This window comes from Oncorhynchus mykiss, chromosome 10, assembly GCF_013265735.2.
Source record: "Oncorhynchus mykiss isolate Arlee chromosome 10, USDA_OmykA_1.1, whole genome shotgun sequence".
Classification (NCBI taxonomy): domain Eukaryota; kingdom Metazoa; phylum Chordata; class Actinopteri; order Salmoniformes; family Salmonidae; genus Oncorhynchus; species Oncorhynchus mykiss.
Genome location: NC_048574.1, coordinates 52,299,287 through 52,421,182, shown reverse-complemented (window position 1 = coordinate 52,421,182; position 121,896 = coordinate 52,299,287). Strand labels below are relative to the sequence as shown.

Sequence of the window (121,896 nt, the reverse complement as noted above, 5' to 3'; positions counted from 1 at the left end):
ACTTGGCCATTCTAACACCTGGATATGTTTATTTTTGAACCATTCCATTGTAGATTTTGCTTTATGTTTTGGATCATTGTCTTGTTGGAAGACAAATCTCCGTCCCAGTCTCAGGTCTTTTGCAGACTCCATCAGGTTTTCTTCCAGAATGGTCCTGTATTTGGCTCCATCCATCTTCCCATCAATTTTAACCATCTTCCCTGTCCCTGCTGAAGAAAAGCAGGCCCAAACCATGATGCTGCCACCACCATGTTTGACAGTGGGGATGGTGTGTTCAGGGTGTTGAGCTGTGTTGCTTTGTTGCCAAAAAGTTCAATTTTGGTTTCATCTGACCAGAGCACCTTCTTCCACATGTTTGGTGTGTCTCCCAGGTGGCTTGTGGCAAACTTTAAACAACACTTTTTATGGATATCTTTAAGAAATGGCTTTCTTCTTGTAACTCTTCCATAAAGGCCAGATTTGTGCAATATACGACTGATTGTTGTCCTATGGACAGAGTCTCCCACCTCAGCTGTAGATCTCTGCAGTTCATCCAGAGTGATCATGGGCCTCTTGGCTGCATCTCTGATCAGTCTTCTCCTTGTAGGAGCTGAAAGTTTAGAGGGACGGACAGGTCTTGGTAGATTTGCAGTGGTCTGATACTCCTTCCATTTCAATATTATCGCTTGCACAGTGCTCCTTGGGATGTTTAAAGCTTGGGAAATCTTTTTGTATCCAAATCCGGCTTTAAACTTCTTCACAACAGTATCTCGGACCTGCCTGGTGTGTTCCTTGTTCTTCATGATGCTCTCTGCGCTTTTAACGGACCTCTGAGACTATCACAGTGCAGGTGCATTTATACGGAGACTTGATTACACACAGGTGGATTGTATTTATCATCATTAGTCATTTAGGTCAACATTGGATCATTCAGAGATCCTCACTGAATTTTGCACGCTTAATTTTTCAGTTTTTGATTTGTTAAAGTTTGAAATATCCAATAAATGTCGTTCCACTTCATGATTGTGTCCCACTTGTTGTTGATTCTTCACAAAAAAATAGTTTTATATCTTTATGTTTGAAACCTGAAATGTGGCAAAAGATCGCAAAGTTCAAGGGGGCCGAATACTTTCGCAAGGCACTGTAGGTACCCTTCCCCAGATCTGTGCCTCGACACAATCCTGTCTCTGAGCTCTACACATAAATCTTTCTACTTGGTTTTTGCTCTGACATTATTATTATTTTTTTTTCTGTTATTTTACCAGGTAAGTTGACAGAACACATTCTCATTTACAGCAACGACCTGGGGATGAATGAGCCAATTGTAAACTGGGGATTATTAGGTGACATGCACTGTCAAGTGTGGGACCTTATATAGGCAGGTGTGTTCCTTTCCAAATGACAGACTTTCTAAATACCTGTTTTTTTCAGTGTCATTATGGGGTATTGCATGTAGATTGAGGGAGAAAAAATGAACATAAAATGTGTAAAAAGTCGAGGGTTCTGATTACTTTCCTAAGGCACTGAATGTATGTGTGTCATGGGATGTATAGACATTATGGACAGTATGTGGATAGAATATTTAGTATATATGTAGGATACAATAGTGTGTGTATGTATGTATGTATGTATACATACACACAGCAATAGCTGAATAGGATGGCATTGACAAGAATACAGTATACATATGAAATGAGTAAAACAGTATGTAAACATTATTAAAGTGACCAGTGATTCCATGTCTATGTACATAGGGCAGCAGCCATACTATTTTTGTCCAGACTGCATCAGATACATGGTCTACACATACTGAGATAGAGGGGCGCTGTTTCGCTCGATCGGATGTTTTATCTGATATTGATGCTTCTTTCTGTCGGTGTGCGTCTCGGTCAAATAAATGATCAATATTTTTATATTTTATCTGGATGGGCAAGGGGGTATGGTAGGGCGGGCCAGGCCCCCTAAGGCCTGCCCATAACGTTGGCCCTGGCCAGCTGTTTGCCAACTGTGCTAAACTGAACCATGCATACAAACCCTGCTGAAAAAGAACATTACCCAATTTTAATAATTGTAATGGTTCTATGCCCACAGAGTATGCACATGTTTATATAAATTGGTGTCTATTAATTGAGTAACATTCAGATAACTGGTCAGCAGTTTAATCAGATTTCAACCAAAAACCAGATCACAACCAATACAAGACATTTTTCATGACGTCAAAAAGACTGGGTCAAACGGCAGTCAAGCATCGATCATCATCCCCAGAATAAGACCCTCAATATCTATTGGAAAAAGGCATCAAAATCACTGTGCACTTTCACCACCCTGTGAAGGTCATCATAACTTATTTAATCTGTAGCCTAATAAACTGCATGCTTTACCGAGTCGTAGTGGGAGGACCACACACCATACCATCGCAATTCACAAAGTTTACTTCGATAGTATGGTCTTTATATCAATATTTGCGCATAAAGGCATCTCCACCATTTCTCACATAGCCTAATTCATTTTACTGACAAAAAGATCCCACCATGTCAAACAAACAAATGATCTGTCTGCAAATATAAAATTGTACTGACACTACCCATTTCCATCACAGCTGTCGTGACTTTACTCGTATAAAAAAAAACTGGAGGGAAATGTGGTTATGGTCTGACTTTCGGTTGTTGTAGATGCACCTCCCCCGACTTCACTCCTCAACTTTCGTCTGCAGTCGGTTGCTTCAGCCTTACCACTCAAAACAAGCCCAATGAACTACAGTAAGTAGACCAGATCATGGAGAATAAGAGTCTTCTAGTAGCCAAAAGGCCATTAGCATGGGCAGCGCCATTGAGGGCTTTTTAATGTTGTCAAATGGGTGGGACTTCCAACTTCATTGGCTGAACCCTCCTGTTGAAGTCATGTCCATTTGGGTCATCAGGAGGGAACAGCCAATCGTGAAGAAGAAAATGTACTCTTCGCTAAGCCCCGTCACCCTTGGTTACTCTTGCAACCTCGGATAACATTTTCCCGGGAAGCCCAATTCAACCACTGGCGAAATCCCCTCACAATGATCTCAAACTGTGTTTCTAATACACAATTAAAAATAATAAAATACAAACTACCCCTTGCCAATCAGGAAACTCTTGGGTATGTTGTGCTGGACTGTCAATACAATTGCTTCATAGGAACCTGGTAAAATTATGTTTGTAGTATAGCTAGCCAGAATGGCTCTGAATTCACTGTCAGCATGCAGTCAAAGCTAAAACCACTTTTGGAGCTAACTAGTGCTCTCAAATCCTGATGTTGATAAAAGATGGGAGTTGTATTCATAAAATTGCTAACTAACATGCATTGAGAAAACAAGTTATAGTAGATTACCTTGAAATGAGGGAAAGGCTACTTACTTCGTCGGAGGACGAGGCTTCATCAACGTTTAAGAAATCCATATTCCTCCCTAAAATCTCACCAGAAGGAACAGATTGATGGTTTCAACCATGGTATTCTCATTTTCCTTATTGTTTAACTTTACCTAACAATCATCAAGTGACTATTTTTCGGAATACTCAGGTACTTCAATTTATTAGTTTGTTCTTGTATGACCAGAATACCTATTTTGTTTACAAATTTACGAAGAAGACTGAAAGCTGCATTTATTTTTTTATGTATACAGTAACTAAGATACTGTTTTAAAGGGCATACAGGTCTGCTCTGACTTTACACGGTTATTGTTCTATTTAGTTATTAATACTTATTTCCAAGTGAAATAGGTCTTAGGAACATGTATATGTAAAATATTTTTTTATGATTAGTTTTCATATGCACTTAAAATAGTAGATACCCTTTTATTTAAATTATTATTTTGTATTTTATTTTTCAGAATGGTTCCTGATTACACTTTTTAGTCTCTCTTACTACAATAACCCTTGGTTTGGTCTTGAACATCATTTTCAGTTGACTTGAATTTCAAAGCCGGATAACGTCTACCTCAAAGTTTATGGAATAAGCTATTTTCACCTTAATTGACTTAAATGGTGCAGATCTCGGTTCCTTGTAATTTATCTTCACTGCTCCTACGTTTTTGACTCATCCTACTACAGTTAATACTTTTATATAATCTTTGTTTTGTCTTTGTCTATAGTTTCTCTTAATGCTAGGGGGTTACGAAAAAATGTGAAGCGCAAGGCCTTATTTTTATTTGCTAAATAATTTAGAACAGCTTTTTTCTTTTTTCAAGAGTCTCACTCAATTTCGGCCTCAGGTCACAGTGGGGCAACGATATTTGGCTTTCCCATGGATCTGAACGCTCCGCTGGTGTCACTACAATGAAAAATAGAATTGGGGTTTTATACTTTTTATGGAAAAAGTTTGATCTTACTGATATATAGAGAGAGAGGGTTCTGGCTGACAGATCATTCACTTTGAGTAACAAAACAGGTTCCAGACAACCCAGAATAGATTTTTGGCTTATATCAAAATGTATTGATAGTGAGTTTGTTACTACAAATATTTGTACTGCTACCCTCACAGACCATAGGGTTATTTACATTGATATCAAAATATTTACCCCTGATACTAACCTTGGTAGAGCATCCTACTGGAAGCTAAATAGCTCATTATTAAATTATATAGTTAAGTTTGAGGTTAAAGATCTGCTTTCACACTTTTGGGAAAGGGTTTGTGAAGAAAAATCTTATTGCAAGAACTGGGAGCTCTTTAAATTTGAGGTGTCCAAATACCTTAGAAAATATGGTAGTAATCTTGCTAAGACCAGAAGAACTGAGGAGGAAAATGTGATCATTAAGATAACTTCCCTTTCTCAGAGGTCTCCAGGCGGCCTCTCGGGGAGGAGAAGATGGAACTAATTGAGTTACAAAATAAACTGGATAATATATATATATATATATATATATATTAGATTAAAAGCAGAAGGAGCCTTTATTAGATCTAGGAAAAAATTGATTGAGGAGGGAGAACATAATTTATCCTGTTTCTTTAGACTTAAAAAAATTAACTCTGAAAATAACACTATCCATAAGTTAAAGATTGATGGTGTTATTACAGATGACCAAAAATGAATCGCTAAATTCTGTAGCATTTTTTACAGAAAATTGTAAAGCTCTACGTACTGTCAGGAATCCACAGATATGTTTTTTTGACTCACTGAATAATGTTCACTCTATCAGTGATATAGAATCTAAACAGTGTGATGAACCCATAAAACTTGAAGAGATTATAGAGTCTATCAAACATCTAAGGAACAATTAATCACCAGGTGTTGATGGAATTACATCAGAATTTTACAAATTATTTTCTGAACAAGTAGCTCCCTTCCTATTTGAAGTCTTTTTTTAGAGAGAATTAAAAACAATGTTCGCCCTCCTACAAGTGAGTAAGGGGTTAATAACACTGATACCCAAGCCTAAAAAAGAAGTGCTGCTCATCGATAACTGGCGTCCAATTTGTCTTCTTAATAATGACTATAAGATATTAGCCTTACTACTTGCAAAAATAATTAAAGAAGTCCTGGATGCAATCATTGATGAAACACAGTCTGGCTTCATGAGGAACAGACATATTTCTTACAAGGTCAGACTAGTATTAGACATACTTGACTACTCAGACCTAATAACTGAGGATAGCTTCATATTATTTTTAGATTTTTATAAAGCATTTGACACAGTGGAGCATCAGTTCCTCTTCCACTCCCTTGAGAGACTTGGCTTTGGTTTTTTTTCCTGTAATGCTATTAAGACTGTCTATGCAAATGGTAACAGCTCTATCAAATTGAAATATGGCACCTCACCTAGATTTGAGTTAAAGAGAGGAATTAGGCAAGGTTGTCCTATCTCTCCATAACTGTTTTTATTAATCACCCAACTTCTTGCAAATTCTTTAAATAGTCCTGTACAAGGTATTTCCATAGCTGGTAAAGAAATTATTATAAGCCAGCTGGCTAACGATACTACACGTTTTCAGAAAGATGCTAACCAAATTCCCATATCGATCAATGTGATACAATCCTTTTCCAAAGCGTCTGGTCTATATCTTAATATTAATAAATGTGATCTCATGGCTGTCAAAGATTGTGTGACACCTTCATATTATGGTATTCCAGTAAAAGAAGAACTTACATATTTAGGCATAACCATTACAAAGGATCAGAAGTCTTGAGGCTTACTAAATTTTAACCCTCTTATTAAAAAACCCCAGAAGAAGATAAGTCCCTCCGTAGCCATTGATTTATCTTTAAAAGGAAGAGTCCTTATAACCAAGGCTGAAGGTATCTCTAGACTAACATATGGCGCTCTATCTTTATATCTTGACAGTAAAATAAGCAAGGAGATAGACCAGATGCTTTTCAACTTTCTGTGGAGAAACCGTACCCATTACATTAGGAAAACTGTTGTAATGAACACTGATGAATGGTGGGCTGAATTTTCTGGACTTTACTACCTTAAATAATACTTTTAAGATCAATTGGATAAAACAATTCCGAAGAAGACCCACTTCTATCTGGAATTTTATTCCTCATCAAGTCTTCTCTACTTTTGGTGGCCTTAACTTCATGTTGTTTTGAAATTATAATATTGACAAAGTTCCAGTGAAACTTTCTGCTTTTCATCGGCAGGTTTTCTTGTCATGGTCCTTAATTTATAAACACAATTTTTCTCCACACAGATATTATGTATGGAATAATTGGGATATATTGTATAAAAATACTTATTTGTTTTTAGAATATTGGTTCCGAAATAATATCCTATTGGTGAGCCAACTTGTAAATGCAGAGGGCCTTTTACTCAGTTATAAGGAATTCTTATCACTTTAGGTGTTACAGGGACCTTGTAAAGATTTTGCAATTGTTTTAGATGCCATTCCCTCAGGTGTTGCTCTGTTATTCAGGAACGTGTCAAGACCTTGTTGACTCATCAGTAGGAAAGATTTGTTTCTCTTTTGGCCCATTCAACAACAGAGTGATACAAACAGTAGATTTATAATTGAACAATTTTATGAATGTTTAACACTATTGTGGAGAGATGTACTGCTTGGATTCTTTACCTACGATAGGAATAATGTAATTAATTTAATTATTCTTTTGGCCAAATTTCATAGTCACAAATGTAAATTTACAAACAAAATAAACATTTTCTTACCCTACAAAAATAAATTGAACTGTATTTTAAGACAATTAAATACTCTACTAACAAAAAAGCTGTTAGAATTATAAGTATATGTATGTCCCTTAAGGTCCTTGTGTAATGTGATATTGTACCCCCTAGCTCAATTGTCCATTGTATATGATATATATATTTGTATTCCCTTTCTGTATTGATTTGTTGTTAATAAAAAATAAATGTTCAAAAAAATTACCATGAAAGATTACCTTCAGCTAACATCACCTATTGTGAATATTGAAGCATTTGTGTAATCATAAAAAGCGTATAATGTATGAAGGTCATGTTAACTGACTGATAAATCATAGAATTAAACGTATTGGATCCCTTAAATCTGTGTTAACCTCAGATCTTATTTTCGGCGTTAATCCCAAAACTTTATTATTTCCCTATCGCCATGGCTGAACTAAGATAACTAATTTCCGGGTTTTTTGACTACATGCTGGCGAACTCTATACGTCAGTGGACCAGACCCAGCTACATTGCTGTCTATGGGAGACCCACCCCGTTAAGTAGACCGGAACTGATCATTTTTTTCAATGGTAAACGTCTTGAGAGGACTATCTTCATTTATCCACCATCATTGACCCTATCTTCCACATGTTCCTTTTCTCGTCGCTGCCTTTTCTGGTCGTCATTAGTTACCACAGCCACAAAGTCATAAACCCGGCCCATTTATACACTTTCTCTTCTTAAAATCCGATTTGAAACCTAACTTTGATCATAATCACACTGCTAAATGTGTCTAACCTTAAAGTAAGACCAAAAAGCGATTTAGTGTTATCATGAATCTTTACGACATAGCCCATTTGTCTTTGTGGCTGTGGTAACTAAGTGATAACCCTTTTACCTTGCTGACGAGCTCTTTCCGGTGGAGACGTGGCTAGAGGTCCTTCCATATTGAGACAGTAAATCAAACAGACGCAAGTTTCACTCCGCATAAATATTATAGTTTAGACACTAATACGTGGTATTACATTACAGAAACGGCACACGGATTTGTAGCACAAGGGATAACAACAAAATGGTGAGCTATGAAATGTAATTGATCTACTGTATTTAGCTATCTGTCTTGTTCCGCTTGACTGTGAACATTGCATTTGCTGATAGCTAACAATCTAGCAAATTAACATAGCTAATTTTGCTGCGTATGCAGGCAAATATACTCCCCTTTAGTATATATTGGGCTTTATATCATTAGCAAGCTATCAATAGCGCTTTCAAGCGCCATCTCGTCGATTAACGCCAGCTCAGCTAACGTCAGCTAGTTAGCCTTTGCGTCTGTTTTCTATCAGCAGGCCTAGGTAGCTAATGTTATATTGGCTGTTAATTGTAAGTCATTTAACTGATATTGGTTAGATGGCAGAGTTTACAAAATAGCCACTCTGTAAATGACTGGTGAAAAGTCTAGATTCCCTAGTATGTCTCGAGTTTAAATTGAGGATCCCAGCTTCTATACCAAGCTTGCCAAGTTGATAGCTGTGTGAAGCTAGCCACAATATTGGAATAGTCCATGCTATCCTGGATCCTTGGGACGCCTACCCCGTTGAAGTTGACATGTTAAAATGGTAAGGGTTAGGTGGAACCAGTACCTGAGCTTGAGGAGACGATGAATATGACGATCTCTGACGCCAAGGATCCTTAAATTCCCAACATTAGCCAGCTCTGCAAATGTTGTCAAAAACCGAACGGTACTTTACTATACATATTTAATTTAACCTTTATTTAACTAGACAAGTCAGTTAAGAACAAATTCTTATTTACAATGACGGCCTGGGAACAGTAGGTTAACTGCCTTGTGCAGTGGCAGAACGACAGATTTTTACCTTGTCGGCTCGGGGATTCGATTATAGCAACCTAGCCCAACCCTCTAACTACTAAACACAGCCCCGAATTATTGCCGTTATGAACGGTATGTACAAAAAAAGGTCTAAATAAAAATCAATGATTTTTCGGGATACTGTAGCGCTGCCGAAGGTGGTTAAAGCTATTTTATTTAACCAGGCAAGTCAGTTAAGAATACATTCTTATTTACAGTGATGACCCTGGGCCAATTTTGCGCCTCCCTATGGGACTCCCAATCATCATGGTCGGTTGCCTGGAATCGACCCAGGGTCTGTAGTGACGCCTCTAGCGCTGAGATGCAGTGCCTTATACCGCTGCACCCCCCCATTAAAAAAATAATAATAATGCTAAAAAAGGTTGGAATGTTAGATCATTTACAAGGATTACAAGAATTAATTAATTTCGCAAACAATTTTAAAAAACGTGTCCCACTGGATTTATTAGACTGCATAATTGCATTGGGGGTGTACATATATTCAATGTACAGCGTTTGCTACGGAGTGTGCACCCATGATACAGGATATCAGCTAGAGAACGACCAATATAGATTGTTTTAGGGCCGCTACCGATATTTGGGCGCCAAGGAGGTTGATGGATGATATTTTGTCATTAAATTTTTTTTTACCAACATTTACCAGTCTTAACTACATAATGTCGGTGGTAATTTTATTTCAATCATTAATCTCTTGACCCCAATTAGTTGACTGGTCTATTGTTTGGTCGATAGGCTGTTGGTCGACCGGGTTTTTTAAAAGTCGAGCAGTAGCAGATATTTATTTATTTATATTTTAACTTTTGACTGGTACTATGTATGTATGTATGTATGTATGTATGTGTGTACATACTTATTCCAGGGTTTTTTATTTTTTACAATTTTCAACATTGTAGAATAACAGTGAAGAAATTAAAACTATGAAATAACACATGGAATCATGTAGTAACCAAAAACATGTTAAACAAATCAAAATATATTTGCAATTCAACAAAGTAGCCACCTTTTGCCTTGATGACAGCTTTGCACACTCTTGGCATTCTCTCAATTCTCTCATGAGGTACTCACTTGGAATGCATTTCAGTTAACAGGAGTGCCTTGTTAATTTGTTGAATTTCTTAATGCTTTTAGACAATCAGTTGTGTTGACAAGGTAGGGGTTGTATATAGAAGATAGTCCATATCATGGCAAGAACAGCTCAAATATGCAAAGATAAATGACGGTCATCATTACTTTAAGACATGAAGGTCAGTCAATCTGGAAAATTGCAAGAACTTTGAAAATTTCTTCAAGTACAGTCGCAAAAACGGTCAAGAACTGTGATGAAACGGGCTCTCATGAGGACCGCCACAGGAAAGGAAGACCCAGAATAACCTCTGCTGCAGAGGATAAGTTCATTAGTTACCAGCGTCAGAAGTTTTCACCCAAATAAATGCTTCAGAGTTAAAGTAACAGACACATCTATCTCAACATCAGCTGTTCAGAGGAGACTGTGTGAATCAGGCCTTAAGGGTTTGTAAGTATTTGGTACATTTGCGTTTTCTCCTGTAACTGTTTTAAAGTCACCATTAGCCTCATGGGGAAATCATTGAGCATATTTTTTTTCCTCTCCGGAAACCAAATTAGGAAGGACACCTGTATCTTTGTAGTGATTGGATGTATTGATGCACCATCCAAAGTGTAATTAATAACTTCAATGTCTGCTTTTTTAAAATTTGTAGCCATCTACATTTGTGAGGCAAAGGAAAACCTCCCTGGTCTTTGTGGTTGAATCTCTGTTTTGAAATTCACTGCTCAACTGAGGGACCATTTTTATAGATAATTAATTGAATGTTGGGTACAGAGATGAGGTAGTCCTAAAAAATCATGTTAAACACTAATATTGCGCAAGGTCCATGCAACGTATGTGACTTGTTAAGCACATTTGTACTCCTTATTTAGGCTTGCTATTACAAAGGGTTTGAATACTTATTGACTCAAAAAAATTGAAAACCCGGAATTCCACTTTGACATTATGGGGTGTATTGTGTGTGGCTGTTTACCAAAAAACCTCAATGTTATCCATTTTTTAAATTCACCTTGTAACACAATAAAATGTGGAAAAAGTCAAGGGCTGTGAATACCTCCTGAAGGCACTGTACATCCAAACATTTCAGGCCAACTGAAGTGTCTAGTAAGGGCTGTTTGGAATTTAGCAATAGACTTGAGTTGACACTCATTGACACCTTTTCCATGATCAAACAGTTATGGAGTCATAGACTTCCTTATATAACAAGAGAGAGACAGGTTGGTTGATTTTTAGATTAGGCCTAGTAATTGGTAGTGTGGCTGAACTTTCCCAAATGTATTTAAATACATTAAATCAAATTCAGGCCACAGACAAACACTTACTGTCAGAATTAATTTAGGCTATTTTACAAGTAACAAAAACCTTAAGTCAACTTCTTGGTGTTCTGTTTCCAGTCACACTAAAGGAAACTGAGACGATGTTTGTGCGTGTGGTCAACTGTATTTGCGCGTGTGGTTCATTGTGTTAGTATTAGCCTACCTCTGAAAAAGATGACTGAAAACATAAAACCAAGGTAACACAATGTGCTCATTTAACTGAATCTTTGAGGTTGAATGAAAATAACATTTGTTTTTCTCTCAGGACTTAAAGAGCAGCTACTGCTATGTTACCTAACCAGGATATTTTTGCCCCTTATGGTGTTGATGTTCATTAATTCAAGACATCTCATGTGTCTTGTTAGAAGTGACCACTGTGATAGCTGACTTCAAAAGCCGTACACCGAGTGTACTAAACATTAGGAATATGACACTGACAAGGTGAAAGCTATGATCTCTTATTGATGTCACCTGTGAAATCTACTTCAATCAGTGTAGATTAAGGGAAGGAGACAGGTTAAAAAAATGATTTTGAAGACTTGTGACATTGAGGATTATGTATGTGTGCCATTCAGAGGGTGAATGGGCAAGACAAAATATTGAAGTGCCTTTGAACGGGATAAGGTAGTAGGTGCCAGGTGCACGGGTTTGTGTCAAGAACTGCAACGCTCAACAGTTTCCCGTGTCTATCAAGAATGGTCCACCACCCAAAGGACATCCAGCCAACTTGACACAACTGTGGAAAGCATTGGAGTCAACATGGGCCAGCATCCCTGTGGGACACTAGCGGAACTTGTAGTCATGCCCTGACGAATGGAGGCTGTTCTCGTGCAAAAGGGGGAACAACTGAATATGGTGTTCCTAATGTTTTGTACACTCAGTGTATATTGTAATATTAGCTGAATAGGAGCAACACTTGAATATTTTGTCTACACGTCTTGAATCTTATCCATGCATGGACTCAATCATTGCTATTCTGTAACTATGGCCTCTTCCTCTTGTCCCAGGTGCTGTTGGCAGCAGCGGTGTGCACCAAGGCGGGCAAGGCCATCGTGTCGCGGCAGTTTGTGGAGATGACCCGGACTCGCGTGGAGGGCCTGCTGGCCGCCTTCCCCAAGCTGATGAACACTGGCAAGCAGCACACGTTTGTGGAGACTGAGAGCGTGCGCTACGTTTACCAGCCCTTGGAGAAGCTCTACATGGTGCTGGTCACCACCAAGAACAGCAACATCCTAGAGGACCTGGAGACACTACGCCTCTTCTCACGCGTGGTATGACATACTCTCACAGATGCCCTGTTCACACGCACGCACCTTCACAAATATCCTCAGTCGCCGACTCACACATGGTCTCACCCACACATACTTCTAGAAGTGGCAGAGGACACACATGTAAACAGTGTTTGTTACGCGTAGCCCAAAAACAGTTTTTTTTTCCCAGTTTGGCAGAGCCAATACAAAGTTTGCCGCTGAGTAAAAGTATCAGTAGGAATTTGTGATGAGTTGAGCATGGATGACTAAATGACCAAATATATTTCTTCCTTAGATCCCAGAGTACTGTCGGGTGCTGGAGGAAGGGGAGGTCTCGGAACACTGTTTTGACCTGATCTTTGCCTTTGATGAGATCGTGGCGCTGGGCTACAGGGAGAATGTCAACCTGGCCCAGATCAGAACATTCACAGAGATGGACTCTCACGAGGAGAAGGTGTTCCGCGCCGTCCGAGAGGTGAAAAGAGAGCAGCAGCAGAACTAATGAACATATTTACATTACGTTATTACTGATTCTAACAGTCTGAATGAAGGGGAGCAGCAGAACTGAACATCATTACATTATTATTGTAATGTAGCTGAATTGCTAAATCCAACACTAGTCTGAATGAAGGGGTTTTGGTTCAAAAGACATTCATGTTTTATTCTGAAAGTCTCCTTTGTTCTCTCTCCATCTTAGACCCAGGAGCGAGAGGCTAAGGCAGAAATGAGGAGAAAGGCGAAGGAGCTGCAACAGGCCAGGCGGGACGCGGACCGTTCAGGGAAGAAGTCTCCAGGGTTCTCCGGCGGGTTCGGCAGCATGTCCAGCAGCAGCAACGCTACCATCATCACAGACACCCTCATGGAGCCAGAGAAACCCAAGGCCTCACCTGTCCCTGCCAGGTACTACCCTCGGTATATTAGGATTTTGAGGTGTTTTGATTGTTATGATGAATGTATCCTGTGTTCTATGTGTAAGACGTATTTGTTAGTATATTTCTTGGTTGGTTATGCTCAATGACATTTGTGAAACTTGTTTTGTCATGTATTTTTAATATTGCAGAAAGTTAGGCCTATGCCTCATGAGCTATGTATTCCTCCGTAGGGCTAGTGGTCCCAGTAAGGCCCTGAAGCTGAGTGCCAGAGGGAAGGAGGTAGATGACTTTGTGGACAAGCTCAAGTCTGAGGGACAAGTCATCATGCCCAGCTCAGGGAAGAGGCCCTCCGAGGCATCCAAAGCCCTGCCTCCACCAGTTAACACAGAGAGGTAGGTTTACCAGGTTTTATATTTTATATATCCCACTGATTACAGGCAGTGTGTTTGAGGAATCAGTTTGCACAAGGCGAGGCACAGAATCGCTCATCTTGATCCCATAATGCAGAGTTATTTGGGATGCAAAGTGATTGTAGGTCAGTGATTCTACACAGTCCAGACTGCAATGTAGTTGGACTCAAACACCTGCAGGTTGATATGTTCAATTGTATCTTACCTCTGCCCCCTGGTTCCCAGTGTGCACCTGCGTTGTGAGGAGAAAATCAGCCTGACTTGTGGGAGAGATGGAGGGCTACAGAACCTGGAGGTCCTGGGTATGATCACCCTCCGAGTGGCCGACGACAAGAACGGACGCATTCGCCTCACCATCAACAACGGTGACAAGAAGGGAGTCCAGCTGCAGGTAGGTTCCAAACAAATACATCATTCATTCCAAAGGGGGAAAGGTTCTCTACCTCAACACAACAGATATATATGTCAAGGCATTCATGGATTTGGCCTGTTTAAATCAAGATTCAAAATGGCACACAACCACAGTTGTATTTGCTTTTGGTGCAGCATGATGCCATGGGAATTTTAACAATGTGTTTTGAAAATACTTTTTATATATATTTTTTTACCCCCTTTTCTCCCCAATTTCGTAGTATCCAATTGTTAGTAGTTACTGTCTTGTCTCATCGCTACAACTCCCGTACAGGCTCGGGAGAGACGAAGGTCGAGAGCCATGCGTCCTCCGAAACACAACCCAACCAAGCCGCACTGCTTCTTAACACAGCGCGCATCCAACACGGAAGCCAGCCGCACCAATGTGTCGGAGGAAACACCGTGCACCTAGCGACCTGGTCAGCGTGCACTGCGCCCGGCCCGCCACAGGAGTCGCTAGTGCGCGATGAGACAAGGATATCCCTACCGGCCAAACTCTCCCTAACCCGGGCGACGCTAGGCCAATTGTGTGTCGCCCCATGGACCTCCCGGTCTCGGCCGGCTGCGACAGAACCTGGGCTCGAACCCAGAGTCTCTGGTGACACAGCTAGCATTGCAAGCCATTAACAATGTGTTTCTATCAATTTTTTCCTCCCTGCTCTGTCCAGACCCACCCTAACGTGGATAAGAAGCTGTTCACCACAGACTCTGTGCTGGGCCTGAAGAACCCAGACAAGTCCTTCCCTCTGAACAATGATGTGGGCGTGCTCAAGTGGAGGCTACAGACCACAGATGAGACCCTCATACCACTAACGAGTCAGTACACTTTACTAGAGGTTTAAGTATTTCTATACTAGTGTATACTGTTTTTCCTTAGTGTTTCTCTCTCTGGAGAGCTGGAACCCATTATGTTCCAAGCATTCCAACTATTGTGTTCCAAGCATTCTAATAGGTTGTTATCAATATAGCATCACAAGGTGTAGTGCGTTAAATTGGCCTGCTAAAACAATTGACAACCGTGTCATTTTCGAGGGATTGTTAGTAAATGTTAACTATTTGGTTGTAACATCACCTCTTGAGGAGCATAGTCGCAACTACAGATTTCTGATTATTCCATGCAGTTATGCACATTTAGCTCTGTCATCAGAGTTATACAGCAAGTAATTGCATGCTTTTCATGATCAGTAAACATCAATTAGACTTCAGTGCAGCTTTTGACATTATTGATCAAAGTCTGCTGTTGGAAATACGTATGTGTTTTGGCTTTACACCCCCTGCTGTAATGTGGATAAAGAGTTACTTGTCTAACAGAACACAGAGGGTGTTCTTTAATGGAAGCCTATCAAATATAATCCAGTAAGAATCAGGAATTCCCCAGGGTAGCTGTTTAGGCCCCTTGTTTTAAAAATGTTTACTAACGGCATGCCACTGACTTTGAGTAAAGCCAGAGATTCTATGTATATATACACGACAGCGACTGAAATGACTGCAGCACTCAACAAAGAGCTTGCAGTTAGATTCAGAGTGGGTGGCAAGGAATGTTAGCCCTAAATATTTCTAAAACTAAAAGCATTGTATTTAGAACAAAACACTCACTAAACCCTAAACCTCAACTAAATCTTGTAATAAATCATGTGGAAATTGAGATGACTGAACTGCTTGGAGTAACACTAGATTGTAAACTGTCATGGTCGAAACATATTGATGCAGTAGTAGCTAAAATGGGGAGAAGTCTGTCTGTAGTGAAGTGATGCTCTGCCTTAACAACACTATCAGTCGTGTGGTCAGGTGCCACAAAAAAGGACTTAGGAAAATTGAAAATGGCTCAGAACAGGGCAGCACGGCTGGCCCCTGGATGTACACAGAAAGGTAATATTAATAATATGCATGTCAATCTCTCATGGCTCAAAGTGGAGGATAGATTGACTTCATCACTACTTTTATTTATGAGAGGTATTGACAAGTTGAATGCACCGAGCTGTCTGTCTAAACTACTGGCACACGGCTCGGACACCCATGCATATCCCACAAGACATGCCACAAGAGGTCTTTTCACAGTCCCCAAGTCCAGAACAGACTATGGGAGGCACACAGTACTACAGAGCCATGACTACATGGAACTCTATTCCACATCAAGTAACTGACACAAGCAATACAATTAGATTTAAAAAAACACCTTATGGACACATGCGCGCATACACACACAAAATAACATACCCACTATACATACACATGGATTTAGTGGTGGAGTAGGGGCCTGAGGGCACACGGTGTGTTGTGAATGTATTGTAATGTTTTTAAAATTATATGAACTGCCTTCATTTTGCTGGACCCCAGGAAGAGTAGCTTCCTGCCTTGGCAGCAGCTAATGGGGATCCATAATAAATACAAATTGATAATGTAATTTCAGATACGTGAGGGTATAGTCATGACAGCTCTCCATCATTAGCTGGATATTTGAGTGATAGAACATTTTAAAAAGAACTGTACTTGACGAGTATGAGTGGTGTCGGTTAATTTCCAATCTTTGTGGGCTCTGCCTGTCAAGCAGCAGAAGGGAGCATTTGCCGATCTGATAATGTGTACTTTGCCAGTTACCGGTAGAAACTTTGTACCGTTGGCTAAACATAGTGGTAAGTAGACCTGATGTACTTTTTTTCTCCAACTTAACATAGGCCTAGCGAAGTTTGCTAACATTATCCCCTTTTCAACATTGTTTTTAATGTTGTTTAATCAAGAGTTCTGCTGACAGACCATGGACCACATCAATATGGCTAGTTAACAAGTTACCTTTCAGGGGATTAACTAGATGGCTATATCCAAATATTGTGTGATTTGCTTGCCATATATAGTGGTGAGGACAGTAGTTCGACTGCCAACTTTACTAGGACAATGACTTGCCGAAGTGAAGCTCTTTTCAAAGTCCTAACCTCTGGTGAAGCAAGCTGACGCATGTTGTGTGCTTAGCTAGCTAGATAACTACATGCCAAATGGATAGGCTACCCTCGTGTATCATGAAAATACATGATCAATTGATGTTTACTGATCATGAAAATCATGCAGTTATTGCTGTATAAAACTCTGATAGTTAAATGTGTAGTTCTGACTATGCTCTTCAAGAGGTTATGTTAACCAAATAGTTATGACATTTTATTTCACAATCTTGTGAAAACGGCACTTAGTTGTCAATGGGTTTAGCGGAGCAGGGGGTCTGCACCGTATTGTGACGGTTTATTGATAAAGGCCTCTTGTGTTCAAAACATTCTAAATCTTATGTTCTAGGCATTGTCAGCATTCTATTTTTAAATTGGAACTGACAGCATGTTAACTACTTTGCAGATATGAAACAAACAGACATGAAACAAACAGACAATCATTTGAGTCACAAATATGAAATTCCAAGTTTATGCTTCAAAACCAACTTTATGAAGTTTAACAAAAAAAATAGGTTATATTTGACTCAAATCCATGATGTACAGAAAGGCATTACTGGCAGAATAGATGGATACAGTTTAATGCATAATTAATATAATTCATCAATACATTTTGTGGTAGTCAAAAAAATATCTCAGGTTGTAAATCACAGCTGGCCTGGTAAATTGTTTGCTGCTGCCACCCATTCGGGATGCACTGTTTCAGTTTCAATGACTCACTATTTTGAACAAAGACGTACAACTGTAACTAAGTATGGGCATGTCAATACAATCAAACTAGCAAGGGCAATGATCACAAGTCAATCATAATGTGGCTAATAGGCTAGCGCACGTGTCAAACTCAAGGACCGCTGGCCAAATGGGACGCGTTAATCAGTCAACAGTTGAGTTTGAATGTGAATTCAGCTTCACTTGTGCTGCTTTCCTGTGTTCCGTTTACAGCGCCCCCCCCCCCCCCCCCCCCCCCCCCCCGAGGGAAAGTGTACAGACACAAGCCACTGTCCTAGCTAGGCTACTAAAATGTTGCAGTCTGGCTACATTTTGAGTGCACCGTACAGCAATGCTGCATTCAGCTGCACTGGTGATCCATGCAGTGCAAAAAAGGAAAAACATGTTTTAAGTTTAAATTAGAGGTTGGCCGATTAAGATTTTAACGCCGTTACCGATTATTGGAGGACTAAAAAAAAGCCGATACCGATTAATCGGGCGATTTTAAATTTATTATTTTTTTAAATACGTTTTTTTAATTATTATTTGTAACAATGACAATTACAACAATACTGAATGAACACTTTTATTTGAACTTATAATACATCAATGAAATCAATTTAGCCTAAAATAAATAATGAAGCATGTTCAATTTGGTTTAAATAATGCAAAAACAAAGTGTTGGAGAAGAAAGTAAAAGTGCAATATGTGCCATGTAAAAAAGCTACGTTTAAGTTCCTTGCTCAGAACATGAGAACATATGAAAGATGGTGGTTCTTTTTAACATGAGTCTTCAATATTTCATGGTAAGACGTTATAGGAATTACAGGACTATTTCTCTCTACCATTTGTATTTCATATACCTTTGACTATTGGATATGCTTATAGGCACTTTAGTATTGCCAGTGTAACAGTATAGCTTCCGTCCCTCTCCTCGCCCCTACCTGGGCTCGAACCAGGAACACATCGACAACAGCCACCCTCGTTACCCATCGATCCACAAAAGACTACTTTACGTCCTCAGAGCGAGTGACGTCACCGATTGAAACGCTATTAGCGCGCACCCCGCTAACTAGCTAGCCATTTCACATCGGTTACACCAGCCTAATCTCGGGACTTGATAGGCTTGAAGTCATAAACAGCTCAATGCTTGAATCACAGCGAAAAGCTGCTGGCAAATGCACGTAAGTGCTGTTTGAATGAATGCTTACGAGCCTGCTACTGCCTTCCACCGCTCAGACTGCTCTATCAAATATCAAATCATAGACTTAATTATAACATAACACACAGAAATATGAGCCTTAGCCGTATTTTATCTAACGGGTGGCATCCATAAGTCTAAATATTCCTGTTACATTGTACAACCGTCAATGTTATGTCATAATTACGTAAAATTCTGGCAAATTTGCTGCATATACCCTGACTCTGCGTGCAATGAACGCAAGAGAAGTGACATAATTTCCCTAGTTTAATATTGCCTGCTAACCTGGATTTCTTTTAACTAAATATGCAGGCTTAAAAAAATATACTGTATTGATGTATTGATTTTAAGAAAGGCATTGATGTTTATGGTTAGGTACATTCGTGCAACGAATGCGCTTTTGTTGAATCATCCCCAGTTTGGCAAAGTTGGCTGTCTTTGTTAGGAAGGAATAGTCTTCACACAGTTCGCAACGAGCCAGGCAGCCCAAACTGCTGCATATACCCTGACTCTGTTGCACAGAACGCAAGAGAAAAATAAGAGAAAATAAATTCATGTTAGCAGGCAATATGAACTAAATATGCAGGTTTAAAAATGAATACTTCTCTATTGATTTTAAGAAAGGTGTTGATGTTCATGTTTAGGTACACATTGGTGCAACGACAGTGCTTTTTTCGCGAATGCGCTTGTTAAATCACCCGTTTGGCGAAGTAGGCTATGATTCAATGATAAATCGATTATATGCAACGCAGGACAAGCTAAATAAACTAGTAATATCATCATCCATGTGTAGTTAACTAGTGATTTATGTTAAGATTGTTTTTTATAAGATATGTTTAATGTTAGCTAGCACCTTACCTTGGCTCCTTGCTGCACTCGCATAACAGGTAGTCAGCTAGCCACGCAGTCTCCTCGTGGAGTGCAATGTAATCGGCCATGATAGGTGTCCAATTTTTATGAAAACTTGAAATCGGTCGACCTCTAGTTTAAATGTAACAACAACCTTCAGCTATGTTTTTGTTATCTGACTTTTTGATTAGGATCACAGCATATAATGCACATCTGCAAGCATAGCAGCAAAGGCTGGACAAATATTATTTAACTCTTGTTTGAATGTTAAAATGCTACATACAGCATCCTATGTACATTAGTGGACATTATAAAAGGCCATGTTTTATCTAATAAAACCATGGCCAGTTTGGGTCGCAGTTGCATGTTTTCTTTTTTTTTGTCTGGCTTGTGAAGTCAGAAGTTTACATACACCTTAGCCAAATACATTTAAACCTAGTTTTTCACTACACCTGACACTTAATCCTGGAAAAAATTCCCTGTCTTAGATCAGGTTAGGATCACCACTTTATTTTAAGAATGTGAAATGTCAGAATAATAGTATAGAGTGATTTATATCAGCTTTTATTTCTTTCATCACATTCCCAGTGGGCCAGAAGTTTACATGCACTCAATTAGTATTTGGTAGCGTTGTCTTTAAATTGTTTAACTTTGGTCAAATGTTTCGGGTAGCCTTCCACAAGCTTCCCAAAATTAGTTGGGTGAATTTTGGCCCATTCCTCCTGACATAGCTGGTGTAACTGAGTCAGGTTTGTAGGCCTCCTTGCTTGCACACACTTTTTCAGTTCTGCCCACAAATGTTCTATAGGATTGAGTTCGGGGCTTTGTGATGGCCTCTCCAATACTTTGACTTTGTTGTCCTTAAGCCATTTTGCGACAACTTTGGAATTATGCTTGGGGTAATTGTCCACTTGGAAGACCCATTTGCGACCAAGCTTTAACTTCCTGACTGATGTCTTTTCCAAAATGCCTTACTATATGTCATTCCCAAGCATTCTATGATTTTGTGAAAATGACCATTTCTAAGTGCTCACTTGTCAGAAAATGTCAAAAAAATAAATATATCTTCCTAGGGGTGTATATGAATAGATTTTAATAAGATTGAATGTAGCTAAAATGCTGTCAGTTCCGCTTTAAGTATTCTATCTGTTGTGTTCTTCTACTTCTCCCCAGTAAACTGCTGGCCCTCTGAGAGTGCCACTGGCTGTGATGTCAACATAGAGTACGAGCTTCAGGAAGAAGCACTTGAACTGAATGATGTAGTCATCTCTATTCCCATCCCGTAAGTAAATCGCTCTGAAGCACCTCTGAGATCCCATTTCTCGTTTTATCTTTTCCATTCTATACAATGGATTCCGTATTAATTTCCAGTACTAGGGTCTTAGACACTGTTGCAGTCTGTCATTGGAGTTTAATTTCATATGTTTATCTGTCCCTGCAGGTCAGGTGTGGGTGCACCTGTGATTGGTGACCTGGACGGAGAGTATCGCCATGACAGCCGGCGGAACGTTCTAGAGTGGTGTTTACCCGTGGTGGACGTCAACAACAAGACAGGAAGTCTGGAGTTCAGCGTGGCAGGCCAGCCCAATGATTTCTTCCCTGTCAACGTCTCCTTCGTCTCCAAAGGAAACTACTGTGACATAACGGTCAGTGTTTTTTTATTTATTTATTATATTTCACTTTTATTTCACAAGGTGAGTCAATTAAAAACAAATTCTTATTTACAATGACAGCCTGTAAGTCTGTTTAGCAGTTTGCGAGACCATGTACATCTCCATTTATTGTGTTAACCTAATGGTATTTGGATTTTATTTCCATTGTGACGATGTGTAATGACTCCTGTTCCGCCTCCAGGTGGCCAAAGTGTCCCAGGTAGATGGAGAGGTTCCAGTGAGGTTCTCCTCAGAGACATCGTTCCTGGTCGACAAGTATGAAATACTGTAATATATTCACATACAGTATTACCAACAAACATCAAGATCAGTGGATTGACATATGAAAAAATGAAACAAAATGAAAGTGAGAAGTGGACTTGAAACCCTTTTCAAAAAGAAAAACCCTTCCCACCATGCTTGCCAGCATTTAGTGTCTTTGTACATTTTTACCAGAAATCTATCAACTGATCGGCCTATAGCTGTATGTATAAAGCACCGCTCAATGCACCTGCAAGAAGGAATGGTAAAGTCAAACAGGACAACGTTAGATAACTGTATCCGGGTTAGGTTGGGTGGACCTGGGGGGTGATGACATCTGGGGTGGGCTTTGTGAATGACCCTCTCATTGGCCCAGTTTGTATCAAATCCATTGACAGACAGATTCTGTGAACTATTGGCTAATAGTTTTACAGATATGTCGTAATCATGTACGGAAATACTCTTTCATTACACATACTCCAATACAAACAGGCTTGCGGTCCATGGTATAACACTACAACCACTCTTTGCTTTGGCAAGAAGTACCATATTTTGTGATTGGTACTGAACTGATCTGAACTGCCTGTCTCCCACAAGGCTAAATCTTAGCTAAAATTATTAAGATTGCATGTTTTATAGTTTAGCTTTGCTCGAGATTGAAAGACCTCATTATTAAATAATTTATTTTTCATTACACTGATCTGTCTACAGGCTAGTTAATGTAATGGCATATTTTGTTTGTGATATTCTATCAAATCAAATGCATGGAGTAATTCAATGCTGAAATAAGTTTTTGTACCAGACCAGTACAACTCAAGCACAGTAGTTGTATGTACTTTTTGCAATGGCGGGAGGTCATTCAAAGAAAAAGTCCTGTCTGAGATTTCAACTGTTTTGAGTCTACTTATAAAATGGAAATGATCTATCCAAGAACCATGACCTTCTAACACTCCAAACATCAAACCTTTTTATATGTCAATTATCAGATGCTTTTATCCTAAGCGTCTTGGAGTACAGTGAGTGCTTACATATTATAACATACGTAACCCCGATGGGAATCGAACCCACAACACATGCTCTTATCAACTGTGCCACGGGAGAACCCTGTCCATCAACACCACCCACAGTCCAACCTCAAACCAGCCCCGTTACAATAAGCCCCCATGGTTATTATGTATGTATGAATGAATGTCAGGGCTCTTCTTGTTTCAGAGTGTATCTATATAGATGGCCATATTCACCTTGACTTTGCTTATGAAATACAATTGAGAGAGGGAGAAGTTAAATAATATTTGTCTTTGTTGGATTTTTTTTCTTTTGAAATTCTGAATTGTATGGGATTCAGATTGGCAGTGAATCAGACTTTTGTAACCCTATAGAATAATGATCATGGGTAATTAACATTCCAATGTAAACATGAAAAAGATTAAAGTGTATTATAAACTCTGAAGAGGGTCTTTTTATAATGAAGTATTTTCAGAATCATGCGCTTTACCAAGGTTACTTGTCGTCATTTCAATAATCAGTCTTATCTAGTGACTGCATATAGAAAATGGTTTCCACAATCAAAGTGTGTTTTGAGTAGTGATAGATGTGGTACTATGTTCTGTGACTACTAGAGTAGTGACAGCACGCGGGGGGGAAAGTTTTACATGATTTGATATGGAATGGATGCGCAAGTGAACTTCAAGACCAGAGTTTAACGTAATCTGTTGGTTTGATCCAAATGTCTGATGTTCTGATTTCTTCCATTCAAATAAAGGTTATTTGTCACGTGCGCCGAATACAACAGGTGTAGTAGACCTTACAGTGAAATGCTTACTTACAGGCTCTAACCAACAGTGCAAAAAAGGTATTAGGTGAACAATGGGTAAGTAAAGAAATAAAAAGACAGTGGAGAAAAATAACAGTAGTGAGGCTACGTACAAGCACCGGTTAGTCTGGCCAATTGTGGGAGTATGTAGATATGGTTAAAGTGACTATGCATATATGATAAACAGAGTAGCTGTAGCGTAAAAGAGTGGTGGGTGGCGGGACACAATGCAGTTAGCCCGGTTAACCAATGGGCGGGGGCACTGGTTGGTCAGGCCAATTGAGTTAGTACACACAATGATTCAAATAATCCCAGTCATGGTGTATGTGTTGAACCTTTTTGAGGTGAAGCTTTGAGGGAGCTGTCCTGTCCCTGTCTACTGTTCACTAGGGCAACACCGTAGCAGAACGCTTTGCAAAAAGAAAGTGATTCTATTGGGCAAGTTCAGGTAGTACCTCCCGGTTTCACTCAATTTCTAAACATTTTCTCCCTACTGAACAGGCGGTCCCATGAGCTCAACCCGCCTCCACAGAGGATATTCGGGTCACTAGAGCAACAGGATGATCCCTCCACAGGGACAGGGCAAGTTCTGATTGAATCTGGGGGGGAAATACATTATTTTGCTTTTATTCCATCCCTTTTCTGTCGTAAGTGCATTTTATAAAGGGATTTCAGTGGCAGAGAATGAATGTCGAAATGATCTGTTTACTGCTCTGTACTTGAGAGAGTGTGTGTTTGAGAGAAAGTAAGGGATTAATGATTTGGCTTCCCTGACCAGCTTTCGTAGCGTGTGTGATGGAGACACACGATCAGGAATACGTAGAGAGCTGAAAACAGTCAGGAGGATTGGAGGGTGAGTTGAGTTGAATGCATATAGCTAAATCAAAGCAGGATATTACAACTCTAATGAGAGAAAGGCAGACTTCTTATAGCTAGGGAGTGTTTTCCATGCGCCTCACACACACACACTAATGCATGGAGTTAGTATCTGGAGAAGGTTAGAGAGGCAGCAACTTCCTTCTTTGAGTGCGTGGGACGAGAGAGCGGGTGTGTCGCCTTTTGGAAATTAATGGACGTACAGTTCAGTGTTTGGTGTGTGACGGACAGTGTCTCAGAGAGAGAGGTATGTCGGATGGTAGCCACAACCTTAGGGCTCTCCTGGAATAAAGTGTTCTCTGTTATTAGTTCTGAGGAAGAAGCTCTTTCTTTTGGACTATTGGCTTTCTTCCTCTGTATTTCTTATTGTGGCTGGGGTGTGACAGTCGTGGAGTGAACCTGTAAGGAAAATTAAAGGGGAGACACCTGGGGATGTATTGTGATTCTCAGTTGGATGATGGCACAAAGACAGAGATGATGATTATCCCAGGATACTGCAGTGACAGAGGAGAGGCTTTCTCCTCACACCCAGCACCCAGACTAAAGCTCAAGAGGGTCAGATTCAAGGTAAGTTATTTGTTTTTTATTTGGCATCACATTACGCAATGCAAGTTTATTTTGTTACTGATCACACAAATATTGTGTTTTATTGGGTATATACAGTAAAATATTTAATTTAGATATGATCCTCTGTATGCTAGATACACTGATGTGCAGATGCAGCTGTACTAGTAGGCATACTTTAAAATTAAAAACACATTGATAATTTCTCCCTGATTTTATTTTTATTCATTTAGCTTAGGTTTATTTCAACATCTTGGAGAAAGCAGAAAAAGCAGAAACACAGTGCCATTAACAGTATTCCCACCCGTTGACTTTTTCACATTTTTCTGGTACAGACTGAATTTAAAACATATGGATTATATTGGATAATTTGATGATCATTGGCCTACACATAATACCCCATGATGTCAAAGTGGAATTATGTTTTTCAACATCTTTTACAAATTTAAAAATGTAAAGCTCATGTCCTGTATCAATAATTATTCAACCCCTTTGTTATGGCAAGCCTAAATAAGTTCAGTAGTAAAAATGTGCTTCACAATTCACATTAAAGTTGTATGGACTCACACTGTGTGCAATAATAGTGTTCGTGATTTTTGAATAACTACCTGATCTTTGTATCCCAAACATACAATTATCTGTAAGGTCCCTCAGTCGAACAGTGAATTTCAAACAGATTCATTCACAAAGACCAGGGAGGTTCTCCAATACCTCGCAATGAAGGGCACCTATTGGTACAGGGGTAAAACTAAATAAGCGGACATTGAATATCCTTTGAGCATGGTGGATGTTGTATTAATACACCCAGTCACTACAGGGATTTCACCATGAGGCCAATGGTGACTTTAAAACAGTTATAGAGTTTAATGGCTGTGATAGAATGAGTTACTCCACAATACTAACTTAATTAACAGAGTGAAAAGCAGGAAGCTTGTACAGAATTAAAATATTCCAAAAGATGCATTCTGTTGGCAGCAAGGCACTAAAGTAATACTGCCCCCCTAAAAAGTAACTTTTTGTCCTGAATATAAAGTGTTATGTTTAGGGCAAATTCAATACAACACATTACTGAGTACCGCTCTCCATATTTTCAAGCATAGTGGTGGCTGCATCATGTTATGGGTATGCTTGTAATCGTTAAGGACTGGGGAGTTTTTCAGGATAAGAAAGAAACAGAATGGAGCTAAGCACAGCCAAAATCCTATGGAAATACCTGGATCAGTCTGCTGTCCACCAGACACTGGGAAATGAATTCACCTTTCAGCAGGACAATCACCTAAACAAAAAGCCAAATCTACTCTGGAGTTGCTTACCAAGAAGACAGTAAATGTTCCTGAGTGGCAGAGTTATAGTTTTGACTTAAATCTATTTGAAAATCTATGGCAAGACCTGGAAATAGTTGTCTAGCAATGATAAACAACCAATTTTAGAGCTTGAAGAATTTTGAAAAGAATAATGGGCAAATGTTGCACAATCCAGGTGTGTTAAGCGCTTAGACTTACCGAGAGAGACTCACAGCTGTAATTGCTGCCAAAAGTTATTCTACAAAGTATTGACTCAAGGGTGTACTTATATAAATTATATATTTCTGTATTTCATTTCCAATACATTTTCAAACATTTCTCTGAACATGTTTTCATTTATTCATTATGGGGTGTTGTGTGTCGATGGGTAAGATGTTTTATTTTTTTAATCAGTTTTGAATTCAAGCTGTAAAACATGTCGAATAAGTCAAGCGGTATGAATACATTCTGAAGGCACTGTACATAAAATGCAATGTCATAAATATAAAACACAAGTAAAAAGATATGTTCAGCCTAACTTTAAGGGCAGTGCATCATCAGTAAGTCATAAACAACAAATTAGCATACCAGTAAATCAATGGGTTGAGTTAAATGCGGAAGACACATTTCAGTTGAATACATTGTTGAACAACGGACTAGGTATCCCCCTTCCCCTAAATATGCATATCAAATGTCTTAGGTCATAGAGAGTGTAATTTGCATAGTTTGACAGCCCTAGCCAGAAAGACCGCTGGTGTGATGTGGCTTGTTACAATAGATGATGATTGCCTTAAACTCCTCAGATCATACTGTCTCTGTGTAAGGGTTGGAAACTTGTGCATTGGACTTGTGTGGTCTGCTCTACAGAGATGGGAGTGAGTTGTAGGGAGTGCCAATGATGCGGCAGAAGAACTCGAAGTTCTGCTACAAACGTCATTGCCTGAGTCTCTTGGTCTTCATCCGTAATGATGAGGAGCTGCATTATAATTACAAGTCTGTTCAGCATCAGCTGGGTCCCCTCCATAACAGGTCTTTGTTGTCATTGCCTTCACTGCCCTGTACGGTGTACTTTCCAGCATGTACTCAAGTCCTCTCAGCTCAGGTATGTACAATGCCTTTCTTAGAAACCTTAGCAGGCAAAAAGGAATGAATGAGTTTTACAGGGGAGATATTTTTCCTGGCACGGATGTGACGTTCTTCTCTTGAGCGAGCAAAGTCCATTAAGTTCAAGAGGTCCATAAAGAGCTCATTTATAAAGTATTTCCTTCCCCTTCACTGGCTCTGGGTTCATCCCTCACTCCCTCTAGTCTACATAACAGACTCTGGCAGATTGGCACAGGGATGAGAAATAAGCATACAATATATAAGGCATAGCTACAGAATGGTTCAGCAAGGGGGAGAGTATATTTTGAGCAGTTTGGATATTAGGGTGTGTTTTCACAGGCAGCCCAATTCTAATCTTCTGCTACTATTTGGTATTTTGACCAATTAGATGCTGACCTGTTGCACCCTCTACAACCACTGTGGTGATTATTTGACCCTGCTGGTCATCTGTGAACATCTTGGCCATGTTCTGTTATAATCTCCACCCGGCACAGCCAGCAGAGGACTGGCCACCCCTCAGAGCCTGGTTCCTCTCTAGGTTTCTTCCTAGGTTCTGGCCTTTCTACTGAGTTTTTCCTAGCCACCGTGCTTCTACATCTGCATTGCTTGCTGTTTGGGATTTTAGGCTGGGTTTCTGTACAGAACTTTGTGACATCAGCTGATGTTAAAAGGGCTTTATAAATACATTTGATTGATTGATAGATCACATATTTTGCTAATAATTAAACAATAGATCAGAATTGGGCTGCCTGTGTAAATGCATCCTTAGTGAACTTGAACCTGTTCTCCGTTTGAAGCAGGATTGGCAGAGGGACTGCACTTCATTGTTTTAGTCGCAAGGGGGCACTAGTATAACATTCCTCCCAGGCATACCCTCGCTCCTGTGTGTTGTTCTGAAGGCAATCAAGAAATCAGTCAGATGTCAGTCACACAAAAATGGTGATGCATTGATGGTTTTTACAAGTCCTATGCTTTAAAATCGATGAATTAATGAGTGTGCTCTTTCAGTCACTGAACAATGGCGCCAAGGGTAATATCTTTGATAAATCCTTGTGTGTTGGTTCATACCGGTCATATGCTGTTGGTAAATTCCACTCCTCTGGACGGACTGGACCTCATCCCCTCCCCACCCCACTCCCCCAATGTAGTGCTAATTAGCTCTCTTTGTGAATTGATCAAAAAATTCCAATCATCTTAGAACAACTACCCCCTCCATTAGCCTGCCTACCTTTCATGTTCTTAATGAGAGCTTTCATCTAATTATTCCCTGTGGCCGTACATTGGAAGTTAGGGAGCTTAACTTTGACTGCATGGGAAAGGAGGTAAAGGGCTTCCTGCTCTTATAATACAGTAGAACTTTATTGTCAATTTGTGACCTTACCCCATCCGTTAAGACATGGTGAGACTGCAGTGTTTCCTGGGAAATGCAGTATTGTAATGTGTGGCTAGTTATGGTGATTGTTTTGGTATCAGACAATGAAGTTCCTATGGTGCATTTTGAGACACTTTCTCCCATTCCTTGTTTTTGGATGTTAACCGGTGGGCTATGTATCCATTTAGGATGCAGGGTGTCATGCTGGGTACGCAGTAGTGACCACATATTGTTAGAACTACTGGCTACTAGATTAACTGCTACTGTCTACAGCTCATTCACATAAAATATGCAGACAATTTCAAAAACACTTCAGACTACGTGATGGGATACTTGTTGTAACACATCCGAAGTTGCACTTCTCTCATGTCTGTCTGGGTTATAAACCACATGGTTATTGAGTGTTGATGGTCAGCTTCGGTGCGTTCATAAAAATATTCAGACCCCTTGACTTTTTCCACATTCTGTTACGTTACAGCCTAATTATAAAATTGATAAAATTATTTTTTTCCCATCATCAATCTACACATAATAACTGAAAATGACAAAGCAAAAACCTATATTTATTTTTGCGAATTTATAAAAAAAGAAAAAAATTAAACATCACATTTACATAAGTATTTAGACCCGTAACTTAGTACTTTGTTGAAGCACCTTCGGCAGCGATTACTGCCCTGAGTCTTCTTGGGTATGACGCTAAAAGCTTGGCACACCTGTATTTAGGGAGTTTCTCCCATTCTTCTCTGCAGATCCTCTCAAGTTCTGTCAGGTTGGATGGGGAGCATTGCTGCACAGCTATTTTCAGGTCTCTCCAGAGATGTTTTGTCGGGATCAAGTCCAGGCTCTGGCTGGGCCACTGAAGGACATTCAGAGATTTGTCCCGAAGCCACTTCTGCGTTGTCTTGGCTGTGTGCTTAGGGTCATTGTCCTGTTGGAAGGCTAACCTTCGCCCCAGTCTGAGGTCCTGAGTGCTCTGGAGCAAGTTTTCATCAAGGATCTCTCTGTACTTTGCGCCGTTCATCTTTCCCTCGATCCTGACTTGTCTCCCAGTCCCTGCCACTGAAAAATATCCCCACAGCATGATGCTGCCTCAACCATGCTTCACCGTAAGGATGGTGCAAAGTTTCCTCCAGACGTTTGGCATTCAAGCCAAATAGTTCAATCTTGGTTTCATCAGACCAGAGAATATTGGGCATCATGTGCCTTTTTCTGAGGAGTGGCTTCCATCTGGCCAATATCATAAATGCCTGATTTGGTTGAGTGCTGCAGAGATGGTTGTCCTACGGGAAGGTTCTCCCATCTCCACAGAGGAACTCTGGAGCTCTGTCAGAGGGACCATCGGGTTCTTGGTCACCTCCCTGACCAAGGCCCTTCTCCTCCGTTGCTCAGTTTGGCCGGGCGGCCAGCTCTAGGAATAGTCTTGGTTGGTTCCAAACTTCTTCTATTTAAGAATGATGGAGGCTACTGTTCTTGGGGACCTTCAATACTGCAGAAATGTTTTGGTACCCTTTCCCAGATCTGTGCCTCGACACAATCCCGTCTCTGAGCTCTACTGACAATTCCTTCGACCTCATGGCTTGGCTTTTTCTCTGACATGCACTATCGACTGTGGGACCATATAAAGACGTGCCTTTCCAAACCATGTCCAGTCAATTGAATTTTCCACAGGTGGACTCCAATCAAGTTGTAGAAACATCTCAAGGATGATCAATAGAAACTGGATGCACCTGAGCTCAATTTCGAGTCTCATAGCAAAAGGTCTGAATACTTATGTAAATAAGGTATTTCTGTTTTTTATATATTTAATACATTTGCAAAAATGTTTAAACGGGTTTCACTTTGTTATTATGGGGTATTGTGTTTTGATTAATGAGGGATTTTTATTTATTTAATCCACTTCAGAATAAGGCTGTAACGTAATAAAATGTGGAAAAAGGGAATGGGTCTGAATACTTTCCGAATGCACTGTACATTTCCCTGCCACCAATAACAATAATTCTGGGTAATTAATTGCTGTCTGTGAGTGGAAGATGTTTATAAAGTTAATTTATTTACAATTCACCCCCAGATTTAGTAATGTAGTATACTCCACGCACATTACAGACATAGGAGGGAGAAAGGCCCATAACCCAGTAGAAGGGGTAGAGGGAATGTTTGTGTTTTATTTGTGGCAAAACCAGCATGACGCACCACAGAACTGAACCAAACCCAGGACAGCAGGAACCAATTACGGCGTCCTAGGCAACATGTCCAAGAGAAACAGGAGTCTACAATTTCCATCTCTGAGGGAAAAAATGTGAAAATCTCCACTGCTGCGTTAACTATATTTTCCGTACTGTCGTTCTCTCCAAGGCTGTCTAAATTTAAGAGCACACCGTTTCTCATTCACATATGTCACAAAGTTACTTTGTTAACCATTCCAAAATTGTTTTCATAATCTTTTGGGGTTATTCTGGTTGTGTTGTGGTCATGGTTTAGTCTCAGGAGCCGCCTGGTCTCGCGACCTTACATTAATGGTTCGCAACACGGATATCGAACCATTAATGTAAGCTTGCGGCATCAGGCGGCTCGCGAGGCTAGTTACGGTTGGTGTGTTTTGTAAATTATGTTTCCTTTCCCGATATTACCATATACATTCCTTCCTAAATTAGATATTACAAAGAGGGATGGAGAACTCTCCTGACAGAAGGAGAGAGAATCTGTCAAACAGCTCAAATTAACCCAGATTATGCCAAACGAGGTGCACATTGCTATATTGTTATAGTCATTAGGAGAAACCCATGACTATATGACTCTGGAACCCTGTGACGGCACAAATCAAACTGTCTTATCTGAGTGTGTCAATGTGTTGTCTCATCCTCAGTTAAATGTCTCTCTCTCTCTCTCTCTCTCTCTGGTCCAGGGGTCCGAACAAGTGGGCTACCGCTCCGCTAGAGAATAAATAACAGCCTTGTGTTAGCTCAGAGAGGGAGCGGGAGAGAGAAGGGAGGTGGGAGAGCGAGAGAAGGTAGAGAGAGAGAGAGCAAGAAAAGGAGTAGAAAGAAAGGGTGGGTGGATGCAAATGGTAAAAAAAAGAAAAGAGAGATGGGGAGGGAAAGAGTGGTTGTAAGAAAAGGGAGGGATAGAGGGTGGGAGCAGGGAGGGAGAGATATGTAAAGAGGCTGGCTGTCTCTTTCCCATCCTCTGTCTGACAGTCTGTACAATGTGTTAATCTCTAACCACTTTTAGAATGTGTAAACTAAAGTGAACTCTTCACTGGAGAGACAGCATAACAAAAACAATCAGGATACGTCTTCCTAAGGATATCACCAGCTAGGACATTTCTCTTCTCTCTCTCTCATGCAATGTTGGAATCATGCCTTGTCTCTGAAAACTATTTGATTTGACCATTTCTATAACAAAACTCTTCTGAGACCAGGTAATTATATTTTCATTCTATTTGCTGTGTTTGTGTAAGGAGGTATTAAATGCACACTGAATGTACAGCCCTTTTGCCCTCAGAACAGCCTCCATTCGTTAGGGCATGGACTTTTCAAGGTGTCGAAAGCATTCCTCAGGGATGCTGGCCCATGTTGACTCCAATGCTTCCCACAGTTGTGTCAAGTTGGCTGGATGACCTTTGGGTGGTGGACCATTCTTGATAGACACGGGAAACTGTCAAGCGTGAAAAACCCATTAGCGTTGCAGTTCTTGACACACTCAAACTGATGCGCATGCACCTACTACCATACCCTGTTCAAAGGCACTTGCATCCTTTGTCTTGCCCATTCACCCTCTGAATGGCACACACACATTCCATATCTCAATTGCCTCAATCCTTATTTTGCCTGTCACCTCCCCTTCATCTACACTGATTGAAGTGGATTTAACAGGTGACACCAATAAGGGATCATCGCTTTCACCTGGTCAGTCTATGTAATGGAAAGAACAGGTGTCCTAATGTTTTGTACACTCCGTGCAACCTGTCTTTCAGTGCTTGTAAGCATCAAAAGGGTATTTTTCCCCTTAGTTTGCTATCTTACAGCAGAATGAGTTTATGAGTGAGATTGAGATTGAGGGGAAAAAATTAGGAAAAATGTAAAGAGAGAAAGTGTCGGGAAATGGAAAAACTTAGGAGGGAAATGTCATATTTACTCATCACTGGATACAAGCAGTAGATCATGCATACTTTTGGTTAGTCACACATAGAGGAAAGGGTAGAAATGGCGATACTAGACAGCACGCTATACTAATATTGCAGTGTGTAATGCAGAGGGAGCAGAGCTGGGATAGAGTGGTGGCTTTGTCTTACCTCAAGCAGAAGGATAATGGATCTATTGTACCAGTGTGTGTCAGGGGTCCTAGTCTCACATGGCCCACTTATTCCTGCACTGTGTGTGTGTGTGCTGACCATCACAGTAGGAGTAGACCACAGAGCTCCACCAATTGAGCGCTCATATTTATAATTGTGGAAGATCAACCAGGAATGTCTGGTGGCATTGACATTTCTGAAACTCTGAATGCTCAGATCAGATGTATGGTGCGATTATAGTATGAGTGCCATGTTTGTGCTAGTCCAAGTTACACATGTGCACTATAATAGCCAAGAAACACAGCTGTTGAACTCTCATGGCCGGATATTGGTGGAGGACTAGAGAGCACAGGTGTGTGTGTGTGTGCGTGCCTCCGTGTATGTGTAAGTAAGCCAATGTGATTCTGGGCCAAACCCAGCAGGCTCAGTGAATGGAGGCTTTCATGTGTGGGAGATCAAGCTGCTTCATTGGCACTTCGGTAATTTGCTGCAGCTTTAAATTCTTGAATCATCACATTTGAGTGTGTAGTGAGTGTGCAATGTTATTTTAGTAAAATGCTGAAAAATAAGAACTTGTCTTTCTGAACTGCTGTGCTCCCACCATTGGGACAGAATCACTACGTGTGGATTAGAAGCCATATGTATTGTAAAAAGTTGAAGTGTGTGTTTGTTCATTTTTTTGTGTGTGTGTTCATGAATTCCACCAGAGAGAAACAGCATAAGAGAAAGAGAGATGAGGGCTGGAGTCACTGTTGGAAACATTACACCTACTTTACCCGGGTGAATGTGATGTGATGTGTCTTGTTTTGTGAGAGCTATTTTGCATGTAGTAGTAGATCATTGAACTTGGGTATAAATTGGCAGAGTGTAAAGACATCTAGCGAGTTCGTAAGATGATGTTGCCTATTCAGTGATGGTACAGTGGTTGCGATGGTGAAATTTAAACAAATACATTTTCACACATTTTTTCCACTTCTCACAACTTCTTGTTTATTCACTGAATAGAAACTTGCCTGAAGCTAATTGAATTGAAGCAGCTGGATTATGGGTTTCAGTGGCGAAGCAGGAGAACTGTAGTCATCTGAATGTGCTCCAGTTTAGGTGGAAATAACAACTGCTCTTGGCCAAGTCTGTCTCCATTTAGTACTCACTAAGTCACTGCTCACCGCTGTCTAGAAATATAACCAGGTGTGCAATCCTTATAGTAGCTGTGTTGGGTTGGGAATATAAAATACACTGAGTATACAAAACATTAAGAACACATGCTCTTTCCATGACAGACTGATCAGGTGAATGATCCCATATTGATGTCAATTCATAAATCCACTTCAAATGGTGTAGATGAAGTGGAGGAGACAAGTTAAAGAAGGATTTTAAGTCTTGAGACAATTGAGAAATGTATGTGTGTCATTCAGAGGGTGAATGGGCAACTCATTATTAGGAAGGTGTTCCTAATGTTTGGTATACTCGGTGTACAGCATATTTTTTTATTGATTCTAAATGGTTTTCTTTTCATTGTTTCTCAATGGCTATCTGGAGACAGCTGAGTTAATGTTCATGAATGTGTTCCCTGTTTACGCTTGATCCAACCACAACTCCCATCCCACCTGTGTTCCCCGGACCCCTACCTTCCCAGACTCAGTGAGAGTGTGCATGCTTAAGTGCTTTAATGCTGACTCTATTCACAGTATGCCTCATAATCTCCAAAGTGAAAAGAGCTCTCACTGCCAAAGGAAAGTGACTGGAACATGTGGAGCCCTCTGAATCTGTGGATAGGAAAAGCGAAGCGTGACAACATAATACACAACGAAACATTTGGAACCCAAAAATGTGCAACAGTAGAATAATGTGTTCCCAATGTTCTACCATCCCATTTCCCCCTGTCCAAGCCTTCCTTTGAACAAACACACATTCCATCATGCGCCATTGCCAGGGAGGCAACTGGCCTTCTCACATACTTGCACATAAACATGGACACACACACACACACACACACACACACACACACACACTGGCCGAGAAGAACATGTTGTGTTGCCAGAGAAAGACTGACTCATCCCCAGTATAAGTGTAGCTTCCAGACCCGAGGCTATGAGGCTATGGTATTCAGACACACTGGCACACCATGCAGTGGGGCAACCATACTTTTTCACGGAAGCAGACCTGGGTTCAAATTCTATTTGAAATCGTTCAAATACTTTGAGCGTTTTCTCTAGCGGGTCTGGAATGCCTGCAGATGGTCTGGGTTTACAGTTTTGGATCTCTTGTATTGGTCAACTAAGTCAGGCAAGCTCGAACAAGTGTTGGGAATTGTTTCAAATAGTGTTTGAACCCAGGTCTGAACTGAGGAGAAGTGTGGTCACGCGAGGACATGCTATCCTCTACTGATAATGTGCCCCAGACCCAGACTTTATGGTGAGCATTTGTGGTGGGAAAAGCTGGAATCTCAGAGACTGATCTTATACCCAACACTTTGAATTAAGATCCAGAGGTCTCCAAGGAGTCAGTAATAATAGATTGGAATTTTTGATTGGTAACTTTGAACTATAAAATATAGGGCTGGACTACTGCATTTGGGACTCAGCTAATTTACTGCATTTCAACAACTTTTGCAACGTTGCAGAGAGGAAAAATGTGCAGTTTTATAATCCTATTTTGTTAAGAGGCTAAAAGAAGATTTTGCAGTTTAAAAGATAATGTCCTACTATTCTACACATACCATGAGGCTGACAGAAAAATGTGCAGTTTCAAGAATAATTTCCTGCAATTCTACACATTTTGCTATCATATGCTGTCTGGGGTAGGGCTGTGACGATTATGGAATTTTGGGTAACGATTAATTGTCATGCAAATGGCCTCGGTTATTGTCATATTTTACATTTTTGTTGAAAAACATTTTAAGATTGTAATGCATCATAATGCATCTTTTGAAAATGAGCTATGACATACCTAATGAATAAAACACTGCTTCGGTGACACCCCTGTCTCCAAAACAAATGATGAATGAACACTTGGAACTTTTGGAAATTAAACCTTTCTTCCCAACCGCGCCGTTCTGCTCTTAAAATGATTACCAATTTCCCACTTCCTGGCTATTGGATAAACTACTGTATATCTACTTGAATATAACATTGAAGCCCCCCCTTCTCCTAAAATGAATGTATTAAGATGATTATGTAGATTTTTGGGGGGTTCACAGTTATTGTCCATAATTGCTGGTTAAATTATTTTATGATCTCCCGAGTGGCGCTGTGGTCTAAGGCACTGCATCGTAGTGCTAGAGGCGTCACTACAGATCCGGATTCGATCCCGTATCGCCGCCGGCCGCGACCGGGAGACCCATGAGGAGGCCCAGCATCGTCCAGGTTAAGGGAGGATTTGGCAGGCTGGGATCTCCTTGTCCCTTCGCTCTCTAGCGACTCCTTGTGGCGGCCGGGTGCATGTGCGCTGACTTCGGTCACCAGCTGTACGGTGTTTCCATCGACACATTGGAACGGCTGGTTTTCGGTTTAAGCAAGCAGTGTGTCAAGAAGTAGTGTGGCTTGGCGGGGTTGTGTTCCAGAGGATGTATGGCTGCCAACCTTCACCTCTCCCGAGTCCGTACGGGAGTTGCAGCGATGGGACAAGATTGTAACTACCAATTTGGATATCACGAAATTGTGGAGAAAAAGGGTTTAAAAGTACCAAACAAATAAAATGTAATAAAAATGCATTTGTAAAGTTATTTGACAATAATTGTGCTAGCCCTAATCTGAGGGAATGGGTCACATGCCCTGCATGCCCGTTCGGTAATCTGGCCCTGATAACATGTCTTTGAATTCTTCTTTTGGGACTTTGAACCTCTTATGAAAGTTCCGTATCAAATGAACATAGTACTCCTTCTACAGTACTTACAGTGGGGAGAACACGTATTTGATACACTGCCGATTTTGCAGGTTTTCCTACTTCCAAAGCATGTAGAGGTCTGTCATTTTTATCATAGGTACACTTCAACTGTGAGAGACGGAATCTAAAACAAAAATCCAGAAAATCATATTGTATGATTTTTAAGTAATACATTTGCATTTTATTGCAAGACATAAGTATTTGATCACCTACCAACCAGTAAGAATTCCGGCTCTCACAGACCTGTTAGTTTTCCTTTAAGAAGCCCTCCTGTTCTCCACTCATTACCTGTATTAACTGCACCTGTTTGAACTCGTTACCTGTATAAAAGACAACCGTCCACACACTCAATCAAACACACTCCAACCTCTCCACAATGGCCAACACCAGAGAGATGTGGAAGGACATCAGGGCTAAAATTGTAGACCTGCACAAGGCTGGGATGGGCTACAGGACAATAGGCAAGCAGCTTAGTGAGAAGGCAACAACTGTTGGCGCAATTATTAGAAAATGGAAGAAGTTCAAGATGACGGTCAATCCCCCTCAGTCTGGGGCTCCGTGCAAGATCTCACCTCGTGGGGCATCAATGATCATGAGGAAGGTGAGGGATCAGCCCAGAACTACACGGCAGGACCTGGTCAATGACCTGAAGAGAGCTGGGACCACAGTCTCAAAGAATACCATTAGTAACACATTACGCCGTCATGGATTAAAATCCTGCAGCGCACGCAAGGTCCCCCTGCTCAAGCCAGCGCATGTCCAGGCCTGTCTGAAGTTTGCCAATGACCATCTGGAAGATCCAGAGGAGGAATGGGAGAAGATGATGTGGTCTGATGAGACAAAATTAGAGCTTTTTGGTCTAAACTCCACTCACCGTGTTTGGAGGAAGAAGAAGGATGAGTACAACCCCAAGAACACCATCCCAACCGTGAAGCACGGAGGTGGAAACCTCATTCTTTGGGGATGCTTTTCTGCAAAGGGGACAGGACGACTGCACCGTATTGAGGGGAGGATGGAGGGGGCCATATATCGCGAGATCTTGACCAACAACCGTTCCATCAGTAAGAGCATTGAAGATGGGTCATGGCTGCAGCATGTCAACGACCCGAAACACACAGCCAGGGCAACTAAGGAGTTGCTCCGTAAGAAGCATCTCAAGGTCCTGGAGTGGCCTAGCCAGTCTCCAGACCTGAACCCAATAGAAAATCTTTGGAGGGAGCTGAAAGCCCGTATTGCCCAGCAACAGCCCCGAAACCTGAAAGATCTGGAGAAGGTCTGTACGGACGAGTGGGCCAAAATCCCTGCTACAGTGTGTGCAAACCTGGTCAAGAACTACAGGAAACGTATGATCTCTGTAATTGCAAACAAAGGTTTCTGTACCAAATATTAAGTTATGCTTTTCTGATGTATCAAATACTTATGTCATGCAATAAAATGCAAATTAATCAAATTAATACAATGTGATTTTCTGGATTTTTGTCTCTCACAGTTGAAGTGTACCTATGAAAAACAATTACAGACCTCTCATGCTTTGTAAGTAGGAAAACCTGCAAAATCGGCAGTGTATCAACTACTGGTTCTCCCCACTGTATCTATCTCTAAGTTCCACCTCTTTAATAGCTAAGCTGTACTCCCACTATTTAACATACTAGACATATCTATAAAAATCCCCATAGATGTTAATTGCAGACTGAAGGTGGATGTTTAGTGAAAGGTTTCTCGAGGTCCAGCTGGAGCATCCACTTCACCATTCCCAAGAGACTTCCATGTCCCTGGGTTGGCTCACAGGAAACAGCCCTGCTCTCTAGGCCGGATCCTGGAGGAATCCATTCCATCTGGTTACTTGGTTGTCTGCCTTTATTTGTTTATGTTTTTATGATCCATCATCTGTACTCCATTTGTTACATCACTCCTTTGGGCTTGACCATGGGAAAAGACATGAGAGATCAGAGATAGTGGACTCTCTCTCTCTCTGATTGTTCCTGAGGGACATCACAACAACAGGCTCATACATTCTCTCACATCCTATGGAAAGATAGTTGTATCTCTATACGCATGTCATTATCAAAGCTACAATGATCATCTATGTCATATAAAACAATTCCCAAATGGTCCTGAAAATTCGCAAATATTACCACATTTCCAGTTTGGACCCCCCCCCCCCTTTGTTTTGCCAACAATACAGAGACCAACAGCAGGAAGCTGCCTGGTGGAATTCCACTTATGACTCAAGGTCTTTTCCCTCTTTTCTGTCTCCTCCTCTTCCTGCGCCTACGCTACTACTCCACGTATTTCCACTGTGGGTCCCCGACCTCCTGTGACTGTCAATGTCTGCTTTTATAAAAACACTGGAAACACTGAATGTTCAGTGTTATTAGTGGTTCGTATCCATAGCAAAGCAGAGTTGGGCTGTTGGGCTCTCCAGCTGGGCTCATCTGTCCTGCCTCAACTCTCCCCGATCAATGGTAGGACTGTCTGGATGAGGAACAGATTGGGTTAGGTCAAGTTCACTCTCTCTCTCTCTCTCTCCTTTAGACTTGACCTCATGGCTATTTGTTCTGTGTGTGTTTAGACCACAGATGTTGGCGCTGAACTTTAAATTACACCCGAGGGTTACTCAGGGTGTCTGAGTAGGAAGTTTAGGGAAGTCCTGGGAGGTACAACCTTTGACCTGACGGCATATCTACTTCGGAGGACACCTCTGATGTTGTTGCCCCCCAGTCATTAATGACGAGGGTGTAACGTTGCACCCTGGGGCCCCCTAGAGTTCAGCTTAGTGAGTGACTGAAGTGAACGAGAGGTTAGACGTAAACAACCATGTGTCCGCTTCGCTGCTGCGACTGCTCTGTGGAATATATTACAGAAATTACACAAACTTTACTGCAACTTGTCTTCCCTACGAGTGGAGATGGTGAGTGATTGTCTGCTATACCCGCTGAAGTTTTTGACATGTTAACAGTATTGGCCTTTTATACATCGGGGATCATTGATATAACTCAGCAGTCAATTCATTTAAATCCTGTACATGTTCTATTACAGCACCACTCCATACATGTGCTTTTTAGATGTGCAGTATCCAAGTTTTTCTCCGTTTTCCAATGTCCCCTTGTCTCTCTCTTTCTTAATTTCATTTCTCTTTACTGTGAAAGGTTGAGCAGGGATCAGCCCAGAGCAGAGCCCAGACTGTGTGGCTGGCTAGGTCTATTTCTAGCAGCCCGTGGCATAATTGCCCCCGTAATCACACGTTACAGAGGAAGGCCCAGCGTTTACAAGCATGAGACATCTCTCCCACATGGGTGTGTGCACTGTATGAGATCAGAGTGGCCTGTGCTGTGTAGGAGTGTGTGTGTTTCTGTGTCTGTGTGTATGAGACTATCTGTGTGACACATTACACTGTCCAATGCTCCCTGTCCCTCTGTGTCTGAGTTCTTCAGTCCATTCCTCTGTGTGGATGGGTCTGTTGACTACTGTTGCTGTGTTGTGTGCTGGGTGGTAAGGCAGGGTAAGACAGGGTTAAGGAGCCAGTGGCCAGAGCCAGTGGTGAACAGGACAGGAGGATACTCTGTTCTCCATGCTATTGGCTCTCTGAGAATCCAACACTGGAGAGGATTGTCAGAGATGCCCATGTGGCATTACCCAGCTGCCTGGGCTGATATGACATCACAGAGAGACCGAGGGAGACACAGTGGGAGAAAAATGCTTTTAGCCTATTTTGCTTAATTACTCTAAAGTTCTATGGACAAGATTATAAGGGGGAAAGCAACAGGTAGTACCACTGTAATACTACAGTAATATCACCGGGGCGGCAGGTAGCCTAGTGGGTAGAGCCAGTAACTGAAAGGTTGCTAGATCGAATCCCTGAGCTGCCAAGGAAAAAACTGTTGTTCTGCCCCTGAACAAGGCCGTCATTGTAAATAAGAATTTGTTCTTAACTGAGTTCCCTAGTTAAATAAAGAAAAAAATTATGAAGTAAAGATAAAACAACTATTTTCATCAACTGAGCATAACCAAGGATTCTGTCATACTATCTCCAATAACTATCGTATTGTGAGAAATGATTCCTGAAATTCACACTAGCTCTGTCTTTTCTTGCAATCTCCCTGATAAAATGCAGAACATGCATGAGAGGGAGAGAAATAGACAGAGGCTTTAGAAAAGTTGTTGTCCTCAGATAGCATTTTTGAGGGGGAAGGAGAGAAGGTGTTTTAAGGTGTGTTCCTTATCTACTCTTTAGCCATAGAAACCATAAAACTGCCAGATAACCAGAACAAAGTAATCATCATTTATTGTTTGCTTTAGGAGTTGTTCCCCACAATGTGGATCTGTCTCTGTCTGTTAGTACTTTACTGCGTTCGTAAGTTAGTCTCACGCGATATCTCAGACAGCACTGGCTCGATTTAGACTAAACTTCGGTGAATGATGCGTCTTGGATAGAGATCCGCATTTACAAAATTACACTGACTGACTGGAAAAATGGTGGCGCTATATAACATCATTGAAAATGCTACATTTGAAAGGTCACACCCCTCACCCTATATAACCTAAAGTCATGCAATTCGTTACATAGGTCCCTCTCCTCACGCGGAACAAATTAGCCTCTTAATACAATATTTTACAGACTACAATCTAAAACATGGCTGCTATTGACCAATAAACATTTACGTGGGCAAGGTCTGGCACACAAGTGCTTATAAATCAGCCAATGATATTGGTATTGTAACAAAATTTGGTACACATCAAACCTCCAAGACTCAATATTTTGAAGAACATTCTTATTGATCACACGGTCGTGCTATAACAGGCACATGTTTATATCTCCTGATCTGTTCGATTGAGTGATGGAATTTGGCACACATGCTCAGGGATATGAATCTAGCTAACCCAGGTGATATCTCAGACACCATTAAACCAATTCTGATGAAATATGGGTGAATGATGCATCTTGCCATAGAGATCTGTCATTTACAAGATTACACTGATTGGCCCAAGGATGCTGCATCCTTCGTGGGGGACGACATGTTTACTGTTGCCTTGTTTAACTTTACCATAGGATATGGTTTAGGTTTCTAAAACAACATCCTAGATGGATGAAGTAGGTGGTAATGGAGGGTTATGCTAAATGTTTGTCTGCTTCCGTTTGTGGTTGAGACAGCTCACTGGATATGTTTGTAATGGGAGACAATTACTTAAATTCAAGTGTAGAGACTAGAGTGGAGTAGAGATGAGCAGGTGGAGTCTACATAGCAGTCCACACAGTCACTGCTGTGACATAGAGCATTTTATGTGTATGGTAGACTGGTAGCCATAAAAGGTTTAGAGTTAAAAACAGTGTGTGCAACATCAGCTATCAACTGATCATATCAACTGTCTTTCTGTAGATACAGTAGTTCCCTTTCAGTCAGTACTCTCGGTAAAACATAACTATGGGGAGTTGTACTCTCGCGACTTAGACTGAAAGTCCCGCCTTCCACAGGTGATAAGCCTGATATTTGGATCAATTCCATCAATTCTTCCGCTCTTCACCTCGATATGAGCAGGAATGATTCACACTACTAAAAACAAACATTCCGTGAGACTATCTGACTTTGCACCAACTAAACTGTCCCTTTGTGGAAGCGCGTGCTCACCCCCTGGACATTGTGTGCTGGAGTTTGTATTTGTTCTCTTAGTTTCCCAACCACAAACCAATGTATAATTTTTTTGATCGTTCGGCCTGGCTGTAGCAATGAGTAAGATGGCTAACGCGACTGAAACGATGAAGGCTAACAAGCCGGGTTTGGGTTGGCGACCATGCCCAAATGAATAAAAAGATACTCAAGTGTGTTGTCTTGTATGTCTCGGCTCGGTGCGTGCTCTGGCTGCTCTCGCTTGAATCAGTTTGTGTGAGAGACTAGGAGATGGTGCCAGTAACAGTGACTTGTCCGCAGCTGGCTCTGTTCCCCTAGTCCACGGCTCAGGTTCTCTTGACAAGCCTGTAACATTCTAGAGAGGGCTATGCTGGTAGGTGCCCTCGCTCAACCCAGCTCCTGTGCATTCTGTCTCCGGTTGTGGGAGGCTACTCGAAGAGAGAGGGCGGCCAGGTTCAGTGGGCACACACCCGCAACCTGTGTCTGCCTTGGACAAGCACCGCTTGCCTCTCTTCCCAGACTTGTTGATGAAGGGTCCGGTCCCACATTCATGATCCAGTCCTACGTAGACTTTCGAGACCAGGTTAGCTAAGCAAGCACTGTTATGCTCTTTGAGACTGCGGTCAACGAGACTAGGTAGCCTAGCTTAGACTAAAAAGTATACTGGTTTATGTCGGCTAACATGCCTGACTTACTAACTTTCCCACGATGTTATGGGAACCCCATTCCTATTTCCAAATCCTGGAGTTGGAGGGCATGGAGGAAGCGGTGCTTGCGTGCACCTCAGGTGAGGAAGCAGCCACAAGGGGCACGGGACTGAGCACAGGTCTGAGCGACTGGTGCGCCCCTCCACAAAAGCATTACTGTGACAACAGTGCCCCCATATTTGGTTACGGCCAAACAGGGTACTACGTCAGCCATTACTGGAGTCCTGTATGCTTGTAAGGGAGACGGCCTTTATTTAGGCTATACAGTCTCATGGAAGCACAACGTACTGTATGTTGGAAGCTTGTCCAAGTTTAATGCCCCTCATTGTTACCCCGTGTTCCATGGTGTTTACAGGGTCCAAGGGGTATATCAATCTCCCCTGGGTGAGAGTAATAAGTTGGGCAAATCATTCTCTATCCACAAGGAGGTACCCCTCCCCAATAGTTGGGTTATTACTGAGATTCATTGCTGATTCGTGCCTGTGGCTCATTAGTCCCTATGCGGTGTCTAGTGATACATGTAATGGGCTCTATAGGCAATTGGATGTTGGTAGCGGAGTCGAGGGAACGTGCAGGTTGGACATGACTCTGCTATTATTCCACACACAGTCTCTGTAGTTCATATGAACTCTGTAATGAGCTGTCTGTCTCCAGCTCAATACTTTTAATTCCTGGGAATTAGATTAAATTACAAATCTCCCCTATCTGTTACCACAGAAGCTGTCTGTCCCATTCCCAGCTAGGTTACTAGGCGCTTTGTCACCAGTACCTATGACTGGCCAGTAGGGTAACCTCCATGATAATGAAATTGTATGTGTGTGTGTGTTCAGCACTGGGCACTGCCAATCGGGGTACATCACAGATCGTAGGAGCCCTTGTACCCAGAGTGGACCGGGGCTTTAGGCAAACCTTGGCACATAAACAAAACATTTTCAACCCAAGTTCCAAAGTGTTCATGGGTGTCAAAAGGGTTGTGAGTTTAATGAAAGGTGTCCCTTCTCCACATTCAGACAGACGGTTGTCAAGAGTGGTGGGAATTGAAAAAATAATCACTCTCCCTGTCCACAAGGTGGCATCTTGCCCCTTCAGATGGCACTTCACGCGAGGCTCACTGTCTGCCACGACCAATGTGTTGCACTGGATCATGGAACTTTGACTGTTTCCAAGTTCTCAGCGCCCGTTTTGGGGGAGGAAATATCCTCCCTTCTCCAGAAGCAGGCAATCCGAGTGGTTCCTATGTCGGAGATCCAGGACGGCTGGTATAGTCAGTGTTTTCTGGTTCTGAAAAGGGACTTTGTGTCCCATTCTAGACCTTTGTGCCTTCAACAGGCACTTCAGAGTCGACAAATTCAGAATGCTCACAAGCCACCAGCTAATACAGCCGATTGCTACAGCCATGCTAATGTCCCGTATTCAGTCTCTAGGGAGGGGGGGGGGGTATGTCAGTGTGGCGTACATCAACCAACAGGAGGAGACTAGGTCTCTCCCCTTCCTTACCTTGTCTCTCTCCCTATTGCTGGGGAGCAGTGCACACATGCTCTCGCTTCAGGCGACGCATGTCCCCAGTTGCCTCAACTTGGTGGTGGATCTGCTAACCAACTTATAGTTGATTTACGTGGCTCCCCGTTGACCCAAGCAGCTTTGTTTCGCCTGTTGGGCTGGGTCCCGTGGCAACTGCTGTTGCGCAGGGACCTGTTGTCCCAGGAGCACGGGCAGTTTTGACATGCAAAGCCAGAGATTTGGTTCCTGTTGGTCTGGCCCCTGAGAATGCCCCTGTCTGATGGCTAGATGTTTACCTCTGAACATGATTGCTACTATTCAGTCCGTCTCTGGCAACTCTTAAGGTGACTTTGCTTCCGAATGCGGCCTTCGCCCTGAAAAGTCTTTGGCATTGAGCTATTCCCTTTGAGCCTTCTCCTTTTGCTTCTGAAGAGCAACATAGGCTGCATGCCCTGTGTCCAATACGAGCTTTGCATAAGTACATTGAGCAGACCCAAGATATTAGTTTATGTGACCAGCTTTTTGTCTGTTTTGCTTATCCAGCTTGCGGCAGGGCGAGCTGGATTAGTTGAGTTTTTTCTTAAGTTTTTCAGTCAAAGTGGGTGACATTGCAACTCCCCATAGTTGTGTTGTACCTTGTTTCCCTCCTTCAGGGAACAATATTTATGACTATTTAAGTTTTGTTTGGTCTCAGATCAACTCAGAGGTATGGAATGTTGGTGAGACTAAAAGTGAGTGAGTGAATGGTTGGAGGATTCTTGAGCTAGAGCAGACCAGACAGACATGACTCTTCAGCGTTGACTATTGTTTGTATTTGTGTGTCTACAACGTCTATGGTTTGTGTATACTGCAGTAGACATGTCTGATCCTCAGAGGCTTTTCCTCTTCACTGAGGTGAGAACGTGTCCACAGCTGGGCCTTATCTACAGTATCTCTGTGTGTGTGTGTGTGTGTGTGTGTGTGTCTGTGTGTGTGTGTGTGTGTTGTGCGAGGCTGAGTCAAAGACAGTGACCCATGGTGAGGGGAAGCAGCCAGGGTAAATATATAATTTTTCACATTTACATTTTAGTCATTTAGCAGACGCTCTTATCCAGAGTGACTTACAGTTAGTGCATTCATCTTAAGATAGCTAAGTTGGACAACCACATATCACAGGCATCACAAAGTCATTTTTCCTCAATAACATAGATGTCAGTAGTCAGAGCTAGGAGGGGGGCGGGGGTCAAGTGCTGCATGTGCTGGGGTGCCAGGACAGAGAAGAACTTGGACTGGGCTGAGCGAGAGCTACCCTCCTGTTGGGGTGGCAGGGCCAAGAGACCTAAGGTGGCAGAACAGAACGGAGTGCTCGGGTTGGGGTGTAGGGTTTGAGCATAGCCTGAAGGTAGGTAGGGGCAGTTCCTCATGCTGTTCCTTATGTAAGCACGATGGTCTTGTGGTGGATGCGAGCTTAGACTGGAAGCCAGTAGACATTTACGAAAGATGCATATGTGTTTAGTGAGTCCGCCAGGCCAGAGGCAGTAGGCGTGACCACGTGTTCTCTTGATAAATGTGTGAATTTTCCTGTCCTGCTGAAATTGCCTTTCGCCATATGCCTGATAGACAGTATGTGGATCCCATATTTGTATTTATTATGGATCCCCATTAGTTGCTGCCAAAGCAGCAGCTACTCTTCCTGGGGTCCAGCAAAATTAAGGCAGTTTATACAATTTTAAAACATTACAATACATTCACAGATTTCACAACACAATGTGTGTCCTCAGGCCCCTACTTCACCACCACCACATACAGTGGGGCAAAAAAGTATTTAGTTAGCCACCAATTGTGCCACCAAATTCATAAATAATCCTACAATGTGATTTTCTTTTTTTTTTTCTCCATTTTGTCTGTCATAGTTGAAGTGTACCTATGATGAAAATTACAGACCTCTCTCATCTTTTTAAGTGGGAGAACTTGCACAATTGGTGGCTGACTAAATACTTTTTTTGCCCCACTGCATCTACAGTATCCATGTGGATTTAGATCCACGTATGTTATCATGTGTGTGTGCCATATGGCACCATGTTCCCTTTTGACCAGAGCACTATAAAGGGAATAGGGTGACATTTTGGATGGCGCTAGCGTAATCTTCTACTGTTGTCCATGTAGGCAACGTTCATTAATATTGAACATCAAAAAAGCTGACAGCATATTTCCTACGTTAACAAATGATCAGCTGGACAAATATATACAGCTTCTGTCTTATGGTCAGGAGATGGCGATAGAGCCTATAGGATCCATTCATATCACTTAATAGACAGCCTACAAAGTTACAAATCAATGAGATTACTATATATTTTAGGATCTTAATTTCTCTAGTTGAACTGTTATCTGGGACAGCAGGGATCTCTAAGGAGAGCAGTGTTTCTATAATGAGTGTGAGTGTGTGTGTGTGTGTGTGTGTGTGTGTGTGTGTGTGTGTGTGTGTGTGTGTGTGTCTGTGTGTGTGTGTGTCTGTGTGTGTGTTACAACAGGATGTCTTCATGTGTGTCCTCTCCTCTGTGTGTGTTTCCGACAGGATCTTCATGTGCCAGTAGGTGTGATTGACAATCCAGACAACATGGACAGCCTGAAAAGGAACGTATTGGAACATAATGGACGACAGACTCACCAACACCAGGTCTTACAGGTGAGTCGTGTGTGTGTGCACGTGCCTTACAGGTAACTCAGGTGCCATGGGTGTGAGTCATTTTTCACATGCAGAAAGTAGTGCAGATCTATTCAACTTAGCTGTCATGAGAAATCAAAAGAAAAATATTGAAGAGTGACTGACCCATAAGGAACAATGTGTAAGGCACAGTAAAGTGTAGTTCAGTGTGGTAAAGCGTAGTAAAGGTCAGCAAACAATAAAACCAGCGCTTACAGCGAAGGTCAGGAGGTGGCCAGGGAGGAGAAATGGCTTAAATAAACGTCTGTGACATTATGAATTCTAGGAGAGAAATGTTGGTTAACTTTAGACAGACAGGAGAACCCGAAAGGTCTGGGCTCAAGAGGTGAAATCAGTGGTTACTGAATAAATCCAGGGGGAGCAAATGAAGGTATAGCAAAAGCATTTCATCATGTAAAATGTAACAAGTAAAGCTTCTAAAATTGCTTTATCAAGTACTTACAATAAAAGTAGTAGTGTCTGTGTAATTTACACACACACGCACACACGCACAGGAAATACTTACCTAGCTTGTTAAACTGCAGGTGAAAGGCTGAAACAGTGCCTTCTGGCATATTGGCTGCTTGATCTGGGCAACACTAGTTTTATCTTCATACCTTCTTCAAAGAGCAGGGAAAATTGTAACTATTTAAAGACCGACTCCAAAGGCATGATGCCAAGACCTTAATTTAATGTAAGCAGTCCAAAGGTGAGTCATCTAGATGCCATAAAGCTACTCTGTTTTCTTTCTATGCATTATAGGCTACATATGGAGTACATAGACTTGGATCAAATGCAAGAAAACATGTCAAATAGGCCTACATTTGAAGTTATTAAATATGCTTTCATATGCCATGATTTAGTGTCCTGATAGTGTACTGTAAGACCAGTCCATATTTGACTGACACGCACGGACAGTCTTGTGCTTTTGTCTTCAAAGCTGAACAGATTGGTCTCTCCCCGCTTGCCTGGAGGGGGTGGTGGGGGGGGGGGGGGGGGGGGGGGTGAACCCACTTATCCTGTCTAGCTAAAGCCTCTTATTAATCCTGTAAGGGGAGCAGTGGGGTGTGGGCCGTGGGCAGACATAACACAGCTTAGATTGGGCAGACACACACAGACCAGTCTGCCCTATTGTTCCAGTAACGCTTCAAGGAGTAAAGAAGAAGGGGGATCACTGGGACTCTGCTCTCAGGAAGATCGCAATGTGGACATGGGTATGCAGTCACTGAAATGCAAAGATGAGGGAGTGCTAGGACTGAGCAATCATAAGTGGTGTATCCTCTAAAATAAGTCTCATCTAAAATTAATGTCTCAGGTCTCATGACAGTTTTCTTCTGTCTTGTTTGTGTCATTACCAGAGTACTCCATTGGACCTGATCGAGATGGGCAAGTCACTGAGGTTCCAAGCAGAGCACCCCCACCTGGTCAGTCTGGGTAGTGGCCGTCTCAGCACAGCCGTCACCCTGTTACCCCTGCAGGAAGGTAAGCACTTCTGCATCTCAGAAACATTAAAAGGGGTCTTCTATTCAGTGCTTTGTTCATGCAGACTGGTCTTGAAAAAATACCTTGTGCTGAAAGCTTGAAGAAATATTGATAAATAGAGAGAACTCCTAAATTGTTTGACAGTTACACCAAGAAATATTATGACCATAAGTGACAAAAGGTCCATTACAGGAAATGAGCTGACAAAATGTCCATTAAAACTATTAAACACATCATCCCAGACTGGTTTCCTAGAAGCATTCAAGTCTTTCCATAAGACGCTGATTGAGAATGATACCGGACACTCTTACACAGTAATGACCAAAGCTGGTACTTCTGAAGAGAAAAATCCCCTACTGATTTATTGATGGCAATATCCATCCATCCATGCACTCACTTATTCCCTGGCATAGAGCCAGCTGGTGGATGATATCATAGGCATCGGGGAGGAGGAAGAGGAAAGAGGGAGGGAGAGAAGGATGAAATAAAAGTGACGTGCTGTAGCTAAACAGTGGAGCCAGTGTATTCAGAGCCCTGCCATATCTAATCATCCTAAGAATGACAACTAGAGGACTTTGTGATACGGAGGGGATGGAGAAGCTGAAACTGAAAACAGGGATTCATTCTAAAGGTTTGAGATACACCATATAACACTGAGAGGGAAAAATAGGACCATAGCCTGACCTTGTCTTCACCCCCTGAAAAAAACACAGTTGAAGCACACTCTCTCTCTCTCTCTCTCTCTCTCTCTCTCTCTCTCTCTCTCGCTCTCTCTCTCTCTCTGCACACACTCCCCCTCTGCCCTTCTCACCCTCAGCATTGTAACTCTGCCAGTGCCAGTGTGTTAGTTCCTCCAACGTCTTGTTATTCCTTTATCCACATCTGCCCGTCTGGAGGGCCCAGACACCAAAACAAAAGGAGCAGTGCTGGGAGGCTGGAAGGAGGTGAAGTGGAATAGCCCACTGGACATGGAGATAGTGAATAGGAATCTAAGGCAGCCTGCTGGGGTATTCTCAGTGGTGTCTCTCCCCCATGTTCCAGGGCTATTTTAACAGTGTGGTGAGGCCAGGGGAAAGGCAAGGGGCTTGTTGGATGAAGAGAGGGAGGGGGCTTTTGGGGTAAAGTTTTTCACCCCCTTGGGCTGGTGGAGTAATGTGCAGGCAGGCAGGCAGGCAGGCAGGCAGGCAGGCAGGCAGGCAGGCAGGCAGGCAGGCAGGCAGGCAGGCAGGCAGGCAGGCAGGCAGGCAGGCAGGCAGGCAGGCAGGCAGGCAGGCAGGCAGGCAGGCAGGCAGGCAGGCAGGCAGGCAGGCAGGCAGGCAGGCAGGCAGGCAGGCAGGCAGGCAGGCAGGCAGGCAGGCAGGCAGGCAGGCAGGCAGGCAGGCAGGCAGGCAGGCAGGCAGGCAGGCAGGCAGGCAGGCAGGCAGGCAGGCAGGCAGGCAGGCAGGCAGGCAGGCAGGCAGGCAGGCAGGCAGGCAGGCAGGCAGGCAGGCAGGCAGGCAGGCAGGCAGGCAGGCAGGCAGGCAGGCAGGCAGGCAGGCAGGCAGGCAGGCAGGCAGGCAGGCAGGCAGGCAGGCAGGCAGGCAGGCAGGCAGGCAGGCAGGCAGGCAGGCAGGCAGGCAGGCAGGCAGGCAGGCAGGCAGGCAGGCAGGCAGGCAGGCAGGCAGGCAGGCAGGCAGGCAGGCAGGCAGGCAGGCAGGCAGGCAGGCAGGCAGGCAGGCAGGCAGGCAGGCAGGCAGGCAGGCAGGCAGGCAGGCAGGCAGGCAGGCAGGCAGGCAGGCAGGCAGGCAGGCAGGCAGGCAGGCAGGCAGGCAGGCAGGCAGGCAGGCAGGCAGGCAGGCAGGCAGGCAGGCAGGCAGGCAGGCAGGCAGGCAGGCAGGCAGGCAGGCAGGCAGGCAGGCAGGCAGGCAGGCAGGCAGGCAGGCAGGCAGGCAGGCAGGCAGGCAGGCAGGCAGGCAGGCAGGCAGGCAGGCAGGCAGGCAGGCAGGCAGGCAGGCAGGCAGGCAGGCAGGCAGGCAGGCAGGCAGGCAGGCAGGCAGGCAGGCAGGCAGGCAGGCAGGCAGGCAGGCAGGCAGGCAGGCAGGCAGGCAGGCAGGCAGGCAGGCAGGCAGGCAGGCAGGCAGGCAGGCAGGCAGGCAGGCAGGCAGGCAGGCAGGCAGGCAGGCAGGCAGGCAGGCAGGCAGGCAGGCAGGCAGGCAGGCAGGCAGGCAGGCGTGGGCATGATATAATAGAACAGAAGATAATACAATTGAATAGAATAGTTTAATATCCCAATGGGATATTCTTTCTGATGATGTCTGATGATATGTTTAAAGGATTCATGTTGACATGTATGTCTAACTCATCATTGTGTTGTTGCAGGGAGGACGACCCTGGGCAGTGGGAACACAGACATCCCTCTGCAGGGTCCAGGCATCACTGATCAACACTGCTATATCGACAATAGGGCAGGCAATATCACCCTCAACCCCTGTGGGAACCATTGCTCCATGGATGGTCTCCCCATCTCCAAGCCTGTACACCTTTCACAAGGTACTAAACTGTTTAATAACACATTTTGTACAATGTTATAAGAGTGATTTTGATTATTATCTGACATTTCATGCCATAGTGTCTTCATATATCTGTACCTGTATGTAGCCTAATATCTCCAATTGGTCATCTCAAAATGAAACCAGGTTTTAATTTCACTAAATCACCATGCTCATTAATTGAATACCTAGCTAGCTTTTTCTCCTTTAATAAGAAACACAGGCAAGACATAGAGAACCGCCCATGCTTTATGGCTCATGCATGACCTTGACCTAGATGGAAGGGAAACTTGATTAAACAGGCTGTAATAATTGCTTCACACAGTCAGCCTCTCTCTCTCAATTTTCAATTACATTTCAATGTCAATTTAAAGGACTTTATTGGCATGGGAAACACATGTTTACATTGCCAAAGCCAGTGAAATAATAGATAATAAACAAAAGTGAAATAAACAATAAAAAATGTACAGTTAAACATTGCACTCACAAAAGTTCCCAAATAATAAAGACATTTCAAATGTCATATTATGTATATATACAAAAGGGAAAATAAATAAACATAAATATAGGTTGTATATTTACAATGGTGTTTGTTCTTCACTGGTTGCCCTTTTCTTGTGGCAACAGGTCACAAATCGTGCTGCTGTGATGGCACACTGTGGTATTTCACCCAATAGATATGGGAGTTTATCAACCTCATATTTGTTTATGAGAACTTTCTGGGTCCCTCCCTCCCTCCCTCCCTCCCTCCCTCCCTCCCTCCCTCCCCTGCAGTTCCACAATTGATTTAGTTAGGTGTGCTGCATATTAATTCTGATTTCTCTCAACGAGTAAGACAGAAAATCTCTATACTCTCTTCAGTAACGTGTGGACTTTCATTCCAACCAAAAGAGATGCCATGTAAACTGTTAAAATGACCCCAATTAGACTTGCATTTAAAAAAATCTCTAAACGTTTAAGGGCCGGCTATTAATGAATCATGAATATATTTTCATATAAAATAGCTAAGTGGAGTAGGGGTGTATCTTTGAATGTAACCTAACCACCAAATATATACATAGGCCTAACTCTAGTCTACCTTTTCCAACATTATTTGCATATTATAGCCTTAACACTTAATTACTTGTTGTAGTGTAAAGTGCTAGGAATTGGGTGGGCTGCAGTATTGATGAGAGAAGTGGTGTGAGTAAGAGTAAGGCGCAGGTTATAACACAATAGAAAACTAAACCAATCTCTTATCCTGCCCCGGGTTATGCATTCCATTTGTAAAACTCGCAGCTCACTGGGACATGGTCGCATAATAAATAAACTCCACGCCCCCCTCCGGCGTTATGCAGACAGGGTTGGGCAGGCAGTTTGACAATAATATCATTTGTGGACTGGACAACCGGTGTGTGGGACACGGAGCCAACAGACAGCTCTTAGGACGACACCGACAATAAGGCATTGGTACTCCGGATTCAGCGTTGTTGGCTATCTGCGTTATTTTTGGAACTTGGATCATTGGCCAGCAAAATGCTATTGATGAAGCATATCACAAAAGCCTGCTTAGCCTAAAGGGTCTTCTAATTCACTTTAATCGGACGCTGGACATCAGCGATTTTTGTGCTGAAGAAGCAGGACGTCAAGGAGCGCACGGAATTGTATTTATTCGTACAAAGACGCTGCAGACGCACGCGCTACATGCACGTTAAAATTACATTTCAAAGGAAATTGAGCTCTTGCTTTTAAATGACAATTATGCCAGTGAATGCATCAAATTAATTGCAGATACACGTAAGTGCATATACCTATTTGATTATTAGAGAGCAATTCCGCCACTTTTCAACCTCATATTCATTATCTCCATAAAAATAAAAAACGCGTTTATATGATCTGTGGTTAAAAATATATGAAAGGTCCTAAAAAATGCTTATTTGTGACATCACATCGTAGGATTAAAAGTAAGAAAAACAGTGATTCTCATAGTGTTTTTAAAATGTTTAAACTTTTTAACGTTTTTTTTTCTATGCAAAGTAGAAATGCACCGTTTTCACATATGTAGACACTGGTATTGTGCTGGAGATAATTAAAATAAGGTTGGAAAGTGGTGGAATTGCCCTATTGACTGTTAATCATTATTTTTCAAAAGGTCTGTCAGATTCCTAATTGTGTGAGAGTCATTTTCATAAAGTGTGAGATATGGATATTGATTGATATTGATTATAAAGATTGGATATGTTGGGGTGTGTGGTCATTGCTTTGTTGATACAAAAATACCAATGCTTTATTACACAGACACTATTTTCAAACAGTTTATGAGCTGTTATTGTAGTGACAGGGATTATTTAAAATACTCTTTGAAGAGGTAGAGTTTCAGATGTTTTCGGAAGATGGGCAGGGACTCTGCTGTCCTAGCTTCAAGGGGAAGGTGGTCCTGCCATTGGGGTGCAAGGACAGAGAATAGTTTGGACTGGCCAATAGACCAGAGGTGGCAGAACGGGGTGCTCGGGATGGGGTGTAGGGTTTGAGCGTAGCCTGAAGGTAGGGAGGGGCAGTTCCTCTTGCTGCTCCACAAGCAAGTACCATGATCTTGTACTGGATGCCAACTTTGACTGGAAGCTAGTGCGGAGGAGCGGAATGACATGGGAGAACTTGGGAAGGTTGAACACCAGACAGGCTGCAGCGTTCTGGATAAGTTGCAGGGGTTTGATGGCACAAGTGGGGAAACAGCCTATAGCGAGTTGCAGTATTCCAGACGAGTGTGGATGACAAGTGCTTGCATTATGACCTGTGCTGCTTCCTTTGTGAGGTAGGGCCATACTCTACGGGTGTTGTAGTGCATGAACCTGCAGTTGCAGAGAACGACAGGGTGTTGTCACACCAAGGTTCTTTGCACTCTGGGAGGGGGACACCGTGGAGTTGTCAACCATGATGGAGAGGTCTTGGAGCGGGCAGCCATCCCTGGGAGGAAGAGCAGCTCCATCTTGTTGAGTTTGATGTGGTTGCCAGACATCTAAGATGAGATATCTGCCAGGCACGCAGAGATGTGTGTCACCACCTGGGTGTCAGAAGGGAGGAATGCTAAAAATAGTTAAGTGTCATCTACATAGCAATGATAGGAGAGACCATGTAAAGATATGACAGAGCCGACTTGGTGTGCAGAGAGAAGAAGAGAGGGCCTAGAGCTGAGCCCTGGGGGACACCGGTAGTGAGAGTACGTAGTGAAGACACAGATCCTTGCCACGTCACCTGGTAAGTGTGCTGAGCCTGAGACGCCCATCTCTGAGAGGGGTAGGATCTGATGGTTCACAGTGTCAAAGGCAGTGTATAGATCTGGGAGGATGAGAACAGAGGAGAGAGCTTTGGCAGTGCGGAGAGCATCCGTGACACTGAGAATAGCAGTCTCGGTTGAGTGACTCATCTTGAAGCCTGACTGTTTAGGGTAAAGAAAATTGTTCTCAGAGATAGTGAGAGAGTTGGTCAGAGACAGCACCCTCAAGTGTTTTGGAAAGAAAAGAAAGAAAGGATACTGGTCTGTAGTTTTTTTTACGTCAGAGGAGTCGAATGTTGTTTTTTTGAGGAGGGGAGTGACTCGGTCCATTTTGAAGTCAGAGGGGACGCAGCCAGTGGTCAGGGATGAGTTGATGAGGGAAGTGAGGAATGAGAGAAGGTCTCAAGAGATGGTCTGGAGAAGGGAGGAGGGGATGGGGTCGGCAGGCAAGTTGCCAAGCATTTTATCAATGTTATATGTCATATTAGTGCATTGTTATTTACAGTATGTCTTGCATATGTTTTAACCTTGTGTTGTCTCTGTGTGTCATTCATTTAATTAAATTGTATTTTAATACAAACCTTGGCTGTCATCTCCTACATGACGCGATCATCTCTGTGCCTTGACTCGTTCCCTCAGCACATTGGCACATTCGAGGGCGCCGAGTGCACTTGCCTTGGTGCTCTGTAGGGTCCTGGCGACTGCTTCACAGGGCCCGAACAGTGCTTCACTACACAGCTGAGCGCCTGTTTGTGTAGTCACTCGATTTTTGCTCTCGTTTCCCCTTGACGCTCTTGTCATCTTTCAGTATGTTGAGTGTGGAGAGGAGAGTGCTGCAGACAAGCGAGATGGCTTTTGTGCGCATGCACCTCCTGGTTGGACACAGACCTAGGATATTGGTCACTACTTCTTCCACACCAAAAAGAGACTTGCACAACTGTTTACGCTTGTGTGATTCCCTTATGACGTCTGCCACACCCTGCACAAAGTTCAGTGTGTCAGACACAAGGCTTACCTTGCGCAAAACGTCTTGCAAAACCAGATCCAGTGAATGGTTATTACAGTGCACATACTGCACATGGACCCTGGACATGCCACTTTCAGTCGAGTCTGCACACCTGAAAACTGGTTTGACATGCTTGCTCCATCAAAGCAATATCCCTGGAACCGTTCCATGGGAATGTTTAACATCGCAAAAAGATGCCCTTCACACACAATAACAGATTTTCAGCCGTGGAGTTGGGGGCTTTGTAAAACCCCCAAAACTCAGTTTGACACCAGGTTCTGGTTGACGTACTGGAGATTGTTCCATAGTGCACGCGTCAGTGGTGCCACCATCAGTCAGGTCATAGAAGAGACACTGATACGCAAGACACAATCACCCTCTGTACGGCGTGAGCCAGTTGTTGAATAATCTCATTCTGCATCGTGTCCCACATTCAGTTGTCTCTCCTGAGAACCCATTCCTGTTCCTTTGGTAGATTGTAAATGGGCTCTATTATCAACTTGTAAAGCACACCGTCACGAGTTTTGTCACCCCTGAAAGGAACAACAGCTTTGTTCCTGGCAATGCACTGTTCTGTAACAGCCATATCTGAAACCTGTAATCCGCTCAAACATTTTCCTCATTGATAACATTTTTCTTCACTCTTTTAATGCATGTGAAGCAAAGCACTCATTCATCTTCCTAAACATAATGCAGCCACTGACATTTTGCCAATCAACCTGACTTAAAAGCACAGGAGAAGTGTTCTGTTCCAAATTGCCTCCCTGGGGAAGGCAGTCATCTTTCAGCTGTTATGGCTGATTAGCTAGCTTAGCCTTGGGTGCCGGAATGCAGTAGGCCTAGCATGCTCCTCTGTCTGGGGTTGGGCTAACGTGGAGCTGTTGCAGTTGGTGGAGTTAGCATCTTGCTCCATGGAGGCTATGGTTTTGGTGCCAGTCACGTTACTGGTGGCTTACTGCTGCAGGTACTAGATGCAGCAGACCCAGGGATTTCATCTGTTAGGGCTGCTGTGATGGCAGTTTTTTTTGGTTGGCTAGTACCAGGATTGAAGAAATCTGAAATTATTTCTGATACATTTTTGATTGACCTTGATCTTGTAAATGCTAACTGCTAGCCTACAGGAAGGAATGAACCGGAAAACTTCAACATCACGGTAGTGCATTGTCAGTGATTGGTTGTAGCTTACAGTATAAAGATTTGATTAAAAATATATATTTCTCTCCCCTACCCCAATCCCATTATAATTTATATCAATAATGCAATGGACATTTTTGTAAAAAAATGTTTTGGTGCAACAACACAAATTCTGACACCTCTTCTGCAGGGTGTGCTGCCGTTTTGCCATTTCACCACATCTTGATGACGTCAAGACAACTTGCGGGCAGTGGGTTCAAAAAAACAACATAAAAACTGTATAACAACAAATGTATATATATATACTGTATACCACCACCTAAAAAGGGCACTTGGCAAGTGGGAAGGCAAAGGGACATGTGCTCTGCAGAGGTAGACTCTATATGTGTGTGGGAGTGAACTATTTTAAGGGTGAAATTTAACAATATACTTTAGGCTACTCACCTGTTGTTCATCGCTCTCTCTCTGCCTGCTATTCATCTGGCTTGTTCCTAGAATGTATGTGCTGTTCTTGTTACCGTTAAAACATCTCCTCTTGACCCTTTCACCCTGGATCTGGACCACCACGTGCTGTCACCCTAGCTCCCTCCCTTCACACCTGTCCTAGAGTGGAATGTGGTTAACATTCCACTGTTGTTGTGTCAATACAGTAGATTGTCACTAGCGCTAAGGAACATTTTGGCCGGGATCCTCTGACCAACCAAATGTTGGCTAACAAATATTTATTGTGCCATATTGTATTTTCAGGTATTTTTATTTATTTTTGTAAATCTAAGAGCAGTGTAACAGGGAATCCTAACCATTCAACCAATACATTGATTAGGGACCTTTCTAATAATTTAGTGAGGTCTCAATCAAGTAAGCCATAGGCTATACGAAGTGCATTAGTGGAGAAGCACATGGTAAAGTTATATTTATAAGACAATTTCCTAAATATGATAGGCTCTTAACATCAAAATTGCTACGTTGCATGTAATGCTTTTGAGACGAGGAAGAGTTTCTCAAACGGCATATCTAAGGCTCTGTTTCTAAAATATATTTTGCTTAGGGAAGTCATCCATTTTCATTTTTTAGTGGTACAATTTTCTCCATGTACCAGTTATTATAAATAAAGCACAGTCCATTAGGTCTACATGACATTATGTCATTTCTCTCTCTGTGATTTTGTGTTGGCTGAGACTTGTCCTACACAGCATCTCCTAACATGTTACCTCAGACAGTCTATAGATTTACGACTCTCTCGCTCTCTGTTTCTCTCTGTTTCTCTCTCTCTCTCTCTCTCTCTCTCTCTCTCTTTCTCACTCTCTCTTTCTCACTCTCTCTTTCACTGATTGTTCTGCTCACACAGCCAGGGACATTTTCATAATTAAATGGCCTTTAGAAGTCATAACTCACCACGAGGTGTCTATCCTCCACTGAAACACACCTGGCTGAGATTGATTAATCAGCTCTTTACTCACTACAATGTCACCAGCCAGCCCCGAGGTCTGAGTGGTCTGAGTGGTGTGAGTCAGAGACAATGACTGTGTATGAAGGAGTCGGAGATGACGAGAAGAATATGAATAGAAACAAGGACTAAGCTTCGTCATTCTGTTTTGATATAGGTTTGTGTGTGAGGTGTGTGGAAAGCTTAAAAATGCAGCGCTGGCTATCTATATCTATCATGATGGATGTGAACCACACCTGGAAGTACTAGTTTGACTCTCAGATGTATAGAGCCAGGAGAAGTAGTAGACTAAGGACTGGATTAAATCCGTAGTTCTTCAGCGGTGTTGCGCTGTTGAAATGTAAAAGTAATTTTAGATTGAGCCGAAAATGATGCAGTGTTATTATGCAGCGTTTACCGTGAATTAAGTCTCTGCAATTGCGGGAAAAATGGCCTATAAATATCAATCAAGCTACAACGCTGATGTTGGGTGCTGTGGAGTTTGTCCAGTGCTAAGTGGTTTGAAAAGCACAGCACTGAAATATGCCCTCCTGCCCTGAAGAACATGGTGTTACTTTGTTTACAGTACATGTAATAGAAGTGGTATAGGATAGGCTCCTGTTTGTGGTAACAGGGAAAGTATCAGGCACTCTGGCCAGTGACTGCAGAGGTGAACAAAGGGACATAATATGGTGCTTTAGCTGTTTTCACAACACCGCTGTCAAGTTGTCATGTAAAATGATTCATTATTTTCTCCCCCAATCTTATCTTCTTATCTGCCTTCAGCAGTCTTTGTTTCCAGAGTGCTCCTGACCCACTGTGGGGTCGGGCCTATGTTTCATGTAGGGCGACCCTATCAAACTTACATACCTAGCAAGCAAGCATAGATCGGATCATTGTCGTTTTGGCAAACGCGTTTCACAGGTGACAAATTTCCATTTCACGCATAGAAATCCTATTAAATTACTCAAATTCCTAATTCTATGGTTCCACCACCATTGGGAATGCATGTTAACACAGTCTTGGAAGCCTAACCTTCCATCTCCTACAGTAGTCCTTCTCTTGTCCCTCCAGGGTGCATGCTGTGTTTTGGTCAGTCAGCCTTTTTCCGCTTCAACCACCCAGAAGAGGCCCTCAGAATGAAGAGCATGCTGCCTGGAGGAAGCCAGGGGCCCAGCCCCTACAAAAGCCATCACACAGGTAACCATCACACCACACCAACTCACATCACACTATACTACACAGCATGCTGCCTGGAGGGAGCCAGGGGCCCAGCACCTACAAGAGCCATCACACAGGTAACCATCACACCACACCAACTCACATCACACTATACTACACAGTATGCTGCCTGGAGGGAGCCAGGGGCCCAGTGCCTACAAGACCTACCACACAGGTAACCATCACATAGGAACCACACAGGTAATGATAGAGCAGGTGTACTCAACTCTTATTTGAGAAGGTCCGGTAAAAACACATTTAGTAGGTGGCAAAGATCCGGATGGATGTTTTCATTTATTGGCATAGTAACAAAAAACGTCTCGCAATCCATGCAACCCCATACTGTTCAAACTGCTCACACCCCTCTTGTTGGACATTTTAAATCTCAGTTCCTGCAATTCTACACATTTTGCCATGGAGCAGAAAGAGCAGTTTTGTTCAGTTTTCTAAGCTAATTTGCTGCAATTCTACACATTATACAATGGCTTATGTGTGTTCATATGATACCTGAGTGACTCAACAAAATCAAATGGTGGTCCCCTGGGGGTTGAGGCCCCTGGGCACGTATTCTGTTCATGATAACTACAAGATTTAGATTGGTAAGTTAAGCTAACAAGCTATCTAACAAGTGTCACTGTTCCAGACTCAGATGTTCTGTTAGCTGGTTACAATATCTACAGAGCAGATAGAGTGGGTAGAGGAGGAGGTATTGCCATTCAGTGGGGCAAAAAAGTATTTAGTCAGCCACCAATTGTGCAAGTTCTCCCACTTAAAAAGATGAGAGAGGCCTGTAATTTTCATCATAGGTACACTTCAACTATGACAGACAAAATGAGAAAACAAATCCAGAAAATCACATTGTAGGATTTTTTATGAATTTATTTGCAAATTATGGTGGATAAGTACAAGTAAATAAGTATTTGGTCACCTACAAACAAGCAAGATTTCTGGCTCTCACAGACCTGTAACTTCTTCTTTAAGAGGCTCCTCTGTCCTCCACTCGTTACCTGTATTAATGGCACCTGTTTGAACTTGTTATCAGTATAAAAGACACCTGTCCACAACCTCAAACAGTCACACTCCAAACTCAACTATGGCCAAGACCAAAGAGCTGTCAAAGGACACCAGAAAGAAAATTGTAGACCTGCACCAGGCTGGGAAGACTGAATCTGCAATAGGTAAGCAGCTTGGTTTGAAGAAATCAACTGTGGGAGCAATTATTAGGAAATGGAAGACGTACAAGACCACTGATAATCTCCCTCGATCTAGGGCTCCACGCAAGATCTCACCCAGTGGGTCAAAATGATCACAAGAACGGTGAGCAAAAATCCCAGAACATCACGGGGGGACCTAGAGAATGACCTGCAGAGAGCTGGGACCAAAGTAACAAAGCCTACCATCAATAACACACTACGCCGCCAGGGACTCAAATCCTGCAGTGCCAGACGTGTCCCCCTGCTTAAGCAAGTACATGTCCAGGCCTGTCTGAAGTTTGCTAGAGAGCATTTGGATGATCCAGAAGAAGATTGGGAGAATGTCATATGGTCAGATGAAACCAAAATATAACTTTTTGGTAAAAACTCAACTCGTCGTGTTTGGAGGACAAAGAATGCTGAGTTGCATCCAAAGAACACCAAACCTACTGTGAAGCATGGGGGTGGAAACATCATGCTTTGGGGCTGTTTTTCTGCAAAGGGACTAGGACGACTGATCCGTGTAAAGGAAATAATGAATGGGGCCATGTATCGTGAGATTATGAGTGAAAACCTCCTTCCATCAGCAAGGGCATTGAAGATGAAACGTGGCTGGGTCTTTCAGCATGACAATGATCCCAAACACACCGCCCGGGCAATGAAGGAGTGGCTTCGTAAGAAGCATTTCAAGGTCCTGGAGTGGCCTAGCCAGTCTCCAGATCTCAACCCCATAGAAAATCTTTGGAGGGAGTTGAAAGTTCGTGTTGCCCAGCAACAGCCCCAAAACATCATTGCTCTAGAGGAGATCTGCATGGAGGAATGGGCCAAAATACCAGCAACAGTGTGTGAAAACCTTGTGAAGACTTACAGAAAATGTTTGACTTCTGTCATTGCCAACAAAGGGTATATAACAAAGTATTAAGATAAGCTTTTGTTATTGACCAAATACTTATTTTCCACCATAATTTGCAAATAAATTCATAAAAAATCCTACAATGTGATTTTCTGGATAATTTTTTCTAATTTTGTCTTTCATAGTTGAAGTGTACCTATGATGAAAATTACAGGCCTCTCTCATCTTTTTAAGAAGGGAGAACTTGCACAATTGGTGGCTGACGAAATAATTTTTTTGCCCCACTGTATATACACTACCTGTTAAAAGTTTTAGAATACCTACTCATTCAAGGGTTTTTCTTTATTTTTACTATTTACTACATTATAGAATAATAGTAAAGACATCAAAACAATGAAATAACACATATGGAATCATGTAGTAACCAAAAAAGTGTTCATCAAATCAAAATATATTTTATATTTGAGATTCTTCAAATAGCCACCCTTCGCCTTGATGACAGCTTTGCACATTCTTGGCATTCTTTCAACCAGCTTCACGAGGAATCGTTTTCCAACAGTCTTGAGGGAGTTCCCACATATGCTGAGCCCTTGTTGGCTGTGTTTCCTTCACTCTGCGGTCCAACTCATCCCAAACCATCTCAATTGGGTTGAGGTTGGGTGATGGTGGAGGCCAGGTCATCTGATGCAGCACTCTGTCACTCTCCTTCTTGGTCAAATAGCCCTTACACAGCCTGGAGGTGTGTTTTTTGTCATTGTCTTGAAAAACAAATGATAGTCCCACTAAGCCTAAAGCAGATGGGATGACCTATCACTGCAGAATGCTGTGGTAGCCATGCTGGTTAAGTGCGCCTTGAATTCTAAATAAATCACAGACAGTGTCACCAGCAAAGCACCTCACACCATCACACCTCCTCCATGCTTCACGGTGGGAACCACACATGGGAAGATCATCCATTCACCTACTCTGCATCTCACAAAGACAAGGTAGTTGGAACCAAAAATCACTTGAAGAAACTTTCGAAGTTCTTGACATTTTCTGGATTGACTGATCTTCATGTCTTAAAGTAATGATGGACTGTCGTTTCTCTTGATTATTTGAGCTGTTTTTGCCATAATATGGACTTGGTCTTTTACCAAATAGGGCTATCTTCTGTATACCACCAATACCTTGTCACAACACAACTGATTGGCTGAAACGCATTAACCTCTCTAGGGTATGTGGGACGCTAGCGTCCCACCTGGCCAACATCCAGTGAGATTGCAGAGCGCCAAATTCAAATACAGAAATACTCATTATAAAAATTCAGAAAAGATACAACTATTTTACATACGTTTAAAGATGAACTTCTTGTGAATCCAACCACGGTGTCAGATTTCAAAAATGCTTTACGGCGAAAGCATACCTTACAATTATTTGAGAACATAGCCCAGCAGACAAATCATTACAAACAGTAACCAGCTAAGTAGAAGAGTTACACAAGTCAGAAATAGAGATACAATTAATCACTTACCTTTGATGATCTTCATATGATTGCACTCAGAAGACATTCATTTATTCAATAAATTTTCCTTTTGTTCGATAAAGTCTCTCTTTATATCCGAAAACCTCTGTTTTGTTTGCGTGTTTTCTTCAGTAATCCACAGGCTCAAACGAAGTCACAACAGGCAGACAAAAATTGTATCCGTAAAGTTCATAAAAGCATGTCAAACGATGTTTATATTCAATCCTCAGGTGTTTTTTAGCCTAAATAATCGATAATATTTCAACCGGACAATAACGTCGTCAATATAAAAGGTAAACAAGAAAGGCACTCTCTCGGTCGCGCGCATGAAAAAGCTCTGTGACACGGCAGGGTCCACTCATTCAGACTGCTCTTACTCCCTCATTTTTTAAAGTACAAGCCTGAAACAATTTCTAAAGACTGTTGGCATCTAGTGGAAGGCACAGGAACTGCAATTTGAGTCCTAAATCAATGGATACTGTAATGGCATTGAATAGAAAAAAAATCCAACTTCCTGAATGGAGGTTTTCGCCTGCAAAATCAGTTCTGTTATACTCACAGATATTATTTTAACATTTTTGGAAACTTTAGAGTGTTTTCTTTAATTCCAAATGCTGCCCCCTACCCTAGAGAAGTTAAGAAGGAAAGAAATTCCCCAAATTTAGCAGACACACTTACCCAGAGCAACTTAGTTTGTGCATTCATCTGAAGATGAATGCACAGCTCGGTGGGACAACCACATATCACAGGCATAGTAAGTATACTTTTCCTCAATAAAGTAGCTATCAGCAAAATCAGAGTAGGAAAAGGGGGAAGGGGGGAGTCAAGTGCAAGTGTTGGTTCAGGAAAGTGTGGGGAAGGGGGGGACTCTGCTGTCCTAGCTTTTAGGGGAAGCTCGTTCAACCATTGGGGTGCCAGGACAGAGAAGAGCTTGGACTGGGCTGAGGGGAGCTGCCCTCCTGTAGGGTTGGGGTGGCCAAGAGACTAGAGGTGGCAGAACGGAGTGCTCCTGCCGGAAGCAATAGCAGCAGCAACAGCAGTAACAACAACCAACAATAACAAAAGGATGGAAATAGTGCCAGGACCATCATGACAAGAGATGAGTCGTTCGGCGGCTTGAGGATGTCCTACGTCACCATTAATGGCAGCGTCAAATTTAATTTCAAAAAGTAGCTGGCAATACAGCTAGTTCTGAAGAACCTAGCAAGCTAAACTGGTTAAGCGCTAACTCACTAACATCACTAACAACTAATTCAAATATTGTCATCTTTTTTTTTACTTGTGTTTTTGTAAAAACAAAACAAATGTTTTACATTGATGGAACATATTTTTTATGCCATTATTATAGGCTTAGTCAAAAAAAACTATCACAGATCTGAGTTATCTTGTTGCAGGTGTGTTGGACACAATGCAATAACTTAAAAGAAAAGAGAAACAAACACACTGCTCTTGTTATATTAATGCAATACATTTTGTATGCCATCATCTACACTGTAGATAGCTAAGCCTTATAAGCCTACAAACTAGCTGGCGCTAGTGCTGTCAAATAGTCCCACTTGTGCAATCAAGGGATGTGCTACTTTGATGAGTGAAGAACCTTAGCAAGCATGCATAGTGTTCGAAACAAACGACTGGATCCATAGATATAGAACAAAAATAATGAAAGACTGGGTCACGTCTCTGGCATGTATGAATTTACTTATCAAAATGAAAATATGTAATTTCTATTCCAGTAAATGTGTGCTTTAGTATTGTTTATTTGGCAGCTGTGGTATAATCAAATAACATTTTATTGGTGGCAGATGTTAATGCGAGTGTAGCGAAATGCTTGTGCTTCGAGTTCCGACAAGGCAGTAATATCTAACAAGTGTAAGGGATGAATAAGAATATGTACATATAAATATATGGATGAGCGATGGCTGTGCGGCATAGGCAAGATGCAGTAGATGGTATAGTGCAGTATATACAGTGCCTTGCGAAAGTATTCGCCCCCCTTGAACTTTGCGACCTTTTGCCACATTTCAGGCTTCAAACATAAAGATATAAAACTGTATTTTTTTTGTGAAGAATCAACAACAAGTGGGACACAATCATGAAGTGGAACGACATTTATTGGATATTTCAAACTTTTTTAACAAATCAAAAACTGAAAAATTGGGCGTGCAAAATTATTCAGCCCCCTTAAGTTAACACTTTGTAGCGCCACCTTTTGCTGCGATTATAGCTGTAAGTTGCTCTATCAGTTTTGCACATCGAGAGACTGAATTTTTTTCCCATTCCTCCTTGCAAAACAGCTCAAGCTCAATGAGGTTGGATGGAGAGCATTTGTGAACAGCAGTTTTCAGTTCTTTCCACAGATTCTCGATTGGATTCAGGTCTGGACTTTGACTTGGCCATTCTAACACCTGGATATGTTTATTTTTGAACCATTCCATTGTAGATTTTGCTTTATGTTTTGGATCATTGTCTTGTTGGAAGACAAATCTCCGTCCCAGTCTCAGGTCTTTTGCAGACTCCATCAGGTTTTCTTCCAGAATGGTCCTGTATTTGGCACCATCCATCTTCCCATCAATTTTAACCATCTTCCCTGTCCCTGCTGAAGAAAAGCAGGCCCAAACCATGATGCTGCCACCACCATGTTTGACAGTGGGGATGGTGTGTTCAGGGTGATTAGCTGTGTTGCTTTTACGCCAAACATAACGTTTTGCATTGTTGCCAAAAAGTTCCATTTTGGTTTCATCTAACCAGAGCACCTTCTTCCACATGTTTGGTGTGTCTCCCAGGTGGCTTGTGGCAAACTTTAAACAACACTTTTTATGGATATCTTTAAGAAATGGCTTTCTTCTTGCCACTCTTCCATAAAGGCCAGATTTGTGCAATATACGACTGATTGTTGTCCTATGGACAGAGTCTCCCACCTCAGCTATAGATCTCTGCAGTTCATCCAGAGTGATCATGGGCCTCTTGGCTGCATCTCTGATCAGTATTCTCCTTGTATGAGCTGAAAGTTTAGAGGGACGGCCAGGTCTTGGTAGATTTGCAATGGTCTGATACTCCTTCCATTTCAATATTATCGCTTGCACAGTGCTCCTTGGGATGTTTAAAGCTTGGGAAATCTTTTTGTATCCAAATCCGGCTTTAAACTTCTTCACAACAGTATCTCGGACCTGCCTGGTGTGTTCCTTGTTCTTCATGATGCTCTCTGCTCTTTTAACGGACCTCTGAGACTATCACAGTGCAGGTGCATTTATACGGAGACTTGATTACACACAGGTGGATTGTATTTATCATCATTAGTCATTTAGGTCAACATTGGATCATTCAGAGATCCTCACTGAACTTCTGGAGAGAGTTTGCTGCACTGAAAGTAAAGGGGCTGAATAATTTTGCACGCCCAATTTTTCAGTTTTTGATTTGTTAAAAAAGTTTGAAATATCCAATAAATGTCGTTCCACTTCATGATTGTGTCCCACTTGTTGTTGATTCTTCACAAAAAAATACAGTTTTATATCTTTATGTTTGAAGCCTGAAATGTGGAAAAAGGTCGCAAAGTTCAAGGGGGCCGAATACTTTCGCAAGGCACTGTACATATGAGATGAGTGATGTCGGATATGTAAACATTGTTAAAGTGGTGTTATTTAAAGTGACTAATGATAGGCATAGGCAAGATGCAGTAGATGGTTTAGAACAGTATATACATATGAGATGAGTAATGTAGGATATTTAAGGTGACTAGTGATACCTTTATTAAGTCCATTTATTAAAGTGGCCAGAGATTTGAGTCTGTATGTTGACAGCAGCCTCTCTATGTTAGTGATGGCTGTTTAACAGTCTGAAGGCCTTGAGAGAGAAGCTGTTTTGCAGTCTCTCGGTCCCAGCTTTGATGCACCTGTACTGACCTCGCCTTCTGTGGACCTATTGGGGCGGTAAGCAAATTGGAGTGTGTCTTGGTAAAAAGTACCAACTTTGACTTTTCTGTTTTAAAACGCCTGTGTCTCAGGTAGGGTGGAGGTGATATGCTCCTTGACTAGTCTCTCAAAGCACTTCATGATGACAGAAGTGAGTGCAACGGGGCAGTAGTCATTTAGTTCAGTTACCTTAGCTTTCTTGGGAACAGAAACAATGGTGGCCATCTTGAGGCATGTGGGGACAACAGACTTGGATAGGGATTGATTGAATATGTCCGTAAACACACCAGGCAGCTGGTCTGCGCATGCTCTGAGGACGCGGCTATTGATGCTGTCTGGGCCGGCAGCCTTGCGAGGGTTAACACATTTGAAATGTTTTACTCACGTTGGCCACGGAGAAGGAGAGCCCATGGGCTTTGGTAGCGGGCCATGTCAGTGGCACTGTATTGTCCTCAAAGCGAGCAAAGAAGTTGTTTAATTTGTCTGGAAGCAAGACATCGATGTCTGCGACGGGGCTGGTTTTCTTTTTGTAATCAGTGATTGACTGTAGACCCTGCCACATACATCTCCTGTTTGAGCCATTGAATTGCGACACCTACTTTGTCTCTATGCTAACGCTTTGCTTGTTTCATTGCCTTGCGGAAGGAATAGCTGCACTCTTTGTATTCGGTCATGTTTCTAGTCGCCTTGCCATGTTTGAAAGCGGTGGTTTGCTCTTTCAGTTTTGCGTGAATGCTGCCATCAATCCATGGTTTCTGGTTAGGAAATGTTTTAAAAAGTCACAGTGGGTACGACATCTCCGATGCACTTGCTAATAAACTCGGGCACCGAGTCAGCGTATGCATCAATGTTTTTGTCTGAGGTTATCCAGAACATATCCCAGTCCACGCGATCGAAGGAATCCTGAAGCGTGGAATCCGATTGGTCAGACCAGCGTTGGACGGACCTGAGCACGGGCGTTTCCTGTTTTAGTTTCTGTCTATAGGCTGGGAGCAACAAAATGGAGTCATGGTCAGATTTGCCGAAGGCAGGGCAGGACTTTGTATGCATCGCGGAAGTTAGAGTAGCAATGATCCAGAATGCTAGCAGTACGTGTCACGCATTCGATATGGTGATAGAATTTAGGAAGTCTCGTTCTCAGGTTAGCTTTGTTAAAATCCCGGCTACAATAAATGCAGCCTCAGGATGTATGGTTTCCAGTTTACATAGAGTCCAGTGAAGTTCTTTCAGGGCCGACGAGGTGTCTGCTTGGGGGGTGGATATATACGGCTGTGACTATAATCGAAGAGAATTCTCTTGGAAGATAATGCAGTCGGCATGGATTGTAAGGAGTTCTAGGTCAGGTGAACAAACGGACTTAAGTTCCTGTATGTTGGTGTGATTACACCATGAGTCGTTAATCATACACCCGATTCCCTTCTTCTTACCAGAGAGATATTTGTTTCTGTCGGCTTGATACATGAAGAAACCGGGTGCCTGTAACAACTCTGACAACATATCCCGAGTGAGCCATGTCTCTCTGGAAGGCAACTCGTGCCCTAATTTCGTCCACCTTGTTATCTAGAGATTGGACATGCTCGGGAGCGGTGGATGGTGTGCTCTCCTTCTGAGTGTGACCAGTACACCGCTCCGGTTGCCTCTCCTGTTTTGGGTCGGCCTCCGGGATAAGATCTCATGTCCAGTGTGGAGGTCCTAACAAAGGATCCGCTTCAGGAAAGACATATTCTTGGTTGTAATGTTGGTAAGTTGTCATTACTTTTATATCCAATAGTTCTTCTCGGCTGTATGGAATAACACTTGAGATTTCCTGGTGATTTCTGGTGCTAACAATGTAAGAAATAAAATATAAAAAAAACAATCACTGCATAGTTTCCTAAGGACCTGAAGCAAGGCGACCATCTCTGTTGGCGACTCCTTGCAATCGTATAAGCGGGATAAATCCCTCCACACTGTACATTACCTTGGAAATAATGAACTCTGCGGAGGGACTCCACTCCGAATCGTCCCACTGTGTTGTCCATTATTCCTAAGGTAATGTACAGAATGTCAGCATTTATGCCTTACTTATACTATAGGGACTTTTTGTAGCCTCTATACACTTTATTGTGTCTTAATTCTGGCCCTGTGCTGATGATGTCTCTTGGCCTGTGCTGTGGGTGGTGCTGACTGAGAGTCCATTCTCCTCTGACCTTAGTGCTGCAGCTGGTCTGAGAGCCACACCCGATCGTGTGTGTGTGTGTGTATGTGTGTGTGTGTGAGAGTGTGAGTGAGAACCACACTTTCCTGTCTGGGCCCAGTGAGATTGAAGTAGAGAGTGTTTAAATTTAGCAGCCCCAGATCCCTATAGGATTACAGCACACACAGCTGAGAAACAAAACGTACAACACACACAGGGTGTTGCCACAGTAGCCTATATACAGTACTGGATGTTTTAGTAGGCTATAAAATACTTTTGGGTGTGTCCGTCTGTCTGTCTCTCAGTCATTGTTGATGTGTGTCGACTACTTTAGAAACATACAGTATATACCTTTAAAACACTGACAGGTTCCTTTTCCTGTCTTACCATAGACTCCCACACGGTGCTGAATGGGAACCACCAGCCTGCCCCCCATGAGAGGACCCGTTCCGGCTCTGGCCCACACCCAGGCCCCCTGACCAGCACCATAGAGAGGGACCTCCAGGACATCATGGACTCTCTGGTGATGGATGACCCCCAGTCCTCCGGGAAGCTGGCCCACCACCCCATCCCTCAGTCCCCCCTCTCCCCCATGCTGAATGGGGGAGGATGTTACCTGCTCTACCCTCCCACCAGCCCTGGGGCCATGTCCATGGGCTCCAGCTATGAGAACGCCTCCCCGCCCGGCCCCTTCTCCCCGTTCTCCTCTCCTCTGTCGGCTGCCAGTAGTGATGCTTTTCCGGGGCCTGATACTCCTCCAGTGCCTGCCCGCTCCTCCAGCTACACCCTCACCACCCAGACCCCTGTCACCCAGACACGTACCACCCCTCCTGGGGGCTACAGTGGACCTGCTGATGTGCAGAGGGTCCCGGAGAGCCCCAGGCCTCTGAGGAGGGCCCTAGCGGAGTCCTTGCCAAGCCCCACTGCTTCCCGTAGAGGTGTGGGTCAAGACAGCCCAGTAGGCAGTTCAGAGACTCCTAGAGCAGTACATGGACCATCCCACATCCCAGTCTCCAGCGCCAGACTAAACTCTAAGTTCTCTGGATGTCAGGCATCCACGGCCCCCTCCAGCCCTAGGGTGAGGGTGGGTGGCTTAGGCTCTCGTCCTCCCAGCCCCCAGCACCTCTTCCAGGCCCAGTCCCACACAGACAGCCCTCAGCAGACACGTAGGACCCCAGAGCCCTCTGGACCCTACAGTCTGAGGGAGCTACCCCCTCCCAGCCCCTCCATGTCTCGTAGAGGGGCTTCTCCAGCACAGGGCTCCCTCCAGGATAGGGGGCTGCGAGCCAGGAGTCCCTCTCCCACCTCCGGGGGAGGCAGGCAGCAGAAGGGCAGCCCGGGTATCGCCATTACCCCAGCCTTGGGCTCTCTGTCTGGGTCTGGGACAGGAACTGGGCCCTCTCCTCTCACGAGCCCCCAGGGACAGAGGAAGAAGTCTGGTAGTGCTGGGGCCACCAGGGACCCAGCTGGAGCATCTAGGGACCCCAAGGGGCCTTTACGGCCCCGGACCCGGGAACGCAAGAACAGCATCTCAGAGATCAGTGACAACGAGGATGAGCTGCTGGAGTACCACCGCTGGCAGAGAGAGGAGAGACTCCGCGAGCAGGAGATGGAGAAGCTGGTGAGTATTCAGGTGTGTGTGTGTGTGTGTGTGTGTGTGTGTGTGTGTGTGTGTGTGTGGAGGTGGGCGGCTATATGTGCTCAGAGGAGTCTAGTTCTATAAAGAGGGGGTGGTGTCTATATGTGCTGGGTGGGTGTTACAGTCTAGAGGAAGCTTGCCTTGAAATTGACTGCTGCACCCCCGCTCCTGTGTTGGGTATATATAGCAGTCAGGGAGACACCCACGCCCTCAGCACATGGACTTTTAGACTCCCTAAGGAATTTACACAAGCATGTCACTCTGATTGCATCCCAAATGACACCCTGTTCCCCACAGTGGGCTCCAAAATTTACTGGCACCCCTGACTGGCAATGCACAAACAATACTTGAAAAAATATAAATAATATAATTACAGAGAGAAACTCAAAATACCAACATGTGAGAAATAGTGTACTTTATTGATGTTTCAATGGAATCCACCAAAATAATTTATTGATTTAATTAAACATCTATATCCTCTACATCAAGGTTTCACAATTAATGGCACTCTTAAAGATTATTGTAAACATCTATCAAGTTTATTGTAAATTGTAAACATCTACCAAAATTACACCAGGAATTAAATTCCACTTATTTATGTTTATCTTAGTCTTAAGGAACTATATTGTAGGTAACATGGGTAACATGCATGCAATATCCCTTCAACATCCAACACCATGAAGAAAACAAAAGAACTGGCAGTTCAAAAGAGACAGATGGTCGTAGACCTTCATAAATCTGGTAGTGGCTACAAGAAGATCCACAAACGATTGAATATACCACTGAGCACTGTCAGGGCAATTATAAAAAAAATCTAAAGATAAGGAACAGTTGAGAACCTCACGGGTAGAAGACGCAAGGATAGGGAGGAGGATGGTGAGAGAAGCAACAAAATCCCCAAGAATCACTGTGAAAGAATTGCAGGCCTTGGTGGCGTCTTGGGGTCACCAGGTTTAAAAAAGCACCATCAGATAGGCTCTTTGGAAGGGTTGCCAGAAGAAAGCCCTTTCTGACCCCAAGACACAGACAGATGCAAGTGCTTGGAGTTTCCTAAACGTCATTTAAATTATGACTGGAAGAAGGTGATCTGGTCAGATGAGACCACAATTGAACGTTTTGGTCAGATACAGCATCGGCATGTTTGGCATCGAAACAGAGATGCATTCCAGGAGAGGCACCTCATACCCACGGTAAGATATGGTGGTGGATCAAATATGTTTTGGGGCTGTTTTAATTCCAGATCTCCAGGGGCACTGATTAAGATTGATGGCATAATGAATAGTGGCTAGTACCACCAAGTACCAGTCAATTTTGGCTGACAGTCAGGTTGCCTCTGCCAGAAGGCTGTGACTTGGCCGTAGGTGGATTTTCCAACAAGACAATGACCCCGAACATACCTCAAGATCCACACAGAAATGGTTCTGTGTCAACAAAATGTATGTTCTGCCATGGCCATCTCAGTCGCTGGACCTCAATCCAATCGAAAACCTGTGGGCTGGTTTGAAGAGGGCAGTTAATAAGCGCAAACCCAAAAATGGGAAGGATCTTGAAAGGATCTGAATAGAGAAAGGGTCCAAAACCCTTCCAAATGTGTTCCTTAACCTTGTCAAACATTACAGGAAAGACCTTTATCCTTGCCAGAGGTGGTTGCACTGAGTACTAAATGAGGAGTGCCAATAATTATGAATCCTTGATTTTGGTGAAATTGATTTTGTATTAAATAATTGTGTGATTTTGGTTGGTTCCATTGAAAAATGTATGAAGTACAGTATAAAGTACAGTATTTCTCACATGTTGATATTTTGAGTTTATCTCTATAATTATATTGTTTATATTTTTTGAAGTATTGTTTGTGCATTGCCAGTCAGGGGTGCCAGTAATTTTGGAGCCCAATGTATATAGTGCACTACTTTGGACCAGAGCTCTATGGACCCTGGTCAAAGGTAGCTCACTTTCAGGGAATAGGGTGCCATTTGGGGCACACACCTCTGACTGAGCCCAGGGGCATGGTGGCTCAGTCACCATGCAAACGCACGCACGCACGCACACACACACACACACACACACACACACACTCCACTCCACTCCACTCCACTCCACTCCACTCCACTCCACTCCACTCCACTCCACTCCACTCCACTCCACTCCAGTAGCTCTGGGTTCATGCTCCTGCGAGATAGCAGCTGATGAGACCATGGGGGGGGGGGGGGGGGGGCTATTTCTGGAGCCAAGAAGTCTCTGGGAACAAACAGGACAGTTATTGACAGCATTTTGCAATAAGCATGGGAGAGGGGGCAGAGTGTTAGCATGTATGGAAGAAAGGTCAGAGCTGTGAGTTGGGAGGGAATGTGTCAGGGGCCTCATTTATAAACTTTGCATACGTACAAAATATACCCCAAAACTTGTGTGTCAATTTTCACGCAAAAGTTGGCGTTTATAAAAAAAACGGAATTTGACATGAGAAAGTGCTTATCTTACCACAAACTTTAGACAATGCCTACACACAATATCTAGTGGTTGAAGTTTTGCATTACAAGCATGTATTTTGTGAAAATAGGTTATATGATGACACCCTTATGCATAAAAAAGGAAAATATAGTAACAAGATGCAAACATTTGTCGTTAGCGAAATGAGCTAAAATCTTTTTCTTTTTTCTTTGCAATCTAAAATAATTACAAATAGGAATATATTCCATATTAATTTCCATGAACATTTACAGAATAAATTCCTCACCTTTTCTGACTGTGATGGTTTCAAATAAAATAATACAGTGGGGCAAAAAAGTATTTAGTCAGCCACCAATTGTGCAAGTTCTCCCAGATGAGAGAGGCCTGTAATTTTCATCATAGGTACACTTCAACTATGACAGACAAAATGAGAAAAAAAATCCAGAAAATCACATTGTAGGATTTTTAATGTGCGTATTGTTGAGCTTATAATATAAGGAAATACAACTTTATCAACATTGTAAGCTAAACGGTCAGCCTCATAGCTTTTTAAAATGGTTTATGTGCAGTGGTTGTATGCCATCCCAGATCTGTTCGAGTCTGTTATGTACCGTAGACATATTTTTCATCTTCCCAGGGAAGTAGGATGCTCTTAAAATTTCGAGCCCTGGAGGGAATTATTTTATAAAGACATAAAAAGTGTGTGGTTTTAATTGTTATATTGCAATATTTTATAGGCTACTAAGGGTGGCCAACAATCCTCCAGGAGAGCCTTAAAAGGGGAGTGTTGTATTTTCAGATATGCAAAAAAGCCAATAGGCAGAGTGTATACTCATTTTTGTCTGGTTCTCTATGGTAAAAAAAGATAGTAATGCTTTTTATTTTGTAATGTGGCATCCTTGCATCATACAATGTTGTAAAAATGGTGTTAGAGACTTTAATAAATCAGCAACAAAAAAAATCTGTTCTACAACCCTGTAGGCTGTCTCATTGCCATTGGTTATCAGTCCTACCACTATTGTGTTGTCAGCAAACTTGAAGATGGTGTTGGAGTCGTGCGTGGCCACACAGTCGTAGGTGAACAGGGAGTTCATGAGGGGATTAAGCACACGCCCCTGAGGGACCCCCGTGTTGATGGTCAGCGTGGCGGAGGTGTTGTTGCCTATCCTCACCACTTGCTTTCAGGAAGTCCACGATCCAGTTGCAGAGGGAAGTGTGAACCTCAACACGGGGTCCCCTCCGGGGTGCGTGCTTAGTCCCCTCCTGTACTCCCTGTTCACCCACGACTGTGTGGCCAAGCATGACTCCAACACCATCATTAAGTTGCTGAAGACACAAAGATCACTGACAACGATGAGATAGCCTATAGGTATTAGGTCAGAGACCTGGCAGTGTGGTGCCAGGACAACAACCTCTCCCTCAACGTGAGTAAGACAAAGGAGATGATCTTGGACTACAGGAAAAGGAGGGCCGAACACACCCAATTCACATTGACAGGGTTGTAGTGGAGTGGGTCGCCTTTTCCCCCTCAGGAGACAGAAAAGATTTGGCATGGGTCCCCAGATCCTCAAAAAGTTATACAGCTGCACCATTGAGAGAAACTGTTCGGCATCCGACCTTAAGACGCTACAGAGGGTAGTGCGTACAGCCTAGTACATCACTGGGGCCAAGCTTCCTGCTGTCCAGGACCTACTGCATATATTAGGCGGTGTCAGAGGAAGGCACAAAAAATTGTCAAAGATTCCAGTCACCCAAGTCATAGACTGTTCTTTGCTACCGCAAGGCAAGCGGTACTGGAGCGCCAAGTCTATGTCCAAAAGGCTCCTTAACAGCTTCTAACCACAAGCCGTAAGACTGCTGAACAATTAATCAAATGGCCACCCAGACTATTTGCACTGACACCCCCCCCCCACTTATTTTTACACTGAGAGAAAGAATGAAAAAATAATCATTTGATTTAATGGCATAATTGCGTCATTTTCCCCCCTTGTTTATTGGGTGGCCATTTGATTAATTGTTCAGCAGTTCCCAGGAGCGGAAAAAAATATAAATAAATGATATTAAACATTAAATATAAAATCAAACAGCTATTGATTTGAATATCTTGTGGCTGAAATGTTAATGCCAGCTTTTTCAGTTTACTCTCTATGCATAGTCACTTTACCCCTACCTACATGTACAAATTACCTCAACTAACCTGTACCCTCGCACATTGACTCGGTAACGGTACCCTATGTATATAAACTCAGCAGAAAAGGAAACGGCCCTGTCTTTCAAAGATAATTCTTAAAATCCAAATTACTTCACAGAACTTCATTGTAAAGGGTTTAAACACTGTTTCCCATGCTTGTTCAATGAACCATAAACAATTAATGAACATGCATCTGTGGAACGGTCGATAAGACACGAACAGCTTACAGACGGTAGGCAATTAAGGTCACAGTTGTGAAAACTTAGGACACTATAAAGAGGCCTTTCTACTGACTCTGAAAAACACCAAAAGAAAGATGCCCAGGGTCCCTGCTCATCTGCGTGAACGTGCTTTAGGCATGCTGCGAGGAGGCATGAGGACAGCAGATATGGCCAGGGCAATAAAATGCAATGTCCGTACTGTGAGACGCCTAAGACAGCGCTACAGGGAGACTGGACGGACAGCTGATCGTCCTCGCAGTGGCAGACCACGTGTAACAATACCTGCACAGGATCGGTACTTCCGAATATCACACCTGCGGGACAGGTACAGGATGGCAACAACAACTGACCGAGGTACTTCAGGAACTCATCAGTGCTCAGACTGTCCGCAATAGGCTGAGAGAGGCTGGACTGAGGGCTTGTAGGCCTGTTGTAAGGCAGGTCCTCACCAGACATCACCGGCAACAATGTCGCCTATGGGCACAAACCTACCGTCGCTGGAACAGACAGGAATGGCAAAAAGTGCTCTTCACTGATGAGTCGCGGTTTTGTCTCACCAGGGTTGATGGTCGGATTCGCATTTATCATTAAAGGAATGAGTGTTATAACGAGGCCTGTACTCTGGAGCAGGATCGATTTGGAGGTAGAGGGTCCGTCATGGTCTGCGGCGGTGTGTCACAGCATCATCGGACTGAGCTTGTTGTTATTGCAAGCAATCCCAATGCTGTGTGTTACAGGGAAGACATCCTCCTTCCTCATGTGGTACCCTTCCTGCAGGCTCATCCTAACATGACCCTTCAGCATGACAATGCCACCAGCCATACTGCTCGTTCTGTGTGTGATTTCCTGCAAGACAGGAATGTCAATGTTCTGCCATTGCCAGCAAAGAGCCCAGATCTCAATCCCATTGAGCACATCTGGGACCTGTTGGATCGGAGGGTGAGGGCTAGGGCCATTCCCCCAGAAATGTCTGGAAACTTGCAGGTGCCTTGGTGGAAGAGTGGGGTAACATCTCACAGCAAGAAGTGGCAAATCTGGTACAGTCCATGAGGAGGAGATGCACTGCAGTACGTAATGCAGCCGGTGGCCACACCAGATACTGACTGTTACTTTTGATTTTGACTCCCCCATTGGACACATTATTCAATTTCTGTTAGTCACATGTCTGTGGAACTTGTTCAGTTTATGTCTCAGTTTTTGAATCTTGTTATGTTCATACAAATATTTACACAAGTTTGCTGAAAATAAACGCAGTGGACAGGGAGAGGACGTTTCTTTTTTTGCTTAGTTTAGCTTCGTTATTGTTATTCTATTGTTCTTTTTAAAAATGTAATTTAATTTTTTACTTTATTTAGTAAATATTTTCTTATCTATATTTTCTTTTGCAGTTTGCAGTGTTGGTTAAGGGCTTGTAAGTAAGCATTTCACTCTAAGGTCTACTACACCTGATGTATTCGTCGCATGTGACAAATAAAGTTTGATTTGATACAACAAGGATACTATTCGTCCCATCTCTCATTTAATTGGAACTACTTCACAGTAGTAAATAGATAAGCTATTTCAAGTATTTTGCTCTATGCGATCCGGAGCATGATTAAAAAAATAGGCAACAGGAGATCTTAAAGGAATACTTCCGGATTTTGGCAATGAGTCAGATAAACTGGGGAATACCATTTGTATGTCTCTACGTGCTGTGTGAAGGGAGTTGCTAACTAGCACTAGCGCAATTGCTAACTAGTGTTAGCGCAATGACTGGAAGTTTACAGGTTTCTGCTAGCATGCTAGCCAATACCCATCTGCTACGGTGCTGATGGTCTGTCTATCTGTGTTTCTGTGTCTGTGTGTGTGTCTGTGTGTACATGCATGTGTATGTAATCGCGAGTTGATCAGATATCCAAATTCTTTACACAAGATTACACTTATCCTCATAATGTCATTTTATGAGTAAGAGAGATAAAGAGAAATGCGGGGAGAAGGATAAGATAACAAAGCTAAAAGGATCAGAGCGAGAGAGAGAGAGAGAGCTTTTATGTTGTCCTCTCTCCTGTCCTGTGCTGTCAGTGAGGTAATGTGGGTCATGGTGTATCTGTGGTCTAATTCCCAGAAAGAGTAGGGGCAGAGCAGCCCATAGAAATTGAATTGCTAAAATGGAAAAAGACCCTCAGACCACAGCAATTTGACTGTACAGTCACAGCGCTGACTGAAAATAGAGCCAGTCTGAAAGACAAGTCCGCTCACTCAACAGTTTTAACTAACTAAAAGATATCCAGTTTCCAGCAGAGCCATAGATAGAGATTGGTTTCCGTTGTAGATTTAGGTCATTATCAGAGGCCCATACCTTTGTACTGTATCTGTATCTGTTCCTGGTTTACCCCGGCCTACCCTGGCTGTTTGACTGTTGTTGCCTTTGGAACTGTTTGTAGTTTAGGCTACTCACCATCAGGGGGCAACCAAGTACCATATCCTTGAACCTACAAACGTGGAGGATTTTTTAGAGTAGGATTAACTGGTGCTAGGAAGGTTATTAATTGTACCTGTTACTAGATATAGTGATGTCAGTTCAGCCTGCTCTCTTTGTGTCATGCTGTGGTGCTTTGGTAGACTGACTGCCGACATCTCCTTTTTAAATTTTTATCATATTCACTTTGGGATTAACAGATCCTTCTTCCAAGACTGGAATGAATGACACAAAGAACAAACTGGCAGTTACCTTTCTCACTGTTCCACTGAACAACATTTGGGAGTCTTGTTGCTGTTGTTAAACTCTGAATCCAGTCTTAAGGAATTTGACTGTAGGACCCTATGTAAATGCAATCACAATATGTAATATCCTGACAAAAAGGCTGAGTGTTCCACGCTAAGCCATAAGGAATGTCTGAATGTTTGTAGATACTTAGAAAGTATATTATAGTTGGGCATTCACAGGCTTTTCTCTCACTCTCTTGTGCATTTCTTCCCTGGTGGTTTCACAAACATGTTACACGGGTCATTAGTGGCCCACACACACACACACGCAGCGTTAAGTACCCTATTCTGACCCTCATGTTGTAGACTTAAGACACAGCTATGTATATGGCTCTAAATGCTGATTCTGACACCTCTTTTCACAAGAGTCGGCCTTTTACAATATGCCTGTATTGATTTGAAATCCCTTTTCAGTCTGGGCAACAGTGGTCATGAGTTCATATAATTTTAGCTGTTTGCCAACAGTTTTGACAAAATAATATACCGTAACACTGTCATAATATCTACAAATGTACCTATACCGAGTTGTACTTTGTAGGTGCAGTATGATTCAATTTGTTATATGCAGAGTAACAATACATAGCAGTACGTGTGAATACATTGCATGACTCCATCAACCTGTTTGCAGGTCATGGTGAGCTGTGGTGTCTGTCATCTCATGCCACTATTATCATTTAGCCTAGCTTCTCTGGCCTGAATGGTGTGGAGTAATGGGAGGCATGGGTGTCCTTCCAATGGTACTGCCAACCTGGCTGCTCTACAGGCAGACTAGAGGCCATATGTATATGGTAGAAATGAAGTAGGACCTACATACACGATTACTTCACTAGATACCTTTAATCAGTCTAGTAAATACACAACATTTGAATCAAAGTTTTCTTCAGCAAGCTCAGCACCCCCTAACAAGTGATGTTTGTTTAACTATACAGACTATATGTACTGTGTGTGGTACACAGTGTAGTGGGGCAGAGTGGAGATACATGTGAGGGTAAATGACTGCAGCAGATGGTGAGGTCAGAGGTGAAAGGTCGGCTGAAGACACTGATGGGGTCACAAAATGGGTAGCAGCAGGGGGTACTAAGGGAATGATGGTAGCATTGTGTGTGTGTGTGTGTGTGGGGGGGGGGGTGTGTGTGTGATAGCTGTGTTTTTGTTTGTGTTACTTAATGTGTCTATATTGAGTGTGTGCGTATCTGTATATTTGTACTGGAAGTAGGTGCATTGGTTTACACCTTTATTTGGTTGGTGTATATGTGAGTTAATGTTAGTTAGGTTTAGCTTAGGTGCTCTCAACATATCTGTTTCCTAAGAGGTGGTCAAGCAGCTAGAATAGTGCTCTATGGAAGTCTAAAATATATGTGATTTAGAAGAAGAAAGCTCTAGCCTGGTTGGGGCCAGAGAGAAAGTTTAACACTTTCCCTGTTCTATATCAAAATACAGACCTAGCCTATACAGTATGAGTCTGGCATGATGGCTAGAGGACCCCTGTAAAGGGACAGTTATGCTCATGCCTGTTTAGTCACTTCTGGTGTCTGGTTACAGTCAGCCAATAGGAACAGCCGATGGCTCTGAGACAGCTGCCTGGACGGGACAATGTCACACAAGGACAATTTTAGAGGCAATCTGAGCTGTGTCATTGTGTGGTTTGTAGGCCTTCTTACCACTTTGCTCTGTGTGTGTGTGTGTGCGCGCGCATGTGCGTGTGGATGTGTGTGTAGGAGCGACAGAGGTTGGAGACCATCCTTAGCCTGTGTGCGGAGTACACCAACTCTCCCCAGTGTCTGGGTGGTGAGACAGGGAGTACAACAGGGCACTTCCCTGGACCAGGGGAGGGGGGCGCTAGAGAGAGACCCTGTACAGAGACAGGTGGTGGGGCGACTCAGCGAGGAGGAGTGACTCAGAGGCAGAGAGAGAGTGACGAGGAGAACCAGAGAGAGGAGTCCAGCAGCACAGAGAGCACTCACCAGGAGGTGAGAAAAAATACACTCACGCACAAACAAACACACACACGCGACGCAGGCACTCACACACACAAGCACACATGCATGCTCAAGCAGACAAACACACGCACACACTCATTCTCAGACGGTGCAATTGCCGTACCATGTGGTAATACAGACCGACAGGATGCTCCTGACGGTGCCTCTGTAGACGTTTGTGAGGGTCTTAGGGGCCAAGTAGAATTTCTTCAGCCTCCTGAAGTTGAAGAGGCATTGTTGCGCCTTCTTCACCACACTGTCGGTGTGAAGGGACCATTTCAGGTCCTCAGTGATGTGCACGCCGATGGACTTGAAGCTTTTGACCCTCTCCACTACGGCCCTGTCGTTGTGGATCCCTTCACACCAACGTGCTCTCTCTACTGTGTCCTGTAGTCCACGATCAGCACCTTCATTTCGTTGACGTTGAGGGAGAGGTCATATTCATGGTGCCACGCTGACTCTCACCTCCTTCCTGTAGGCTGTCTTGTCGTTGTTGGTAATAAGGCTGTGGTGTCGTCAGCAAACTTGATGATTGAGTTGAAGACGTGCGTGGCCACACAGTCATGGGTGAACAGGGAGTACAGGAGGGGGCTGAGCACACACCCGTGTGGGACCCCCGTGTTGAGGATCAGTGTGGCAGGGGTGTTGTTGCCTAACTTCACCACCTGGGGTTGGCCCATCAGAAAGTCTAAGACCCAGTTGCACAGAAAGAGTTTCAGACCCAGGGCCCAAGGCTTGGTGATGAGCTTGGAGGGCACTATGGTGTTGAAGGGTGAGCTGTAGTTGATGAACAGCATTCTTACATTGGTAATCCTTCTTCCAGGTGGGATATTGCAGTGTGCAGTGCAATGGCGATTACATAATCTGTTTAACTATTGGGCGGTATGGAAATTGTAGTGGGTTTAGGGTGTCGGGTAAGGTGGAGGTGATATTATCCTTAACTAGCCTATCAAAGCACTTTATGATGACATAAGTGACTGCTATGAGGCGATACTCACTTAGCTCAGTTAACTTGGGTACAGGAACAATGGTGGACATTTTGAAGTAAGTGGGGATAACAGACTAGGGTAGGGAGAGATTGTCCGTAAACAATATAGCTAGCTGGTTGGCATATGCTCTAAGGGTGCGGCTTGGGATGCAGTCTTGCGAGGGATTATTAACACACTTAAATGTTTTACTCACGTCGGCCACAGCGATCAGGAGTCCTCGTGAGTCCTCGTGAGTGGCGTGGGCCCATGTTGGCGGCTCAGTGTTCTCTGAATGTTCTCTTTTATTATGTAAGTACTCACATTGGTGCATGTGTGCTTTATCCAGCAGGAAGACTCAGGGTCAGGGTTAGGTCTGGGTGTGTCAAGGTTAGGATCAGGATCAGGTGTGTCTGGGCGTCAGGAGCAGCAGTACCTGGAGGAGGAGAGGACCAGGGTTCTGTCCAGGGTGGATAAGCTGAAACACAGAGTCACAGAGCTGGAGCAGCAGCTACAGGAGTCCAGACAGGAGGTAGGTTAACAAACAGCAACCCTTGTCCATTTCCCGTAAGCACTGCACTACTCTCCAGTTGTAAGTGCACTGTTAAAATAAAGTGATTTGTAACACTTAAACTAGTGGCAACTGAGCTGCCACCAACTTAATCAAAACTAAATCTTAACTTTGCGGGAGGTAGCCTTGAGGTTAGAGCGTTGTGAGTCGGTAACCAAAAGTTGGCTGATTCGAATTCCGGAGCTAACAAACATTTAAAAATAATAATTTCGCTGTGCCCTCTGAGCAAGGCGCTGAACCTTAATTGCTTCAGGGGTGCAATACAATGACGACCCTGGCCGTGACCCCACTTTTTTATTACAAACTTTATATATATATATTTAACTTTATTTAATTAGGCAAGTCACTTGTGTGTAACAGGAAAAAGAGAAGTAACTTCTACCTGATACAGCCAGCTAAGGATGGACTTTAGAGTCTGGTTCCTCTCCAGGTTTCTTGCCGCTGTGCTTCTACTTGCTCTTTGTGAGTCTAGGCCGAGTTACTGTAAACTAAGCACTGTTGTCTTGTTTGCCTGTCTGTCCCTCCTAGGCGGAGATGGAGAGGGCTCTGCTGCAGGGGGAGAGGCAGGCTGAGCAGGAGCAGGTCGAGGCAGAGACAAAGATCATCTCTCAGCTCCAGTCTAAACTCAGCCAGCTGGACAGGGCCACCCAGAGGGAGAAAGACAAGGTAGGACCGGTCTAGTAACAGATCACACAGCTACACAGCTACCTACACGTGCACGCATGCAAGTGTGCATAGAATTTGTACTAGTAGTTGTACATAAAAGTATCAATGATCAACCTTAATTTATATGGCCAAGTGTGTTGAGTACTGATAGCTATACACTTTTCAGCTTATTTTTTTCCTTTTGACTCAAAAAGATGCTTGAAGCCTTGCAACCTTAACCCCCGGCACCCTAATCCTCCTACCCCATCACTCACCTACTGCCTTTGACCTCTCTTTAAAGCTGCTTGGCTGCATGGCGTGGTTTTGAGCCGTGTGTTTTGTTTCTCCCTGGGACGATGTGTGCGCGTGTGTGTGTACGGTGTGTGCGTGTGTGTGTACGGTGTGTGTGTATGGTGTGTGTATGTGGTTTGTGTTCTAGGGGAGGGCTAATGTGTCTACTGAGCGGCAGCTGCTGGAGAGACTTCATGAGGGGTACAGTGAGCTGAAGAGCCAGGTTCATAACTGTCCTGAATCTCTGAGGGAACAGTTACAGGAGCAGCTACGGAGGGTCAGTGCTCTTCACACACCCTAGTCCACTAGAACTAGAACACTAGGAAATAGAACACTAGGAAATAGAACACTAGAACTAGAACACTAGAACTAGAACACTAGAACTAGAACACTAGAACTAGAACACTAGAAATAGATCACTAGAATTAGAACACTAGAACTAGAACACTAGAACTAGAACACTGGAACTAGATCACTGGAACTAGAACACTAGAACTAGAACACTAGAACTTGAACACTAGAAATAGATCACTAGAACTAGAACACTAGAAGTAGAACACTAGAACTAGAACACTGGAACTAGATCACTGGAACTAGAACACTGGAACTAGAGCTAGAAACACTAGGAACTAGAACACTAGGAACTAGAACACTAGGAACGAGAACACTGGAACTTGAACAGTGGAACTTGAACAGTGGAACTTGAACATTAGAAATTGAACACTAGAACTAGAACGCTAGAATTAGAAGACTAGGGGCTGTATTTTTGGCTGTGTCAAACGCACGTTAGTTTGCAATTTCACATTTAAAAATTGGCGCACTGGCATTTTCCAGCACAATGCCAGGTTCGGCAATTTATCTGTCTAACATAAGCTCACTTGCACTGAGGTGGGAGGGGTGGCAATATTTGAGGTGTGTTCTTTGAGGTGTGTCCAAGCACAACAGTGTAAATTTCATGCAGTGCTAATTGTAAGTTTTAAGACCCACAAAAAGCAGCTCTTAACGGTTACGCAGTGTATAATGGCATAGATTTTGAGAGCTGAAGCGCAGCATATCCAGCCATGACGCACAGTGCCCATGGAAGGAGAGATTCCTGAGCAAGCTCTGTACTGGTGGTGCCCCGATCCTGCAGCTGAATCAACTTTAGGAGACGGTTCTGGCGCTTGCTGGACTTTCTTGGGCGCCCTGAAGCCTTCTTTACATACCTTTACAACAATTGAACTGCTCTCCTTGAAGTTCTTGTTGATCCGATAAATGGTTGATTTAGGTGCAATCTTACTGGCAGCAATATCCTTGCCTGTGAAGCCCTTTTTGTGCAAAGCAATGATGATGGTTTCCTTGCACGTAACCATGGTTGACAGAGGAAGAACAATGATTTCAAGCACCATCCTCCTTTTGAAGCTTCCAGTCTGTTATTCGAACTCAATCAGCATGACAGAGTGATCTCCAGCCTTGTCCTCGTCAACACTGTCGTGTCTTTGGCTATGCCAGATGAAGTGATATGACATGCTATTCTATAAAATAATTTATCCGTAATTCATTTTACCTGATTGAGCTAATCATGTAAATGTAATTAACTATATAGTCAGGGCACCACAAAATAACATTTATAGAGCTGTTATCTTCCGAATAAACTCTTAAAGACCTAGTAATATTTTACATCAATAGCAGTCAATATTTATCGTCATCTTAATTCCGTCTCATCTGAAAATTGTAAATTCTTGGTTATCTGCACGAACCCTGGCTAACAAGTTGAATCATCAATACAAAATAGCGTTTAATTATTTATGTACTAAATACATAACTAATCACACATACACATAATTAAATCATAACTTGATTACAAATGACGTCATAAAGGAAAACGTCCCTAGCGGGCAGAACAGATATGACAGCTTGTTACACAAAAGAAAAGGGTCTGGGTTTGAGTGAAAGAGCGGGAAGAATGAGGGACACAGGGAGAAGCTGTGCTATCGTAAATAGAGTATCTTATGCACTCGAAATTACCGCCCATTTGGAAAAGGAAAATGCAATAAATATTTACTCTGAGCTGCGCTTCGGTATGTTGGTGGTAGATGGAAGGCCGTGTTGCCCAACCGAGTCCTTTGTCCTTTGAAGAATGTCTCTGCTGGTCAATTGTATACGTTGTAGTAACTTCGTTGTGTGGTAGACGGGATACTCTGTCTGTTCCTTCCTAACCCTCGTTTGCATCTGCTGTTGCTAACTCAACGGCTAGGAGGTATCACTTCTGTAGTGAATAAGAGTTCAAAGTTCATACCATTTGCAACCAAAGCTCACGCTGATGTTGGCTTCGTTCTGTAGTTATTATCTGAACCATTCTGACATCGGACCGTCGTCCTCACATCCTCAGAACAGTAGGTTATATTGTCGTCAAGGCTTTATATAGGAAGGGAGAGGAGGGCGTGTTTGAAAAGTTTTATAGCCCATGTCCCTTCACAGGGGCGGGCCACTGATTGAGCAGAGCCCTACCATATGAAAACCCAAATCTCACATTTTAGAAGCTAAAATCACAATTCATCCCATCACGAATAATTTCATATTCAAACATTTAAATTGAACAACAATTCCATGTGAATCCGATAACTCTGATGTGTAGACTTTCCACTGTAGATTTTATGTTATCTTATCTTTGATGAGAATGTCTCCGATGACCACCGAACTGACACCATATTCATTAAGTACCACGGCATATGTTCAATTGGTCGGATTACCAGAATATAGTTCATTTCCTTCTGAATCTCTATGTTAACCAAGGGTTTTGCAAATGTAACATCAGTAGGGTAGAGAGGGGAAAAAGGGGTGAAGAGGTATTTATGACTGTCATAAACCTACCCCCAGGCCAACGTCATGACAACACTCACACCTGTGTTAACGAGCGAATCACTGACATGATGTCAGCTAGTCCTTTTATGGCAAGGCTGAAATGTAGAAATGTGGAAATGTTTTTTGGGATTCAGTTCATTTGCATGACAAAGAGGGACTTTGCAATTAATTGCAGTTCATCTGATCACTCTTCATAACATTCTGGAGGATATGCAAATTGCCATCATACAAACTGAGGCAGCAGACTTTGTGAAAATTAATATTTGTGTCATTCTCAAAACTTTTGGCCACGACTGTACTTAGAGTGCCTTGAAAAGTTTTTGCCCTCATTATTCACAATTCACATAATTGCATTTGCTTGTTCAAGTAGGCTATCCATCCCCATTTAGGGCAGCAGGTAGCCTAGCGGTTAGAGCATTCGGCCAGCAACAGAAACGTCACTAGTTTGAATCCCAGAGCTGAAATTGTGGAAAATTTGACCCTGTGACCGTGAGTAAGTCACTTAACCCTTATTGTTCCAGGACAGCCGTTGATAATGGCAGACTCTTGCCGTGACCCCATTCTCCGAGAGTATCTCAGGGAATGTTGGATACGCAAACAACATTTCCAACATACACATGCGTATACTTTACATACACACTTGTACATGTGTGAAATAGGACAAATGTTAGCACACGCCAAATTAGTGTTTTCAAAGAGTGCCCCTCGTCCGATTACCAAAGACACGCCCCTATTCAGTCATCCTACAATGTTATATCAACGACAGTTTTCTGTGACAATCTGCCTTGCATATCAGCAAGGATACAACTGACAGGAGCCTAGTATTTTGTGCGAATGAATGCATAAAGACATTAGGCCTACGTGTGCACACAGTGCCATGTAACAAGAGAAGCAATTTATGATACCATGCTTCTGACCCTACCATATTTAGAAATATTGTTGTTGGTTTTAAAAACAGATTGATTGTTTTTTGTTTAATTTCATTAAACTCTCTGCGAGTAAGGCTAGTTTCCTGAATTTCCGCCTGTCTGACGTGCCCAAAGTAAACTGCCTGTTACTCAAGCCCAGAAGCTAGGATATGCATATAATTGGTAGAATTGGATAGCAAACACTCTGAAGTTTTTAAAACTGTTACAATAATGTCAGTGAGTATAACAATACTGATATAGCAGGCGAAAACCAGAGGAATTGATCCGGAATTGTTTGTTTTGGAGCTCACAATGACTTCCAATGCAATGCTATTGAAAGATTCTAATTTCCACCTCCCAGATTGCAGTTACTATGGCTTCCACTAGATGTCAACAGTCTTTATACAAGGTTTTAGGCTTGTTTTTTTTAAATTAAGAAGTGTTTGTAGTCGTTCCAAGTTGAGCACCAGGGCAAATGTAGTCTTTTGCGCACGTGAACGTGGGCACACTCTTTGTTCTTTTCCTTTGCTATTGAACATAGTAATCTCCGTCTGAAATATTATCGTTAATTTAGATATTAGACAACCTGAGGAATAATAAAAAACATTGTTTGACTCCTTTGGACAAAAATTGCTGGTATCTTTTTGGAATCTTTTGTATGCATGTTGAAGGACTGGATTATTGAATTCAATGGCGCCAACTAAACAGCGTTTTTGGGATATAAAGAAGGACTTTATCGAACAAAACGACCATTCATTGTGTAGCTGGGACCCTTGGGATTGCAAACAGAGGAAAAGTAAGTAAGTCAAAGTAAGTGATTTATTTTATCGCTATTTTGTGATTTTTTGTCACTTGTGCTGGTGTGAAAAGGATGTTGTTGTGGGGCGCTGTCCTCAGTCAATCGAATGCTATGCTTTCGCCGTGAAGCCTTTTTGAATTCTGACAATGCAGTTCGATTACCAAGATTCTAAGCTAAAGAATCATGTATGACACTTTTATTGTCATGAATGTTTAATATTACGATTTTGTATTTTGAATTTGGCGCGCTCCGATTTCACCGGATGTTGTTGAACTTTATCCCGCTAGCGGGATCTCCGCTCTAAGAGATTTTAACAACCAAACTTATTAGAAGGATTCACTGTCTATGGGTTTATGGCTGAAATACAATGCAATTTCATCTGCTATTTCTGGAGAAGAGCAAATATGATCTGTAAGATGGTTCCATGATAGCTATAAAACACTATATTTGCCTTTCTCTTTATCCAGTTGCGTTGTCTGTATTATACACCCATGGGGAGCAGTTATGGTGCCTGTAACTGTATTTAGACCTAGCCTATTTAAAACAAGTTATTGTTTTGTTTTTTTGAATTATACATTATCTTTTTAGGCTTTATCAATAGCCTAGTGAATTTAATCTTGCTTATTGAGTATGTTTGGCATGTCAGACTGCAATGTACAGTAGACCTAGCCACTATATCAGTGCAAATGTTATAATCTATGTTTAACAATGTATTTCCATATTGAAGCAATGCAATTAGGACAATGTGGACTGAAAACATGTTCAACATATTTTGCAAATATGGGCAGGCTATTTAACGAACTAGGCTATAATGGGACTAACATTTTAATTGGAGTTGATGACAAAGCAATACATAAAATACAGTAAATACACAACTTGAAGCAGCTACTTATTTAGCCATGGAGCACGTTTTGATTGGCGGTTGAGGGGCCAAGCCTCAACTCACCCACAACTTGTTTATTCATAAAAAACCCAGCCCTTTCGCGCCACTGCCAGCTACCACTCCCATATTTCCGGTTCTGAAGATATCTAAAATATTTCTGACAGCCCCCTGAACCTATAACACTACCTCCAGCGCTAAGATTTACCATTGCGATAGGTTTGTTAAAATAGAGCCCTAGAACTTTAACACTAGAAATTTAACACTAGAACTTGACCACTAGAATTAGAATACTACAACTAGAAAACTGTAGAACACTAGAACTTGAATACTAGAACTAGATGCCCCAAAACAGAACAGACTCCAGAGTCATAACAAACCATGGGATACAATCAGACAGAAACACCTGAAGTACAGCAGATACAATCATAACACATCATACAGTCATACTGTCAGAACCCCTTACAAAACATCACCCATCCTCAACAAATAGAGCTGGGCCTTTCCACGAAATGAGTCCATTTTGGGTAGTGTAACTTAATGAAAAGAAGGCGTTTTAATTCACATAACTTTAACATTCTGTCAGAAAGGGCATGTGTTCAACTTAATAAAAAACTAGTTTTTGCATTGACCCATTTCAGTTTTCCACCAAAAAACTCCAGAAAATGGCTAAAAAGAGCAGAACCAAAACCACTATGATTTTACTATTAGATATTTAATGTTTCTTTAGATTTTTTTTTATGAATATTTCACCATATTGAAACATTAAATCAATTCATTAAATCAATCAATTTCCTAGAAGTCACAGAGGGTACACAGAGGGACATGCCAAAATGTTGAATCTTGGAACAATTTTATATAATTTTACATGTGGTCTATATTAAATGGCACTTCATTGAACATAACAGGCTTTTAAATGCAATGTTGGTGCTCAATTGCTACTTAAAATATCAAAGGGACCCAGAAAGTACCCAGCAACTGCTTAAATGTATTGCCTTGGAAAAGAGCAAGCATATCAAAGCTGTGAATGAAAGGACATTTGGACACTGAACTTCATTCAGGACTTTGGAAGTTGTATCGCTTTGCATGTGCTTGTTGTATTTTAAAAAATTATTGTGAAGTAGCCTAGAAGTATACTGTGCCCTTTCTGCTATGTATGTTGCAATACCATATAAAAATGTACTTTACTAATGAAATAACTAGCTGCCTGCTATAGGATTTTTTTTAAATCCGAGAACATGTTTTCATGCTGTTATTACTTCTGATTGTCAGTGAATAAGACCTCCCCATTTTGAATTGGTGTGTGTCTGTCTTGCCTCTTGTCTGTCCGTCTGTTTGTGTCTGTGTCTCTGGCAAGATGCAAGATGGCACCGACAGACATCGCAGCTCTTTTTGTTAGATACTGCGCTGTTGGAGCTAGGAACACAAGCATTTCGCTACACCCGCAATAACATCTGCTAAATATGTGTATGTGACAAATAACATTTGATTTGATCTGTCTGTTGGTCCATCTGTCTACCTGTAGGAGGCAGATGCGCTTGAGGTGGGGACCAAGCAGTTTGAGGACTTGGAGTTCCGTCAGCTGGAGAGAGAGAGCGGTCTGGAGGAAGAGAAGGAGACGCTCAGCAGACAGCTACTCCTGGAAAGGGCCGAGTACCACCGCAGCGTGGCCAAGAGAAAGGTAGAACAGGACACACTGCTACACAGTAGTCTACACCATATTGGTCATGATGAACCCTTTTCACACCACTGATCTGAACTGTAATACGCTGGCCTGGTTAGTTGTTAGCCTCTACGAGATTGGTGTCCCTATACTGGGATAGTTGCGCTAATGTGATTAGCATGACATTGTAAGTAACAACAAACTTTCCAGGACACAGACATGTCTTATATGGTCAGAACGCTTAAATTCCTGTTAATCTAACGGCACTGTCCAATTTCAGTAGCTATTACAGTGAAAAAATACCATGCTATTGTTTGAAGAGAGTGCACAACATCAACAAACTTTTATCATGGCAACTGGCATGATACATTCACCTCTGAAGGTAAATAATGTACTTATATTCAGTAATCTTGCTCTGATTTGTCATCCGGAAGGTCCCAGAGATAAAATGTAGCATGTTTTTTTTTTTATAAAATCAATTTTTATATTAAAATGTAGGAACTGAGTTCTACAGTTTGAACCCCTGCTTTCTCTGGCTCCACACCCACCCCGCCTGGCCATCTAGATGTGTGAAAGTTAGTGTTTAAGCTAATGATCCATCATGTATGACATTCCTGGGAGTGTGTAAACTTAAATACTTTATTACCATAGCATACCATATCATTTTTGTATGTTCTCTATAGTTATGTACTTGAAAATGTATCAATTGACCAATTCGGCACATTGGGCAGACATAATATTGTCCAGTATTGCAATGCTTCACTGGATCAATCTGAAACTGCACACAATTTAGATGTTGGCCATCTATTGGCCAACATCTAAATTGCGGCTAAACAGCAATATTACATTATGGCATTTCTCTTGCATTTCAAAGATGATGGAACAAAAAATATATAGAAAACGCATGTTTTTTTGTTTGTATTTTCTTTTACTAGATCTAATGTGTTATATTCTCCTACATTAATTTCACATTTCCACAAACTTCAAGGTGTTTCCTTTCAAATGGTACCAAGAATATGCATATCCTTTGCTTCAGGCCCTGAGCTACAGGCAGTTAGATTTGGGTGTCATTTTAGGCAATTTGTTTTTAAAAAGGGTACGATTCTTAAGAGGTTTTTAAGCATCCACCACAGTTGCTAATACCGTACTGAAAAGGACAATGAGAAAATAAAATATCAAAACTAGTTCAGTATGGTTCAGGTTGGGACAATAGTGTGAGAGCGATAATAGTCATACCATCATGGAAAAAGTATGGAATTAAAAAATCCTTTGAGCTTGCATTGTAAGATGGGATGTAAAGCGAAGTGCACCTTGTTCTTTAGGAGAAGATGGGTGCTCTGGAGGTGCAGGCCAACCAGCTAGGGGTGCAGGCAGCTCAGGACTGTGAGAGGATGGGTAAAGACAGGACCCTGGCCCTACAGCTGCTTCATAAAGAGAAGGACAGGCTGTCTACTCTGGAGAAGAGATACCACACTCTGACAGGAGGACGGAGCTTCCCCAAGCCCTGCAGCACCATGAAAGAGGTGAGAATTGAATTGAATTCATCTTGATTTGTACAGATAGTATTTCAATTATTTAATTATTTGTTTCTTAGGCTTAAAAATCTAGATAATTTTTGTTTGTTTTTGTTTTAGAATAATTTGAAAGGTGTGCCTTACAAGCCTCAGCTTTTTTTTACCTCTTCGGCACATATACTTTTTGTTTGCCTTTAAATCTCTCTTTATATTGATAATAATAATAAATAGTCCACTCAGCAGCAACCGTCACTGTTTCCTAGAGAGTCATGGGATCTATAAAAAACAACCCACAAGCCTGACAACTAACAAGTGAGGCCGCAGTACCTCAGAGATGCTGAGGACTCTTGTTAGTGTAAATTGCTGACATCACTGAGCTGGCCTCTCTTACTGAGAGGAGATCAGCTATGTTTGTCAAGCTGGACTCTAGTCTAAATTATATAGGTGAAGGCTTTTCTACTGCTGTGTTGCTGTAATGAATAGAGGATAGTCATTAGGGTTAGTGTGTGTTGTTGACAGTGTATTTACAATAGTAGGGTAACAGGTTAAACCATAGACTTTTGAGTACACGTTTGACTGAAAACTTTTACTGAAAACAGGAAGTACCAGTGCTGCATATCAGCGAACCTGACCTGGTACAGGGGGAGGTTGTCCCTCCTCCACATCCTCCCTGCCCTCCTCCTGCCTCCTTCTCTTCTTCCTCCTCATACACCCCCTCCCCTGACCTCTGTCCCACCAGGCCACAGGAGGTAAACACACTGACTCATGTGGACTGACTAAACTACCCATAATGCAGCCTGACTACACTACCCACAATCCCCCTTCCTTTGGGGATGTATCCTACCTGGCTTGCTCTGCATTTGTCTTGTGTCCACTAAGATAAATGGAAATGAGAGGAATATTTCACCTTTATTTAACAAGGCAAGTCAATTAAGAACAAATTCTTATTTTCAATGACGGCCTAGGAACAGTGGGTTAACTGCCTTGTTCAGGGGCATAACGACAGATTTTTACCTTGTCAGCTTGGGGATTTGATCTTGCAACCTTTCGGTTACTAGTCCAACGCTCTAACCACTAGGCTACCTGCCGCCCCAATATGTGTTTTTGAGAAGCTTGAAAAATAATTCCTTGTTTGTATTAGTCTGTAGGTGTGTCTTATGACAAGGTGGCCTGTGCCTGAATGTTTCTGCATCTACATTTGTATCGTTTGTGTTGGGGTTGTCTCAATTTGTGACGTTGGATCCAGTGTGTTTGGACCAAGTGTCTGTTTGTTTTTTGTGGCTTGGCTGGCTTACCTTTACCCTTTGTGATGAGTACCTGTACTGTAGTTTGAGGTGAGTTATTTTTTGTGTGATAATGATCAAATACAAAATTAATTTTAGGAACTTGTGCATGTGTGTGGGAATCTCTGAGTGTGTGTGTGTGTGTGTGTGTGTGTGTGTGTTTGTTTAACTACCCTTGTGGGTACCAGAAGTCCTCACAAGGATAGTAAAACAAGGGATATTATTCAGGGTGGACATTTTGCCAGTCCCACAAGGAAAAATGCAATTTTAGGCTTAGGGGTTAGGGTTACAATTAGGGTTAGGGTTAGAATTAAGGTTAGGGTTAGGGGTTAGAGTTTGGGTTATGGTTAGGTTAAAGGTTAAGGTTAGATTCAGGGTTAGGGAAATAGGGGGGAATCAATTATTTGGTCCCCACAAGGATAGCAATAGAAAAGTGTGTGTGTGTGGGGGGGGGGATGTACAAAAAAGTACAAACATGTATGCATTCCCTACTGTTAGTAGCTCTGGGTAAGAGCGTCTGCTAAATAACTCAAATGTAAAAAAAAAAAAAAATGTATGGGAATGTAAGGGTATTTTGTCTTTAGGTATACAATATATCCCTTATTTCAACTTGTGTGTGCTTGTGTTGTTGGTGTTGATGCAGGAGTACCTCAGGCTCGCTGATGTCTATAAGATGTATGGGAGCGGTGGTCCTCTCCCGACCTACTCTACCTCCCCTGCTCCTCACTGCCTCTCTCTCACTGTTGCTGCAGCAGCTCTGCCCGGCGAGGTAGAATATACCACCTACTTTCTATTATTCCCTCTGTTTCTGTTGGCTTTCTTGGACATATAACCTTGGTTAACATTCCTACCTCTCTCTGCTCTTTCCCAATACCTACAACCTTTGCCTTGTGTTTGTGTCTGTGCGCATTTGTGTGTTGACTATCTTTGTAAAGGAATACGTCACAGTTAGTCAGTTAAGCCAGATGTTGGGGATGCAGAAACTTGGCCCCTCCCCCGCACTTTCTATCCAGTCATTCCAGCTTGCGCTCGCTGACGCTGCCTTCTCCTGCCACACAACTCCATGTGACACCTCCCCCACTATCTCAGTTGAGGTGTGTGCCTCCCTCCTGGCTTTAAACCCCTCTTACCTTTCAGACTGTCACACGTAGACCATGTTTATATGGTTTATGGAGATATGGAATAAAATGTATTGTGGATGAAGTTATCTTGGGATTTGCTATAGATAAACTGACCTTTCTCCTTTTTCATATAGTGTGGTTAGAATGTAGTTTTTGGTGAATGGACCAACCTTTTTGCGCATAGAATGTTCTGAAAATACTTTACTTTATTCACTATGTTATGAATGGTTTCTATTACTGTCTGGGTAAAAGAAAGTATTCGCCATCAGCTTTATATTACTCATATCAAGTAATTTCCGTTCTATTACTTCTTATTTCTCCTGCCTCCTACCTCTTTTATGCTTCTCATCCTGTCTCTGTTGCTCTCCTTCTTTGCTCTCCTCTGCCTGGACTCTCTGCACCACCCCACCCCTCTCAGAGCCAGCCTGAGTGGATTAGACCTCACAACCCGGCCCTTAACTTAGAGCGCTGGTACCAGGACATAATGTCAGCAGGGGAGCCCCACCACCAGTCATGCCCTCCCCCTCTCCCTGCTAAGTCTCACTCCTCACGCAGACCTAGCCAGGTAAACCTCTCGCCTCTCTTTGCTTTAATCTACTACGCTATTTGTTCTATTCTTTATTTCATTTCCTGATATTATGTTTGGCATTTTGATTAGGGTTGGGTTGCTGGCCAGTGTTGGTGATTGTTGACATCAGTCATCTTGGTCTCCGGTTGTGTCATGGAGACCTCTTCTGGTCACCTGTCTGACTCCTCTGGTCTTGTCTTCAGGTGTACCGGTCAAAACCAGATGGTGATGTAGGTCAGACAGCATCACGCTCTAGTAGTGTCAATGGTACTGCCAGCCCTCCACAGTCCAATGGGGTTACACTGGGCCGAAGCACACCCATCAAGGTAAGGGACTCTCTTATACATCCTCTACCCATAGATCATGGTGGTAGGAACTATTTCATTCTACTCTATGCTCTTCCCTTCTCTTTTATTATATTCTATTCCATATTATATTCTGATATTCTCTATTATATTCTACATGTATACGTAATACCTCTTCATAACTCCCAACTCTCTCTGTCCCCTCCCAGGGTCTCCAGCTGGTGTCCAGGGAGCTGTCGGCATCAGGCCCTCCAGACATGGTGATGGACACCAGGAGACAGCTGTCACTGCAGAGCAAAGGTAACAGAGCCCCTCCCTTTCCCCTGTCTGGTTCCATCTAAACTCAGCAAAAAAATAAACATCTTTTTCAGGACCTGTCTTTCAAAGATAATTCGTAAAATCTAAATAACTTCAAAGATCTTTATTGTAAAGGGTTTAACCACTGTTTCCCATGCTTGTTCAATGAACCATAAACAATTAATGAACATGCACCTGTGGAACGGTCGTTAAGACACTAACAGCTTACAGACGGTAGGCAATTAAGGTCACAGTTGAGAAAACTTAGGACACTAAAGAGGCCTTTCTACTGACTCTGAAAAATACCAAAAGAAAGATGCCCAGGGTTCCTGCTCATTTGCGTGAACGTGCCTTAGGCATGCTGCAAGGAGACATGAGGACTGCAGATGCGGCCAGGCTAATAAATTGCAATGTCCGTACTGTGAGACGCCTAAGACAGTGCTACAGGGAGACAGGACGGACAGCTGATCGTCCTCGCAGTGGCAGACCACGTGTAACAATACCTGCACAAGATCGGTACATCTGAACATCACATCTGCGGGACAGGTTCAGGATGGCAACAACAACTACCGAGTTACATCAGGAACGCACAATCCCTCCATCAGTGCTCAGACTGTCCACAATAGGTTGAGAGAGGCTGGACTGAGGGCTGTAGGCCTGTTGTAAAGGCAGGTCCTCACCAGACATCACCGGCAGCAATGTTGCCTATGGGCACAAACCCACCGTTGCTGGACCAGACAGGACTGGCAAAAAGTGCTCTTCACTGACAAGTCACGGTTTTGTCTCACCAGGAGTGATGGTTGGAATCCCGTTTATCGTTAAAGGAATGAGCGTTACACCGAGGCCTGTACTCAGGAGCGGGATCGATTTGGAGGTGGAGGGTCCGTCATGGTCTGGGGCGGTGTGTCACAGCATCATCGGACTGAGCTTGTTGTCATTGCAGGCAATCTCAACGTTGTGCGTTACAGGGAATACATCCTTCTCCCTCATGTGGTACCCTTCCTGCAGGCTCATCCTAACATGACCCTTCAGCATGACAATGCCACCAGCCATACTGCTCGTTCTGTGCGTGATTTCCCGCAAGACAGGAATGTCAGTGTTCAGCCATGGCCAGCGAAGAGCCCGGATCTCAATCCCATTGAGCACGTCTGGGACCTGTTAGATCGGAGGTTGAGGGCTAGGGCCATTCCCCCCAGAAATGTCCTGGAACTTGCAGGTGCCTTGGTGGAAAAGTGGGGTAACATCTCACAGCAAGAAGTGGCAAATCTGGTGCAGTCCATGAGGAGGAGATGCACTGCAGTACTAAATGCAGCTGGTGGCCACACCAGATACTGACTGTTACTTTTGATTTTGACCCCCCTTGGTACAGGGACACATTATTCAATTTATGTTAGTCACATGTCTGTGGAACTTATTCAGTTTATGTCTTGAATCTTGATATGTTCATACAAATATTTACACATGTTACGTTTGCTGAAAATAAACGCAGTTGACTGTGAGAGGACGTTTCTTTTTTTGTTGAGTTTACTAGTACACATCACTGCTTCTCCCACTTCTACAGTATAATTCCCTCATAGCCAAAAGACCATGGACGTTACCGTACCTCTGAGACTAAAACCAAAACTATGATGTTGTTGGAGAAAAGATCAACTGTAGGGGGAAACTGTTGGGAAATTGTTTGATGAATTGCATGTATACAGCAGGATTAATTTGTAAGAGACCTGGGTCTCAATATGACTCTCTGTTGAAATAAAGTTTAAGTAAAATAAATGCAAAACCAGATAAAATGCCTCATATAGTAGAATGCTGCACTTAAAAGGGTGCCGTTGTTCTTCACTTAAATTGTTCTTACATTGTGGTTTCACAGAGTCCCTCCCACCTAACTCTGAACCTTCCCCAGTTGTAGACAGTCCAACAGGTAGTGGGTATTTTCTTCCTAGTGGCCCCTATGCTCTAGACAAATGTATGTTTTTTTTGTATTCGTGCCTATAACACAGAATTCAGACCAGCTGTGGCTATGATGCAAAAATATAGCCCTCCAAAATGTCTGGATCAATATGGCATCAACAGAGCCATACAGTGCATTCAGAAAGTATTCAGACCACTTTACTTTTTCCACATTTTGTTACGTTACAGACTTATTATAAAATCTATTAAATACATTTTTTCCCTCATTAATTTACAAACAATACCACATAACGACAAAGCGAAAATAGGATTTTAGAAATTCTTGCAAATGTAATAACAATAAAAAACAGAAATACCTTATTTACACCCTTTGCTATGAGACTCAAAATTGAGCTCAGGTGCATCCTGTTTCCATTGATCATCCTTGCGATGTTTCTACAACTGGATTGGAGTCCACCTGTGGTAAATTCAACTGATTGGAGATGATTTGGAAAGGCACACATCTGTCTCTATAAGGTCCCACAGTTGACAGTGCATGTCAGGACAAAAACCAAGCCATGAGGTCGAAGGAATTGTCTGTAGAGTTCCGAGACAGGATTGTACATCCAGGCACAGGTCTGGGGACGGGTACCAAAACATTTCTGCAGCATTGAAGGTCCCCAAGAACAGAGTGGCCTTCATCATTCTAAAATTGAAGAAGTTTGGAACCACCAATACTCTTACTAGAGCTGGCCGACTGGCCAAACTGAACAATCGGGGAGAAGACCCTTGGTCAGGGAGGTGACCAAGAACCTGATGATCACTCTGACAGAGCTCCAGAGTTCCTCTGTGGAGATGATTGTCCTTCTGGAAGGTTCTCCCATCTCTGCAGCACTCCACCAATCAGGCCTTTATGGTAGAGTGGCCAGACGGAAGCCACTCCTCAGTAAAAGGCACATTTTGCTTTGTCATTATGTGGTATTGTGTGTCGATTGATGAGGAAAAACAACAATTTAATACATTTTAGAATAAGGCTATAACGTAACAAAATTTAGAGAAAGTCAAGGGGTCTGAATACATTCCGAATGCACTGTATATCATTGAGCGTTAGCATTCTAGCTAACTGCTGCATCCAATGCACTGTAGATAGAAGAATGATATAGATGTAAATATTTCCTCTGCTAAATATCTGTCTGAGTATTTCATGCTTTCTCATCTGACACTGCTGTTAATATGTCCTTTACAGATAGTTGTTTCAGAGTTGCCCAGATGTTTGGCACGTGTAGGTGCTCTTGACAATGTTCCAGACCTTAGTTAAAATAAAGCAAAGTAATAGCTTAATGCACTGTTGCAAATCTGAAAAAGAAGAAGATTATTTATTGTACTCCATCTGATTCAACACAATACACATCAGTTACCACAGCAAGTGAAATCACTGCAACACTTAACAAAAGGCTGCAGTCAGTTTCAGAATGGGTGGCTAGAAATAAGTTAGTCTTAAATATAAAAAAAAACTGAAAATCATAGTATTTAGGACAAATCATTCACTAAACCCTAAACCTCAACTAAAACTTGTAATTAATAATGTGGAAATTTTGCAAGTTGAGTGTAACCCTGGATTGTACATTGTCATGGTCAAAACATATTGATGCAACTGTAGCTAAGATGTGGAGAAGTTTGTCCATAATAAAGGACTGCTCTGCCTTCTTAACAATGCTATCAACAAGGCAGGTCCTACACGCCGTAGTTTTGTCACACCTGGACTACTGTCCAGTCATGTGGTCAGGTGCCACAAAGAGGGATTTAGGAAAATTACAATTGTCAATCTCTCCTGGCTCAAAGTAGAGGAGAGATTGACTTCATCACTACTTGTATCTGTGAGAAGTATTGACATGTTGAATGCACCAAGCTGTCTGTTTAAAACACTAGCACACAGCTCAGACACCCATGCATACCCCACAAGACATGCCACCAAAGATCTACTCACAGTCCCCAAGTCCAGAACAGACTATGGGAGGTGCACAGTACTACATAGAGCCAATACTACATGGAACTCTATTCCACATCAGGTAATTGATGTAAGCAGTAGAATAAGATTAAAAAAAAACAAGTAAAAATATACCTTATGGAATAACGGGGACTGTGAAGAGACAGTCACAGACACACGCATGCACACACGATAACATATGCATTATACAAACATGTCCACATGGATTTTGTGTTGTAGATTTGTGGTAATTGAGTAGTGGTCTGAGGGCACACACTTAATGTGTTGTGAAATGTCATGTTTTTACTATTATATATTATTTATTTTTTTATTATTTTATATACACTACCGTTCAAAAGTTTGTGTTCACTTAGAAATGTCCTTGTTTTTGAAAGAAGAGCACATTTTAGTCCATTAAAATAACATTAAATTGATCAGAAATACAGTGTAGATATTGTTAATGTTGTAAATAACTACTGTAGCTGGAAACGGCTGATTTGTTATGGAATATCTACATACGTGTACAGAGGCCCATTATCAGCATCCATCACTCCTGTGTTACAATGGCATGTTGTGTTAGCTAATCCAAGTTATTATTTTAAAAGGGTAATTGATCATTAGAAACCCTTTTGGAATTATGTTAGCAGAGCTGAAAACTGTTGTTCTGATTAAAGAAGCAATAAAACTGTCCTTCTTTAGACTAGTTGAGTATCTGGAGCATCAGTATTTGTGGGTTCGATTACAGGCTCAAAATGGCAAGAAATAACTAACTTTTTTCTGAAACTCATCAGTTTATTCTTGTTCTGAGAAATGAAGGCTATTCCATGTGAGGAACTGCCAAGAAACTGAAGCTCTCGTACAATGCTGTGTACTACTCCCTTCACAGAACAGCGCAAACTCTCTCTAATCAGAATAGAAAGAGGAGTGGGAGGCCCCGGTGCACAACTGAGCAAGAGGACAAGTACATTATAGTGTCTAGTTTGAGAAACAGACACCTCACAAGTCCTCAACTGTCAGCTTCATTAAATAGTTCCCGCAAAACAACAGTCTCAACGTCAACAGTGAAGAGGCGACTCCAGGATGCTGGCCTTCTAGGCAGAGTTGCAAAGAGACTGGCCAATAAAAATTAAATATTAAGATGGGCAAAAGAACACAAACACTGGACAGAGGAACTCTGCCTTGAAGGCCAGCATCCTAGAGTAGCCTCTTCACTGTTGACATTTTTACAAATATCCTGGCCTCTGTCAGGTCTAAACAATGGCCTGCTATGACATCTCAGTACCACTGGGTGGTGCTTGCGCTGCAGACATTAGATAACCATTTCACTGTCCTGTTTTCACCTCCACCCACAGGCCCTTCTCCCATGGTCCACCACTCAATCCTGCACCACCAGACACCCCCCTCAGGGGACCCGCAGTACGACACCCTCAGCCTGGAGAGCTCTGACAGCGTCGAGACCTCCGTCTCCACCGGCAACAACTCTGCCTGTTCTCCAGAAAGGTGAGAGACGAGAAGGGGAGAGACGGGGATACCACGGCAACTCAGTCTGTTTCCATGGGAACACTCAAATCTGCCCTCTCTGTGTCCCTGACGATGAGGGGTCACTGTGTTCACTTTTGTTCCCCTGACAACATGTTTTGTTACACGTCTGTTCCCTTGACAACAAGTTTTACTCTAGCTTGTTGCTATGCCAACCCACTCAAGCGGTAGGCAAGGAGAACCTCACCTGTTTGAATTGTTTATGGAGTTCCCCCGGGGAAGATACTACAGTAGAAACTGTTTCATATATAACTGAGGCAGATATAATAGCAGTTCCATAGTGTTGTACAAAAGCTTCTTGAATGTTATCCACAGAGGAGTGCTACTCTGGTAACTGGTTCTGCTTTGGAGCTTTGTTGTTTGTAGAATGTTGGATTTGGAGTCATGTTTTTATTTACTTCTCATTCCCAGTGCAGTACTGTAGTAAACATCTAATTTGAGATTCACCCCCCCACTCCTTGTGTAGTAGTAACATAACATCTCTCTTTCTCCATGTAGTGGCAGTGGGCTTGAGGCCCTGAGGATCGAGGAGATGGAGAAGATGTTGAAGGAGGCTCAGCAGGAGAAAGCCAGGCTGGTTGAGAGCAGAGTGTGTACAAACAACATGTCTCCCACCAACACCAATGGAGCATATAACCTACAGATAATTATGGCAAATGGAGATTCCTTCTACTACAGTGCAACTGAATTTTAGTTGTCTCAACACCCTTATTCTCTTCTATGTGTCTCACTCTCAATCATTAACCCTTATTTCCCCTGACCCTACCATTCACCTTGTTATTGTTTACGTCCTGCACTCTACTAACATGTCTATACTTCCTGTCTCTCTCATCTCTATTACTCCACTCTCCCTTCCTCCATTCTTCTCTCCATCTGTTCTCCTCTCTTTTCCTCCCGCCTGTCCCCAGGAGAGGGAGGTGCAGGCGCGGAGGCAGATGTTGGAGGAGGAGCGGAGGAGGCGCGAGGAGGCCGAGAGGAGGTTGCAGGACGAGACGACCCACAGGCAGAGACTGGTGGAGGAGGAGGTGAAGATGAGAGAGAAGCACTTCTCTCAGGTTAGTGTAACAACGCAGCAGGAGAGGAGGACAGGATGGAGGGGAGGAAGAATGGAGAAAGAGGGGGGTGGAGAGAAGGAAAGACAAGAAATGGGGAGTGAGGGTGGGAAGATCAAACGGTGAGTGAAGAGAGAAAATAAAAAGAGAGGGAGGGGAATGGAGAGTTTGAAGGAAGAAGAGCGAGAGAAAGACAGAGGGAGAGAAGGGAGAGAGTGCAAGAGAGAGAGAGGGTTCACGCTAAAGTATGATATATATCACGCGTGCTTTTAGTTGATTGGGTTTAATTGTCTATATTTTCTGCCATGAACAATGAAACTAAACAAACATACTCTGGGATGATGAAGGTGCACCTGGTGTGCCTAGTTAAGTAATACTTATATTATCATACATATTAAGTCTCCCCACTACACTGCTGCCTCAGCTTGTGCAGTATATGGATGGAACTTTCATTCACATGGTGATAGACATAAAAATAGAATTACTAAAAGGGACATAGCCAAGCCTCAGACCACTACAGTTGAAATAGAATACTCATGGGCACACTCAACATGGCCTTCGGTCCACCCATCACAAACCATTTATTTGAACGGGATATCCATACTAGTCATTCTAATTTTATGGTGAAGCCTCTTTGTGGGGTGTGTGTTAGTGTGTCTGGGGGGGTTTGGATTAAGGAAACAGACACATATAAGTGTCTCTATGATAATAAAGTCATGTTCTTCACCTCCCTGTCTGTCCTCTTCCCAGGCCCGCCCCATGACACGCTACCTACCCATCAGGAAGGAGGAGTTTGACTTGCGTTCGCACGTGGAGTCATCTGGTCACAACGTAGACACCTGTCCCTACGTCATCCTCTCAGAGAAGATGTGCAAGGGACACCTGGTCAAGATGGGTGGCAAGATCAAGTCGTGGAAGAAACGCTGGTTTGTCTTCGACCGCCTCAAGAGGAACTTCTCCTACTATGCTGGTGAGGAAGGAAGCCATTCCTTAATTAGTAATCACAACATTTATTTCTATGAACCACATAGGAAAGAGGCAATGGCCTAACCACTCTATTAGTGGGTTAATGACAGATTTCTGTTATGTAGCCCCGAAGATAAGATATGGCACCCTATTCCCTATGGTGTGGTTTGCCCACTTCTGCCCTATTCTCCGAATCTCCACTCCTCTCTCTCTTTCTCCCTCTCTCGGATCACTTCCGCCTAGCCTTTTCACCCCCTCACTCCTGACGATGATGATGGTGATGAAATAAGCTGCAATACTTTCTGGTGCTGTGCATTTCTAAGGGAGGCAAAGAGGCTAGGCTAGCTCCTGGCTGGCTTGGTCGTGACTAACAGAACCAAACTCACAACATCTTCAAAAACATTTATCTCATTACGAAGCAGATTTGGCTAATCAAAAAAGGCAAGATGGTGAAAGAGAGAAAGTGGGATGGGTTTCAAAGGATTTGCTTTTTAATTGTTGTCAGCTATTGGTCTGCTTTCTTTGTTTTCCATGTACACTAAAGCGCCTCGCTGGCTGAATATGGATAAATAAATATATATATATATATACACAGTCCCAGTCAAAAGTTTACACACACCTACTAATTCAAGGGTTTTTCTTTATTTTTACTATTTTCTACATTGTAGAATAATAGTGAAGGCATCAACACTATGAAATAACACACATGGAATCATGTATTAACCAAAAAAGTTTTAAACAAATATATACAGTTTATATTTGAGATTCTTCAAAGTAGCCACCCTTTGCATTGAGGACAGCTTTGCAGTGTGCCTTGTTAAAAGTTAATTTGTGGAATTTCTTTACTTCTTAATGCATTTGAGCCAATCAGGTGTGTTGTGACAAGGTAGGGGTGGTACACAGAAGATAGCCCTTTTTGGTAAAAGACCAAGTCCATATTGTGGCAAGAACAGCTCAAATAAGCAAACAGTCTATTATTACTTTAAGACATGAAGGTCAGTTAATCCTGAAATTTTCAAGAACTTTGAAAGTTTCTTCAAGTGCAGTCGCAAAAACAATCCAGCACTATGAAGAAACTGTCTCTCATGAAGACTGCCACAGGAAAGGAAGACCCAGTTACCTCTGCTGCAGAGGATAAGTTCATTAGAGTTACCAGCCTAAGAAAATGCAGCCCAAATAAATGCTTCAGAGTTCAAGTAACAGACACATCTCAACATCAACTGTTCAGAGGAGACTGTGTGAATCAGGCCTTCATGGTCGACTTGCTGCAAAGTAGCAACTACTCAAGGGCACCAATAAGAAGAGGAGACTTGCTTGGACCAAGAAACACGAGCAATGGACATTAGACCAGTGGAAATCTGTCCTTTGGTTTCATTTGAGTCAAATTTGAGATTTTTGGTTCCAACCGCTGTGTCTTTGTGAGAGGCAGAGTAGGTGAATGGATGATCTCCGCATGTGAGATTCCAACCGGGAAGCATGGAGGAGGAGGTGTGATGGTGTGGGTTGCTTTGCTGGTGACACTGTCAGTGATTTATTTAGAATTCAAGGCACACTTAACCAGCATGGCTACCACAGCATTTTGCAGCTATACGCCATCCCATCTTGTTTGCACTTAGTGGGACTATCATTTGTTTTTCAACAGGACAATGACCCCACACACCTCCAGGTTGTGTAGGGACTATTTGACCAAGAAGGAGAGTGATGGAGTGCTGCATCAAATGACCTGGCCTCCACAATCACCCGGCCTCAACCCAATTGAGATGGTTTGGGATGAGTTGGACCGCAGAGTGAAGGAAACGCAGCTAACAAGTGCTCAGCATATGTGGGAACCCCATCAAGAATGTTGGAAAAGTATTCCAGGTGAAGCTGGTTGAGAGAATGCCAAGAGTGTACAAAGCGGTCATCAAGGCAAAGGGTGGCTACTTTGATTATATTCAATTATATTTTGATTTGTTTAACTTCTTGACGCTACCCATCCCTTAAGCAGGACAATTGTCATCAGCAACCGCTGTCAAATAATATTAGTCAAAAAATATAATATACAGTCAAATAATATTACAAAAAATATTGATATTCATGAAATCACAAGTGCAATATTGCAAAACACAGCTTAGCCTTTTGTTAATCCACCTGTCATCTCGGATTTGGAAATTATGCTTTGCAGCGAAAGCAATCCAAGCGTTTGTGTAAGTTTATCGATCGCATGACAAAACATTAAGTACACTTAGCATCAGGTAGCTTGGTCACGAAAATCAAAAAAGCAATCAAATTAATTGTTTACCTTTGATGATCTTCGGATGTTTTCACTCACGAGACTCCCAGTTACACAACAAATGTTCATTTTGTTCCATAAAGATTATTTTTACATCCAAAATACATCCGTTTGTTTGTCACATTATGTTCAGAAATCCACAGGAAAGAGCGGTCATGACCAACCAGATGAAAATTCCAAATAATATCCGTAATGTCCACAGAAACGTGTCAAACGTTTTTTATAATCAATCCTCAGGTTGTTTTTAAAATATATAATCGATAATATATCAACCGCAACGGTCTTGTTCAGTAGGAGAGGGAAAGGAAATGGCTGTCCATACTCTGTTGCGCGAGCAAAACTCATGTGACCACCTGACGCGATGTTATCTTTCTGGCTCATTTTTCAAAATAAAAGCCTGAAACTATGTCTGAAGACTGTTGACACCTTGAGGAAGCGATAGGAAAAGGAATCTGGTTGATATCCCTTTAAATGGAGCAATGGGAGGCTATGGAACATGGAGTTTTCAAAATAGAAGCCACTTCCTGGTTTGATTTTTCTCAGGGTTTCGCCTGCAATTTCAGTTCTGTTATACTCACAGACAATATTTTGACAGTTTTGGAAACTTTAGAGTGTTTTCTATCCTAATCTGTCAAATTTATGCATATTCTAGCATCTGGTCCTGAGAAATAGGCCGTTTACTTTGGGAACGTCATTTTTCCAAACATAAAAATGAGCTTCAAGAGGTTAACACTTTTTTGGTTACTACATGATTCGATATATGTTATTTCATAGTTTTGATGTCTTCACTATTATTCTACAATGTAGAAAATAGTCAAAATAAAGAGTAAGTATGTGTAAACTTTTGACTGGTACTGTATATAAAAATCCTTATTTTGCCACACAGGAGGGAGAATGAATTATTAACTCCAATATCAGTTTGGCTCTATTAAACTCAGTTTTCTTAATTAAGGGCATTTTTAGACAGTTCCACATCCATCCTAAGACTTATTTTAAGTATATTTATTAATTCATTTGCAGTTTATATTTTGGACTGCACTTGACCATTGAGTATGTAGGAAAAACAGAAATTCTTGTTGAATTCCAATTCAATTCAATACAGTACAATGAAAAATAGGGTAGATTCACAAAGTAGCCGGCTACAATATCTTCATTTCATGATTTCTTATGTTTATTTTTTCCTTGAAGCAGCAAGAAAGCTTGACACAATTAAATTCCGTGTTATTTTGTCTGAGTTCATACTGAAACCGAAAGGCCTGTTATTGCATCAGCATAAGACTATGAAATACTGTGATTCTCCCTTCTCTCCTCTGAGACAACTTAAAACACAGTTTTTTTCTCTTATTCTCTCAGATAAGCATGAGTCCAAGCTGAAAGGACTGATCTACTTTCAGGCTATAGAGGAAGTGTACTACGATCACCTGCGCAGTGCCACTAAGGTACAGAACCCTTCACTCTATCCGCTACAGCTCAATACTCAATACATTGTCATTACATTCTTCAGTCCTCTTTCTGAGATAGTTCTGAATTTATTTTGAATGTATGATCACTTTTTTACTAGTTAATGTACAGATTTTGTTTTGTTTTATTGCAATATTAATATTTGGTTTGAAATCAATTATAAATACTTTAAAGGTAATTAACAAGAATGTCGCATTTTTGCAAAGAATGCTCTTACTAGATGTTATTTACTGGAGATATATGTGAATTTTCAAATCACAGAAGAGTGTGTGTAAGAGCTCCCGACAAAGAGAGTAAGTAATTAACTTATTTGTCAACTAAATGTATTAATATTCAAAGACAAGTTACCAATTATATTCTTAGTAATTTTGTGATAATTAACACACTGTCAAATAAAGTTGAATTGATGGTGCAATTTAGAGTGACTGTGAGTGTTCACAATATACTATTTTCCACAAAGTATTTTTCACCTTGATAATACTTTATTTTATTTTCCTTCCCCTCTCCCTCTCCCATTCTCTCTCTCCAGAGCCCCAACCCGTCGCTGACCTTCTGTGTGAAGACTCACGACCGGCTCTACTTTATGGTGGCCCCATCTCCAGAGGCCATGAGGATCTGGATGGACGTCATAGTAACCGGGGCGGAGGGATACACACAGTTCATGACCTGAGGGACTGAGCTCTCCGGGTGACAGACCTTCCGACAGGGTTGTGTTTGTTAGGGCATGTAATGGAAAAACATTTTTAAACCATTTACAACAGAAAACAAAAATGTTAGTTTATTTTTGGACAAGTCCTAGTAGTTCCTCTATGTTTCAGTCCTTCTTCTTCCGTTTGGTGCCTAATGAACATGACCCAGGAGAGAGAGAGACCATGGGCTTGCTGCTCCCAGATTTCTGTCTGCAGCGCTGCACTCCACTACTGCTGTTCTTTGAGTCCTTGTTTATTTGGCCTTTATTTAACTGTGCAAGTCAGTTAATAAGAACAAATTATTTTTTCAATGACGGCCTAGGAACAGTGGGTTAACTGCCTTGTTCAGGGGAAGAACGACAGATTTTTACTTTGACAGCTCGGGGATTCGATCTTGCAGCCTTTCGGTTACTAGTCCAACGCTCCAACCACTAGGCCTACTTGCCTACAGCAGTCTAAGGCACTAGCTGTGTCACTACAGATCCTGGTTTGATTCCAGGCTGTGTCGCAGCCGGCTGCGACCGGATGACCCAGCGTCATGGTTTAGCGTTGTCTGGGTTAGGGGAGGGTTGGGCTGGCCGGGATGTCCTTGTCCCTTCGCTCTCTAGCAACTCCTGTGGTGGGCTGGGCGCATGCAGTGCGACTTGGCGGGGTCGTGTTTTGGAGGATGCACAGCTCTCGACTTTCGCCTCTCCCGAGTCCGTACGGGAGTTGCAGCGATGGGACAAGACTGTAACTACCAATTGGATACCATGACATTGGGGAGAAAAAGGGGGGAAAAATAAAGATGCATATGGGGTTTAGAGGGTGTGTGTGTGTGTGTAAGAGGATAAGAGATAAGGATAAGAGCGTCTGCTCAATGACTAAAATGTAAATGTATATATATATCTCAGTCACCAGATCTCAACCCAATTGAACACTTATGGGAGTTTCTGGAGTGGCGCCTGAAACAGCGTTTTCCACCACCATCAACAAAACACCAAGTGATGGAATTTCTCGTGGAAGAATGGTGTTGCATCCCTCCAATAGAGTTCCAGACAGAATATATGCCAAGGTGCATTAAAGCTGTTCTGGCGGCTCGTGGTGACCCAATGCCCTATTAAGACTCTTTATGTTGGCGTCTCCTTTATTTTGGCAGTTACCTGTAGCTTTCCAGAGGTAGCCCTGGGTCTCAGACCAGTAAAGATCATAAAGGAAGAAAGGTTTTTACATACGATACTTAAAGGGATGTGTTTTTACTCACTCTGTTTAATATAATAGTCAGTTTAAGGGCTCTATTCAATCCGTATCGCAGAAGGTCAGCATTACAGGGTGATTGAAATGTAAAGGCAATGTTCCTGCATTAGCGGAGACTACATTCATGGTAAACGCTGCGTATGTCGGCTCAGTCTGAAATTACTTTTATATTTCTAACGCTTCAGCGACACAGATTGAATAGAGCCCCTAAGCGCTGTATTTATATTATAGAATTTTAGCCAGACTAGCTAAATGAGAGTTTATACTACCTGACTGTCTCTGGATCTATAAAGGGAACTTTATAAAGACAATATGAACATTTGTAAAGGATCGTTTCCCTTTTGTTGCCAAATGTTTTTAACAGAGTGTATGTGCTACTATATTGCCTCTGAAAATAATTCCTATTTTATTGAATTTGACTAATATTTGATTAACTATAAGTCATCATATTAATGGCATATTATTTAGATTTCACTCATTCTGATGAAATCTAAATCTTTGTGCCAGCTATTGTATGCTTTATGTATGTTTGGTCAGACTGTCAGAAAAATTGTATTCGTTTTTTTTATATTATTTTAAAGACTTTTCATATGGAAAATAACATAACACAAGCACACCAACATTTAAAACCAGTCTTCTACACCGCGAACAGGGCGGTACTGACAGTGTTGACACTTTCTCCACATAAACACTTTTAAATAAAATTTGCAAATGCATAATTACCAATTGTGTAATCTTAATTTTGTCACTGACAAATCAGGCAGCTAGAACAGTAAATCAATGTGTACTAAATAGATACAACAAAGTTCAATAGTTACTTTGTACCTTTGCGGATGTGAATGCCATACAAGGCCTTGTTGTTTAAGCAGACATAGCTTATTCCAGGCAGTTCTCCAAAGAAAAGCTAATTTCTTTCCTTTTTGTATTTTTTATGAAAAGAAACTACAACAGTGAATTTACGGTTTATTTATTTTAAAATAATATTAATAAAAAACATATTCAACATTTTAAAAAAATTAACATGACAACTATTCTGGATGGCATTTATAGGTGAAGGTGCATTTTAAGAATATCATTCATATGCAATACATCTAGGACAAGAGAGAGGAGTCCAGTGGGATGTAACTATCTATCTCCCTCCCACTTCCCTTCACAGGACCTATGGGATTAGAGTGATTTTCTCTACCTGCAATGTTATACTTTATTTGTTTCATCCCTTGTAATACAACAACAACAGTTCAAATACATGCATATGCACAACACACACCCACACACACACAAAGCGTTCAGCAGCTTTCCCTCAATATTGCCACAGCACTAACCAGAATGAGTGGTGGGCGGGTGATGGGATGGTCTGAATAAAATGGGCATTGGATTCTCCCATTCCCACTCCTGCTATTGCAGTCCTTGGCCTTTCCAAATATTTGATTTTGTGCTGGCACCCTCTTTCAACAGGGGCTGAGATCCCCCTATGGCTATTGTCAAACAACAGCCAGCCAATGTCGACAGTCAGCCGGCCGGTGTCGACTGACAGCATGCCAGTGCCAACAGACAGTGTCCTGCGGAGTGACCTGAGGCTAACGAGGGTGGGCTAGGGGTCAATGGCTGGGTCATGGAGGACCCCCGAGGGGCCACGGGTGCACAGCCCCCAACCAGTCTGAGTTTGTTTGGGCAGAGGGCTCCCACAAAACTATCTAAATAACTATATACACTACTGTTCAAAAGCACATTTTTTGTTCAATAAAATAACATCAAATTGATCAGAAATACAGCGAAGACATTGTTAATGTTGTAAATAACTATTGTAGCTGGAAACGGCAGATTTTTTTAAATGGAATATCTACATAGACGTACAGAGGCCCATTATCAGCAACCATCGCTCCTGTGTTCCAATGACACATTGTGTTAGCTAATCCAAGTTTATTATTTTAAAAGGCTAATTGATCATTAGAAAATCCTTTTGCAATTATGTTCGCAGAGCTAAAAACTGTTGGTCTGATTAAAGAAGCAATAAAACTGTCCTTCTTTAGACGAGTTGAGTATCTGGAGCATGATTTGTGGGTTTGATTACAGGCTCAAAATGACCAGAAACAAAGTACTTTCTTCTGAAACTCATCAGTTTAGTCTTGTTCTGAGAAATTAAGGCTATTCCATGCGAGAAATTGCCAAGAAACTGAAGATCTTGTACAACGCTGTGTACTACTCCCTTCACAGAACAGCGTAAACTCTCTCTAACCAGAATAGAAAGAGAAGTGGGAGGCCCCGGTGCACAACTAAGCAAGAGAACAAATACCTTAGAGTGTCTAGTTTGAGAAACAGACACCTCACAAGTCCTCAACTGGCAGCTTCATTAAATAGTACCTGCAAAACACCAGTCTCAACATCAACAGTGAAGAGGCGACTCCGGGATGCTGGCCTTCTAGGCGGAGTTGCAAAGAAAAAGCCATATCTCATAAGATTAAGATGGGCAAAAAAAAACAGACAGCCAGCGGTGAGACACACAGAGGTTTGTGTCTCACCGCTAGCTGTCAGCATATGATGGCATCAGCAACAAGAGAATGGCGGAGGAGGAGCATTTTGCGTACCGATAGGATACAGTCTATCACAGTGCCATCCGTTTTGTCACCAAAGCCCCATATATTACCCACCACTGCGACCTGTACTCGCTCGTTGGCTGATCATCGCTTCATACTCATCGCCAAACCCACTGGCTCCAGGTCATCTACAAGTCTCTGCTAGGTAAAAGCCCCGGATTATCTCAGCTCACTGGTCACCATAGCAGCACCCACCCATAGCACGTGCTCCAGCAGGTATATCTCACTGGTCACCCCCAAAGCCAATTCCTCCTTTGGCTGCCTCTCATTCCAGTTATTTGTTGCTAATGACTGGAACGAACTGCAAAAATCACTGAAGCTGGAGACTCTTATCTCCCTCACTAGCTTTAAGCACCAGCTGTCAGAGCAGCTCACAGATCACTGCACCTGTACATAGCCCATCTGTAAACAGCCCTTCCAAATACCCCCATACTGTATTAATTTATTTATCTTGCTCCTTGCACCCCAGTATCTCTACTTGCACATTCATATTCTGCACATCTACCATTCCAGTGTTTAATTGCTATATTGTAATTACTTTGCCACCATGGCCTTTTTTTATTGTCTTTACCTCCCTTATCTTACCTCATTTTCACTCACTGTATATAGACTTTTCTTTTTTCTACTGTATTATTGACCCTATGTTTGTTTATTCCATGTGTAACTCTGTGTTGTTTTATGTGTCGAACTGCTGTGCTTTATCTTGGCCGGGTCGCAGTGTAAATGATAATTTTTTTTCCAACTAGTCTACCTGGTTAAATAAAGGTGAAATAAAAAATAAATAAAAAATGGGAAGAGTCTAGCTCCGTTTTGTAAAGGCAAGACTGTGGTTATATGAAGAAACCAGACAACATATACTGAACAGAAATATAAACGCAACATGTAAAGTGTTCAAATGTTTAATGAGCTGAAATAGAGATCAAATACATTTTTCATACGCACAAAAAGTGTATTTCTCAGAAACAAATTTGTTTATATCCCTGTTAGCGAGCATTTCTCCTTTGCCAAGTGGTTTGCTGATGTAAACGTTGTGAACAGAGTGCCCCGTGGTGGCAGTATGGTATGGGCAGACATAAGCTATGGACAACAAAATATCATTTTATCGATGGCAATTTGAATGCACAGAGATACCATGACAAGATCCTGAGGTCCGTTGTCGTGCCATTCATCCACAGCCATCAGCACGTTTCAACATTATAATGCATGGCCCCTTGTCACAAGAATCGTTCTTCTGTGGCCTGCACATTTTTTTATTTTATTCTAGGATCCTTTCTAGTCCTCATTTGTACTAATCTTCCAATAGTTCTTAAACATTAAAATACAATTTCTAATATGTCACCCATTGCCATTGAGCAGATTTGGGATGCTCTGGATCGACGTGTACGACAGCGTGTTCCAGTTCCTACCAATATCCAGCAACTTCGCACATCCATGGAAGAGGAGTGGGACAACATTCCGCAGGCCACAATCAACAGCCTGATCAACTCTATGCGAAGGAGACACAGATAAAGGGTCAGGAAAAACCAGGAAGAGGAAGAGAGAGTGCTGGAAGGATCTATGAACAATAGAGAAAGAGACAATAGAGATTGGCTGGATTTACCGTGTATGAGCTGGATTGTTTTGGACTTACCTGTTGGCGTTTGGACCTGGACCTACCGAGAACCCGATTCGTGTACCGAACCCTGCTATCCTTGACCTCGCCTACGGCCTGGGTGGACCAGGACGGAGAAACAAACACACAGGTACTGTCCTGTTCGAAAGAACTCTCATTCTTGGGTGATTTGGTGACAGTTTACCACTTAATTTGTGACAAACGCTCCTAACCTTGAAGGGGTTTGCCACACGTGGTGGAGAATGCAGGCATGGACTAACCATACCACTGGTTAGGTAGAAGAAAAATAAATATTTCAGTTAGCACTCCAAAGGGGAGTCAGGTTTTTTTTTTTGGCTTTGTTTGGTTAGGACAGTTTCTCAGGAAAATGAGTATGGAGGGAGCCATACAGGCCCTGTTACAAGCGGTGGCCGCCCAACAAGAGGCAACTAGAGCTCAACAAATAGCTCATCAGGATGCAATGCGAATGTATCAGGACACGTTACAGGTCCAGCACTGCACCAACCAGCTGCTCAGAGAAGAGCAAGAGAGAAACACCCGGGAGTTAAGAGAAGGCCTAAAGGGGCTAGCGGACCAAATTGGGGCTCAATTACCAGCTGCTAATACCCAGAGGCGGGCCAATCATTTTCTTAAAAAAATGACAGCACAGGATGATGTGGAAGCATATCTTACCACCTTCGAAAGGACGGCAGAGAGGGAGAAGTGGCCGAAAGAAGAATGGACAGGGCTTCTGGCACCATACCTGACAGGGGATGCTCAAAAAGCATTTTTCGACCTGGAGTTGAAAGATGCACACGATTACGATAAACTAAAGGGAGAGATCTTGACTAGACTGGGAGTGACCGACACCGTGAGGGCACACCGCTTCCACCAGTGGTCCTACCAACCGGGACAACCCCCACGAACACAGATGTTCGACTTGATTCACCTGGAACGGAAATGGTTGCGACCAGAGACCCGGTCATCCGCCGAGATCGTCGAGACCATCGTACTCAACCAGTTTCAGCGAGGTCTACCCCAAGAAGTGAGACGATGGGTTGGCCAGAACGAGGTACTTTCCGCCGACCATCTCGTGGGCCTGGTTGAACGGTATTGTACGGCAGGAACAGCTGAGCAGGCACAGGAGGAAAGATTCCCGTTCCCCAGGCCTGGGCGAACCAGCGGACAGGGTAAGGCTGTCCCAACATATAGAGGGGGAAGAGAGCAGCGTGGGGCCATGAGGAAAGAATCAGAATCAGGCCGAGACACTAAGGGAAAAAACGGAAACCGGGACTGGGTGTCGAGGGGTTCTCCCCCCCGAACCCCTATTTATCTGTTACAATTGTAATCAACCGGGACATATTGCAGCCTACTGCCCTATTAAAGAAGAGCCAATGCAATGTAACCTCAGTGAAAATGAAGATGATATACGGTATGCATGTCCTGTTGTAACCACTGTACTTGAAAGATCAAGAAACAAACATATGTGCAGGGTGAAGGTTGAAGGGAAAGAGGTTGAAGCACTGCTGGATTCCGGCAGTATGCTAACCCTGGTCGTTGCAAGCCTAGTGCCGAATCATAAACTGGATAAAAGACAGGATATCAGTGTTACATGCATTCATGGGGATACCCGTCTGTACCCCATGGCCTTAGTGAGCATACAAACAGAGGACGGTCTGCTGGATTATGAGGTCGGCGTGGTCCCAAAGATGCCATATGATGTAATATTGGGTAGAGACTTTCCTAACTTTGCGAAGCTAAGCCACAAGAATGGCATATTTGAGAAGCCAACAACCCTGACCAAGCAGGAAGAAGCATGGGGCCTTCAACCAAAGCCAAGAAAAGAGGTCTCCCAGGGGACAACATCACAGGTGCTAGTAGGGGAGGAGGAGGATGAAGTGGCAAACCTCGCTGATAACGAACAGCCCGGTACTAGTGGGGCTGGGGTCGATCTGAATCCAGAGGACGACGATCTAGAACCAGCAGACCTGGCAGGGTCCTTGACTAATTTTGGGACGGCCCAAAACCAGGATCCAACCCTGCAGCAAGCCAGAGCAGATGTGCAGGTCGTAGATGGTACTCCCATAAATGTTGGGATGATGCCTAATAGTTTCCCCCACTTCATCATGAAAAGGGGTTTGGTGTACAGAGTCTCGAAAATAGGGGTTGATGTGGTGGAACAGTTGTTGGTTCCCACTCGGTACCGGAGGACAGTACTGGATCTAGCTCATGGGCACATTCTGGGTGGACACCTTGGTATCGATAAAACCCGAGACCGGATTGTAAGGAGGTTTTACTGGCCAGGAATTCAAGCTGAAGTGGCTCGGCATTGTGGAGAGTGCCCGGAGTGCCAGTTAACAGCTCCCCGACCAGCTGTTAGAAGCCCGTTAGTGCCACTCCCCATAATCGAAACGCCATTTGAGAGGATAGCGATGGATTTAGTGGGCCCACTACCCAAATCCGCCAGAGGGCACCAATACATTCTGGTCATTCTAGATTATGCCACTCGCTACCCAGAAGCCATTCCCCTTCGGACGATGGCTTCCAAAAATATTGCAAAGGAATTAGTGCTCTTGTTCACCAGGGTAGGGGTTCCAAAGGAGATCCTTACCGACCAGGGGACCCCCTTTATGTCCCGCCTTATGGCGGACCTTTGTAAACTGTGGCAGGTGAAACAGTTGAGGACATCGGTTTACCATCCTCAGACGGACGGGCTGGTTGAGAGATTCAACCCGAACCCTGAAGTCAATGCTCAGGAAGGTAATCGATAAGGATGGGAAAAACTGGGATTGCATGTTGCCGTATCTGATGTTTGCCATTAGAGAGGTTCCTCAAGCCTCGCTGGGGTTTTCTCCCTTTGAGCTGGTATATGGGAGGCATCCCCGGGGAATCTTAGACATCGCCCGGGAAACCTGGGAGCACCAATCCACCCCGTATACTAGTGTCATAGAGCACGTCACGGCAATGCAAGACAGGATAGCCACAGTCATGCCCATCGTCAGAGAGCACATGAGACAAGCACAGGAGCACCAGGGGCACACTTATAACCGACAGGCTACCCTGAGGGAATTTCAACCGGGAGATAAGGTGTTAGTGCTGATCCCCACGGTAGAGTGTAAACTACTAGCCACATGGAAAGGACCATATGAAGTACTGGAGAGAATAGGAGAAGTCAATTATCGGATCCGACAGCCAGGTCGACGGCCCCAGGAACAGATTTATCACATAAACCTGTTAAAAGCATGGAGAGAGAAACACTAATGGTCACATACCCCACACACACTCAGGAGACAGCCGAAGTAAATATTTCACCCACTCTGTCCCCAGCACAAGTACAGGAAGTAAAGACCCTGATCCAGAAAAACAGAGATGTGTTTTCAGAGGTACCTGGCCGAACTGAGGTTACGGCTCATGATATCGTTTCCCCACCAGGGAGAAAAGTGAGTATGAGGCCATATCGGGTACCCGAGGCTCGACAGGCCGCGATTAGAGCAGAGACAGAGAAAATGTTGACAGCTGGAGTGATCGAAGAGTCACATAGTGAGTGGTCTAGCCCAATTGTGATGGTCTCCAAGCCCGATGGGTCTTTGCGGTTCTGTAACGACTTTCGGAAGGTAAATGAAATCTCCAAGTTTGATGCCTACCCCATGCCCCGAGTAGATGAACTACTGGAGAAAATTGGTAATGCTCGGTACATTACGACCCTTGATCTGACAAAAGGGTACTGGCAAATTCCTCTGACCCCCAGGGCCAAAGAAAAGACAGCCTTTGCAACCCCTGACGGTTTGTTTCAATACACCGTCATGCCATTCGGCTTACACGGGGCCCCAGCCACCTTTCAACGGCTCATGGACAAAGTCCTAAAACCACACAAAGCATACGCCGCAGCTTATTTAGATGACGTGGGGATCTACAGCCCAGATTGGGAATCCCACTTACCCCGGGTACAGGCAGTGTTAGACGCCCTTAGAAAGACAAGGCTCACGGCAAACCCTGCCAAGTGTTATGTGGGGTTAGAGGAAACAGAGTATCTGGGATACACTGTGGGAAGAGGGTTAATCAAACCCCAACGTAAGAAGGTGAAGGCAATTAGAGAATGGCCGAAACCAGTAAATAAGAAGCAGGTTTGAGCCTTCCTAGGGCTGACCGGTTACTACCGGAAGTTCATCCCAAGTTATGCCACAGTGGCTGCCCCACTTACCGACATGACTAGAGCCAGAGGGCCAAACATGGTCAAATGGGATGAAAGGGCCATCAAAGCATTTAGGACATTACAGGAGGCTCTCTGCTGTAATCCAGTGCTGGTGGTACCAGACTTTGAGAGAGAGTTTGTGGTTCAGACGGATGCCTCAGAGGTCGGCTTGGGAGCAGTGCTATCCCAAGAGGTAGAAGGGGTGGAACACCCCATCCTGTTTTTAAGCAGGAAGCTGGAACCACGGGAAACCAACTACTCAGTCGTTGAGAAAGAGGCGCTGGCAGTAAAGTGGGCTCTGGAAAGCCTGAAATACTACCTGCTGGGGCGCCACTTCACCCTCATCAGTGACCATGCCCCACTCACCTGGATGCATAGGGCTAAAGAGAAGAACACTCGGGTGATGCGGTGGTTTTTGAGTCTCCAAACGTTTCATTTTGACTTGAAACACAGAGCAGGGAAGGAAATGGGAAACGTGGATGGGTTATCCCGCATGCACGCATATTTTGCTGCGGTAGCCCGACCTAGGGGGTCAGATCTAGGGGGAGAGATGTGTGGCAAAGAAGGGGGTTGAGTGATAAATGGCAGATATGTGAGAGCAGAACTAATAAACGGGCTCTGCCCGATCACTAAAATGGCCACCCCTGTCAGAACTACAGATCACAAAATGGCCGACCGCCAAAGCTACAAGTCCCAGAAGCAAGGGGAACCCTCAGAAGGTGGAGCCGACACACAGATAAAGGGTCAGGAAAAACCAGGAAGAGGAAGAGAGAGTGCTGGAAGGATCTATGAACAATAGAGAAAGAGACAATAGAGATTGGCTGGATTTACCGTGTATGAGCTGGATTGTTTTGGATTTACCTGTTGGCGTTTGGACCTGGACCTACCGAGAACCTGATTCGTGTACCGAACCCTGCTATCCCTGACCTCGCCTACGGCCTGGGTGGACCAGGACGGAGAAACAAACACACAGGTACTGTCCTGTTCGAAAGAACTCTCATTCTTGGGTGATTTGGTGATAGTTTACCACTTAATTTGTGACAAACGCTCCTAACCTTGAAGAGGTTTGCCACAGTACCTTTTGGCAACTCCAAGCGGGCTGTCATGTGCCTTTTACTGAGGAGTGGCTTCCGCTTTCCACTCTACCATAAAGGCCTGATTGGTCGAGTGCTGCAGAGATTGTTGTATTTCTGGAAGGTTCTCCCATCTCCACAGAGGAACTCTGGAGCTCTGTCAGAGTGACCATCGGGTTCATGGTCACCTCCCTGACCAAGGACCTTCTCCACCGATTGCACAGTTTGGCCAGGCAGCAAGCTCTAGGAATAGTCTTGGTGGTTCCAAACTTCTTCCATTGAAGAATGATGTGCCCACTGTGTTCATGGGGACCTTCAATGCTGCAGAAATATTTTGGTACCCGTCCCTAGATCTGTGACTTGACACAATCCTGTCTCGGAGCTCTACGGACGATTCCTTCGACTTCATGGCTTGGTTTTTGCTCTGACATGCACTGTAAACTGTGAGACCTTATATAGACAGGTGTGTGCCTTAATTGAATTTACCACCCGGTGGACTCCAATCAAGTTGTAGAAACATGTCAAAGATGATCAATGGAAACAGGATGCACCTGAGCTCAATTTCGAGTCTCATAGCAAAGGGTCTGAATACTTGTGTCAATATGGGGCGGCAGGGTAGCCTAGTGGTTAGAGCGTTGGACTAGTAACCGAAAGGTTGCAGGTTTGAATCCCTGAGCTGACAAAGTACAAATCTGTCGTTCTGCCCCTGAACAGGCAGTTAACCCACTGTTCCTAGGCCGTCATTGAAAATAAGAATTTGTTCTTAACTGACTTGCCTAGTAAAATAAAGATAAAATAAGGTATTTCTGTTTTTTTTATTTCTAATACATCTGCAACATGAAAAAAACAACAGTTTTCACTTTGTCATTATGTCATATTATGTGTGAAGATTGATGAGGATTTTTTCTATTTAATCCATTTTACAATATGGCTGTAACGTAACAAAATTTGGAAAAAGTCAAAGGATCTGAATAGTTTCCGAATGCACTGCATATGTCGTAAATGCCTTTAGTAATGAGTTGATACAATTCTAAGTCTGCAAGGTTAAAACCACCCTCAGATTTAGGAAGATGTAAAACTTTCCTTTTTATTCTGTTAATTGTATTTGCCCGTATAAAGTCTGTTATGACAGAGTGTACTTTTTTAAAGAACAGCTTCGGTGGGATAATTTGTATTACCAACAATAAATATAAAAACCTTAGGAGCCATGCCATTCTGAAGAGGTTACATTTAATTAGATCTGCTTCCATATTGTTGAGTAATGGAATAATGTTATCTTTTCATATTCGTTGTTTATCATCATTTATTAAACATCCTAAATATTTAATATTTTTTGTGGTCCACTTAAAGCATTGCTGTAGACCGTGAGTTATTTTTTTGCCTATTGCCATTATTTAGTTTATAACATGGGAGGCACCTAAAGCCAAAAGGCACCTAAAGGAATCTCAGACCATGAGAAACAAGATTATCTGTTCTGATGAAACCAAGATTGAACTCTTTGTCCTGAATGCCAAGCGTCACGTCTGGAGGAAACCAGGCACCGCTCATCACCTGGCCAATACCATCCCTATGGTGAAGCATGGTGGTGGCAGTGCTGTGGGGATATTTTTCAGGGGCAGGGACTGGGATACTAGTCAGGATCGAGTGAGAGATGAAGGGAGCAATGTACAGGGAGATCCTTGATGAAAAACTCCGGAGTGCTCAGGACCTCAGACTGGGGCAAAGGTTCACCAAGACAACACAGGAGTGTTCTTGAATGTTCTTGAGTGGGCCAGCAAGAGTCCGGACTTGAACCCGATCAAACATCTCTAGAGAGATCAGAAAATAGCTGTGCAGCAAAGCTCCCCATCCAACCGGATCTGCAGAGAAGAATAGGAGAAACTCCCCAAATACAGGTGTAACAAGCTTGTACCGTCATACCCAAGAAGACTCAAGGCTGTAATCACTGCCAAAGGTGTTTCAACAAAGTACTGAGTCTGAATACTTATGCAAATGTGATAGTTGAGTTTTTTTGTTTATAAATTTGCTAAAATTTCTAAAAATCTGTTTTTTCTTTGTCATTATGGGGTATTGTGTGTAGATTAATGAGAGAAAAAAACAATTTAATCCATTTTGGAATAAGACTAACATAACAAAATGTGGAAAAAATGAAGGAGTCTGAATACTTTTTTGAATGAGCTGAAGCAAAATGCAGTAAAGAGGAACAATGGGTACATATTGAAGATGTGCATGCTCATCCTCAGAATCTTTACACGTGTCTATTTTCAAAGGAAAAAGACAAGAACATTAACAATTTCATAGTTTAGAACACTATAATAATATTGAAGAAAATATCACTCCCTAGAAACACAACCTTATGGAACAATCCTTGGATAGCTTTTCAGAATTCATTGATAAATTGACCCACATGGAAAACTAAAGGCAAAGAAGTTGTATATCACAAAATCTTGAGGGAATCCTATTTGAGTCAGAAAATGATTTTCATATGATAGGTCAACTGTACAAATGATTATAACGTATATTGGAACTAAGATTTAAAATAACTGATATTAGCATAAGATGTAGGGAATGTTGGAACATAACTAACAAGACCACAGTTAACAAAGATTTACGTTTAATCCAGTATAAAATAATGTATAGAATATACAATAGACAAAATTCACACATTATACAGCGTTATGCAGAGTCATGTCTGATAAATAAAACTACTGCTGACTTAATAGTTCATGCCTTCTTGAAATCTTACAAAATTCAAAAGTTATGGGCAGAGTTGGAAAGATGCATGTCAGAGGTACTGCAATGTAAATATAATATGTCTGTATATTTCAAGACATGACATATGAGGGTGCAGTGAGATACCAGATGGGTTGGACAATATTTTTCAAATCAATTAAAAAAACATACAGTTGAAGTCGGAAGTTTACATACACTTAGGTTGGAGTCATTAAAACTCGTTTTTCAACCACTCCACAAATTTCTTGTTAACAAACTATAGTTTGGGCAAGTCAGTTAGGACATCAACTTTGTGCACGACACAAGTCATTTTTCCAACAATTGTTGACAGACTTATAATTCACTGCATCACAATTCCAGTGGGTCAGAAGTTTACATACACTAAGTTGACTGTGCCTTTAAACAGCTTGGAAAATTCCAGAAAATTATGTCATGGCTTTAGAAGCTTCTGATAGGCTAGTTGACATCATTTGAGTCAATTGGAGGTGTACCTGTGGATGTATTTCAAGGCCTACCTTCAAACTCAGTGCCTCTTTGCTTGACATCATGGGAAAATCAAAAGAAATCAGCCAAGATATCAGAATCTGGTTCATCCTTGGGGGCAATTTACAAATGCCTGAAGGTACCACATTCATCTGTATAAACAATAGTACAAACAAGTATAAACACCAGGCGACCACGCAGCCGTCATACCGCTCAGGAAGGAGACGCGTTCCCTCTCCTAGAGATGAACGTACTTTAGTGCGAAAAGTGCAAATCAATCCCAGAACAACAGCAAAGGACCTTGTGAAGATGCTGGAGGAAACAGGTACAAAAGTATCTATATCCACAGTAAAACGCAAAAGGCCGCTCAGCCAGGAAGAAGCCACTGCTCAAAAACCGCCATAAAAAAAGATAGATTACGGTTTGCAATTGCACATGGGGACAATGATCATACTTTTTGGAGAAATGTCCTCTGGTCTGATGAAACAAATATAACTGTTCGGCCATAATGACCATCGTTATGTTTGGAGGAAAAAGGGGGAGGCTTGCAAGCCGAAGAATACCATCCCAATTGTGAAGCACAGGGGTGGCAGCATCATGTTGTGTGGGTGCTTTGCTGCAGGAGGGACTGTGCACTTCACAAAATAGATGGCATCATGAAGTAGGAAAATGATGTGGATATATTGAAGAAACATCTCAAGACATCAGTCTTCTACCCCTCCCTTATTAAGCTCTCCCCTCCCCTGTAATCAGAAACATTCCCTTTAAGTGATTTTTTTTTTTTTAACCATTCTTCTCCCTTACTGAACGGGTTGGCCTGTCTGAACTAGTTTCATTTGGCTTGTAATTTGTTAAAGTTAAAGCTTGGTCGCAAATGGTTCTTCCAAATGGACAAGCAATCTTCAAAAGTTGTGGCAAAATGGTTTAAGGACAACAAAGTCAAGGTATTGGAGTGGCCATCACAAAGCCCTGA

At 42.7% G+C, this 121,896-nt stretch overlaps 2 protein-coding genes across 14 annotated transcripts; both read left to right on the top strand.

Annotated features, from left to right (window-relative positions):
• The first annotated feature begins 8,024 nt into the window (after positions 1-8,024).
• arcn1a (archain 1a) lies at positions 8,025-23,352 on the top strand. Its single transcript, NM_001164069.2, is given in 10 exon segments — positions 8,025-8,160; positions 12,363-12,626; positions 12,901-13,080; positions 13,303-13,505; positions 13,708-13,869; positions 14,113-14,278; positions 14,967-15,114; positions 21,163-21,271; positions 21,431-21,635; positions 21,844-23,352. Coding segments are annotated over 10 exon segments (1,530 nt in total). The 5' UTR covers positions 8,025-8,157; the 3' UTR covers positions 21,934-23,352.
• A 908-nt stretch (positions 23,353-24,260) lies between these two features.
• Positions 24,261-108,983, top strand: phldb1a (pleckstrin homology-like domain, family B, member 1a). Of its 13 annotated transcripts, none has more exons than XM_036933338.1 (24): positions 24,263-25,158; positions 47,479-47,589; positions 48,966-49,089; positions 51,448-51,618; positions 59,511-59,636; positions 69,684-70,912; positions 80,254-80,505; positions 81,829-82,011; positions 82,579-82,716; positions 83,135-83,263; positions 89,943-90,098; positions 91,403-91,603; positions 92,194-92,343; positions 93,521-93,646; positions 93,813-93,971; positions 94,417-94,563; positions 94,770-94,892; positions 95,081-95,171; positions 100,395-100,542; positions 101,080-101,170; positions 101,490-101,636; positions 102,384-102,603; positions 106,225-106,310; positions 106,862-108,983. In XM_036933338.1, exons 1-24 carry the CDS (start codon positions 25,024-25,026, stop codon positions 107,000-107,002), a joined length of 4,584 nt encoding a protein of 1,527 aa, XP_036789233.1. In that variant the 5' UTR covers positions 24,263-25,023; the 3' UTR covers positions 107,003-108,983. The 13 variants fall into 13 exon arrangements, with proteins under 13 accessions (XP_036789239.1, XP_036789241.1, XP_036789233.1 ...); XM_036933342.1 differs by lacking the exon at positions 24,263-25,158 and adding an exon at positions 32,074-32,332; XM_036933340.1 differs by lacking the exon at positions 24,263-25,158 and adding an exon at positions 39,752-40,001.
• The last annotated feature ends 12,913 nt before the right edge of the window (positions 108,984-121,896 follow it).

Coding starts and splice junctions, on each gene's coding strand:
- phldb1a (XM_036933338.1), top strand. CDS start 25,024: ATGTATTGTGATTCTCAGTTGGATGATGGCACAAAGACAGAGATGATG. Junction 49,090..51,447: donor CCTGTTACCCCTGCAGGAAG/GTAAGCACTTCT, acceptor GTGTTGTTGCAG/GGAGGACGACCCTGGGCAGT. Junction 95,172..100,394: donor GCTGTCACTGCAGAGCAAAG/GTAACAGAGCCC, acceptor CTCCACCCACAG/GCCCTTCTCCCATGGTCCAC.